General features: G+C 43.9%; 1 protein-coding gene across 1 annotated transcript; it reads right to left on the minus strand.

The window, feature by feature from the left end:
• Positions 1-19259: 19259 nt before the first annotated feature.
• Positions 19260-104185, minus strand: LOC124553233. Its single transcript, XM_047127123.1, has 9 exons — positions 103955-104185; positions 99100-99343; positions 89276-89531; positions 65660-65826; positions 54314-54441; positions 39786-39961; positions 33614-33822; positions 21952-22248; positions 19260-19417 (listed from the first exon to the last, which is right to left on the minus strand). Exons 1-9 carry the CDS (start codon positions 104183-104185, stop codon positions 19260-19262), a joined length of 1866 nt encoding a protein of 621 aa, XP_046983079.1.
• Between the last annotated feature and the right edge of the window lie 39994 nt (positions 104186-144179).

Below are 144179 nucleotides of genomic sequence, written 5' to 3' on the forward strand. Positions count from 1 at the left end.
TGAGCGACTCAACTCATGGTTTCGATCCGCTTGCTGGTTTTATGTCATGCCAAAAATTAGTTCAAATTTTAGTCAGATTGGTTGACAATACTATATTTACGAATTCTTTGAATAATGTAGGAATATTTTTACAGATAATCTGCCTCCAAGAACACCCCCTACAATGTTTACAAACAAAACAGTTCTGTGCCCTTACTATTAGTCACAGCAGCGCCTAATATTTCTTTCACAGAACGTGCTTGCACTTTGCCCCTTCCTGACCACACAGCGCCGACACTGAAGGCACCGCCTCTGATGCCAGTACTTACACTGTGTACGTTACGGTCCGGAATCTTTCCGTAAGCAATGAACGATTACGTACGAAAATGGTGAGGATAGTCTACTTGTATCGGACCCATAATATTCCTTTCTGTTACACAACTTTTGTACATACAGTCATGCTCAAAAGTATCCGAACGAATCGAATTGCATTTCGCCTGATTCGCATACAACCCGCATAACGCAGCTGTTTAGCAGGTCCTCTAATTGCCTCTCAGTACAGTCGTTTGACTGTTGAAAATGGTTCCAACAAGTCACCACTTGGAAACACTGCTCTGTATCGCAGTAACTCAAGATGTAAAGTAATACCACGATAGTACAAATATCAGGGAACCCTTTATCACATATAAACTGTCCTTAACGCTTGTAAGCTCACATTTATTACAATAAATGACGTACCTCAAATGTTACCACTCTCAGTGTTACGTCGGATAGGTAATGCACGTAGTAAGTTCGTCATATTCATGATTTTTTTCTTCAAAGTAACATACCGTACTTATTATTTAACGCAAAATGATACTAAAAATTTAAGTTATTCACGAGCAGCTAGTTGAGAATATCTATGAACTTCAAATGACATGACGAACCGTCCCGTTCTGCATTTGGATTCAAACCCAGGTCATGTAGACTAAGCAAAGATTTCGTGACTGACGGAAACAGTCATTCCTGACTAGGTATACAGAGAGTGATATACCTCGATTTTAGACAGTATCAGCTAGCAAATATCAACTATAAATTACATAACGTAAACATTTTTAACGGACGCTGATTCCTACCCAGCATCCATTGCCCTTGTTAACGAACTACGAGAGATGTTAAATATTGCTTCTTCACATGTAACTTATTTGAAATGCCGTGACGTGAAGCTTTGGGTTGGACTGGGGTTCGAACCCAGAACCTATTCTCAACAACATTTCTCCTCATACTGTTACCCGTCTACTCCTGTTCCGCTCGCGAATGTCGCGTGGTTGGGGCACTAGTCGGCAGGGCCTCTTATAATGGCTGCAATTCCTCAATTTTTCTCGTCGAGGCCATTTCGCTGCAAGCCTGAAAGCCTCGAGGAGACGCGTTGGCACGCCACTTTTTCAATTACATGCCACACGTCCCGTGGACACATTCAGTCGAGACCGTTCATAGCGACATCACTTTTAACGACTTATTGGCTATAACATCGAAACCTAATGGGTCTATCTAAACCGTACGTGAATGCTGTATTTAGGCTATAACACAGGAATCTAATGGTCCCATCTAAACCCTATATGAACGCTGTATTTATAAAGTCCCTTAGGACGTCTCTTTTTGCGACTTACCGAATAAAACTACGTATTTTTGTTCCATTTTCGGACAAATGTATCGGCTGTAAGATCCAATGTTAGTTTTTTTTTGTTGCTTATTTGGGGAGGTAGCTCTTATTTTCAAACATTTGATTTCTGCAGATTGTTGGTTTCAAATCAAGCGTCACAACGAATACATCGTCAAATGCAAAGTGAGTACGTACATCTTAGATGTTAAAAGCAAACTAATGTAACAGATTATGTTAAGTGTGGCAGTATATTGTAGTATGTGTTACTGTACAGCGTATAGTTCAAGATCGCTGGCAAGAGATCCATTTTTTGTATTCACATGATACAATTGTATCGTCAGTTATTTTCCTAACCATTTCAGGAGTAAAAATTTTTTTGATTGATTCAGATACTTCTTCGCTGAGGTTTATGGGCCAAGTTCGCAGAACCATTTTTTCGTATTCTTGGAGCTGCTCCTGGATGCACTCTACCAGAAGTTGTAGCATATTGGGAGTGTTGTGTGCATTGTTTCTTCATTGCCCCCACCCCTTCCCGTATCTTCTTTATTTTTATTCTCTTCAATGTCTATATAATTCGACTCTAAATCCCCTAACTCTGATACTTGTTCGGCTATTAAAGCTTAAGCGAAAATTTCCGCCTCGTTCAGGTCTTTATGAGTCATTGTAGAAAATCTTCCTCAAAAGAAACACGTTTGCTCAACTGTGACAAACTGCTAATTATAATGGTTAGTCTATAAATCAACCATGAAAATGAAACTAAGCAACTTGACATTCAACAATGCGCCATCAATCTTGCATTCTCTGTTGCCAAAAGAAATTTAGACCGAATTAGAATTGCGGTCGCAGGTGGCGTCAACCCAGTGCAAAATATGCCCTTGGGCACAAAAGTTAAAGTTTTTTTTTCGTTATTATTTCCCATGTTCAAAAGGGTTGATGGGCGATCTGTTATGTTAAAATGTGTGGATAAAAGTCGTATTTCAAGTTCGCTAAAACTCCTCTACTGATTACTAGTTTCAGATCATTGACGAGACTTTTTCAGATCTAAAATACAAAAAGGTAGCATAAAAGAGGTCAACTATAGCATAATACGTTTTATGCTTAAAATTCCATTCACACACACAAGTAGTAATATTTATTGGTACGTATCAGCCACCAGGCATTACACAGCGCCATAATCTGTTTAGCTGAATCGCTCTTTTTGCCATGCACACACTGAAAAATTTTATATACCGTGACACAAATAATGACATGAAGTGCATTTGGTAAGTGGTGTACAGATTTAACCTCAGCTAGTGCTTGATTTGTAAAAAACAGGTTCCGATACTGTGGTGACCTTCCAGGGTGGCAGTGGGGGGGGGGGGGTCAGGTGTTTGTTTCTGCAATTGACCTCTTAAGACGGTATTTTAACGCTTTTCTGCGCATTTCAAAAGTGACAGTACAACATCTTTACTACTAAAAAGATAATGTTCTATCATACCACGTCTCAAAATTTGCAGTATCGACCCTTTTTTTCCCCCTCTGAAGACCGGGACACCAGTGGGGAGTACCTATGCGTACCGTCACAAATCAAGCACTGAACTTGCCGACAGTAGGTCGTACTGGATACGCAGTGTGCAACGTCAGCCATACAGGTCCACTGCTCATATTGCTTCTATTGTGTGCGAATGCACAGACTCTGACAGAGGTAACTATCACACAGCCCATGTGCGGATGTAGATATGGCCCGTCACTCGCATCGCTGCAGGAACCAGGGAGTGGCTGTACTACGGCCGTCAGGGAACTGGCCGCGTATGTAATGTATATATGTGTGTATGTTTCTACTACACGAAAGCGCCGACTGCCAGATGGCGCCGCTAACCATGGAGTGTGTAAGCTCGATTCACAAAATTCTGCTAATGCTGTTGACATCAGTTTATGGAGAGGCGGAGTACAGTCGAATTTCACAATTCTATATACTTACTTGTTTTGATGTGTAAAAGAATCCTTTAGTGATTTCAAAATGTAGGAGAACATAGAATGTTACTTTATTAACGTCATTTTCGTCGCATCAGTTCACCTTGCTACCAGATGATGGAATGGAAGCAAAAGCAAAGTAAGTATTTGCTCAGAATAGTCCTCTTACATAAAAACTGACACTTTAGCGTCAGAAAACTAAGTAGGGCAAAAGTTCTACAAATAGTAGACAGCATAGTTTGACTATATAAATTTACCTTTTAGGGCAAGCGTTAGTCAAAGTAAAAACGACACCAGTCATAGTTGTAGAAGTGTGTCTGTTCTCTGGCAACCCATTAAAAGCGTCAGTGAACTACGACCGACGTGGCGCAGTACAGAACCGTTTGACATAGAGATGAGAGTACGGCGTAGATAAACATTCCACGTCTAGATGTGTTTTGACCAGTGTCGTTAGATGTGGCCAGGTTGATCATCTGGTAACAATTTATGGTCAAGGTTCAAGGTTGAAGTGTCATGTAGGACACGAAAGTCTGACCAGTTGACGACTGGGCACGTAGGTCGCCATCGCGAAACAGTGGACTGCCCGCTAGTGATGGGGAGCTCGTGAATGAGTCGTTCAAATGAACGCTACCCTCCAGTGGACTGTGAACTAACCACTCAATTTCAGTGAACTGGTACTTCAAATTCTTCACAGATAGCACACTCCACACTTTTTTCTAGTTCACTCACTCTCTTCCCCTCTCCCTCTCCCTTCTGTCCTCCCTCTACTGCCTGTCGACGAATCGCGAGGTGTTTGTGGGGAACGATAGGTTTAGGAGGGGTTGGGGAAGTGGGGGGCGAGGGGAAGGCCGCGTCAACTGCTTCCTGCAGGGCTGACAACATTACCCGTGACTATTTGTGCAGTTATACTTCGCGTCTACGGGTAGCCTACCGTTGGCAGCGCTTGCAGACAAATGAATATTAAAGATACAAACGGAGAGTCTGGCTGTGTGAGCACACACAGCCAATATGAAAGTAAAACACTTACCTTCTGAGTCTGGAACTGAAGTGTAAGTCGAATCCACGCTTGAAAGATACTCGTTCATGTTGGATTGTTTATCTCGTACACATTATTGAAATAATTACACTAAATGTCAATTTAAGGATTGTCCTAATTATATTTAAAAAATACATATATATTTATGAATAAACATCAATGGATTTGCGAATGTTCTGAGATTTCCCTTTGATAACATGATTTGTTCCACTTTTTTCCAGTCAGGCGATTTCTTCTGTCAGTTATAAGGTGTCCTGCCTTCGAGAACACTCTTTCACACGGCGTGGAGGTTGCAACAATACACAGTCGTATTTTTGCAACTTCAAAGAGCGAGGGGTATACTGACAGCCGTTCAGACCACCACTGAAGTGGACTGCCTTGTCTCTGTAGCAGGGGCTCTTGTAAGTATTTGTCCACTTCCACCATTGCAGCAGCTCTCGGGTGTGAACTACTCTGCAGCCTGGAAAGCACTTCATCAAATTCGAGCCAGAGACTAGAAATAGATTCAGTGGTTGGAACTGAGATTGTTGCAGTAGCAGTGAACGTGTTTGTCACAAATTTCTCACAGTGCCTGATCAGGTTTAATTTCACCTTCTCAGCAGAATTTTTATCAGTAAAACCATTAATTTGAACTGGGGATTTGATGAAGTTGCTTTTGTGAAATTGGAATTTTCCTCTATATTTCGAAACCGTCATTTTAGGTCTTCACCTAACTTTTCCGCCATCTGTCGCACTTATACATGAATTTCAGTGTCATTAACAAAGTTGCAACACCATTTTTTCAGCGAGCGACTAAGGAGTATAACTTTGGAGGTAGTGACATCATTTTCACTTGACATTCCTCGGTGCATTCTTTGAAAACTTTCAACAGGTCACAGGCTTGTGTTACACTTGCAATGTCCTCTGCAGTCAGATTTGGAAGATCCAGATAATTCAGAGTGATAGCTGTCATTAGGGAATTCTTAACCTCGATTATTCTTTGCAGCATATCATGGGTTGAATTCCATCTTGTAACAGTGTCCTGTTTTAGTGTCAGAACTGGCTCTTTTAACTGTTCCTGCATTTTTTTCAGTCTCGTGCAGGCCTGTGAACTTCTTTAAAAAATTGAACAATTTTTTTTTTACTTTATTCAAAATGGGTTGAATGTGTGGAAGCCCATTCTGAGCAATTAAATTGAGTATGTGTGCAAAGCAGGGGATGTGTTACCAGGCTGTGAGTCTTATAGCTGCCACAATATTAGCAGCATTGTAGCTAACAACACACACAACTTTTTCTTGAATGGTCCATTCCCTTGTGACACGACACAGTTCTTCAGTGAGTTTTTCTGACGTGTGCCTTTCGTCGTATTTAAAGCACTCTAGGGGGGAAGACGCCAGCTCCAGGTCTTTAACGTAGTGTGCTGTCAGCAACAAAAAACTCTCATTTGTGGTTGAGGTCCTCCCATCAATTGTCAGCACAACCACTTCCGCAGAATTTATTTTGACTTTTACAATTTCTTTCATCACGGAGTACTGCTGTTGTAGTAGTGTATTGGAAATGGTCTTCCGAGCTGGCATTCTGTAAGCACCGTTTAGTTCGCCTACAAAACTTTGGAAATGTTTGCTTTCCACTATGTTAAAGGGCAAATAATCCTTTACAACAATCTCCAGAAGTGTGAAATCTATCTCCTGATTTCTTTTGTTCGAAAGAGGTTTCGAAAAATACGTAGGTAATGTCCTGTGTTATTGATGCCTGCTGTCTGATAATGAGATGATACTGTTATTTTCTGCCACCGACTGCTGTTCCCTTCTGACAATTGCTGGTGTTGGTTCCGGATTGTCCGGGTTATTTGTCCAAGAAATATCGGAAGATGCAGGAGCTGGGGGCGCTAAGCGCCTGACTGACAATGACACTGTTGGATACAGCACTCGAACATGACGCGCTAGATCAAATGTAATTCCTCCTTTATATGAAACACACTTAGAACAACAGTTGCACTTTGCTTTCCCATAACCTAAATCTGTGAAGAAATCCCAAATTTCACTACTTTTACGCAATCGCGAGTTGCTAGCCATAGAATAAGAGTGAACAGACACAAAAACTGCTTTCCGAATAAAATAAATGGGGATTTTACCTGAAATTGTACCAATGACTACAGGTGACAGTTTACGTTTTGAATCTGGAGTGTTATTATTCTCAACAAAAATAAAATCTACAGGAATAATTACTTTAACGTAGGTATATAGACTTTGTGACAGTGGTAGACATATTCATTCTATTTTGGATTAAATTTTAAAAGGAACATAAAATTGGATGGCATTTCATTGGTAGCCCTAGTTTGCAGTCCATGAACACAACAAATAAGGTTTCACTTGGCACATAACGACTATTTTGGGCGCTTCATGAGAAACTGCCGAGCAAGATTAAATGTAATATCATCTTTATATGTGACAGGCTTCTTTGTTTATCTTTCCTTTGTCGCCTTCGACCATGCTCTATTTAAGTTAACTCAGACGCTGTAAGAGCGTAAAACGTTGCGTGCACGTTACTGCATAGTTCGGCCATCTGTTGGTAAAATTATGAAGTATTACGAAGCTTTGTTGTACGAGCGAGACGAAGCGAGCGTAGCCGCGGCTGAGCAACTTCGCCAGGCTTCCGTACTTCGTGAATCAACTACTTCATTTGAACGCTTCACGGCAAGAGTAAAATGAATGAAGTAGTTCACGCGACTGAACGAGTTCGACCCGTCTCTACTGCCGGCAGGAAGCTCGACAGAGGCCGGGGCTTCCCCGAGCAGCTGACGCAGTGCGGCCACACCTGCAGAAAAGTACTGGCTGTCATGGCGGGGGAGGGGGGATGTTCAGCAGCTAGGCTGACGTCACGGCGGGGCGGACAGTGGCCTTGGTGTCGCAGGCATCCTCCGCCGCACACCGCAAAGCTATCTGACGAGTGGGGATGTAGGTACTTACTTATTTTTGCAAAACGCTCCATCAAATTGTTGATTTGTCAGTTCTTCATGGCAAGGTTCGGTTTCTATACCAGATAGGCGATGAACAAGACCAAATAGAACGAACTAGGATTTTCCGGACGACAGCATACAACTATTGTCATTGCAGTACATATCATACACTTTATGTAGCTTATAACATTGTTCTGTATTTATATGGAAAGCATTGGTACTTAAAAAACTACTGTATACACCATATGAGGTTTGCAGGTATAACAGTGATTTCTGCACCTTTAACAAATGATGCGATATCTCATTTTGGATAGTTTTAGTAAAACTGGTTTGTCGACTGACGAGCTGCATTCTTTTCCTCTTCTACACAACGTTCACTCCCAAGAGGTGAGGCTCAGACTGAAGGCAGACTCAGAATTTCTGTGCTGGGATTCGACAAAGTGACTTCGCTAGAAGATGATGGGAACGAAACTCATTAAAACGTTGAGACAAGACGACGCCACCACTCGGCTGATAACCCGAGGAGAATTCATCGAGTGACCCCTCGGTTTCCGGGCTCGCGCCCTACCGCCAGGCCCACCAGACTCCAGGAAGCTGGAGAGAGCCTTTAATCTCCCCTGCACAGCCAACACAGCTGTAAGACTAGGCGACAGTGGTAAATGGTAGAATGGCGATGTTGAACAGCTGAAAAAAAATGTTGCTGTCATAGTTTCTTTCATGGTTTCAGACCACCCTTTCTCACTTCTCTTTCGCGCTGCATGTGTCATTTCCTCACTGACGCAAAATTTTCGCTCTAGTTTCCTGTTGCACTTTCTTGGGCTCGCTCTTTGGCCAGCTTGTGTTCTAATTCATTCGCAGGACTGCAGACTTTTACTTCTGATCATTCCAAGATGAGGTGCCAATTCCCCTTGCGCAGTTCTCATTTATGCCCTTATTTTTCTAAGATTGCTTTAACTTTTCAGGGAATCCAGCGTAACTGGATTATCTGTGCATATTTCTCGTGAGTCGTCCTGATCTTCTGTGCCTATATCTGGAACAAGCAGCATTTTCTAAAATATATTTTCCAGTTCCTAAAATTATTCTCTGTTCCATGGCTCTAAATGCCTCGATAATGCCCACGCGTAACTCATACATGTCAACAGTCACAGTTACTTTCATCATTTCCACCGGAAGATAGCGATGGATTTGCAGGTATGTGTGCAAACTGAGGAAGTAACTTAATGAACCATCGCTGCACCTCAGAACTCTGACGATGCTGAAATGACGGTCGAGTGGAGGATGATTAAACTGTTCTATCAGGACACAAGTGACTGCCCTTTTCCACAACTATAGACATATTCGTAAGGTACAAAGAACTAAATACAACAGGACTGACAAGTCAAAAAGAGTGAGAGGTAAACTATTTAGTGCTCGTTCCACAGGATCGAACGTGAAAAAGTGCTCATAGCTCATAAGGTATGCATTTTAGAACTTCGTTTACTGGACCGTTTCTCCCTGATCGCCCTTTATAGAAGTGTCCATTCTTATTCTACTGAACTGGTTAATGCGCTATATTGCAGTATCAGTAGCTCCAGAGACATTCAAGCTTGCCTCTCCATTACTTAGTACTTACGTATTCCACTTTTTTGCGTATTGTTTCTTCCTAACTAATGTTTCAAACTTCAGTCTACTCTTCACCACTATTAAATTGTGAGCTGAGTCTGTAACTGCTGCTGGGTATGCGTTACAATCCAATACCTGATTTCGGAACCTCTGCCTGACTATAACGTAAAGTAACTGGAATCCTCCTGTATCTCACGGCCAGCATGTTCTCCAGACATAAGCCCTATCGAACATGGCTGGGATAGACTGAAAAGGGCTGCTTATGGACGACGTGACCTACCAACCACTCTGAGGGATCTACGCCGAATCGCTGTTGAGGAGTGGGACAATCTGGACCAACAGTGCCTTGATGAACTTGTGGATAGTATGCCACGTTGAATACAGGCATGCATCATTGCAAGAGGACGTGCTACTGCGTATACCGTTGTGCACAGCAATCTAGACCACCACCTCTGAAGGTCACGCTGTATGGTGGAACAATATGCAAAGTGTGGTTTTCATGACCAATATAAAGAGCGGAAATGATGTTTATCTTGATTCTATTCCAGTTTTCTGTACAGGTTCTGGATCTCTCGGAACCGAGGTGATGTAATACATTTTGATGCGTGTATCTACAGGCAGATCAGATTTGCAAACCTTTTTAGCATCAAATGCTAAGCATTGTCCTAACAGAAAGCCTGAAGGTAGTATTATTGGACCTCCATTTACAAAGTCAATACCGTCTTCGGTTGCTCATATATCAGTTTTAAGTATGTGGGTTTTTGCAAGTAACTTTAACCCTTTATAAGCTGTTTTAAATGTGTGTTTATATCGTCGAAATGTATTGACAGTGTACCATAGTGGCTCTATTCACTGAATGAGTGAATATATTTACTGTATATATGATTGAGGGTTTGCGGAATATTATGACGTGTTTATCATATCTGTGAACATCTTCCATAATATTTGTTTTGCACTGGTGCTCTTACATTGAAAGACAAGTACACATTGCAAATAACTTTATTTATTTACGTTTTGTACATGCAGCAAATACAATAATAATTGTTGACACATTTCTTATTATTCATTCTATCTTATATCCCTACATTATTCTTTAAATAACTGTTCTTTTTACGCTATAAATTCTGCTTCCATTGTGTTCAAACCAACAGGAGCAAAGACGTATTTCCGTTCTCTGTCTGTAAACCAGGCTCTACAGTTTCAATATTTACAGGGCATCGGTGCTGCAAGCATACATATATTTACATATTGTTCTAAATCATCTTATATGCAACATTCACTTACATAACATACAACATCGTTTAATAACGCTTTCACATATAGTTGCCACCGTATTTGTCTGTTGCACTGCATAGAGCACTGCATAACCAATACAACTTCACGACACTTGAAAGGTTTAAATAAACACGCTGTGAAGAGTCCTCTGCTAACGATGAGAACTTTAATTAGGAGTTTTATACAGGTCGATGATGTTTACCTTATTGCTACAGATGTTCATGTCAACAGGAAGTTGAAATGGATCGTAGTGTGTTGTCATCAACCTCTCAGTGTGCTTCATCGGCCAACATTGCTCGTCCTAATTCATATATGTAAATTGTGTTTTACATTACGACGGACATCTTCAGTTTCTACTATAACTTCACACTCACAATCTCATGGTAATCCTACATTTACATGTTTTGAACCATAAGCTAACATGTATGTACTGGTAAATAGTAGCATTCTGAAATGAACTGATAATATCATAGAGCTGTATGGTTTATATACCTCTCTGCAGTATAGATGACCTCGAAATCCCAAGACTTAATGCAATAACATGCAAAAATTATATAGCACGATGACAGGGCAGTTAATACACTTTCTAAGCAGTGAAGGCATAGTGAAAATGACACTGTGCAACGACTCTCGTCGGTAAGTACTATTTCAGTATCCACAGTCCAGTTCACTTCAGGATACAGAGACCAAGACCATGGGAGAAGCATAACTGATAAATCATATGTAATTATTTGATGAAATTATGACATGAAATTATGACATACACCTCAGGATCCAGAAGACAGCCCCCGGGTAATTACATATCCTGATGATTAAGCATGCACATAATCGAATCAGCACGTTTGGTGATAAAGAGATCTCTGGAATTAGCATTAGATTTGGTCATCATGTGACGTCACAGCAGCGGGCAGGGCATGCAGCTGCCTCAAGCGTGTTGCAACATGTGACCCTGTTTCTGTTGTGACAGTACTGAGGCCACTGGAACTGGAATATTTAGAAAGCGACAGTGAATTGTCTGTAAGTAGAACACTCACCCCATGCTTGAGACAAACACATCAGCGTTCTCCACTGCTAATCCATATCCTCTACTGATGTCTGGGGAGACGTGGGTCCATGACTAGATGCTTATTGACTATTATGAGAGATCCCACTGAATTTTCCGTGATTGGTTGACAATCAAAGAGGACACAACAAGGATTCCTGCTGTGCATGATGAGGGTTTCCTTGATCTCAAGTGTTGATGTTCTGCCTGTGCAGCATCTCGATGACTGGATAGCTGAGGATTCTTCAGAATGTTTTTCCAGACCTTTAGGAGAGCTGGTCTTCTTAGAGGTGGAGGTGGGATGATGCTGAGAACAGGAAGTGTTAGGGTGATTGTACTCTGAATACATGTCGTAAGGCCTGCTTCAGTTGGGCATCTATGTTCTTAGTATGAGCACTATTGCTCCTGATCGAATAGTAATCTTCAGCAACAGAGCACCTATGATAGGGTTAGAGCTATGGATCTCAAAATACGAGCATTAGCTCCGCATAAGATAGCACCAAATTTTAGAAGACTGTGGTTTCTCGTTTTGACTTTAGGTGCTACTTGTAAGTCAAGAGTTTTATCTAGCGCTGTTCCTAGATATTATGGAGTAATGCAGTACAACGGGACATGGTCTCTGAATCTGTCTTCTGGTGTGCACTCTGACGGTCTCTTGCATACACGTAATGTAGATACAATTATTTTCTGTGGATTTTGGTGGAGCCACTATTTCTTGATGTATACATCCAAGACGTCCATGTCAGTGGATAAAGAGGTTTCAGCATCAGAAACGTTGAAGATATGAGCCACGAAGCAAATGTCATCCACACAAATCAATTTTTTTGAAGAGGTTTTGGTAAGCTACCAAAGAGGTAGTGGACTCAGAACACACATTTGAAGTAAACTATCATTTGTTTTAAGTACCCTGCATCTGTCATTGTCAGAATAGATATAAAATGATCTATTGCTTAGCATGTTGTTAAGTAGGTCCTTAAATTTACGACACAATCGTAAATTTCTAAAGAAGTGCTTCTCACCAAGCGGTGTCGTAAAGAGCTGATAGGGCCAAAAAGGCAGCTACACTTATTAAATTCTGTTCATACTCATTTTCGATATAAGTAACTAGAGAGAGTGTCTCTTCCTTAAATTACTTTCGCTTCTTAAGCCTTTGTTTTTAACGAAAGAGTGTGTTTTGATTGTTACTATATGTTGTGAGTTGCACTCTGTAACTTCGTTGGTGTAACCAACAGTCTATAGAAAACATGGCTCATTAGTCAGAATGGTATGTTTTCATTATTTCTATTTGCTTATTTCTTTAATATCTTAAAACAGTTTACTATTCACATTCAGCTGATAGGTACTTTCCAATTACTTACACAGCTCCAGGAAATGCTATTAGATGATGGGACTCAAGCCTACAGAATTCTTAGCCAGGTAGTATTTACCATGATTGGCAAATCATCACCCAATACTAAGTAACTTTATTAAATTTGGTTAAATCTAAGGCAAATCCCTGTTTCTTGTTTCTTTTGCAAGCCTGACAGTAGTTGATTGGCGACCAAAACGTGTAATGAATGGTAAAGCAATGTGTTTTTGCGATCAAGAAAATTAAAAGGGTTCATAATTTAGTTTTAATCTTTTAGTAACACATAAGATCACCTGATAAGTCAGGTCTTAATAACATGTGATTAATGTCAAGATCATTCGTCGACTGCCTCAGAGTGACTTTGTTAAAAATTTCTGTTTCTGATTTTCTGATGCCAATTACAGTCACAGTTGACAGGAGAGGTGAAAATGAAAATGTTTAAGTTTAGTAGAAGCAGTAATGTGACTTACTAAACGTGTTACTCTTTGAACGGAAATGTGCTTAATGATGTGGTGACGGCGTTCATCTTTAATCTGAGGCTCTTATTTGGTTTTGACGCAGCGTATAATCCTGGCGGATTAGAGGACGATGTTATTCTTACAGCTGAGTCCTGGCATTCGCCTTATGAGTGGGTTAAAACCTTCCTTTAAAAAAGCAGCACCTGCGTTTATTTGTCCATCGTCAAGGCATGTTGTGGATTGGCAGGAGCCAACCCACGGAGTTTGGAGGAAGCCGAAAGGCACGCGTTTAAGCTCACGCAGGCTGGCGTGAGGTCTGGAACAGGACAAGGATTTTAGACTTCAGAAAAAAGGTGGTACTTGGTGGAATACTTAACTTTAATCCATTAATGTTGAACGTAGCTCTTGTCTGTACATTATTTACAATATCAATAGTAACTGAATATTGGCGCCTTGCTAGGTCGTAGCAAATGACGTAGCTGAAGGCTATGTTAACTATCGTCTCGGCAAATGAGAGGGTATTTTGTCAGTGAACCATCGCTAGCAAAGTCGGTTGTACAACTGGGGCGAGTGCTAGGAAATCTCTCTAGACCTGCCGTGTGGCGGCGCTCGGTCTGCAATCACTGATAGTGGCGACACGCGGGTCCGACGTATACTAACGGACCGCGGCTGATCTACAGACTACCACCTAGCAAGTGTGGTGTCTGGCGGTGACACCACAAGGCATTTTGTTTCCTGTTACATTGTATTGGTAGTCTTTAAGACAAATGCTTAGGAGCTAATATCTAGTATGATACGAAGCGATTTGTAAGATAACTTTGTAAGTCGGAGGTAAGTGCTGTGTTATGTGGGAGAAACTGCTGTCTGAATGGTGTAGTGATATATGTCTTTGTATAGTCAATAGCATAGCTACATCATATTTATAATTCTGCTGTCATGACATTACATAGGTTTTGTTTTCAGCAATTGTAGTTATGTCAGTTATATCTCACTGAAGGTAATATTACAGATAGGGAAGTGGTCATGGATGTAAATGAGGTGGGAGATGCAACAATGCGAGATCAAATTTGACAGTGTTCTGAAATATCTAAGTCGAAATGAGGCCCAGGGAGTAAACAGTCTTCTGCCAGGATTACAGGCAGCCTCGGGAGAGCCGGCCACGGCGGAGCTCTCCCACCTGTTGTGCCCGGCGTATGAGACAGGCGAAGTACCCACAGACTTTAAGAAGAATGTAATGTTATCACTTCCAAAGAAAGCAGTTGCTGGTAGGTGTTTACTGAACTATCGGTTTAATAACTCGTCGTTGTAAAATACTAACACAAATTCTTTACAGAAGAATGAAAAAACTGGTAGACGCTGACCTCAGGGAAGATAAGTTTGGATTACCGAGAAACGTGGGAACATGCGAGGCGCTACTTGACCAAATGGAGGGGCGGTTGGTAGGACACGTTCCGAGACGTCGACAGGTAACCAATTTAGTTTTGAAGTGAAGTGTGGGTGAAAATCGTAGAGGAAGACCAGGTGGTGAATACAGTAAGGAGATTGGGATGGATGTGGGCTGCAGTATGTACTTGGAGATGAAGAGGCCTGCAAGTTATACAGTAGAATGGAGAGCTATTTTTAAAACCAGTCTTGACACTGACGGGCGCAACAACATCTCTCTGTGTTATAACATCTTATTTTCCAGTTGGCGTATTTCTTCATTGTTTATAACTGACTGTCAGAGTACCTCTGAAGATGACGTGAGGAATACATATTTATTTAAAGTAGGAGTAGTTCAAGATCACAGGTTGGTGCTGAAGGATAGATTTCGTGGATCCACTGTATTTTAATCTACTCGACTTGCTTAGCGATGACTCCTGCTTGTCTGTGAAGGGGCTGACCTGCTCGTTAATTCCGCCGCATGTCGGGCCGTGACAACAGTACGCAGTGTCGTCTGTGTACAGGGCTCTTCTTTCGTTCCTCGACCTTTAGCGATGTCAGCCGTGTTGTTGGTGTGTAGCAGTGGAGACGTGACTGTCCCACGTGACGTCGCTGCGGCTGGCTTAATACTTGTCCAATGGTGATCACCAAGCAGCGCTTGTACTTACCTATTTCCAGCATCGTTTTTAGTAAGCTGCACACTTTGGCATGCGAAGTTCAAAAGTAACGTTTCAAAGAGCAGCCCAGCATGCCACAACCAATGGAAGGCGCGTTCGCCGTCCACGAGAAAGCGTGCTGGCGTTGCGCCTGCCGTGTTGCGTTCAGCCTGCGTCGCTCTGCTGCTCAGTCCTGGGACCGGGTCACCTGTGCTGTGGTTGCCGCTGAATCCGGCTTTTTCTTGTGCGATTATGTTGCTCTATTCCTTGAATATTTGTAGTCTGTCTCGAAAGCTTTCCCTCTCACTGAGAGCACGGTAACCTATGATTTGGTGTTGTTTTTTGGTCTTTCGGGTTGGGAAATCATCTTGATTTTAGCTTGCTTCTATTTTAGAGAGACTATTTTCAGTTTCATGGCCGCGATGAAGAAACGTCTGATGTGTTTGAGGCCGGTGTCTTATGAAAGGAGTGATTTATTTTGTTATCTTCCAGTGCCTCCAGTCTAAAATGGTTCAAATGGCTCTGAGCACTATGGGACTTAACATCTATGGTCATCAGTCCCCTAGAACTTAGAACTACTTAAACCTAACTAACCTAAGGACAGCACACAACACCCAGCCATCACGAGGCAGAGAAAATCCCTGACCCCGCCGGGAATCGAACCCGGGAACCCGGGCGTGGGAAGCGAGAACGCTACCGCACGACCACGAGATGCGGGCGCCTCCAGTCTCTGAGCTGCTCTCTTTCCATTTCATATTCGTCAATCTTATAAAGTAGTGGATATTAAGCGGTTGCATTCGGGACTCTTTCTCTTTGTTATTTTCTTCTTAGGGTAGTTTTAGGTATAGCAGGTTGTCTTGCTTCCACTTGTGTTTGGTGATTACAATATGTTATAAGGAGTGGTTTGAATAGTTGATTCGTTAGATTTTGTGTTAAAACGTATCAATCCGAATTTTTCGACTATCCGATTTGGTGAGTTTATGATCGTTTTAAGTTTTTTCCTAGTTTTTGTGGTTCACAGCATAATAAATGTGAGGCATTCGTTTGCTATGCAGTCGCCAAATTCAGTACAGCTTCAGAATCTGGGTAGCTATGTTGTACGTAGTATATGTTCTAAGATAGAAGTGCCATAGTGACTGATAAAAGGCGGAGAGTCATTTCTGAGTCTTGCGTGATTCAAAATGGCTACAACAAGTTTAATATCTTTCTTGTTCAATTTTTCAGCAAATATCGCAGATCTAGTACTGAGCCTCCTGTTCCTTTAGCTGGGCAAAATGAGAGTATATAATTAACGAGATCAGTTGGCAGTTCCTCGGCGGGATACATCATTGTGGTGTTTTATATGAAAGACTCTGAAGCATCTATCTCAGCTTCTACTACGGTCTGGTTTGCGTGACAGATACAGTTCTCTAGATTGATTTCTCTACCTGCTCATGAGGTATGTGCTGCGACTATAATACCAACTTCTTTTTCTATTACTATGCCTTTAGTGAGTTTGTTTTTAGAGCAGAAACCCAGTGTGTTGACAATGCAGGTAGTGGCAATATCTTTCTTAGTCTTGAATGTGAAGGTTAATTCTTGTTTCCTGGTGTCTCAGGCTAGGTTGGGCATAGGCCTCCTTGTCTGTTAATATGGCGATATAGACGTGGATCCGTGTTCGCCAAAGAACGTAGTAGGAGCTTTTCAGAAACTGCTGTTATTCTTTCCCTTCTTACAAATATCAGGTTGGGAAGGGCTGTAGTGAAGACTCAGAGTATGTTTTCCGTTTGATTGTTTTTGTGTCATTCTTGGACGAAGACCGCGATAGTTTCATCAATGCGCTTAATGTTTTCAGTTTTGTTTGCTGAGATAGGCTGTTTTGGTCTTTCTTTGCAACTCTCATCACTATTAACGTTATCAGTGTTGCAGCTCCTGCATTTTGGTGCTTCTTGTTTCGGGTCTATTTTGCAATTAAAAATTCGATGTGCTCGACCCCGTTCTTCACATTTCAATTTATATCGCAGCTTTCCGTGACTTATTGGAAAGTGTTGCAATATGGACGTTGCTGTTATTGAGGAGGTAGTGTTTAAATAGTCCAACCTTGTGAGGTACACAGTTCGTTCTGAAATGGTGAACAAGTAGCTTGTTAGTTGGTTCTTTGCAACTATAGATGACTGGAAGGAATAGCGGAGAATTTTGATTTAGTTTCCCGGTATCTTTAGGTCCCCTTCAGTTTTTTCTTTTGTTATATCACGTTCAAAATTGGTTATCACAAAGGCGAGCGTGAGTCTGTGTGGTTTCTCTTTTGCTTAGTGTTTGGCGTGCGGTGTGATTTCTGTTACTGTTGCTTCAGATCGGTAAGTAACTCGAACTGTTCTCTAGGGTTTCCATATCTGATGGGTGTGTTGTGATGTTGGCAAATTTTTTCGGATTTTTTGTGAACGACTTGGTGGCCCAGGCAACTGTTTTAGTGCAGGTTACAACGATTTGGCGGTTTCTGTGCCACCTTCTTATTTTACAGTTTATTGCAGGGTTTGCTAAAGTGCCATAAGTTGTGTTAGATGTGCTTTAATTCCATCTGCATCCAACCAGTTGTAAACCTTGTTCTTCGTGAGATGTATTTGGATGAGTGTAAACTTTTTGTAATAGGAGTATCGTGTTTGTGGCGGCTTTGCCTGTTTACTTCGGGTTTCTTGTCTAGGTTTTCAGGTAGTTCGCGTAGCGTTGCGTTTCTTGAGATCTGGTGGAGACAGAGTTCCCTGCTTCAGTCTGGTGCGCTGAAAACTGTTGTTGCATATCGGAAACAGGACGATCCATAGTCCCCACGCCCTGCTTGAGAACGCTCGCAGTCAGCGTTGAGTTCTGTGCCTTTAGCCTCGGCAGATGCGAGTTGGTCATCCCTGTCTCAGAGTGTGGCGGTTGTGCAGACTGCTGATCCCAAGTCTGAGTCGCTCTGACAATGCTGCATTTGACGACAGTGGCGCGAGTTACGCATGATGCACTTTGCAGGAGACATCGTCTGAGTAACACGTGTGCTGTCGAACATCTACGTACATGTAACAACAGTTCAAGCAGTTTCGGCTGCGAGAATGCTTCTCTCCAGATATATCAGAGGAAACCACTTAGTAGGTATATCGGTTGCAGAAGTTAATGCTTGATACCCCATGAGTGAAAGGGTTGTAACAGGTGATTCCCTGACCACCCGTATCTGCTCGCTGGTTCGCCTTTTTGAAGACCAGAACGTGACAGCAGCGGCTGTAAGCAGCAGCAGGGAGTGGCCAGTGGTGGGGCTTCCAGTCCTCTGCTGCTCCTGATTGGCTGAAAGGCCCACGTGTAGAAGGATTTCGTGGAGAGGCTCGGAGCTCGGGGAACCGAAAGCTGGCTGTCGGCGACCGTGTGGCCGACGTGGCGGGTCGCGGGCGCTCTGGAGTGGAGTTCTGTGTCGCGACGCACAGTGTTCTCGAGTTTCCAAACGCGTTCTCGTTTGCGCGCATCCATTACCGCTTAAGAACTTTCCTGTCGTTATCTGCGAACGTTGCATAGTAATTAGTGTGGGCGTTTACGGCGAATTGTAGCTCAGGGAAAACTCGGTGATGTTGGATAAGTGGCAGTGGTGCTCCGACTCAAATGACTGACTTGGATTGGGTAATTGGATAGCGATAATCTCAGTTTGTTATCCAAATCTGGGAGTAATGGTTTTTGAGTGACCGTCTTCCTGTTGAGTTTGAACTGTGTATTTCGTACAGCCAGTCGAAAGTAATTTCCGGGACTTGGCTGTGAATGTTCCCAGTACTGCGGTCGGAACTCGGGATCCTGCCTGGGGGTAAGTAGGTAGCACGAGGGCCGTTAACTACTGGCTTTCGAGCGATGAGGTTCGATACTTTCCAGCGGGTCGAGGCTCGGCTGGCGACCACTGTGTCGGACTGACTTTACGCGTGCCCCGGTGGTGCAGGACGCTTGTCTGGGTGGGCCGCTAAGCGCCCCCAGTGCGCCCCGTGTCGGCTCTGGCCGCCACCACCTAAAGAGAAGGCCGCGGCGCGCTCTTGTGACGTCAGGCAAAGCGGGCCAGGGTTGGCTTGGCGCTGCGCTGACAGAATCGAGGCGCACGGCCTGCAAATTTTCGTCAAACGGTTTTACAGAATCTGTTGATCTGCCGGCGCCCCCCTGCGGCCAGGCGGGCTGCACCCGGCACCTGCCTCCCTCGTGGCGCTGCGGCCTCTCGTTCCACTGCGTCCAGTTCGATAATCGTTGTTAACACTGCGGACACCTGCTAAGTGTGCGATGATGCCTTAGTTTCACAATTCACGAAAATCACTCCACGTAGTACTATTTATCACAGGATTTTCCGTTGGGCTGGATACTAAATTCACACAGACACTCCTTTACTTTGCTCACTCAGGTTTTATTTGAACAAATGGGAGATCGTCTATTGATTACGAATCACAACAATTTCGGCGTACTGTGTGCTTCTAGTGAAGCTACTATGGCACATGTTTTCCAGGACTCACAGTACTGGCACAAGTTTATCCTGCCACAGTACTGTTTCTGTAAATACGCCTTTAAGTAATGTTCTTCCTTGCTCAAGAGTGGCACATGGAACATTAACTTTTAACATCTGCCATAGTACCCTTACAAACCTCTAGCTTAACAAATCACCATCTTGTCTCACAAACCCAATAATGCTAATCTCATATAACTCTGCCATTCGACACTTTGCGTTCACTTCATGCCACATTTCACACAACAAGTCATGTGTTACTTTATTACAATACTTGTTTCAGCCACTCTATGTAATCGAACCACTAATAAGCTCAACAAACCCATTTACACTTTCATGCACACACCACTTCAGTCATTGGCCCCTCTCTTTTGATTTTATAAGTATCTGAATGTCTCTTGTCATGGTACTTGAATTACAAATCATGTAAAAGTACATCTTTCACACACATATGGAAAATTTCTTTGTTTCAGACATAATGTTATATACTAATATCACACATTATACATTAATAAAACCGACAAACTGCAAAGACAGATCCTCGAAGGAAAACGGAGAAAAAACGTCCTACGAACATGTGTCCAGTAATGCACCATCGCCACGGTAGATTACACTGACGAACGGGAATTCCTCTGACAACGTGCTGCGTTTTCCTTGTATATAACAGACCGTGTGATTGACGCAGCCTATTGTATACACGAAGCATTTCCCAACAATTTTAGTAAGTAGTCTCAGTGCATTAGAATAGGTAGACAGAGGCTACCACTCACAAACAAGCACACAGTTATAAATGAAGGGGACGTTAGGAAAGAGAAGTACTGGCTGTACGATATCAGATTTAATGACATTTAATATTGTCATACCAGGTAGAGTCCATTTTTATTGCTGGGCTTAATGCAGTGTAGTGTGGAGACAGTTATTTGCGAAAAATACTGAAGGAGGCTACAGCGAGGATTCTGAAAAGGGAGACTGTTCATTGTTTCTCCTGGCCAGATTCCTCTCGGCTGCCGAACACAGCTCTAGATCTGCAGGGATGTTGGTTGGGTTCCACCAAAGAAGTATCCTGTTCTTCAGTATGGGGAGCGTCGTTCCATTGCAAACGAAACAGACGAAGAGCACTGGTCCTTGCACCATCGTAACTAGATGCATATAGTACACTAACTGCGCTATTCCCTGAGCCTGGTGGAACCCAATTCTAATAATAATTCCTATTCCACTTAATATGATGGCCTTAACTGACATAAAAAGACATTGCTTCTTTGAGGCAAATTTCTTGTTATGAACAATTTTGAGTTGCCGCATGGAGCACCGAGTACGTAGGTACATGTATCCAAGCAGTCCGAGACAAATGAAATTGAATGCCACAGACACTGATATCCCTGCAAGGACTACTATGCGACTGTGGATCAGGTAATATTTACTCGTCTTTTCCAAAGCAACAGCTGCCACACATACCATACTCCACGGTATAAGCACATACAGCACCTCACGACAGAATAACTGGCTTACTTCAGCAGGTAGTAGCTGGTTAGGAAGCCTGAGATGGCGAACACAAGAATACATCTGGTAGCAGAATGAGTTCAGCCAGATACAGCTGAGAAGTGTGAGGGCGCTGTCTATCAGCACTGCTGTAGGTAAGTCAGGGACGCCTGCCATACGATACACGACCTCAGAACACAGGATCTGGGTTATGCACGTGATCTGAAAGGACAACAAAATCTTTCCAGGCAAGTTACGTAACTGGGGAAGGTACATGTATACTCCGGCAGTCGAAAAACGGAAAATGATATTTATCAGTATAAATGAGATTTCTAAAGGCTTCAAGTTGTCGATTTTGAAATCCTTGTATTTCAAGGTGGCGTTGTTTAAACTGTTTTTGTAGTTCAGTGTTTCTTGTGTTAGCTTTTGATACAGTACACTGCTACTATTACGGAATATTTTATTTGCGAAATTAATGAGCGTACAATTCAGGGAAGTCCTAATGGAGGAAAAGTCGCGACACTTTAGCAACAGAATAGCTCTGGAAACAGAGCAGATGGCGTCTGTAGCGTTCGATTGCAGACATGATTGATCGTTGGGACTATCGAAATAGCAGCGAGCATCGTGCACGGACTGTATCATACTAAACGGGACGTCCTGACAAATGCCGTACGAGTTGACAGCCATCCAGGCCAGCAGACAGAGGTTGACGTTTATCCTCTGCGTGTAGGCCAGGTAGCTGGTGACGGGTATGTGGGGCGACCTCTGCACCACGTCGTCCCACAGCTGCTCGCGGCACTGCTCGCGCTGCTTAACGGCTTCCAGTGGCAGGTCTTCCAGCGGACACGTGGGGTGGTCCAGGGCGTTCACCAACAGCTGCACGCAGTCAGTGTTCACGGAGAGCGTAGCGTGGCTTCTGTCCTCCAGCTGCCACTCCTCCTCTGCAAGAAAACGACAGCAAGTAGGTGGTGGCCGTACACTGCAGGCAGCTGAATCCAAAGTCTTCTCTGGATGACGAGCCTGGGCGTTGTTTACCAACATTACCCAGGTTCAGTTACCCAGAGCTATGTAAGGCGGCATGTCAACACAAAGTAAGAGTACTAACAAAGACAGATATCATGTTACTATGCACGTCTATTTCATCTACAGGGTGTCCAACAAGTCCCTGTATCGCTCTCGACATAGTAAAACTGAGGAAGTAAATAGGTTTTATTGATAGTCCTGCACTGAAGATGGCATAAAAACAATGTTATCAGAATTATATTTTTGTTTCAGCACTGCAGTCTTTGAGTTCCGAATCCATCCTGTAAAGGAGAGTTTAGTGGCCGATTTGTGGGTGCATGAACATCCGCAGATAGGAAAAACTATGTAACGCATGATGAGACAATTTGCCTCAGTCCACCTCGTAAAGTAGCCATGCCTGATTGAGATAAATGTCCTGTATTTTCAGGCTGTCTCAAAGACAGGCCACGTATTGGAAGAAATAAAAAGTGAGAGGAAACGTGTGTCACCCACTCTTAACCAGGTGAGCAGTCTCCAATGAAAACCATTTGCAAAAGAGCAGTTCGACTTAAAGCAACGTCTTCAACAATGTACGACACCACTGAAAAAATATGAATACGAAAGGATTTAGGCCCATGTTTGTTACTGAATTATCTGACAATGGTGTGGAGCAACGATTTGTAACCTACCGTACTTCGTTGTGGCGACTTGTGCCATGTCTCGCTCAAGAGTGTTGTTTACCTATAAATGTCCCATATACCACTATTTGATCAGGAAAAATATTGTTTTCTTGTCTAAGGAAAGTACCCATTATCAGCAAGAGTTGGAAAGGAACCTACCTCAGATTATGTGGGCCATTGTGTGATCAGAATACCTGTTAGGACCACATTCTTTTGAAGCTTACATGAATGGGAACTTCCATTTCTCTGTACAGCAGAAGTTTTCAGTATCTCAGCTCCATGACAATACAATCACGGATCTTGTGTGGTTGTAGAAGGAAGGAGCTTAAGCCTCGTTTTGTCGTTCAGATGTGTGGGTTTCTTAATGAACAACTTATTCTCGGATTCTATTTGGTTCTGCAGCATTTAAAGCCACATTAAAATGGTTACCACGAAATCGCAACATTACCACCTCAACAACCTTTTGAAATCGTCATGACAAAAGTTTGATCTTACCACGCAAATAACTGAATATGAAGAATAATAAAGCCTCATGTGGCTCAACGTTGAAAGATTAATGGAAAATTGACACAAGTGTTGAGGAAGTCTTTCTAAGCAGAATTGCTAGAACGATCCGCAATAAAGCAAGGGGGACAGCGAGACACATAGATATCTGAGGAAGGTGTGATCGTCCATACACTGATCCGTTGGATACGTATTTTTTTTTATATCTAACTACGTCCATATAGAATATACCCTTTTGACATAACTCCATGGGCGTCCTGTACAAAGTAACAGGATGCAGGCTGAATTCTTGTCTTTGTGGTATGTCACTTTCCTCCGTGAAGTTAGTGACCCCATCACGCAGCGTAAAAAAGGGTGATGGAGCATATTTGTTTCGTTAGCACGAGATTGTCGAGAAAAAGCACAACAAAATACAGTGACTGACGATTTTGGAGGTACCTTTACCACAATGAACGATTTACTGTTAATACTCTGTTTGCATACATTCAAAAACACGCAGAAAAATGTAATTACTTCGTCTCACTTGTACCTAGTGTAATGATAATAATGCAGCAATAAATGCAATTGGAACATATATGCCACAGCTGCTGAGTGCATGAATGTGGGATTACAACTCCAGAGGTTTGGGATTCAGGCATTGCTCCCGAGATTCCTTCTGTCACTTATCTCTTCTTTCACCTCTGACATTGATTTATGGAAATCGAAAATGTTCGAACTGTAGAATTGTTCGAAGACCCAATAATTAACTTTGTTCCCCAATTATTAACTGGGTAAGTTAGTTCAAAAGTAGGAAGACGGCGAGTGACCACAACCTGCAGTAGGACAATGGCTCACGAAGCACTGTGGTGACCAAACCAGGCTTCAGCTTGATGACGGCTTTACCTACTGCATTCTGAGAAGTCCTGATGGTCGTTTTTCTCGAGCACTATTCCTGTTCGGAGTACAAATCAAAGGAGAATGATACTGATATGCTACACATCATCCTGTATATAGTTCATTGGCGTGTTGATCGCAAATGAATACCCAGTAAGACGAATAAGTTCTGAAAGATTCTTATGCACAGGCACATTCTGTGAAAGGCCGAATGCACGACTTTGTCGTAAACACTCCATTTTCTTTGTTATTCATTCCACTCCCACCACATTATCGTGTAGTGCGCAAGCTTCGGACACTTTGCTGCTCTTCAGCCTATCGAAGTTAGGCCAGTATAGTTTTTATGGGAGAATGAATAAAATGATAGGTTTCAAAAAAATAAAAGCCATAGCGTCTCTACATAAACACATGTACATTGAAGCTGATGATGGTGCTATGGTGAAGATAAGGCTCGTGCTTCTGGCAAGTCACTGGTAGTCAGTTCCCAATAACTACTACGAGGGTAATACAGTATGATGCAGGTGCCGGCCAGAAAGGGTGTATGTATTCAAGGTGTTGGAGTGGGCTGGGAAGTATGATTGACAAGCTAGGATTATAGCTGGTTGGAGGAGTAAGTGTCTACATACTATTCTGGAACAGGAAGAACCAGCCAGCAGAAGTTCCGCTCGAATAGGATACAGAAGGGTGGCAAGTGGAGGGTGGATATGACATGTTGGTATAGGCGCACCAGAAGCCTAGGTATCCTGAGGATAGGCGAGAAAAATTGCTTTTGTTCCCCACGTTTATGGAACGTTTACAATTTGTGACAAAGTCTGAGGAACTTCAGAAGAGAGGGCAATGTAATCAGCTGATAGAGGTTGCGTCTGAGACGGCAAATATGATACTGAGTGCAAGGTGTTCTAAGACTGTAAGGAATAGTAAATTTTTGAGAGTGCTGAGATCCAAGCTACATTGGCGAAAGTAACACTGGGGCCACTAAGGCTTTTGGAAAGACGAAGGAAGAAATAAGATCAGGGGTTAACGTTTTGTTGGTGAAACAGCTATTAGAGCATAACCCAGAATTGGGAAGAATGGGGAAGCAGGACAGCTGCGTCCACCCATAGGGACCGTCGTGTCATTCCCCTTAAGCTGTGTAGGGACATCGCAGAGAAACTAAATATGGTCGAAAATCAAGTTTGGAGCCAACAGCTTACCACAGCATCGCCTCGTTCAGTGGGTTTTACCCAAGTACAGAGGATGGCTGAATGATGGAATCCCCACATTGTCGAGTTTCCTGTCTTCTTAATTTGAGTTTGTTGTAAGCTGGGGATGCGTGATTATTCCAAGATATGAGAAAGTGAGAGTCCTCTGCCATGTCAGCAGAGAGGAATGGAGCAGCAGGTCCACCGCCTTACTGCAAGCACTTATCTTCCTCCACGTAATTGGACACTGTCCTTGCATTGTGAGAGAACTCTGACTCGGAGTTATCTGTTGAGTGTACGTGACTGTAATGGATGCGTTAAGATCATAGTATGAAGGCTTTCACGACCGGATGACATATCTTCTGGTAAACCTTGCGGGATGTAAGGTCGTGGTCCATGAAACTCTTCAGCTCCTAACGTTTCGTCCAGTGCTTCGCTGGACATCTTCAGAGGGGTGTTTCTCCTCCGGTGAGTCGGCAAGACTCACCGGAGGAGAAACACCCCTCTGAAGATGTCCAGCGAAGCACTGGACGAAACGTTAGGAGCTGAAGAGTTTCATGGACCACGACCTTACATCCCGCAAGGTTTACCAGAAGAGATGCGTTAAGAGCTTAACATCTACATCTGACACACATGTTGTTGTGTCATGCTTTTAATAAATTTACAAGTAGATAAATGAAACAGTCAATGATCAGAACGCCTTATTGTTTGGAAAGCAATACACTTATCTTTAGCTCCTCGCGACTGTGACTGCGGGAGCACGTGTGGTATTAATTGGGGTCCAAATACACAGGAGCTGCTGAAAACACTGAGCGGCATTACAGTGCAAGTCTGCACATGATGAGCACTGAACGTTTACTACAACTGTGCCAAATATGTGTCTGTTGTTGGCCCTCGACTCTCTGTACGTGCATGCTTGGCCTAGGCTTGACTGAGTGACGTTACGCCGACACTGCACCCTGAAGGCAGAAATTCGTCGCTTCTCTGCAGTCGTCATGGAACTGTTGATACCCTCGTAGACAGAACAGAACTCAGGCTGGACCTTGGCAGAACTCGTACCAGGCACTTGCAGATCTGGAAATACTTGTCGTGTGTGGCGCCTCGAAGCTACAGGAGGCGTGGCTTACTACTTCTTTCTCATAGCCGGTGGCGATGCTGCTTAGGTGTACAGCATCTCTGCGGTGGTCGATTGACGATTTGCTGCAGGCGATTATCGTCGACACCACATGTGTCACCCTCAACAGTGTCACAGGCATCAGTGTATCATGATACACTGAGGAGAGGTAATTTAATGTGCGAGGGGCGTTCAGAAAGTAAGCTCCGATCGGTCGCGAAATGGAAACGACTATGAAAATCCGATAAAGCTTTGCACAAATGTGTTGGGTAGTGTCTCTAGTAAAACCCCAGTTAGCATCACGTCGCTCTTCTCATTTCTGAGCTCGCAGTGAGTGCGTAAAGATGTCTAGAAAATAGTGTCTGCCGCCAAGTACGAGGGCCTGGTGAGAAATTTCGCCTGAAGCTATGCAGCTAACATTACATAACTGTCGTGCTGTTTCTTCTTCAAGACAATTCTCAGCCGCATTCTGCAGGGGCAATGAAGATGCTCCTGCATCGTTTTCAAATGGAAATGTTAGATTACCCACAATACAGTCCGCAATTGTCTCCCCCTGAGTTTCATCTCTGGTCACATGAACCGCTGTCTTTGAAGACAACATTTTGACACAGACAACGAGGTGTAGGCCAGCGTGGAGAATTGGCGAAAAGCACTGGCGGCTGCCTTCTATGATGAGGCTATTGAAAAGTTGGTACAACGCTATGACAAAAGTCTAAGTCAGAACGGCGACTACGTAGAGAAGTAGCTGAAAGGTGTAGCTAATTGTTACAAGTAAAACATTTCTGATGTTCACTGTGGTTTCAATTTAGCAATCAATCGGAGCTTACTTTCTGAACAGGCCTCGTAGAACACTGACACGAGGTCTGATGATGAGAAACTTTATGCGTCAATTCCCCCTCCCATTACTGGGGAAATACCAGCAATGCAAATTTCTTCCATCACCTGGATTCGAACCAGCCTACCTTTGAAGAGGGTACCACCACATAGTCATGTTTATGTGTGCCATGGTGGAAGTTAGGGAGAGAGAAATGATTGGTGGTATTTATTGTAATAATTCCTTGGGTTTTTAACATAAGTGATTTTGATGTAGCAGAGGCTACACCAAGAGGAGAAGTTATCGAGGCAGATGGAGATATGCTGTTGAGTAAGATTTACAGTAACAAAAGAAGCGTGGTGTGCCAGACAAGGAGCTATACAGTAAACATAATTCATTGGGACACCTGGCACTTGCCAGTTTCCTCCCAGAGATCCGAATGCGCGACTAGTGCGGAATATTTCGCCAATGGAGGAGTCATCATACCACTTTTCAATTATAGGCCACATGTCCTGTGGACAGACACCAGTGGTTCCCATTACCTTCTGCATTCCTTTGAGCACTGCTGACTCTTCAGGGTTTTAGGAGCAGGGGAAAAAAGTGCCTTGAAGCTCTATCCGCCCATCCATCATTACTGATGATTTTTATTCTAAATTTAAGCAGTAGCGAGGTTCAAACTTAGGTTCCATGACGTTTTGATTAGTATACAAAGACACTACCCTTAAATCATAGGTGAGCCGTGGGATATAAACTTGCATACAGTATGATATCACACAAAATGACTATAGGTAGTAGGAAATAAGAGCTTCTTTTTTTTTTAAGAAGGTCGAAAGCAATGGAGTCATGAGGCAGCCTCTCATAAGAATTTCCTGAAATTGTAAGACGTCGTGGTCTCCTTCATTGCTTACATATTCCGCTCTCACAATCATATTCTGCACATCAAGACGCTTCATTCGAGCCCAAACTCGATAAGATAAAGTCAGTATTGTATGAATTCATGTAAACGATATGCAAATAACTAATAAATCACAAGTGCGCACCGTGGTTGAAATACTCGAGGCTGGCGTACACACATACATTTCAGACACGACGGTCACAGGAGCTTTTAGCTCGAGAGAGGCAACTGCACCCCAGGAGGCCGGTCCCAAGCTATCTACGTCGGCCAGTGACCGCCTGTAGAGCAGACAGCATTAGCCCGAGTGAAAGGACGACCCCGTGTTCGGCTTAAAAGCAAATTCCGCTACATTGTGTGGGAGCGGTTAGCCTATGCATTCTTTACACATAGCACGCAGTTTCAGAGATTTTCACAGGGAGACAGCAAGCGCCAAACACCGATACTACAGATTTCCGGATTGGTCACCTTAAACAAAACGTCATTGTCCCGTATTAGAAGAGCAATGCTGATTGGCAGACGATATTTCTGACGCCTTGAGCTGAAGGAGTAATGGAAGAGATCGAAAGATATATCCTTTCACGTCTGGCGTGCAGAGGGGCCGTTCCATTGTCGCTCTTGGAGCGAGAACACGTAACGAGAGCATGCGCGCTCGTACATGTACTCAAAGAGCGAGGAACAAGTCTCTCCTCAGTACTTCACTGGGAGAGCATCTCTGTCGAGAGCGAATCGAAGTGCTACTGTATATTGAGTCCTTGCGATTAAGCGTTGTTCACTGTGTTGGCCGCCACACTTATTGTGCGGTGTGAATGGACTGAGTAATAGTTAAACGCCTGCGAGCAAATTTTTGAGTGGCATCGCGGTGGACTGGTCATCTGACCGGTGTACCACGCCAGTAGACTAGGGGCGAATAGGAGTCCTTGACTTCATCAAGGCGTAGGAAGAGTTTGATTGGCAAAGGTCAAGGTATAGAACGAGAGTTATCTTATTTGTCGGCAGCGAGCAGCGCAGACAGCAGTCACCACAGCTACAGCTCTTGCGACCCCCACATTTCCTTCACAACAGTACCCTTCACTGCATATCACACGTGACAGCATCGACTGTACCTAGCAACATTCTAACCGATAATTATTCAAGTTGAGTAGGTGCAGCTCTCAGCCATTCTGCCAAGTCAATAACAATCTTAAACTTTGTGTAGAAATTTCATCAGCGAATCCTATCCTTAAGAGGTAACTTCACATTCTGAAAAGAACCCGCAAATAACGTGTTCAATTCGTAACTAAAAGTGCTATTGTGATTTCTCAGAATTTTAGCAAAATAAATAATAATTTTCGTTACTTTCATGTTTTTCTTACACTAACTAGCACTACTCCAGTATCCCATTAGTTACGTAAGACATTTTGTGAATGTTTGTGTCATTTCGTTACAGTGGACGACTCCAGAAGGTATTTATTGCTGAAAGTTTTTCAGGCATTTCTCTTTAGAACGTTAGGAGTGTCCATCTGACTTCTGTAGTACCATGGGGGTGGAAATTGCATCTTGCAGGGGGTAAAGGGTACATATCAGATTAATCTGTTGTGCAGAATGACAGAATAGCACCAACCCACACGCTCACAAAATGTGTGGCTTTATAGTCTTGTGTTGTAAATGCTATATTTAATTCGTTTTGTGGCGTTATAGACAGGTATTTTAAAATGGGAACAAGAGATGTGGTGGTCGTATTTGTGTGACATTGTATGTACCGAATTGTCGAGCAGCCATTAGATACAGTGAGTATATCTTGAAGATATGAAGCACTGAGTCTGGCTTGTTGAGGTTGTTTGGTAACGTGTGGTTGTTGTGGATGAGAGGAGAATGAATCCTTTTTCAATAGATTGTTCAGTTTATGGAAAATGTGGCAGTGTTTTTGTTCATGTGTATCACCAATCCCAGGGTTTCTGATCTGCAGAATGAGGTGCTGGTATCAGGATATCTCACAAGCACCCATTGGCAGTACCATCTGATTCTATGTTGTAGCAATTATCTGTGCTTTGTAGAGTGTAGAGTGACTGGGACTGTGTTATGTGACTGTAACAATTTTCATTAAAGTATAGTTGTAGCATTGAGATAACATGTAACTGATGCAGATCTCGTTGGAGTTGATGGAACTGACGTATGGATGGAATGCTGTGCTGCTGCTTTGTCTTGATGTTTTATGTGGCGAAACAAGGTTAGGTATAGGTTTTAAGCTGATGTTTTGGTGTGGCTGAAGATAAAGTTGGATTGCTTTTTGGAATAGGTGACTTGGATGTTAAAATGGAAGGTGACTGTGGCTGTTATCGTCATCTGTTGGACGATATGTGGACGTTGAAAGAGATTCAATTTTGTGGAAAACAGTGGTTCTAAACTGTATGTCTTTCATGTTAGGGATGCGACACAAGAAACTGTTGGGATGAAGACGATGAGCTCGACTGACGGTGTAGAAAACTGTGGATCTGAACTCAATATCTTTGATGGTGAGGATGCAATGCATGTAGTTGTTGGGATGCGGAATGTAAGTTTAGTGTCGTGAATAATGCGTTTACTTTATATTTATTAGATCATTCGAGTTGAGGCTGTGTAGATGATGCAATTGCGCTAGGATTGTACATTTGGCGTAGTTAACTTGGGTGGTTTTACGAACTTCCAGTATGCTGCAACAGCTTGGGTCAGCAACTTCTGGTAATCAGTGAACGAAAAACCGTGCCAAGTTTTTGTTCATTCGATGAGTTATCTGTATGCGCTGTAAATATTCATTGCACGTTATTGACATCTTCGGAAATGCCATTTTCGACTATGTTATAGTGATTTGAAAATGGGTCTCGGTCCGAAACAAATCATCGAATGAATAAAAATTAAAAATTTGCAACTTGGACGGGTTTTTCGTCCTACTGATGGGTGGTCTTGTTTGTAACTGGGATAGGTCAGGTGGTTCTGCGATACTGGGTCAAATAGTCGTCACACAGAAAGTACTTGTGAGATCTGTAGGCTTGGATTTGCGATTTAGGTGACTTTACACAATGGCAGCGACAGCAAATGAGGACTCAGTTCTTGATACGTTGGTCTGTTGTGGGCAAGCATGTAGTTCTGCTGGACAATGATGCGTAAAGAAGCCGGCAGAGAAGCGCCACGGTTTTAATAGTGGCAATGGCAACTCTTTCAGACAGGGGCGTTGTAGCAGCCTGCTGGATGGTGCAAACCATTTAGAACATCGCCACGTGCTCAGAAGAGATTCGCACGAGTTTCTTCATTTTCTCCCCCCCCCCCACCCTATCTCGACCGAACTGCCACGACCTCTCCGATCTCTCTGGATTATCACGACCACTTTCCCCTGAAGATAAAATGGCTCTGAGCACGATGGGCCTTAACATCTGAGGTCATCAGTCCCTTAGAACTACTTAAACCTAACTAACACACACATCCATGCCCGAGGCAGGATTCGAACCTGCGACCGTAGCGGTCACGCGGTTCCAGACTGAGGCACCTAGAACCGTACGGCCACACCGGTCGGCTCCTGAAGATATCTTCAATTTCGGGCTTAATTAGCTTCCAGACAAACGGCTAGTGGTCCACAACTCTGTAAGGTCTTGTCGCTGCTCATTCTTTAATATCTTGTCGCCCCTCGTGAGGAATTGAAACATCAACTACAGCTCACACGTTTGTTCTCGGTGTCCATAACAGTTTCAGTCATAATTATAGACATGCTGCAGAGTGCAGCTCAGTCTAGCAACAGATGGGGTAGGAGTCTGCTTGTTTAGTAACTTGCTAACAATGCGTATTTCCTTTTATCTGCCAGTATTATTCTTATGAGCGTCTGCAGTAAATTATAGGTGACAGCCGAAATTTTGGAAAGGCCTTTCTTCTCAGTATTGCAGTTCCTGGTTCTACTATACGGATATTTTTGTGATAACGTACTTCCTTATCTGTTGTAACCCTTTTCGACCACCTTAGTTTCTTAATTAGTCGGCTTACTACCAATGAAAACCCTGCAAGTTCAATTGCCTGAAGCGGTCAAGAGTGACAACGGCAGGCATAAATAATTTTTCCGCTGAGAGAGCACAAGCCCACTGTCCTCCCTTCCTCTCATTTAAATGGAGTTACTCGCTGCCGAACAAGAAGCTATCAGACAGTTACAAAGAGAGAAATGAACGATTACAACTCGTTTCATGTCTGGTGCACGATAGATAGATGATCGAGTAAGAGATAAAGTCCCGCAACGAGAATAAAATAATAAATTAAAAAAATATAGTGATTCGAACAAATAGAGTTGTTTAGCAGACAGGTGCGATAGCTGTGTTTCCTCAGTCCTACTACAGTATTAACACTTCTAAGGATAATATTAACAGTGTATCTGAAACAATTAACTGTTCAGTTACAAATATAAATATTATTCGTCGAAGAAAATTAGTAAATACGAACAGTATAGTGCTAGGATCACACTTGAGAAATGTAAATCACTACACCAGTTACAGTATTGACAGAACATTAGCTTGTCTGTAGCCGTTATGTTGCAGAGACCATTCGCCATTTTTAAAAAGCCTTAGACCAGGTCTGAAAAAAACTACATGTACAGAATTTTAGAGTGTTTATAGAAGATAAAAAGGAACACTTTTTTATATGAGGCACGTGTCGCGCATGTATGAGGGTCTTATCTGCACTGGCGTTCAGAGACGGTGTTCAAAGTGCTGTGGGATGGGCACTGTTTTAGAGGTGTTGCGTGCCTCCTACGGGAGGGAGACGAGTTATTCTGTGTACCAGACACTGGTAGACACCCCAGGTGAGGTGGTTGCCTGTTAGGCTGAGGCTGCAAACATTATTTGAGACACACCCACTTGTTTCGAGTGTGTTAGCGCCCAGCTGGCAATTCAGTAACGTCTCTAAAACATCACACCTGTGACATTTGTGTCACATAAAATTTGTTCTTTTTAATCTTCTGTAAACAATTCAAAAATTTGTGTACGTAGTCTTTTTTTAGTCCCTGTATAATGGAGAAGTCAATAATACATCGAAATGAAGTAGTTAGCTTGTCATAGATCCAGACGGAAAGTTGCCGAGGAATCTAAAAACTGACTTTGGAAAGAGCACCAGAGATTATCTTGCGTGGCGTGCAAAATCACGCAAGAGCTGAAACTACATATTCTGAAGGATATTTGAATCTCATTCCTCGAACAACTGAACAGTTGTCAGCGCATAACCGTGAAGTGGCCGGGTCCGAGTATTAAACTTACCTACAATCTTGACGTCATCTTCGTAGAATGCATCGATGTACTCAGGTGCAGTGTACCAGTAGACACGATGGAAGGTGTACAGATCGTCAGCGAGGCTGAACATTTGCGACGCCTCTGGCTGCCGCTCCTCGCACAGCGCACTGAAGTCGTCGTCAAAGGAGGGGCTCCACGGCTGATAGCGCAGCAGGCGTTCACTCAACAGCGGCCGCCTGTAGCACACAAGGTGCCAGGTTAAAAGTTAAAAACCAAGCATGTATAGTCTATGCAAGAACGTAAAAGTATGCAAAAATGTGTGTGAAATTTTATGGGACTTAACTGCTAAGGCCATCAGTCCCTAAGCTTACACACTACTTAACCTACATTATCCTAAGGACACACACACGCACACACTCATGCCCGAGGGAGGGCTCGAACCTCCGCCGGGACCAGCCGCACACCCCATGACTGCAGCGCCCCCTTGACCGCTCTGCTAATCCCGTGCGGCTAAAAGTATCCAGAGCGGATTTCCACTCAGCAGTGGATTAGAAACTTCCTGGCAGATGAGTGCTGTGTACCAGACTGGGACACAAACCTGGAACTTTTTCATTCTTTAAAGGATGCATAGTAACACAGCAAACAATCGCAAATCCATTGGTCTTTTTAGCATTTTAGCGCATCGAGATTTCATCTTTAGATTTCAGAGCACTTGAGTGAGGTACCGATTGTAACTATTTCTTGCAGATCATCCACTCCGTTCAGTGCTGCTATACCGTTTTAACTGGTTTCAGACACATCAAACAGCAGAGCTGCAGCGCTTGCCGCAGAATACCTCTTTTCTTTCAAGAAGAATTTCGTATGCATTGCAAGAGAGTGAACATGTGATATTTTTGTTAAGGATGTGAATGAATTGTTCGAATTTGTTATAGATGATTTTAGACGCTGACATGTACACAAGTCTGTCATGAGCTGAAGCACACATTACCACTTGAAAATGGCTCAAAAGGCCGAAACTGCAATAGTAAAACAAATAATTTTTAAAGTCAATGGCGAATATGACGCCCTTAAAAAGATAGACATCGAGCTAGGCAGGCACGAACCGAGAGCCGCCGTCGCAGCCTTACTTCCGCCAGTACCTCAGCCGCTGCCTTTCAGGCCGTCACAGAAGCTCCCCTGCACGGCCGGCGGGACCAGCGCTCCCGGAAGGATGGGCACTGCAGTGACCAGAGGCCTCGGGAGTTGCTTCCTCGACGAATCCTCACTCTGCAGTGGAGGGTGCAGTCACTTGAAACGTCGGGGATCCGACACACGGCTCTGACCTGCCAGGGAGTTTCCTATCTGCATTAGGTGATGTGACATCTGCGATAATATTCCGTAAAGACTGTATGACAGCTGAAAGCAGAACTCCCACAGGAAGAAAAGCTCTATGGACAAATCTGAATGTACCGTCAAGCAGGTCCACTTATTCAGTCCCTTTCAGCTAATGCGACGGCTAAGGACAGCGCGATACGATGACCTAAACTATTTCAAATCCGTCTTTACAAATACCAAACATGTGTTTTTATTTCACAAGAGGTCTTTCGTTTTACTCATTATACCCTTATCAGTTGTGGCATTTTTACAATGTTTCTGCTTACATCCGGCAGTGTGCATCCCACCATCTCACACTGCTATGCTTGACGTGCAGAAGTACATGTCTGCTGACGTAAAACTTGAGAAAATGACGCTTCACTATTGCATAAAAATGTTTCTTTACTTGGCTCTGAAGCATTCGCTCCGTCTCGTTTCGTGAGTGGTTGGTGCGGGTCTCTCGTTTGGCAGTGGAAATTATCATACAGAAATTGTTGGCCGTAAAACTTTGTCCTAAGGTCAGTGTTCGGTACATCGATTCTATGCATATGTGTCAGGTACATGTTGTGATGAGAATGGAGAATCGGGTGTGAGACAATTTTTTCCTGATTAATCTACGACTGCATTCCCCATAGCCCATCAACGATGGAAAGTTTCCATACTGCCAGATACAATGCAGAACAATCATTACTCCCTGTACTCCTTGTAGTATGGTCCTTGGTTATCACTGTTACTTGACAACGTCGTTGCCAGTTAAAGCATGAAGCTGCATCATAATGAGTTCCGTGTGATGTCTGGGTCCCCAGTTTGACCGGAAAGCTGTCCCTCCCATAAGACATGTGGTGCCATGGTGCTAAGGCTCGCAAATCATTTCCACGCTACGTGCACCAGCACGCTGTTCTGCTTGGAGGTACCGTACCACACCTACTGCACTGACAAGCTGGGACTCAGAATCCGTGCCGTGATAAAATTTATCGTTTGCATGCCACAGATCCAGGAAGTAGATGCATACTGACAATGATCTGAATTATCATTATACTGAGATTTTTTTTTGGCAAAGAATTTCGGGAAAGGGCTGTTTTTAACGCAATGGAACCGTTTATTTCATAAGGCAACCAAAGAAAGTATTGAAGTGGAGGAAGGAGGTGAACATACGGCCGCTGTGAACGAGCGGTTCTAGGCGCTTCAGTCTGGAACCGCGCAGCTGCTACGGTCGCAGGTTCGAATCCTGCCTCTGGTATGGGTTTTGTGTGATGTCCTTAGGTTAGCTTAAGTAGTTCTAAGTTCTAGGGGATAGACGACCTCAGATGTTAAGTCCCATAGTGCTCAGAGCCATTTGTACCATTTGAGGTGAATATACACTCTCCACTAAAATGATAAAGAAAGCCCGGAGACTTCTGGACAATTTGCCTATGTACTACACAGCAGTAATATTACAATACTGACTGCCATATTCATTTTGGGGGAACGTGCGTTGGCACACAGAGTGGCGAATCCACAGAAGACGCAATCAATATTCGCCACAGGGACGTGGAGTGTCGATAAGCGAGGCAGACCGCTACCACGGAAGGCAATCGTCGTCAATTAGGGTACAGAGGCAGGGTCAGTGTGCTATAGGCGGCTTTGGCCTGTAGTGCTGGAGCCGTTACTAAAGGTATCATGCGAGTCCAGTAATGAAGTGGATTGGCTGAATTTAGAAATGACCGACTGTAAATGACGATACGTGAACTAGAGAAGAGACACGAAATGGTGCGCTGCCTGAACTAGGAGGGCGGTACCCAAGCTGCACCACTGCCGCTGGAGCTCTGTGACCCCCTCCCCTCTTGCATCTCCGGTTTTCGACTTTGTACTGACATCCAACAGAAGGTAAACACGGTGGGTCGTATGAATAAACAAGACGACGTTCTCTGGAGAAGATTCTCGGAGCAAAAGGACATCCTCTGAGAAAGCTCTTACGAGCAAAACATTCGAAGTCATGATCTGTGACGAGAGTGTTCCTTTTTCTCACTACCTCTGCTCCCTGCTGAGTTCTCGGTGTGTGTGGTCTGCCGTGTCCGGCACAGAAAGCACGCGCAGTGTCACGTTTCATTCAGCTCGCTCAAACGGGCGACGTGTCTGGAACCGGTATCAGTGTGTTCAGGCAGAGTTGCACTACGTTTCATTTTGTTTATTTTATGTGCAGCAACAAATTATTAAGACAACTACGTACAGTTTACGAAAATGTATTTACTTGCGATGTTACCGAATTTACAACATGTGGAAAAATTTTCTGTTATAGATGTTAGGTGAACACATTATGCGAACGAAATCTGAAGATTAAATGACACCAAATCCGAACTCTGTCACAGTTCTCCAACACGAGATAATTTTGGTTATATACGGCGCACAACTGTCTGCTCGCGTGGCAAGCACGTAAGCGCCCCACCATGCGTTCCTTACGAGTAACAGGTCGCTAGGTTTGCAATAAACCAGTTATTAATTTTTCTGGTAACATCACACTATATAAGACTTGTGATTGTATTTTATTGTCTAAGTGAGACGCTGACAACTGCATATCAACTCTCCTAGCGTTCTCGACTGATTTACTGACTTTCGTAACCATAGTCGCTATGATAACATCATGATCACTAATCCCCATCTCTATGCTCACGCCATCGATAAGGTCCTGCCTGTTTGTGCTGGCTGACGAACTAGCTGCTCAACACAGTTTTCGGAAAACGTGTTCAAAAGCCCCTCACAAGACTGTCTGTCTGCACGACCTGCAGTGAATCCATAGACGTCCCAGTCTATACTCGGTAGGTTAAGGTCACCGCCAGCTAGTGTCGCGTGATCTGGATATTTATGCAATGCTGACTATTTACCTTCTTTGAATGGCTCCACATCTGTCCCAGCGGAGTCGGGTGGGTGGTAAAAACATCCAACAACTGATATGGTTTCACCTAGTCCTGTTATGTGCGACCACGTAACTTCACTATTGCACTCAAATTAACCTCAGTAAAGAGAATATTTTTTGTCAGCTGCAATGAACACTTCCCCTCCTACGGCGTCAAATATGTCTTTCCGATAAACATTCCAAGACTCGCTAAATATCTCAGAGTTTTTTTTACTTTGGGTCTTAGCCAGCTCTCAATTCAAGAATAATTTGAGGCTGAGAACGTTCATGGAGGAGAGTAAATTTGGGAACTATGTTACAAATACTTCGACAGTTGACTGATAAAAGTTTTAGAGTCGAACTGACTATTCTGAAAGCTATCTGATTTCCCTAAATGAGAACCAACTGGCGAGTGTTCATGAGAGTACCTCAAACTACTGGCTAGCCTGAAACCCCCCATGTACTCTCCACAAGTACTCTGCTATCCGATTAGCTGCTTCCTTTGTGTACTGCACCCCTGTCTTGAAATCACTGTTGCCTTCATTCCCACTGCCGGACACAATTACCGATAGTTTTATCCCATCACACTATCTGCATGTGTCTATACACAGTGAACCAGTAACCCACTCATAGTTCTGATGACAGATGTGGAGTAGCAAATCAAAAATCACCACACAATAAACATTGTAGAGTAACAATACCGTTCCTCAAAAACAGCTCCAGTTGGCTACAAATCATGTTCAATCATCCTGCATAATACTTTATACTGAGTGTGTATTTTACCACCCTGACCGTGATCTGTCCTACTGCCTGTCTCTGTCATCATCCTATAGCACATAATTTCGTTTCTCACACTGACCACTGCCTCTCCACAGCTGTTTACCCACATCAATTCTCATGATGAACTTAACTGTGGATGTCGGTTGATCACCTTCGTTTCAGAAGACCTAGTCCATTTCCCAGACACACTCATTCCAAAGTGACTCCCCTACCGACCTCTTCAGATATAACTGCAGAAGTCTTTCATCCTATTGATAGTAATCACGACTGAGTCTAACTGTCAATCCTAATCCACGTCTTCGACCTCCATAGCTATCCCACAATAAGCCACCTAAAATAATCCAAGAACACCGCCACAAGACCTGGGGTGCCTGCTGGGAGCTTGCCCATTCCCACATAGGAAGCCACCTGGTCACCCTCCATAGTGCCAACATATCTCCTACAATACTCCATTCCACGGCCCCATATGTCAACCACTCGAGAGACTATTCCGCTTTCCTCCCGCTCGCAACCTCCAGTATTTACTCTCTATGCTACGGACTGATTTAAACACACCAACCACAGGACACAATATAAGAACGATGGCTATCCGCTTCCTGCCCTCTGCTGACGTCTTCCCATCTTCCCTCATCCCTGCTTAGATGTTTCCTCCATCTATTGAGATGAACATGACTTGTGGCCTCTTTTCCTCACCGGCTGGATGCCAGTATCTGGACTAGAGTCGCTACTACATGGTATTACCGTAATTTCTCCCGAAGTGTTTTTTTTTTTTTGTCCCGAATAAGACGAGGACACGCTCGCTTTTCGTGTCAGGTTCCACATCATTGTTTCCACAAATTATGAAAACTTCGGAAGTATCTGTAACCATCAATACTTTCTCTAGTAAAAGCAGCAACATCAGTTATTGTGTCAGTTTTCTCCGCTTGTCTGTTACGTAATACGTGGCACATTTTAAGACACAATACGAATCAAAATATCGAAGGCTAAACGGAGTCAAAAACCTTTGTAAATCACGAGTTTCTGTAACCATGTCCTTCACTACTGACTATTAATGCTAGTTCTTTACTCCATTCTGAATTAAATGATCCCTGTGTTTTCTATAACTCTAATGAATACTTCCATGGATAAAAGTGAGATAAACTCCAATAAACCATAGTGAGTACGACAGACATTTGAGTGTACCCTGGCTTATACCTGAGTATCAAGTGCCCTGGCCTGTCCTTGTCTTCTTCCACCTCGTAGTGCTCCACCTGTTTGCTGGCTAATTGCATGTCATGTACCCATCCGGTTAATTTCGTGCGCAGCATGTTTTTCACACGTTCCATGTCCTTAATCCAACCGTGGAGTTGCTGATCACTTGCGTGGTTACCCTGAGACACACAGAAAATAGTTCAAATTACTTTCATAACATCCACAAGCCTGTGGTAGCAGATGTTTTATTAAATAAATGTATCCAACTGAAATGTTCTGGAGCTGCCAGCAGTGTCGAGTTCCTACGTGTAAAGCCACATGGCGTGGCTGGAACTCTGAGGAGATTCTATTCAAACTTTTGAACGATTTTCGAAAATAGAATGGCCAGACTGTTGACAAATCCGTCAAAATCCTACTCGTTACCAACGCTGTGAGAAACTTGAACACATGTTATGACCTTCTACAAACGCAATGATAGACATCAGCCGCTCCATATCTGAAACATTATCTGAGTTAATTGTGCACACATGAAATGTCAGTTTGACTCAAAATTTTGTAGCGTTTGTCTGTTGCCTGGCTGATCGCTTTTGCCGAAAATTAGCGTTTGTTGCTCGTCATCTAACACGATGTCATCTGTATCTGAACACGTCTCGAATATTGCAGATTGAAAGGAATGTATTGACTGTCCGAGTGTTAAGATCATTTTTTCTTGACCATTTTCGGGTACGAATTTCACATTTATGTCACATATTAAGGTCTATGCTCCTTTGGCGTTGTACAAATTGTAGGCTTCTAAGCCAATGCAGTAAAGATATGGCCATTTAATTACACATTTTCATACTTGAAAAATCGCTCACAAAAATCTATAAGGTGCTCCCTGTTGATTTAGAATCATGACATTTTGGAAGAAGCCAGATTTCACAGTGCAAATAAAGGAAAAAATCTTAAAATCCATAATTGGTAACTATATAACTCTAGAAAATACTTTTCGTATTATTTTTTATCAGTCTGTCTATTTGTCTGTCCATCTGTTGGGAATCTTTTTCTCTGGATCAGTTCTGGGTATCATGTTCAAATTATGTCACATACAACGGTATGTGGACCCTTGGCGGCGTAAAAATTGTAAGCTTATAACTGACTCCAGTCAACAGATATGGCTGTTTATGTCTCGTGTTTTGATAATCGAAAACTCACTCATCGAAACCTAAAGGGTGCCCTCCATTGACTTGGAATCATGAGATTTGGCAACAACAAAGTTTTCCCGTACAAGTAAAGCAAAAAATCTGAAACTTGTTAACTTGTAATTATATCACATAAAAATGTCGTTTTCGATTTGGACATACATTGTATTCATCACCTGTTCAAAGTATAACATACGAACATTACTGCATCCAAAAATAAATTGTATGTTGTATTCATGATTTAGTACGTAAACAGAAATATGTTATTAAATCTTCTCTCCCTACATACATAAACTAAAGTCCTCTGCTTGCTTGTTCTTGTTTGTTTGGGCTGGGCTGAGGAAATAACGTAGAATTTTTTAACCGATCTTGGTATTCCTGGGACCAGTATCCTGCCAGTAAAGTTACAAAGTGTCGATAACAGGCAAAAATTATTGGGAATCTCCATTCCCAGGATGGGGAGTTTGTACAGAACACTGAAACAGGTGACAGTGGTTCCACAATAGATTATATTGAGATAGGGAACCAATACTCGAAAGTGCATATTTATTGTGTTAAGGGCATACACAGCATACACCACCTAACAACAATGTAGCTCATAGTAATTCTTCAAAGCAACGACTGTCAGTCTGAATGCATGTATTGCAATGATGCCTGCAGTTCTTCACACTCTGGCAAAGATCTCGGGTGTCCGTTGTGCACTCGAACAGTAGCATCTGATAAACTGTGTACACACCTGTCCACCAGACAAACATACTGTACACAATTGGTCTCACAGCACTCTAGCATCGCACAGGCGCGTTAACCCGTGCCGCAAGCACACCACTGACCCTGCTGTCAGCTGTCCATTGCATCAGATAGCTTGTGTCGTGTTCATGGTGAGGTGTGTTGCTGTGTACAGTGCACAATGAGTAATCAAAGATGAAATGTGCAAGCACGGGGACGAACGGACTTTGAGCCCTATGTCTGCTTGTGTCAATCCAGTATAGTTCACAGCGCTGTACTGTGCAACTTCATACAGTTTGTATTGTTTGTGGATGAGGGCTCATTCATCCGTGATGTTGTTTTCAAAAGCCAAACAGGCAGATCTAGAATGAGGACAACACCCACGCCACCCATATCGGAGGCCAACAGCAAAGATTCTCAGTCAAGGTATTTTAGGGCATTGTCCAAGATCATTCCACTTTGATGTTAATGTTTGCAAGCACCAAGCACCTGAAGAATACTCACACTCATTGTAGGACTGGAAAGGGGGGTCTTCTCTGATGGCCATTGCGATCGCTGGATCTTACAACCCTCGACTTCATTCTCTGAGGTTATGCCAAGATGTAGGTGTACGAAACACCTGTAGATACAGCTGAAGACCTGCTTGCCAGGGTCCAAGCTGCCTGCCTCCTGGTACAACATTGTTGCTCACGGGCGAGGCCTCCACGACGAGTGCGGCCGCTTCATGTTTAAAGATGATTAAAGATGTAGCTGTTGTCACACACATCGACTCAGTCTGTGTTTCGTCAAGTTTCTACACAGTTGTCACTTCTGCCCAGCTGCTCAGAACAATAAAGTGTGACATGTCTTGGAAGACAGTAGCGTGATTCACTCGATTCCACTATCGCAGTAGCCGCCACGATACAGGAATGACCTATCAGGATATGCTGACATCACTCCGAAACTGTGATCACAGAGAGAGCGTCATGCAGTCAAAGGTCGTGAGGTGGTGGTATGAATGTGGGATATTTTCAAGAACACTGCCATCCTGAATTTGGAATCATTCAACTGTATGTCAGGAAGACACCTTAAGCAAGTGCATGGTGCTGGAGAGAAAAATGGATTTACTTGTGTTGCAGATATGTGCAAATATTATTTTATTAATAAAAGTTTTGTACTTGTTTAGATACTCCCGAGCTCATTTTTTATAGTTCTTTTGTCACCTGTGTTTATTATCAGGTGACATCTACACTCTTTTTGGAGAACTGTCGAGATGATTTCCCAAGTTTCTGCAATGTGTCACTCAAAACGTAGCCGATCAGCAGCTACTTGCAGCCAGCATATTCCATTTCGCGCATTTCTGTCACAGCACAATACCACTCGTTTAATATGTGGAAGTTCTTTTTTTACGAGAAATAAACCCGTTTGTGCTGCCTTGCGTCCACGCTTGGTAAGTAATGAGAGTGGTAGCAAGTTGAGAGAGGCATGTTCAAATGTGTACCAACACGCTGGGCACTGTCGCAATGCGCTATGTGTGAGTAATGTTAGTGGGGAGAGCAGAAGCGTGATGAATTGCAAATGATTAGCTTTTCAGAGCATTCACACAGTGTTGGCGCCGGTGACGACATCTACAACGTGCTGACATGAGGAAAGTTTCCGACCGATTTCTCATACACAAACAGCAGTTGACCGGCGTTGCCTGGTGAAACGTTGTTATGAAGCCTCGTGTAAGGAGGATAAATGCGTACCATAACGTCTCCGACTTTGATAAAGGTCGGATTGTAGCCTATCGCGATTGCGGTTTATCGTATCACGACATTGCTGCTAGATTTGGTCGAGATCCAATGACTGTTAGCAGACTATTGAAACGGTGGGTTCAGGAAGGTACTACGGAACGCCGTGCTGGATCCCAAGTGCCCCGTATCGCTAGCAGTCGAGATGACAGGCATCTTAGCCGCGTAGCTGTAATGGATCGTGCAGCCACATCTCGATCCCTGAGTCAACAGATGGGGACATTTGCAAGACAACAATCATCTGCACGAACAGTTCGACGACGCTTGCAGCAGCATGGACTATCAGCTTGGAGACTGTGGCTGCGGTTACCCTTGACGCTGCATCACAGACAGGAGTGCCTGCTATGGTGTACTTAACGACGAACCTGGGTGCACGAATGGCAAAACGTCATTTTTTCGGATGAATCCAGGTTCTGTTTACAGCATCATGATGCTCGCATCCGTGTTTGCCGACATCGCGGTGGACGCACATTGGAAGCGTGTATTCGTCATCGCCATACTGGCGTATCGCCCGGCGTGATGGTATGGGGTGCCATTGCTTATACGTCTCGGTCACCTCTTGTTCGCAATGACGGCACTTTGAACAGTGAACGTTACATTGCAGATGTCTTACGATCAGTGGTTCTACCTTCATTCGATCCCTGCGAAATCCTACATTTCAGCAGGACAATTCCTGACCGCATGTTGCAGATCCTGTACGGGCCTTTCTGGATATAGAAAATGTTCGACTGCTGCCCTGGCTAGCACATTCTCCAGATCTCTCACGAATTAAAAACGTCTGGTCAATGGCGGCCGAGCAACTGGCTCGTCACAATACGCCAGTCACTACACTTGATGAACTGTGGTATCGTGTTGAGGCTGCATGGGCATCTGTACCTGTACACGCCATCAAAGCTCTGTTTGACTCAATGCCCAAACGTATCAAGGCCGTTATTACGGCCAGAGGTGGTTGTTTTGGGTACTGATTTCTCAGGATCTATGCACCGAAGTTCCATGAAAATGTAATCACTGTCAGTTCTAGAATAATATATTTGTCTAATGAATACCCGTTTATCATCTGCATTTCTTCTTGGTGTGGCAATTTTAATGGCTCTGTAGTGTAAGTGATTCTTATGAGTTCTACTTCTTCTTTTCTAGGTGTGAGCAGGCGTTACTCGCTGTGGGATCTGAACCCAGCAGCTGATAATGATGATGACGATGATGATGATCTCTGGGGAACGACTTCGATTGTTCAGAGGCAGATATCGCTTATTCTACAGTACTAAATTTTTTGTTTGTTAGTTTTGAGATGCTCTAGTTTGTAGATGTTCTCAATGCGAATATCTGTGTTTTGACACGACCACCTGCTACTAGTTCTTTTGCACCTGTGTTTACGTTTGGGTTTGTCCATATTCTTTCAGACACCTTCCCCTGCCGACGTCATACACCTCCTCTAGTACCCATGCTGGATATGCCCTTAATGACAAACATGCCACGAACCTACTATGCTGTCATAGTAGGAGGAGAGGTGATACTCCTACGTGGCGCGTCCCAGGTGGCGGATAGGGAAGTCCTCACCGGTTTACTGGCGGACCTGACTGAAATAAAATAGCTCTCGCGGACCAAACACACCCTCTGCGGTTAACAACCGGAGTTGTAAATCGGAGCTTGCTCCAACTAAGGTTGACAACCTTCGACAGTCAAAAATGGAAAGGTCTTTTAGGAAAAAATTTCCACCGTCCTGCTCAAAAGGACAGGAAAAGGCTACATCGGATTCGGTGGGTAGTCAACTAGAAGACAGCAACGAATCGGAGCGTTTGCAACCATCCAAATGCACACTAAAACACAAAAAGAAGATTAAACATGAGCAAATAAATTATATAGCAACACACAACATAAACTCACTACTTCAGACCGGAAAACTCAAGCACCTCACAGATGAACTAAATAAACAAAAAATTTTAATAACAGGGATCCAAGAAATGAGAAACACCACAGAGGACCCATTCGAATCACAAGGATACAGAATTTATAATGGGAAACCAGGACCGAGGGCAATGAAACAATGTCCCCAGTTTGGAACAGGGTTTTTAGTAAACGTAAAAATAATAGATTCAGTAACGGATTTCCTAGCAGTATCACCAAGAATTGCGACTCTAAGCTTTAAAACAATGAATAAAACCTATACAATAATATGCTCATGCCCCAACAAATGAAAGAAATTGTCTAACAAAAACTAAGGAAGAGGTAGATAAATTTTGAGACCTTCTAGAACAAACTGTGAACAGAGTAAATAAAAAGAATGTAAAAATCTTATTGGGAGATTTCAATGCTCAGTTGGGAAAAGAAAGGAAATATAAAGATATAATTAGAAAATGGAGTCCACATAAATTTACAAACAAAAACGGTCAAAGACTTGTAGAACTCTGCAGAGAACACAACCTTATATCTAAATCAACATACTTTAAGAGGAAGCCAAGTAAACTTAAAACATGGATCCAGACTGGAGGAAGGGCGAGTGGCAGCTAGACCATGTCTGTATGGACAAAAATTTTCATAAGGAGATCCACAATGTTAAAGTACTGAGAGGAGTGGACACAGGCTCAGACCACTATATGGTTAAAATTAAAATCAAATTCACACCATTAAAGAAGAGGACCGGAAAAACTAATAAAATAAAAAGGAGGTTTGACCCACCTCAGCTAATTAAAAATAATGAGTACCAACAAATAACACAAACCATCAAATTAACAGATGATCTAGAACAACTAGTGCCTAAACTTAAAAAAGAAGCAGAAAATCTAGCTCCCTTGAATCCACGAAGGATACATGCATGGTGGACATCAGAATGTGACAAATTCCATGAAGATAGACACCAAGCATGGTTAAAGTTTCAAACACATAAAACTGAAGAAAATGCCATCAACCCAAAAAATGAAAGAAAAAAATTCACTCAAAATATTAGAAGAATCAAGAGAGGATTTCATAAAGATATTATAAAGTCTATAGAAGGTAATTATCATAAAACCAACTCCAGGAACTACTACAAAATCTTTGGGAAACAACTACAACAATATGAGACCCCTACACTAATACTAAATGGCTCTGAGCACTATGGGACTTAACATCTATGGTCATCAGTCCCCTAGAACTTAGAACTACTTAAACCTAACTAACCTAAGGACAGCACACAACACCCAGCCATCACGAGGCAGAGAAAATCCCTGACCCCGCCGGGAATCGAACCCGGGAACCCGGGCGTGGGAAGCGAGAACGCTACCGCACGACCACGAGATACGGGCACTAATACTGAAAGATGAAGATGGAAGAATGACACACAGTAACAAGGAAAATGCAGAAATCACGGCAAAAGCATTTTACAAACTTCTGAATTGCGAGGAACCCAAAGAACCCTTACAAATCAACATAAATACCCCAATAAAAACCAAACCTAACAAACTAGACCCTCCAACTCTCCAAGAAGTAGAAGAAATTCTTAAAGAACAAAAAATTATAAGGCATGTGGAGAAGATCAGGTTTTTGTTGAAATGTGGAAATATGCAAGTGACACAGTCAAGACCTCCTTACACATGGCTCTAACAAAAATTTGGGTAACAGAACAATTTCCCGAACATTGTACCACAGCTATCATCCACCCACTACACAAAGAGGGAGATAAGAGCAACCCAGACAACTACAGAGGAATCTCTCTCCTAGATTGCACATATAAAATTCTATCCAAGATCCTATATGAAAGAATCAAGGAGCAATTAGAACAGGAGTTAGGGGAATATCAGGGAGGTTTCAGACCATGGAGAAGCTGTGCAGAGCAGATAATTAGTTTAAAATTGATTATGGCATACTACAAGAAACGGAACAAACCTCTGGCAATAACATTTGTAGATTTTAAGAAGGCATATGACTGTCTCCACAGACCTTCAGTATTAAAAATTTTAAGAAATCTGGGACTCCATCCAAAACTAATTAAAATAATACAACTCACTCTAACCAACACCACATCAAAAGTGAAGTTTAGAGGAGAAATTTCGGAACCATTCCTTATAAAAACAGGCTTAAGACAAGGTGACTGCCTATCACCATTACTTTTCAACTGTGCACTGGAATACATAATGAGAGAATGGTACAAGGACAATCCAAAGAGGATAAGAATTGGAAGTGCAAAAGATGATATTAGCTTAAACTGCTTGGGATTCGCTGATGATCTTGCTCTCCTAGCCAACGCCGTTCAAGAAGCCAGGCAACAAGTGAAATCACTACAAGAAATAGCAGAGAAAGTAGGCCTTAGAATATCATTTGAAAAAACAGAGATTATGCTAACTGATCCACCACTTGGAAACAAAATTACAATAGGAGAACAGGAAATCAAAATTGTTGATAAATTTAAATATTTAGGCGAAATAATAACATACAATCTAAATGAGAAGCCATCATGGCAAAATGAATAAAAAAACTGAACTATGCAAATTACATTACCAAAACTACATACAACAAAAAAAACCTATCTATAGATGCAAAATTAAAACACTATAAAACAGTTACACAACCAGAAATAACATATGCAGCTGAAACTATCTTCAAAACAACTAATACAGCAGAAATTGACAGAATACTAAAAATAGAAAGAAGAATAATTAGGACATGTATAAATAAACAGTATAAAATAAATGGACACTGGAGAATAGCATCAAATGAAACAGTATATAAGAAAATAGAACCAGTCATGAGCACAATCAGGAAGAAACGCATCTCATTCTTTGGACATCTGATGAGAACTCCAGAAAACAGAATTAGTAAAAAAATAATACAAAAATTGTGGAATAGCAAGAGCGACATTAAATGGATCACAGAAATTAAGGAAGATATAAAAGAACTTCAAATTACAGTAGATGACCTAAAAAACAAGACAGAGAAAACCAAAATACTGCAAGACCCGCAAACCAGACTACAAATGAAAATCAATAAAAGGAGTACAGGAAGAGTTGTCTCAGATGAAGAAAGAAAGAAAATATCTGAAAGAATGAAGAAATATTGGGCAGACAGAAGAGCAAAACACCTTTCATATAAGAATAGCGTCTAATAATTATATTACCTAAATATATTAAGTTATTGTCGAACCAGATTGTATCCATGTGTAACAACTTGTTTAGAACTTTGTATTTTTGACTACAGTGGTCCAATGAAGGCCATAAAATAAATAATAATAAAATGACAAACATGCCCACTGATGATGAGTTGCTGGAAGTGTATTCCAGTAATGAACATAACAGCAGTTTTACTTGTAAGTACTCAGAATTTATTATTATTATTATACGAATACGGATTTTTATTTCTCCTTCCTTAGATACTTATCAACTGCGTCTGTTTCTCCTTCTTGTGTGCAGAGTTATTAGGAGTTCGACATGTTGTTGAGGGGAAGAGCATTGCCCAAGTTAGGGGGAGAGCTGTCGTGACATCATGGGCTGAGTCGATACCAGAGTGGTCATACTGAGTCACTTTTCTGAGGTGCAGGAAAGGGGGTCCTGTAAGACACTCAGCTGTATGCTCTGCCTTGATTTAAGTTCATAAGATTTTGATCAACTTATTGTGGGGTCCAGTTACATCTCTCTTCAAAAGTATATACTGCTAACAAAAAGCATCCTAATGCCCAGAATCATGAAGAGAGGAATTTAAATTGATTTCCATGGTTGCTTCTCACTAATGATAGAAGTTAACCAAAAAATACAGGGCATACAGATACACAACGAACAACCGATGTCCAGTGACGTTCTAATTTCTCGTTTATGGCCGAATGTAGGAAAGCCATAAGAAGAAGACAAACATTAATACACTGTGTGGCACATCGACAAAGAAGTCGAGCGTAAATTAGGTGGTCCCCTCTTCTTGTCCATATTAGCCGAGAAACATCCAAAAAGTGTAGACCTGCTGCTAATCTCTGAAGACGATAAGCAACACAACGTTTCGATAAAATGCATGTCCCACCTACGTTCCTCTGAAATGAAAACAAAAAAGGAGCAAGATATTTTTGCTGTAGATGTCTCAAGTCGTTTACCAAGAGCATGTATCTTGAAAGACACCTGATTGACTGCTAGAGCCAGGAAACAATACGTGTGGAAATGCTTATCTAGGATAAACGGTTCTCGAAGTTTAAGAATGCCTCTCACCAACACTTCTGTCCCTTTGTCGTTTACGTCGATTTAGAGCGCCTCCTAGCTCCTGTGGTACAGTGTGAACGTGGTGCCTCTGCCTCCCGTATCACTGTCACAAAATGATGCATACGATATGTGGCTACCCATCAAGTTCTGTGCACTAAAATTAAAATCTTATGTCAAGGGAATAGTGCGAGATGGCTGCTCACTGAGCTTGAAAGTCTTGTACGGGATGTTTATAACATTTATAGTGAAAACGTCCTCATGACCAACGTGAAGGAGAATGATGCACTGTACAAGCAGGCAGCTCATCGTTATATCTGGGGACTGTGACTGGACAGAGGTGAGGAAGCTCCCTGTAGAGACTGTTGCCACGTAACGGGGAAGTCCCAAAGTGCAGCTGACAACCCATGTAACTTTAAGTACCATCTGCCACAGCACACAGCCATCTTTTCCACAATTTCAGTGAGCATGATGCCCACTTTCTAGTTCAGCACTTTGACGAGTCTGGGTAGCAGGATGATAAGATCAGTGTCATTGCTGACACCGTTGACAAATACATGCCGCTTGAAAGAGGATCACACCACTTCCTGGATTCACAACGCTTCATGCCCACGTCTCTTTAGAAATTTGCTGAACCAACGCGTCCTGGAGATATTCTTAGCAAAGGGAGCCACTTATCTCGATGATGTAGAGTTTCAAGAGTTTCAACTTGTGATGGAGAAGGGGTCTTTCCATACGAATATCTGGATTCTCTAGTAAACTAAGAGGCATTTCCATAATGAATGGAAAGAACGGGCACTTGGTGAATGAACAGCAGGACTTCGGCATCTCTGATTTATCAGAACATGTAAAATGATGAACACGAATGTACATCTGACCGGCAACATCTTCGAGAAGTTCTGTAGCATATGACTGAGATTTCGTGGGATGCCATGTTAAGAAAGACACAAGCCAGCATCGGATTCTTGACCAACGTTGAAATGCATGTCTTCCTGGAACATGCGGTCCACGAGTGACTTTGCCAATGTGTGCGCAGGTATGCCAAGGCAAATAACTTGCAAATAATCGAGGGGGAGTACAGGTTGTCTGACGATTTCAGTTTCTCCTGTACCTGGATGTAAACTGTCTCTAAAGGCAAACCGTGCAACAAAGACTCCCTTTTCAAGGGCTCTCATTGATGTCCAAAGGGGAAATGACCAGACTGGGGAAAGGGATCAAATATGTGGCTGCTGATGCTGTTGAGGGATATGTCCTAGAGGTAGAGCTGGACTATCCCACAAGTCTGCATGACAGAGACGGCGATTTGCTCAGTCTGAAAGACTTTCACGTTCAGGGACTTCAACAGGTGCCTCCTCTAGGTCATTGGCGCTGCACCACAAATGCTTATCAGGAGACCTTCCGACTGAGGTTATATACAGAGGTATATACTGCAATTCCAGCTGGAAGCAGGGGTGTCCTATCACGATCACAAGTGGTTCATCGGCGGGCATAGGTGTGGAAATCTGCTGCACCCAGACTATTTACTGATGTGTCTGGGTGGGTTTATTTGTTAGTAAAAAGGTGTTCCACTTAACTGGGTGTGTGTGGAATAGTTTGATGAGCTGTTTGTCACAGTTCTGACTGCATGTTTGAGATTACGAATGTTTCATTGCACACTGAGTGCGTCCATGTGTGCGTGTGTGTGTGTGTGAGAGAGAGAGAGAGAGAGAGAGAGAGAGAGTATATATTTCGTGTGGAACATGTACAATATGCATCCGTGTAAAGAAAGTATTTTATATGTTCATGGTGCGTGTGTGTGTGTGTGTGTGTGTGTGTGTGTATTGTTTTTGAGCTGCCATTGCTGTTGCTGTTCTAAGTATGTACACACTGAAAACTTCTCTCTCTCTCTCTCTGAGTTACTAATAAGTGTTTAATAGACATTGGAAATTGAAAAATTACCTTATTCACAAAAGAATGTGTATATTGTAATGAATCAATTACGAAATAACAAAACTGTTACGTATATCACAAATACGAGAAAAAATGGAAATTAAAAAGCTTTCAGTTGTTTTCACAATACAGTTGCTCTTCTTTTTCATATTTTTTGAATGAAATACCTCCTTTATCAGTTTTATATTGATGGCAGGAGCCCGAGATAAAAGGAATCCTTTTCGAATACAATATATTTTAAATTTACATACATACATACATACATGGCCGACCAATTCTAGACGGGATCGCGATTTATCGCCTCCAATTCGTATTTGCGTAAGTAGAGCTTTGCGGATGTGCGCCAGGAATACTGCACGCATTTACTTGTGTGTGAGTGTGGGACGTGCGTCACGTCCTCGCTGTGACAGCATGCGGTTAGCGGTCAGCGGGCAGCTAACATCCCGTTTGCGGTCTGAGCCGCTTCGCGCTTCCGACAGCCCGGCTGTGGGCGTCACAGCAACACAGGGCGAGGGAGGCCAGCGAGCGACACGGGCCGAGTCCACACAGTAGGGGGTGCAGCGCAGAGACAAACCCAAACTCACTGCAGTGGTGACACGTGGCTGCAGTCGACTCTTACCCGTACGTCGATAAGCAGTATAGAAAACGAAAAATAAAATTCAGAATTTCCCACGTTCTGCAGGAGCAGTGAATTGGAAGGTGGTGCATACTTTTGAATCTGCACCTTCCAATACGTTGAATCCGTCGTCCTTGCCATGGCGCCACTGCGCTTTCTGCCATCTAGACCTAATCTACGCCGGCCGGTGTGGCCGAGCGGTTCTAAACGCTTCAGTCTGGAACCGCGCGACTGCTACGGTCGCAGGTTCGAATCCTGCCTCTGGCATGGATTTGTGTGATGTCCTTAGGTTAGTTAGGTTTAAGCAGTTCTAAGTTCTAGGGGACTGATTACCTCAGAAGTCAAGTCGCATAGTGCTCAGAGCCATTTGAACTATTCTGAACATACATACATACATACATATTTGTACACAGTATTATGTGAGAGCCCAGTTACCAGGGGCACAGGGTCAAAATCGTAAGCGGCGTCGTTACCTGGGCCACAGCACGCTTTGCCGTACTACTCTGCGGGGCTGTAGTGAAGAACCACGAGAGGAATTATCTCGAATACGAATACCTCAAGACTGCTGCAGCTGTCTGAAGACTTAAGTTTCATTCAGAAAGCAAAGTGTGTCTTTAAATCGAAACTATCTGTACAACATTGGTTTCACGGAATAACTTTTCGCAATTACACTTTTCCTAAGCAGGTGCAGTGTATGATCAACGAAGCGTCGCTGCACCGCAAATGTAATAAAGAAGTCGTCCTTTAAACATTCTCGGAAGCTGTGAGGTACTAACTACAAAATATTGGATACGTATCAGGTAAATTGCCTTTGCTGCAGTGAAATGCATGGATGATGGTAACGAAAACTAGATGCAATGACAGGACATGATACGATGTCGGCAGAAACCATTCTTAAATACGGAACCCGCAACTATCAATGTTTGAAATTACCATCTAGCAAACATCCGTAATATTTATAGGAAAAAGATTTAATCTACCCAGGACCTTTTCAGTTCACTAAAACAGGTATCGCGTAATTCTCTTCTCAAAGGATCCAAAATGAGGCTCACACGATACTTTAGGGACTGGCACGTTGCTACATACGCCAGAATGGCCGGACACGGGATTGAACCGTCGTCCTCCCGAATGCGAGTCCAGTGTATGTGTTAAGACCACATAGCTGTTATTCTCGGTAGTGGGAAAATCACTGGTGTAGTGTTCATAAATCATAGACAGAGAATTCAGACTCGACAATGGTTCGAGTTAGGCCACGAGACACGTGCAGAAAGGCTAACGACTAAGATGAATGCTCTCAGAAAGCAGCATCCGGTCTTAGGTCAGTCTGACAGAGGTTTTCTTTGGCCTTGACATATTCATAAAATGTTCTGATTGTGACTGTAGTAGCACAGTGCCTTTAACAAAACCACTCGCTGACGGAACACGCGCTAACTGGTGGACCTTCGTTATCGTCGCGCGTCCTCTGTGGCTGCGGCGGCTGGGGCATTGCCGTGTCACACGGACAGTGCTGGCTCGCAGTGGTGAGCACAGGGGGCCACCAATGGCGTCGAGCCACAAGTGTCAGCTGCGCTATCGTCTTGTCGCGTGAATGTTAAGGTGGGAAGAGTTTGAGCAGTTGTAACTAACTGTATAAATTATGTGGCATGTATACAGGTTCATTACGAGATTTGAAGTTGACGAACCTCCATGTTGAGAGAAGTAATTTTACAGGCCTTCCATATGGAGTAGAGATACTTAGGAAGAGAAGATGCTGATGGAGACTTGAAATGCCACACTGAGACTCTAGACCACTCTCCACTAAATATGAAGCTAACATGTTTCAGCTTGTAAAGCAGGATTGGATGCAAAGTTATCTGATTCTGTTAAAGAAGTAGCTAGCAAATACGAGAAAAGAAAGATACAGATGATTTTCTTCGATCTCTAACCATTCCGAGCTTAGCCTCCCTGTATCATAGCCCCAAAAGGCTCACAGAAGTAGAGGTTGGTTCAGAATTCTTCCAGATGTTTAGTATTAGAACTGGAGAGCCAAAGATAGCTACAGTGTGAAGAAGGTAAACTGGGAAACACTCTCCAAGAACTGACCAGGTGGTGTGTGTCATTTTCTCACCCCCTGTACGTACAATACAGTTTATAAGAGGAGGAAGAAAACTCCACTTACCATTCGTTCGAATGCGAGGGGAACCAACAGCTGCGAGGCGAGGGTCGCATCGAGTGAGAGCAGCTGCGCCAAGTCCCGCCAGTAGCTGGAGAGTCGTTCCCGGAAAACAGCCGCCTGGGCCTGCAGTTCTGCACAAGATGGGAGACGACGGACTGGTGAACAAGCTAGTGGATCAGACTTCTGTAGGAAGCACAGCTTTCACTTTCTGCACCCACAAAGTGTATGCAGGTAGGATTTACCTTTTGAAACTAGATCAATACACAATGTCAGTAATCGTATGAGTTACAGCACGGACACCTAGACCGGACTTTACAAAGCTCATATTCCAGCGACAAATTTAAAGAGCACATCAAGCAAAGAGAGAGGAGTACCACCACCTAACGTAGATCCAGTAATAAAAATTAACCTAAGGGTAGAAGTATCAAAATACCTGAAGAAGTGGAAATATACAACTATTTCAAAAATCACCCACACGGCTTGCCCAACAATAAGACAGATTTAAGAAATAAGAGATCTTGAGATAAATTCCAGTCAGTTTTATGTGCTAATAATAGGAAGTAACATTAATGAGGATGTATAGTTCGGCTATTTGACTTTGACTTACTGAGAAGCATAGGACGTAACGATTTGCACAGAATCGTGTCTATGCTGGTTTTATAATATGAGTAGTCTTTACGACGTTTCCCGTGAGTTGTATGATATGTATAGAAATGAGGAGAATTACGTCCACTCATACACGTATTTATAATTAGGGTGTATTTATTTTAACATAAGTAATACATTTTAATAATTCAGTAAAAAAATGAATAAGGTGTTTTGCAAGTGTAGCTGAAAAAGCCATTCTCGGCCTAAACGTTCTAAGGACCATGGAAATGTATGACTATATTTGTACTGGTACAATACCTTACATATTAACAGTACATACCGCAATTACATGGTGATACACATAATGTTCTGTAATTTGTGACAAGTATCCAATCACATGTTTTTATCTCATTTTTGTACTCCTTTTTCTTTTTATTTGTCCAGTGGATCAATTCATGTACGAAAGTTGTGAAGGCGATTTATGCCTTTGTGATGTAATATGGTACAAAGACTACATATGTAAAATGATATATATATATATGATTATTACTGCCATGGTTTCATGAGCAGCCAAGCTACTGCAAGCCTTTGACGATGGATACCATATGTACTATTACGCCCCATCATAATAAAGTAATGTCTTATCTTATTTCTTTACACCAAATGATTGTATCGTAATCACGATGTTGATACTCTGATACAAAACGTTTACTGTGGGATGTATAATCACTGCTAAGAACAAAGAAGAAACGACTTGTGAATATGTTCCCCACCAACCGCCTCAGTTGTCATGTAAACAACATGAACAGTGATTTGGGGGGATTCATGTTAGTGAAGTTAACATCAGTAACAATAAATTTACCTTATGCCATAACTATGATCCTTACGCTCATCTAAAGTTGATGTACACTCGGAGTTAGGAGACTCAACATACAGAGACAACAGTGAGATATACACACATCAGAAGATTCGTAAAGTTTGACACCTCCAGTGGCCCAATGCAAGTGATGTACAGTTTATAGCACTTGTTGTAATATAACTGCCTCATGTATGGGATGATAGTGGCGTCCTATACATGCCATCTGCCCTTCACTTTTCGGTTATATATATATACCTGTATAAAGGGCATAGGATCGAAACTGTAGTCGTGGAAACAAATAATGTTACAGTTAATGGCAGATACGACGTCTTTAAGAAAAATACTGCATTATTTTTATGCCTGTGCGAAATTTTTCGCATTTCGTCCTTATGCGAGCTTATTTTCAGTACAGAAAAGAGATTGCTACAGATGGAGAATGATGCGTGTACACGATGTTTATTGTGTTCCTAATGCTATTGGGATTACTCAGCGGCAAATCGCAAAAGAGAAGGTCGAAGGAACGTGCATCTTTATGTCTCCGTAAAAAAACGAATCATCGGCATGAGGGACTTGAGAGCATCGTACCGACACATTACACTGGCATCTGGCTGTAGGGCAACGACTGCAGAATGTATAGCCACAGGTTGGGGTGGAGACAACAGAGAGCTGAGAAGTTTACCAGCCATCACAGACAGACCGGTGTAACCTGGGTTGAGATCTGTGGCTACCACTGACACCACACCACAAGCAGCATAGTGTAGGGCGTTCTGTGGTGTTCAGCGGCGGGAGTCGCTTTTGACTGTGGCGGTCAGGTCGACGCTGCTCTGTCCTCAGGTGGCCTCGTGAGACTTCACGGGAAGCAGCGGTCGTCGAGATGCCTAGCTCTGCAGCCCACAGAAACAAACAGGGGTTAGGAAGACTCGCGATCAAATCATGTGGAAGGCATGTGGAACAGTTCTTAGGAATTTCGAAAATTCTTGAGAAATTTGGAAGCCAAATTATTATTCAAATTGGTTCTCGAGATAAACAATCAGTATCTCTGTAAAATATCATTCATATAGTTCTGTATGTTACAAGGGCACATAAGTGCGAGAACATCTGCAGAAATACCTAAAGAGCTCTCACACTCAAGTTGCTGACAAGAATATGTGTATAAGAGGAGAAAGAAGATTGAGGAAGTGTTAGATTACGATCAATTTGGTTTTAGGAAAGGTAAAGGCATCAGAGAAGGACTTCTGGGTTGGCGATTGATGATTAAAGCGAGACTTAGGGACAAATCTAGAAACGTCCGTAGGATTTGTAGTTAGATAAAAATGCCACGATACTTTAAAATGATGCAGGATTTCCGAAACTCTCAGGAAAATGGGTGTAACCTCTAGCAAAAGAAGGGTTACGTGCAATATGTACATCAAACAAGAGGATAAAACAGGAAGACCAATAACAGCTCAAATTAGGAAAGGTGAAAGACATAAATGTAATCGCCCCTACCATTCAATCTGTACATCGAAGTAGGAATGAGAGGTTCAGAAATGGAATTAAAATTCGTGTTGAAAGGCTATCAATGACAGGGTACACTCTATGAATTAAGACTAAACCGAAGAAAGACTAAATTAATGAACTCTAGCAGAAATGGGATCAGTGTTCAACTTAAGGTCAGAACTGTAGACGAGGATCTAGACCAACTGAAAGAATTCTGCTACCTCGAGAAAAAAGTAACTCATAATGGACAAGTTAAAGAGAACATAAAAAGTAGAGAAGAACGTTCAAAGCGAATGTTCCTGGCCAAACGAAGTCAACTAACATCAAATGTCAGTTTTGTAACAACGAAAACAAACAATTATTCATAAAATTATTTAATAGGATAGATAAAAGAATCAACTCACGAAGCAGCGGCAGAACACACATGAAAGACTGTTGTGATTGGCAAGCTTTTGGAACCAGTGGCACCTTCTTCAGGCAGAAGGGTTGAGGGGGGAAGAAGAAGGGTGAAGAAAAGGATTGAAGAGGTCTAGGAAAAGGGGGAGATTTTGGGAAAGTCACCCAGAACAGCGGGTCAGGGAGTCTTACCGTACAAGATGAGAAGGAAAGACTGATTGTTGGGGACTGCATCGGACAAGATTTGGAAACCTGAGAGCTTGCAAGACAGAGATTACTGCTAAAACAGTGATCACAAGTTAATAATAGTGTGTCCTCCTATCACCACCTATAAAAGCCCTGTAACTGGCAAAACATATTCTATCAAAGGGAGAGCCAGCTGCGAAACGACACAAGTCATATACCAGCTATTATAACACTGTTCAGCCCTCTACATAGGCATGACTACCATCAGATTATCAGTTAGGATGAATGGGTATAGGGTGAGGGTATACACTGCCAACTCACAATATCCTGTGGCAGAGCGTGCTCTACAGCATGACATTCGTGACCTCGGCGCCTGTTTCACCATCTGGATTCTTCCCCCAGACACCAGTTTCCCAGAACTCTGTAGGTGGGAACTAGCTCTACAACATGTCCTTGGTTCTCGCCGCTCAGCTTTTTATCAGTGTAACTGCTCTTTGCTTCACTCCATTTCAGTTTCCTGCATCTTTCATTGTCTTTCCCATCTATTTTTCACCGCCCATCCCACCTCTGTTATGTACAATGCACTTAGCTTCTTACTCTTCATAACTTATGGTAAATGTCTTAGCAGTAATCTGTGTCGTACATATCACCTCGTCTTCTACCTTTAAGCTTCAGGTTTTCAAATCTCGTCCGATGCAGTCCCCAACAATTAGTCTTCCCTTCTCATCTCGTACGGTAAGTCTCCCCTGACCTGCGGTTCTGGGTGACTTTCCCAAAATCTACCCCTTTTCCTAGACCTCTTCAGTCCTTTTCCTTCACCCTTCTTCCTTCCTTTTCAACCCTCCTACCGAAAGAAGGAGCCACTGGCCAGAAAGCTTGTCTATCACAACAGTCTTTTATGTGTGTGCTCTGCTGCTGCTTGGTGAGTAGTTTTTTTTTATCTATCCAATTAAATGTTGGTTTTAGTTGGAGGACGAGTAACTCATATTGTAAGTTTGGAGCACAATACTCTATGAAAGTGAATCATGGACAGTGGGAAAACCGGGACAGAAGAGAACTGAAGCGTTTGATATGTGGTGCTAGAGAAGAATGTCGAAAATTAGATTGACTGATAAGAAAAGAAATGATGAGGTTCTCAGCAGAATCGGTGAAGAATGGAACATACCAAATACTTTGGTAGGACGATGGGACAGCATTATGTTCTTGGTCATGCAACCTTATTGTTCCCTCTTGGTTCTTGTACGTATTACCTGTCTTTCTTTGCAACTTACTCTTATTTTTCTCAATATTCCGAACATTTTGCAGAATTTTACATTTCCGGATGTTTTTCCTTTCAGGGCCTATGAATGTGTCCATTTTATTTTCCAAGTTTTGCTTCCCTCATCAGTTACAATGTCAGACGTGCCGCTCTCGCGTGCTATCAGCCTTCTGTCAGTCAAAATGATCGTCATCTATCATATCCTCTATTATCTTTTCCATTCCTCTGTATATATTAGTCCTGTCGACAAATTCCATACATGAGGTGTTATCCTAGTTGTGCGATAGCCCTGCAAGTTTCTGCTCTTATCTTCATGGTTGTGTCTAATGGTATACCACCATTCTCGTATATTCTAGACGCCAACTTCAATAATTCTTGGTTGACACTTTTGCCAATGATTTCGGAAACTCTGAAGGTATGTTACCTATCGCTTATGCCTTCCAAAGCTGTGTTAAGCTCTGACTCTTATGTGGGATCTCCAGTGCCTTGCGTTGTGATTCTCATTTCTTCTTCTGTCAAGTCATCAGACTGGTCTTTCCTCTCGTAGATGCCTTCAGTTTACTCTCTCCATCTATCTACACTCTCCTCTGCATTTGACAGTGGAATTCCTGATGGAAAAAAATGGCTCTGAGCACTATGGGACTTGACTGCTGAGGTCATCAGTCCCCTAGAACTTAGAACTACTTAAACCTAACTAAGCTAAGGACATCACACACATCTATGCCCGAGACAGGATTCGAACCTGCGACCGTAGCGGTCGCGCGGTTCCAGACTGTAGCGCCTAGAACCGCTCGGCCACCATGGCCGGCTCCTGATGCACTCTTAAAGATTACGTCAAATGTTCTTTTGAGTAATCTGTACAATGAATAAATCTTTCAGACGCCCATGTGTTATTCTTTCTCTTCACATTTTTCCAACAGCCATTTCGCTTTGGTTTCACATCTACCCCTAGTTACTTCGTCCCCAAGTGACTTATACTGCTGTATTCCTGTGTTCCTCTGAACGTTTCTGCACCTTCTACATTTACCGATCAGTTGCAGTGTTTTTTTCTGTTTGACAAGGTTTCTTTTCTGTTAGCTCCTTATATCTATCTTTGTTTGATATATAGGACATAAAATCCCGTCTGAGGCCTGCGATAATTTTTATGTTAATAATTGGCCACCAATGCTGTACAATCGCAATAAAGTCATGAGATGTTCAATTGAATCTTTTATTTCGGAATTACACCCATCTTCAGACATATGTTACAAACAAGTACGAAACATAAGTGAACAGCACACTCAACACATCTCAACGTTACATAAAATGAGAACTGGTCATATGAGTTACATACCTCAACCTTGAACTCGTTCCTACCCTACCAGGCGTACAGTCTGGACAATGCAAAGAAAGTGTCGGGGCGCTGCATTCACAAGTTATTCAATAATAATATACTCAGAATATAAATCTAACAGGGTGTAATTACGACGGGCTAACGGGTACTGGGAAAAATTTATACGAGCGTTTGGAGCTAAAATTCTTAACAAGACGCGGCAGTCAGGCCGCCAAAAACTAAATAGTAAGTTTCTGTCAATGGAATATGTTGTACCATGTTGCCAAAAAATAACTAGAACATTCAGGGAGGCTGTCGTTCGCGTAGGCTACCATACAAAAAAGAAGTTGGGGGAATATTACTACATAAGGACGAAGGGAAAACAGATAAGTTTAAGCAATCCGGTATATACGAATGTAAGTGTGGGGGATGTGCTGGGACATACATTAGCCAGACGGGTAGGGATTTTGCCACTATAGTAATAATAGTGGGCTGGGGTGCCATATGAGGGAGACTGGCCAAAAGCGGGCCCTGATAGAAGATAGCCTAAGAATTCAGCATTTATAACCTAAAGGGAAGATTTTAGATAACTTTGAAGATCTGGAGATCTACGCGCGTATACAGCACGCTGCACACCCAGTATTTAATAAACAGGCTTCCGGTGGGAACAACTGGTTTTCTGGCTTGTTTGAATGGATACTATTTTGAACTTGGTATCTATTATCTCCTCATTAGAAGTATGACTGTGTATCTTATAGGAGCTCGTGGTGTTCTGTCCACGTACCGTTATGATAAGCTATGTTTTTTGCCTAGTGGTTGGCTAGTTTAACGTCATACAGGGAAAGTTAGATGGGCATATAGGTTGGCATTTACAGATTTGTTCACCGCCGTGCCCTTTGGGTGTTCTTTGGTGACACCATGGTTTATTTTATTGATTTTAGACTAAAGTTTTAAAAGTTTTAATGTTTTGTATTTGTTTTTTAAAAATCTATAGCTCTCCGGTATGCGGATAGCATAGGTGGGACTCGGGCAATTGTCGTGCCACTAGTTTCTATAAGGAATGTATGAGGTATAGCCCACGTATCTTTTGGGATTTTATGAAAATGCTCTTCCCCTCACCATTAAACTTTTTCCGTGTGGTAGAGGGGTGTAAGTTGCTGTTGAAGGCTTCTGTTTGGGCAATCATGGCCCGTGAGTATCACTTGGCTGTAACTCGATAGGCGGATGGCTTCCGCCGATGTGGTTGCCGTTGGCTATAACAGATGCCGCCTAAGACGTTTGTATACGCGAGCTGGTCACAGGGTTTTAGTTTATGATGGATAATGTTGGTTATATTTAATTTGGTGGTATTCTTTTAGAGATTTGAGAGGTTGAAAGGTTTATTCACCAAGGAACTCCCCCCCCCCCCTCCCTATTATTTATTTTATATTGACATATGGTTTGAGTTGTGTTTAGGGCCACTACTGGCTATAGGCATAGTATGGCAATGTAAAAAAAAATTGGAGTTTAAAAAAAAATTAAAAAACTTTTAGTGTTAACGTGTACAGAAGTACTATTCTGACTGCTAGTCGTAATTACACCCTGTTAGATTTATATGATGAGCATATTGTTCTTAAATTACATGTAAACCATACAGCATCCCCTACCGAGGGCACTTCGCTGCTGGTTGACTTGTTTAGCGTCAGTATACGCTCTGCTTCAAGACTGCTCGAGCCGCAGTCATATATTATTCGACACTTTCTTTGAATTGTCAAGGCTGTACGCCTGGTTGGGTAGGAAGGAGTTGAAGTTTGCGGTATGTAACTCATATGATCACATCTCATTTTCTGTAACGTTGAAACGTGTTGAGTATGCTGTTCGCTTATGTTTTGTACTTTTTTGTATCATATGTCTGAAAATGGGTGTAATCCCGAAACGCGTAACATGCTCTAATAAAAGATTCAATTGAACATCTCATGACTTTATTGCGATTGTACAGCATTGGTTGCCAGTTATTTGTTTGTCCAACTTCTGTGATGCCCTTTTCATAGACGTCCATTCCTGTTCAAATGAACTGCCTGTGTGGTATTCATCAACGTAATATCTACAGCCCAAGAGAAATTCAGAGGCATTTCCTGAATGCTCTCCACTTCAGTGTCCCACTCCTTCCCGCATTTATTCTGCCAGACAATTCTCTTAAACTCCTATCCACTCTTCATCGCAGTTCAATTGAGATCTGAACTTATATCTGGCCCTACGCGTGCCACACAATCTACGAACAGGATTTACAAAACGATAGATTTCGACTTCTAGACGTAGATAATCGGAAAATTCTTCCCATAAATACAAATGTACGAGTATTAACAAGAGTCTCGCCAGGACGTAACCTCAGATGGAACTTTCCTGTGCCCCGATCCTTTTCGAAGCATACATCCCGTGGGGCAGCGAGAGTTTTCTATAGCTACCGACGGTTGCGAGTTAAAACAAAGAGTGACAGAGCGAGAGAGAAAGGGACTCCCCTCTCTACCACTCCACTCCAAGGTCAAACGTCGTGTGCAGTCATGACTGTTTGTACTGAAGCAATAATGTCATGTAATCGCAGTACGTTAAGTTTTGATATTTCTATCATTATGTAATTTGTTAAAAGAAAGGCGAACAAACATGTAAAAGTAATGCATCCACAGTTTGAAACAGTTACACTGTTTTACATCTAAGTCAACTTAAAGAGGCAGAGCTACGATTTTTGTAGTATGTGTATTCTGATATAAAGCATAACATGTGGAATGTATGAAACCTCATACATTAATTTCTGTCATCAGTGATAATACCTGCTACAGTTGCAAAATTGTACATCAGCAGTTGATTTTATCACTGGGATGTGTATCAACAGTTGTGCATGCCCCATCAAGAGAAACGTGTGTTCTTATGTGTCTCCATTGTTGTTGTTGTTGTTGTTGTTATTAGCGGAAGTAGTATAGTTATCACTACCGTGTGTTACTCGTGTACTTCGCATGTCGTAATGTTGACTCATTGAGATGTCAGGCTATGTATAAGAGAGTGCACGAATGCCATAATTTTATCAGGTGGAATAAACGCATAAAGAAGTAAATAAATGTACACAATGTGCGAAATTCCGCTACTTTTTATAACGCACATTACATTATTTCTAAGGAAACGGGCTCTGTCGTTTCTTGCGACTCTTAGTGTCTGTTCTGCTGGGGTTGGCATCGTGTAGTGGATCCCCGTACGCTCAGTAGCGTATGGCATTAAAGGTCTAAAAATTTCGTAAAAGTTACAGCACCTTCCTGCATTGTCACCTTTATCGCAACGACAATGAACGGGAGTGTTAAAACGTCACGTGTCAGAGATCTGTGCTGAAGTTTAGTGAGCGAGCAGTCTAGATCGCATCACATCGCATAGTGATTTTTAATCCGGACCTGTGCGCTACCTTCATGCTGAGTATCCTGGGGACGCTCCCAAGACAGCAGCCGTGTTCACAGACCGCGTGGACACGCTCCTGGCTGGACGACCGAACACTCAGCCGTCCTGCCGCATCCCGACATGTCCGCTAAGTCATCCGGTCTCAGCCTCACAGCAAATGTCTGGCACCAGCATGTGGACAGGGGTGGGCTCAACGTCGCTGCGATCTGGCGGCTCTACGGGACCTGTTGAGTGACGTCAGCTGAACACGACACAACTGGAGAGACTCGTGGACTCTCCTTGTCGGCGAACTCAGGCCCTTGTCAGGGCTAGAGGCGGTGTGCTCTACTCCTGTGTCAGCATGATCTCTCATTATCTGACATCGAATGAAATCTGTCCTCAACCTTCACGTTTACTACTTATAACCTTCCACGTGAACATAACTAACTCGACCTTCTTTTGTAAGGAGAAAAACGTACACTTGCGAGATCTCAACCCTAGATACCAAACACCCGCCCTCTCTTAAAATAAATGGCCATACGTAAGATAATACTCATTTCAGACGTCTTGAATGCAGAGTTTTTAAAGTTCTGTAGGTGCAGGTTGCCTGCCACTGGCTCCGCCCCACTGCAGCTGCCTGATGCTCGGGTGCAGAGTACTGTGCAGCGGGGTCACGTCCAGAGCCCTCATACCCGCTTCATGTCGCAAGTGTGGGAAGACGTGTGTGGGGCCGGTCACTTCTGCCCCATGTGTTTCGAAAGTTTGTTCTTCAAGTAGAACACATGTTATTTAACATGAAAAACGGGTAAGCAATATGAGCAGATAGTATGTCAATGCCATGCGCATATATGGTCAACACTATTGAGCAATATCTTAGGACAAATTCTGCAGCAGTTTTATATAACACACACACACACACACACACACACACACACACACACACACACACACACAGATCTCTGTTACGGACAGAGGCAAGGTGAAATCTGACAATATTACCTCTTCAAAGCAAGCTTCCTAAACAGTCAGTTCGTGATTTTACGTCTCCGTCGCATTGTGCCAATGAAGTTGTTTGACGAAAATGGTCGTGGTGAAAGGGTATCGTCATCATTGTCACCACCATCCACTCATAAAGAATAGTCTAACGTCAATCAACTATTCTTCTCTCCATTTAACGGGTCTTCTCTATGACTGCCGCAACTAAATCGCAAGGTACAAATAGTAGCACAAAGAAACGCTCATTGAGTTTCTTTTGCCTCGTGTAAGAGTTAGTCGAATAGGCACATATAACGACGCTTACCGGTCACAACTGTCGCGAGCTTTGACGTTTAAACGTGGCAATTTGACCGTCACTGTATACTGCTCCTGGAGGTGCCACACTATAGCTTGTCGGTTGACCGGCACTATAAACGCGAACCTCTTACTCACCGTACCGTACAGTAGTTCGAGCTCCGACAGTGGGCGAACGCAGCGGAGCGTGCCAGAAACAAGTGGTACACGAGCGTTGAAAAGCTATGTCTTCAGAAGGTTTTAACTGCGTACAGTCATAATCGTGGCGCAAATCTCCGCGCGACATAGACAGCTGGGGCTCACACCTTGCAGGTGTGCGTTTTGTATATCAGACCAGGTTGATGATCTTCTCTTGTTAGATGCAATCGGTTGTGATTAGATAACTGTTTCTTTTCTTCAGTGTGATTATTATTTAGTTCTTATGTTTTTATTTCTGTGCACTTTAATTAGGACAGAATTTTCAAATGTGGTGCAACTCCATCACCATGTGTTGATTAACTTCGACGAGAGTTTTTATAGAAAACCTAAATGAGCACATTACGCTTTATTTAACAATAACGAACTTCCAAATAATATACTCACCAGGTTTATCCCTCCACTCAAACTGAACATGACGCCACCACTCACAATTCACTCTGCTGGCCATGGCTTTTGTGATGCGTCGAACAGCATACGCTGACTGGGACAGGATATGATGCCTCAGATCATTTGTTTGCAGCGTTGTCACGTTCCATTCCATGTTGTTCAACCTTTCAAAATAAAATGGAGTCAGCTTATGTGACAGATGATATTATGAAACTTGACTGTATTTTGTAGAATAGAATAGTGAAAACTAAACTCAACTTGCACTTCTGCCGCTTTCAGGTTTCCCATTGATAGAGGTCGCCAGCCCATTAGAGACGAATCAAGGTGTCAGGAATTATGGCGTACATTACGGCTGGTATGCGAGTCTGCTAACATATTCTGGCGAACTGATCATTTCTGATGAAATGCAAGAATTCGCATACAAACATGCAGCCAGAACTCTGATTGGACAAGCACGGCAGACCGCCTTCAAAGGCGTGGAGTGGGCGCTCCCCCACAACATGGCTCACCGTCTGCTCCTTGGCGCCATAATCACGAGCAGCACTTCCACTGTAATACCACGTTTTCAAGACGTTGCCATGTCTCTCTTGTGCCGTTTGGATGAGGTTGAATTTTGATCTTTCGTGACAAGAAAGGCCATACTGCGCTACCTTACTCAGTTGGACTAAATACTTATTGCACTCTGTCTTAGGAACTAGTACCTTGGCATCCTTGGGGACAAAATTTGACAGAACATACAACCCCTACGTGGGAGCTGTTGTAGCAATGTCATAAATAGTCAACATGGCTCCTTACGTCTTAACTGTATGAGTGCCATTCTCCCATGCTTTAGCACAATATGCGACAGCTCAATAACCAAGAGAAATTGCAGCGTTGTTTTGTTTGTCTACATTTGCTCCCCAGTTTTTTGCAGGAATGTAGTGCAGTTGATTTAGAATAGAACCAAACGACTTTCACAGGTCCGCGCAGTGCTGCATAAATGACAGTGACAGGAAGAGGGAGACACCAAGGTAATTAAGGAAGTAGCTGCAGGAAATTTTGGTCCTATCCAGGGGCACATATGACTTCCTGTGTGCCTCTGTATCATGGAGGCAGAACTCTGTGGGCTCAGTTCCGCTTGTGTTTTGGTGGAGTCTCTATCTGTAAAAGTACTCCCTCTGTTTGGTGTCAACTCGGAGGCTCGTCGACACAGTCAGTAAGTAGCCAGTTCCACTCGATGAATTTGGTCACTAGGCGACCACTACGAACAACAATAACAAACTACCTGGGACCTTGGAGTGCGAAGAAATTGCCTAAGGGGACACGTGAAACGGAACCTGGATCAGTGGAGTGGGCTTGTGTTCACCTGCGAGTACAGGTTTCGAATGTCGACTGGGGATCGTCGTACAAGGCTGTGTAGGCGACCAGGCACCGGTGCAGGTCTCTATCCATGGGTTCGGCTGTGGGGCGGGACTGTCGTATTTTGGGCTGCTATTATGGTAATATCAACAGTAGCAGAAAACAGTATAGCGGGAGTAGGAGCAGAGAGTGTGTTACACTGAAGTTCAGTGATACAGTTACGCTTATCACAATCGACAAAAAACCGACAACGGTAGTTCAGATAGTACATGCCGACGTCGGAAGCTTAAGATGAAGAGACAGAAAAAGTATATGAAGGTATTGAAAGGGTAATACAGGACGTAACGGGAGATGAAACTCCATTACTCGTGGGAGACTGGAATGCAGTTGTAGGGGAAAACGTGGAAGAAATGGTTACTGGAGAATATGGGGTTGGGATAGGGAATGAGAGAGAAGAAAGACTAACTCAGGCCTGATATAAATTTCGGCTAGTAATAGCGAATACTCTTAATCGCAAGAGGAGGATGTATAATTGGAAAAGGCTGGGTGATATGGGGAACTACAGTTAGATTACATCATGGTCCGACAGAGCTTCCGAAAGGATATAGTGGATTTAAGGCATACGCAGGAGCAGGTATAGACTCATATCACAATGTAGTAATGATAAACAGTACGCTGCAGTTTAAGAGATAACTCAGAAAGAATCTATACGCAAATGTGTCAGTTACAGAAGTACTAAGGAATGACGAAATAATCTTGAAGATCTGCAAGGCTATGGATACAGCAACAAGGAATATCCCAGTAGGCAGTCCACTTGAAGAGGAATGGATCTCTCTGAAAATGACAATAACAAAAGTTGGAAAGTAAACCATAGGTACAAAGAAAGCAACTGCGAAGAAACCATTTCAATTAAAATATTATTACCCATGATGAAAGAGGGAAGTTCAAAAATGTTCAGGGAAATTCAGGAATACAACAACTTTAACAGAAAGAAGGATGAGAGAAATTAGACTAGTTGCTGACCTCAGTGCTGAATACAGAAACCAGCGCCAAGTGTTCCCCAGCAGAAGCTCTTAAGCAGCCGTCTGATGACATCACAGCCCGACTGTGGCAGGGATCCGAACAAACAGTTCAGCTTGTAGAGTTTATAGAAGTTTCAAACTGCTGCCTGAGCCTTTATAGCCTCTGAAGATGTCTCCAGCATTTGGAGACGAAACGTTAGAGACCTTTCCATTTTTTTTTTTTGAGTCATCTGTCTTCTGATTCTTTTGATGTGGTCCACCACGAATTCCTCTCCTATGCCAACCTCTTCATCTCAGTGCAGCACTAGCGACCTACGTCCTCAATTATTTGCTGGATGTATTCTCCAATTTCGTTAAGCAGGCTGTTCGATAATTGTCGCACTTGTCAGCTCTTGCAGTCTTAGAAATTGTGTGGATGATATATTTCCGAAAACTAGATGATATGTCGGCGGACTCATACATTTTACACACCAAAGTGAATAGTCGCTTTGTCGCCAGTTCCCCCCAATGATTTTAGACATCCTGATGGAAAATTATCTATCCCTTCTGCCTTATTTGGTATTAAGTCCTCCAAAGCTCTTTTAAATTCTGATTCTATTACTGGACTCCTGTCTCTTCTAAATCGACTCTTCTTTCTTCTTCTATCACATCAGACAAATCTTCCCTCCTCATGGAGGCCTTCAATGTATGCTTTCCATATATCCACTTCCTCCTCCTTTTTTGACGGTGAAATTCCCACCGCACTCTTCATGTTACCACCCTTTGCTAACAATTTCACTCAAGGTTGCTTTAACATGCGCTCACTCAGTCCTTCCAACTATCATATCTTTTTCGATTTCTTCACATTTTTCAGGCAGCCATTTCGTCTTAGCTTTCCTACCCATCCTGTCTATTTCATCCCTCAGGACTTGCATTTCTGCCTGGATAGTCATGGTATACCAACCTTACTGTCGTCCGCCATATGGTCTGACAACCTCGAGTGATGGTGTGGGGTGTCATTTTTTTTTCACAGCACGACTTCTTTGGTTTTAATCTGTGATACCCTTACAGCACAGCAGTTCGTCTATGCTGTTCTACACCCCGTTTTGCTGCCTTCAAGGTAAGCCATTCTTGGCTAACTTTTTTGCAAAATAATGCCCTCTCGCATATGGGGAGAGTTTTTACTATTTGTTTTTAGACTTGCCAAACCCTACCTCGGCCAGCAAGGTTGCCAGACTTCTTCGCAATTGAGAATAATTGGAGCGATATAGACAGGGACGTCCTACAAGGTCGGGATTTTGACGATCTACCGCAGCATTTGGACAAAATATGGCATGATGTTCCTCAGGGAGGCATCCAACAACTCTGTCAATCAATGTCAAGATGAAAAATTGCTTACATAAGGACGCATTATTGACTTACTTAACTTGTTAAGCTTCCCTCTTGAATAAGTCATCCACTTGTTTGTCTGCTCATGTACAGCACAACTACTACTTGCTGTATCTTTCGAATATTTCCTTCACGGAGTGTTCCTTTTTTTGTCTAAGAGTGTAAATTCCATATGTGACATCGTTTTATTAAGAGCAACTATAGTAAGCAATAATAGAATATGTAAATGGGCTAATATCTGATGGACATGAGGGTTCTATTTTTTTATAATGAACTGAACGTTTTATACGTCTTTTTTTGCTACAGAGGTCTGTGGAAGACTGTCCTGGTATTTGGCAGTCACGCTTGTCGAACAGTCCATAGCGCTAACAACTGGTCTTAATGGAATGACGGGTTTGTGAATTTTTGGTATACCACACAATCTTGATGGGACCAGTTCTGATTTAGTAAGACACTTCTAGTTGGTGAGAAAAATCAAAGAGGCTTTTACTAGCTGATCCGTTACCCTAAGTACTGATCTTGGGAGATTGCTTTTAATCTCACTGTACCTTCTTGGTTGCAATACAACACAAGTTTTTCTGCAGTAGGTTCATTATTTCATGAGCATTGTAGCGTTGTCCTTATCTGCTGGAAGCTCTAGAATACATCAAAATTGAAATCTCGGATAGGTGTCTTTCCACAAGTTAGTGTTGTGTCATTGTTTATTGCCTCTGGTGGTGTCTCTGGTGGTGCCTCCACATTTAGGAGACGAAGTCTTAGGCACACAAATATGCCATGGACAGTGGCCTAATACCCATTAAGCAAAATTCACCAGTAGGTTGTATTTAAATTAGTTATCAGTAGGAATACAGGTGTTAGTGTTTGCAGGAATTACGAAAGAAACGAGGAGTGTAGAAATGGGGTGGCCAAGACATTGGCTCACGGGCCATGCCCAGGCACAAGTGCATTTGGCCCATTATATACATCTCCCCAATTAACATTTATTAAATGTTCTCTGAAGTGCTCAATAAACACTGGGTTGAGCAACCTTACAGTTTTATTTCATGGTTTCTGAACTGTACACTTTGCTGTGTTTTCTAATTTAATCAATTGTACATCATGGGCTGATAATCCATTTATCAATGGAAAAGCATGTGTTAGTTTTACACCCTCTTGCTTTACAAATACATTATCTATTAGAGCGCTACTGCCTTGAGCTATACGTGTAGGGAAATTGATAGCTGATTCTATGTTATATGCAATTAATAACACTTACACTTTTCCCGTCTGACCTGGTTAGAAAGTTTACAAGAAATCATCACAGATTAACAACTTCCTGTTATTGTCTGACAGACAGCGTAATAGGTCATCTACACATACTAACAGATCATCTACTTTATTTTTTATTCCCCTGATATTCTGATGAAGTATGTTGATACTACCCTTAGCTCATCCCTATTTACTGTACATGGAGCTTCTTTTAATTCTATTTTTTTTTTAGTGTTGCCTGTTTGGACTTTGACCTTGACATAAAAAACCTGTCTACCTGGTGCCATTAACCACAGGGGTCACCCTCGTGTGACTGAGGCTCCCCCTTACAGTGTCTGCTAATAGAGAAGCTGACTTATCTTCCCCCTTCCTATTTAGGTGCAGGCCATGCGTAGTGTGTCCTCACCTACCAGTAGTGTCAACAGGAACATCGCGTGTGTAAGGTTTTGGCGGTATATGGAACATCACGTTCCTCCACTACTTCAGATAGCAGTAATTACAGAATAAATAAGAGTGCATGTGGTTGAGATCATATATTATTTGTGACAGTATATTTTTCTATATCATGCACTACCGCTTTTGCGTCAGTCACCTAGCTCGTGACATTTATTTTTTCCTGCGCGGAAGTAAATATTCAGTCATAAGGCTGTAAAACTAACGTGCTGGTAATATCTAAATCAACTTCCACTTCCATACTCCACAAACCCCTGCGAAGTGCGAGGTAGAGGGTTTTTCCTGCAGTAGGACATACTGGACCGTCTCCCTGGCCACTTCGCTCCTGTGCGCCCTGTAATTAGTGTGACCTCGTCTTTGCCGGCCCTACGAGAGTGACAGCCAGGCGTCCGTCTTGTATTCTCAGATTCTTCGCTTCATACAGCTTCTTGGAATGTTATGAGTAGATATTCATCTTGAGGTGATTTCTCTACATGAAATCTCATTTTTTTAAATCTCGTCTTTGATTTAAGAACAAAAATTTGAAAAGATTCAACCTTGAAAAAACACGGTTTCTTCTCTTTTTACCGATACGTATTTAAGCCATATTTCATTATCACCAGTGGGTTTCCTTTATTCTTCTGCAGAGTAAAGAGTAAAATATCGCATTGGGATAGACATATTTTTGGGAATGTGTTATTTTTGCTCAGAACGTTATAACAGACATGTAAACCATAGTAGCACATGCAGTTGTTCATGTCGCTGCACGTCATCTGCAATACCGAGATACCAGCCAAACTGGAAATAGCAGACACGGACATCAGCAACAGCATGTGCCATTAACGCATAATAACTTCTTAGAACGTTTCAAATGCAAATGTACAATTCTAAAATTATACGTATCCCCGTGTAACAATATATTCTTTCCAGACTCAAATTTTCTCTCTACAGCGGAGTGTGCGCTGATGTGAAACTTCCTGGCACATTAAAACTCGAACTCGCGACCTTTGCCTTTCGCCGGCAAGTGCTCTACCAACTGAGCTACCAAAGGACGACTCGCGCCCCGTCCTCACAGCTTTAATTCCACCAGTACCTCGTCTCCTACCTTCCGAACTTCACAGAAGCTCTCCTGCGAACCTTGCAGAACTAGCACTCCTGGAAGAAAGAATATTGCTGAGACATGGCTTACCCACAGCCTGGGGGATGTTTCTAGAATGAAATTTTCACTCTACAGCCGAGTGTGCGCTGATATGAAACTTCCTGGCGGAGTAAAACTGTGTGCCGGACCGAGACTCGAACTCAGGACTTTTGCCTTTCGCGGGCAAGTGCTCTATCAACTTTTTTTCCTTTTTTTTATGAAGAGGAAAAGAAAATTTTTCGCATCCACCCACGCGCGAACCCATAACCTTCCGTATCCTATTCCCGCGCGCTAACTACTTTTTTTTATTTCTTTTAGGAAGGTCACAGGGCGTGGTACACTCCGCACTAGCAGTGGGGTCTCTTCACGGCAATGCCGGTGCGTCGAGGCCGAAACCCCTCCCACCCCTTTTTTCATGTCCCCAGTAGGGTCATAGCACTAAGTGTGCAGAAATCTTAACACAAAATTCCCATTCTCCGATGTAAGAAAGACAAAGAAACCTCTTCTCTGAGTAGAAACTGATCACTGACAAAAACTTAACAATTCTTCTTGAATCACACAAATACTTTGGAAGTCGAACACGAGTAATTCTGAAAATTTTGAAAAAACTCTTCGTGTAAAATAGAAGTAAATAACAATAAGAACACAAGTGACATTTAATTTTCTTCTGTTCGTTCTCGTTCAAGGTGTTGTAGTGGTGCCACATATTTGACCGACACCCATTCCTTCAAAAATGATCTTCAGCATTTTGCCGTAGTGCTTCTTGTGGTTGCGATACGTGCTGATTTTTGCGTATTCACACTTCATGTAAACGCGGAATTCTATCTCGTTGTCCGACCCAAGTTTGTTGATGACATAACTAACACATTTTCCCAGTAACCAGCTAATGGCGTTCGTTTTTAATTTCGGAATGTATGTCATGTCTGGTCTCAGGAGGAGCGATGGCGTTATATATTCGGTCGAGGATCGGTGAGAAAGGCGCTTTGTTGCCTGATCCAATTCCAGTTATTCACACTGCCGCCACAGGTGAATCTGTGGATGAGTGTATCCACCAGATTGCGTTTTCCACAAAGGTGTGTCTGGTTTAAACAGATCCCATACAGTCTCTCGTTGGTGCTGATGACATTGTTAACTGTTTTGTACCATGCGGAAATAGCGTCTGCAGATAGCCCGGCATAGTTGATGTTCCGCCATACAGCTTTCCAGTCACAATTAGGGGATTTCTTTTCAGTTTTGTTTCTGCCCTCATTTAACTTCCTTTCAAGTATGATGTCGCGCGCTGTGATTCATGTGTTGCTTCTGATTTCGTCACTAAGGTAACTTGCTTCGAGGAAAAAGTTCCTCACATACTGCAGACGGGCATTAATCCTTCGCACATCAATCGGTGCTTGCAGACTATGGGGTTTCACAACCTCAAAGAGCTTTGCGGTTATACATTGTGGAAGTTCTCTGAGTATAAGGAAAGCCCGTTTGAGGAACAGAGCAGATACTCTATTTCGAATGTCCACCAAACCGAGGCCCCCGTTTCTGACATCCAGTATAACGGTAGTCGCACCAACCCTGAATATGTCTCCTCGCCATAAATAATTGGTAACAGTGGACATGATCCCTTTCGCTACTAGTTTGGGGATTGGAAATACCTGTGCAATGAAATACGCTTTAGACAAAACGCAGGAGTTAATGAATCTGACATTTTGCACCTGGTCCACAGTTCGATGGATGTTCTCCATTGCAGCACTGCCTCATGCACTTCATCTTTAGTAATAGGTGACAGGATGTCAGCGTTTTCTGTTCCCGACAACTGTGGACCTAAAATAGTGAGAAAGTCCTCGAGAGCTGCATCGTCCACTGTGGTAGGGGCATATAAGTTGTCATAGTACCTGTGGACTTGGTCCAGTATTTCTTTCTGGCATGTGAGCCTTGTACCAGTGTGCGTCTGGACTTCAGCAATAAAAGCTTGACGTCTGTTTTTAGCATGCCGCACCAAGTGATACAGAGAAGCAGTTTCATCAGCTACTACTGATGTGGCTTTCGATTTAATTTTTAGTCCCTCCATCTGCTGCTGTTTAATGCTTAATAACTTGGCTTTTATTTTTTGATATCATTCACAAGAATTACGTCATCATGTGCCTCTTGATATAAGTCTCTTAAAACTTTATAATAAAACTCCATTGTATTCCTCAACTCCCTGCGCCTCGCTACACTATACTGCATGACAACTTTCAGCAGCCTTGGTTTAGCCCTCCTAGTCCACCAGTCAGTGACTGTTGGGTGCTGGTCTGCTGTGGTGCGGAGGCCCATAGTCCACGCTACTCTTATTTCCTGTTCCAGTTCTTCGTCAGTTAAAACAGATATATTCAAATTCCTACTCTTATTTCCTGTTCCAGTTCTTCGTCAGTTAAGACAGATATATTCATTGCCCTCTGAATCGACGGGTTGACTGTACACTTAAATTAAAGCAAGTTAAAAGTGTACTGTGATCGCTAAAATACACGGGAACTGTTTCAACGTTTAATAAAAAAATTTCCATATTTGGTGGCACGTAAATTCTATCTAGTCTGCTGCGGCAGTGGCTGGTTATATATGTGAACTCGACTGATGTCGGGTGCTGAAGTTCCTATACATCTTTGAGTTGTAGATCACTTACTAACTTTTTTAACCGTGGCGAGTAGTTGAAATTGGGTTGTTGATCTTTCTGGTTTAAAACACAGTTAATATGTCGACCTAATATAAGAGAACCCTGATTTTTCCTCAATAAATAAATTAGTTCATCTTGAAAAAACATCGCACCATCCAATTTATGGGAATTTCCTGATGGGGCGTAAAGGTTAAGCAAGGTCATATCGAAAATTTTTACGCCTACGGTTCTTCCTGATACTAGTCGTTCGATTTCAGCCACTGGAGTGCCTTACCTTATAAGAATGGCTGTACCGATATGGCTTCCGTAGAAACATTAACAATTTCAAAAAAGCCTGGGATCCGAAATGCCGTCATCGCAACTTCTTCTAGCAACGCGATATCTGTCCCAGACTGGTAGAAGAATTCTTCTGATTCTGCCAATTTCACGGGTGACTGTATTTTATTAATGTTAATAGTAGTAGTGCTATAAACTTGCATCACAGACATACCAGAAGAAGCTATTTGGTAGGTATGATTATAGCAGCAACGAGCTTCTCTACAAGTCACGATCTTTACAAGCTGTATGCCCATTACATGCACTAACTTCATAGAAAAATTTTTACTGCTTTTAAACAAAGTGCTCGAAAAGAAAATTATCCTGAAATCCTGACAATGCATTGCTATAAGTCACTGTGGTCCTTCTCTTTCTCCTCATCAGTGTTGGCCCTGATGACTTCATATTTAATATTCTTTTTCTTGACGTCTTTCTTCTCTGGTGTGGCTTTCGCTTGATGACGCGTGACAGCAAGACCTGGTTTCGGTCGCAGCCTCCGACGGTGGCCGTCTTGCGCAACGGCGGTGGATTGTGAGTCGTCAATATTTGGCTCCGGGGGCCGGCCGAAGTGGCCGTGCGGTTAAAGGCGCTGCAGTCTGGAACCGCAAGACCGCTACGGTCGCAGGTTCGAATCCTGCCTCGGGCATGGATGTTTGTGATGTCCTTAAGTTAGTTAGGTTTAAGTAGTTCTAATTTCTAGGGGACTAATGACCTCAGCAGTTGAGTCCCATAGTGCTCAGAGCCATTTTTTTTTTTTTTTGGCTCCGGGGTGTTGTCGGTTGCCTTGTCTTGCTGGCGAGGCGGTGATGCTTGTTTATTTCCTCCTTCGGCGCGGTGTTGCGCTTCGGAGCCAGCAGGTTGTTTACTTGGTACTTCCTCGTACTGTTCGCACTGTATGGGCTGTGCACTCGATGCGGTTATTGCAGCTGTGACCTCAGGCTCAGGGTCACATTTCTGTGAAAGGTCACTACGAGCTGCGTCACTATCTGTTCGTGGCGGTATAATTCCCTGTGCGGAAGTGGGAGCCACATCGACCTGCATTTCATCTCCTTTTACCACTTCCAACAGGACTTGGCTTCGACTTCCTGGCAACGGGTGTTTCACAGGAAGAGTCCTCATCAACATTTTTTTCAGTGTCCTCTAGAGGACGCTTTTTAGTGGGAGTCTCGCTGTCACGGGACGGAATTTCAGCAGTTAATGCAGGTTTTAAAGACGGAAAGTCATTACCATTAAGTGCAACATTTTCAGAGGTAGTAACCGGATCCACGACAGCCGCCGCCTCTGTTGTATTACTGGCCGGCAACAAATCGTTGAGTGTTAATTTCCGGCGTTGCGTAAGGTTATTTGTTAGCACAAAAACACGGCGAGGGCAGTCCTGACGGAGGTGACCAGATTCGTTACATACATGACATGTAGGGGTTTGCCCTGAGTAAATAACATGCGCCTTGTGCCCGTCAACAACGATGTGGGAGGGAATGTTGGCCTTCACTTCCATCTCCAAGGAGCGAATGCCATTAAAGCACTGCAGCTTGAAATGCGAAGCCCACCTATCGTTGACTATTTGCCTGACAACCCCACACTTTGAAAGGATATCTTTAATTTTCGAGTTGTCTACTTCTATGGGAATATTCAAAACCCTAACATTTCTAATTACAGACTCGGAATTCCTGAGTTTTACAGTACTTTTAGTACCATCACGCTGTATAAATTCCGTTTCATAACCAAATTTTTCCAGAATGCGGTCAACACTCACGGAATCGTTAAACTTTACAAAAATGCAGTATTCATCAGAGTCTAGCTGCATGGTATGAACAGATTCAGGATGAAGCCCAAATACTTCGGTAATCCAGTCGTGTATTTCAAGTGGAGAGGGCTGTACTGGACGGGTGTACTTGTCGAAGGTGAAAATCACGGTGTTTTTTCTCACGGAGTTTGCCATGGTGTTCTGTTCGGAAAACGCCGAAATCCCAATAGGACTACGTAGAAAGACGACATAAACGAAGACCAATAGCTCAATTTATAACATTTAATTCACGTGCAAAAAGCCAATAAACAGTCACGAAACACGAAAACACTGGCGTAAACACTGAACGTTCACGGAGCAAACTTGAGGAGCGTGCGACCGCGGCGACAGCTAAAGCCAGACTGCTGGCCACGCGAACTCAGCTACCCAAGCGCGACTCACGCCCCGTCCTCACAGCTTTAATTCCACCAATACCTCGTCTCCTACCTTCCAGACTTCACAGAAGCTCTCCTGCGAACCTTGCAGAAAGTAGCACTCCTGGAAGAAAGGATATTGCGGAGACATGGCTTAGCCACAGCCAGGGGGATGTTTCTAGAGCGAAATTTTCACTTTACTCCGGAGCGTGCGCTGATATGAAACTTCCTGGCAGATTAAAACTGTGTGCCGGACCGAGAGTCGAACTCGGGACCTTCGCCTTTCGCGGGCAAGCGCTCTACAAACTGAGCTACCCAAACACGACTCAACGAGGTACTGTCGGATTGAAAGCAGTGAGGACGGGGCGTGAGTCGTGCTTGGGTGGCTGAGATGGTAGAGCGCTTGCCCGCAAAAGGCGGAAGTCCCGAGTTCGAGTCTCGGTCCGGCACACAATTTTAATCTGCCAGGAAGTCTCCGCAATATCCTTTCTTCTAGGAGTGCTAGTTCTGCAAGGTTCGCAGGAGAGCTTCTGTGAAGTTTGGAAGGTGGGAGACGAGGTACTTGCGGAATTAAAGCTGTGAGGACGGGGCGTGAGTCGTGCTTGGGTAGCTGAGTTTATAGAGCGCTTGCCCGCGAAAGACGATGAGCCCGAGTTCGAGTCTCGGTCCGTCACACATTTTTAATCTGCCAAGAAGTTTGAATATATTCTTTGTTCGACAGAAAAATGAAGGGAACCTCTCATGACGGTAAAGCTTCGCCGAAACATGTATGGGTGAAAAAGAAGAAACTGTGTTTTGTTGAATGCAGGACGTTTTCAAATAACTTTTATTTACAGGTAGGCTTTAAGGGAATAATTGCGAATGCCAGTACAGGTTTCTGTGTTTCGTACGTGTTTTTGTAAACCGACTGATTCCAAATATTACTCACTGGTATGGCAGGTGAAGGATAACTATTATCTGCTTATTTTTTAATTGCGCAGTTTTACGTTTACAAACAAGTAAAGGAAGTTTTCTGTCTTCACTGCAGTTTAACTCTCGATTGAGCGCGACTATGCATAAAACGCGCCAACCGCAAATGGCATGGTCTTGTCGAATTCTCTGCATAATAAATAAAAAAATTGCATTGATGTTATAAAATCGCCAGCCGTACCTATACCTTCATTATAGCTTCAGCTAGCTCAGTGGTAAGTTGTGTTGTCACACTTCCAAGTCAGCAGTAGAAACGTAAAATAAGCAACGCGTGTGCCGTCTTAGAATACAAGGTACACAACGCGCCCAGTCGTGTAAGTGGCGTTCCTTTCTCTCTCATCTCGTTACCTTTTGTCCACAAGCGGGCCCAGCCACCCTGTACAGGCCACAACAAAGCTGGCCGACAACGAGGAGGCTGCGTGGCCACTCGACGAGGATCCAAGGTTCGACACCGAATCAGGCAAGGAAATTGGCGATGACGCTGAGGAAGAAGAGGAACAGTTTGCCACACGACGTGACCGAGGTTCGGATCCCGAACGGGAACACAATTCAGACGATGGCCGCGAACAGTCGCTCTCCGCTGTTTATATTTTTATTAGGAAAGAGAAAAATGAAAATGGAATCAATTATGCGCTAATGTAGTCATAAAAACAAGAAGAAAGAATATTGTAAATATATTTCCTGGGTCATAAAGCCTATCCAGAAAGGTCATAAGTGAAATGGACAGTACTTAGCCTAGAAACGATTGACAAAATATTAAGTACACACTCTTCTGTACTCAGTCTAAGAAAGAAAGTGTACAGTATTCAAGAGAAAGGGATGCTAAAAACACTACAGAAGAAGAAATAATGGCATTACTGGGATTGCTTTACCTCTTTGGGATTACGCAAGCCAGCCACACTAATGTTGTCGAACTGTGGAAAGCAGATGGCAGAAATATGGAGATTACGGGAGATGTGATGAGATATAGAAGACTGCTGTTCCTTTTACGTTGCATCCGTTTTGACGACAAAAGCTCAAGACAAGAAGGGAGAGCAACTGATAAACTTGTTGCAATAAGGCAGTTATTACAATGTGACAAATGGAGGGGTCTACATAGTCGATCAAATGGGAAGAGCGTATTCCATAGCATGGGTCACAAGAAGATGGCCACTGGTCTTATCCTATTCTGTAATGGATATAGCTAGAATAAGAGCTCAAATCATTTTCGACGCAAATGAGGTAAATCCACAAAAGGAGCATTTTCCTTGAAAGACTTAGCATTTTCCCTTGCGAGGCTTCAGCTAGTCAAAACAGATAAGGTTGCTTCACTTCCTGTCGACGTAGCAACTTTCCTAGAGAAATTCAAAGATCCGTGGGTTGAAACAATTGGGTAGCCTGCCACCAAGAAAAGAGGACGGTGTGCGACATGTGGACGAGAGAAAAAGGAAAAGCTCCTCTACTACCTTAAGTTGCAGCTCAGACCGCAGCTTTCTTTAGTAAAAGGCATGGGAGAACAGCGTTTACATGTGAAAAGTTTCAAGTAGCCCTCGAAAATGCGTAAGGCAGTTAACAATGCATATAGAAAGAATTTGTGATAAATGACACTGTCCAGCTCGAAGGTTAAGATCTTATCCAGATGTGATTAGGTACATGCGGTGCTTTTGCTTTGAGATAGTACGTTTGGACGTGCTGATAGCCCGTAAAGGAATATTTTAGTGAAATGGTTTAAAGAATTTACTTCAAAGGCCCGATGAAATCTTTACAAGTTTTCTCCCAGAGCAACTTACGCTGTGCCTACGTGACAGAAGTTGCCTGCCTTCCATGACTGTGGCAGTTCTGTCCAGTTGAAGCCGCTGACAAGAGACGCCTTGAGCCCTGTGCTGAGACTGCTAGTGGATTCACGCCATCGGTTTTACCCAGTAGCGTGTGTGGGATACAGGTCACGTGTGTGGACACTGGAGCACTCTGCAATGCAGAACACGGTTGCTTCTCTCTCTCGTGATCCAGACCTCGAGCAGAACAGACGTCTTTCTTGGGAGACGTTCCACGAACGGCCACCAACATCAGTTAATGAGAATCGCCTCCCCTTCCGTTGCCATCTTCAATTAGTAGTTTGGCCTCCTAGAATGGCCTAAACCTGGTAACTTCCGTCTCTGGGCGCGCTCCTTGCACAGTGTGCACTGAAATATATTCTCTTTATTTTAGCTATTTTCCTGTACTGTCATTCGACGGCAGCCTCGGATGCCCGCTTATAAATCCTGACTGCGCGACCTCCTGTACGTTGTCGTCGCGAGCAGAATCCAACATTTCCCCTCTTTCCCTGACCATGTTCACTTTGGTACAGACAACTACACCGTCTGTGCAGTGACTGTTAACTATGTCTGCCAGATCATTAATGTCCGACATGTGCAGCAGGAGTCCCACAGCTCCCCTGGGACGCGCCTGCCCGTGACCCTCGTCGTGCTGCCCACACATGGCCGAGCCGTCGCTCCTCGGGCCTGTACCGCCACAGTCCTGGAAGGCGGCCCTCGCGAGCTCACGTGACGAGTGTGGAGAGGGTACTGACACCATCAGGCGGTCTGAACACCCTCGTCCCGGTTCGTGTAGCAGGTGTAGTGCAATTTTATTCCTTCGAGGATCCATCTTTGACGAAAATTGGGCATCGGTTGCTTCACAGGTTGACAACTGAAAACATGTATATAGAGGCATGTGGACACGCGTAAGTCTAGTTTAACGGAGATGAGCAGACAATTGGCCGTGAGGTCATGGAAGGAATCACCTGGGCATTTGCCTGAAGTAATTTAGGAAGATCACGAAGTAACATAATCAGAACATCTGGTGGGAATTACACAGCCAGCATCATCCTGTATACAAGGTCAGAGTGTTAGAAGCAGCGATTTGAAAAACTCGTAAACTGTTTGCCAAACAAGGACACCTGATCCGTCTATTGTGACTTACGCCTGCTACTGTTTGCCCAAATCATTCTAAAGAAATGACAGGAACATCATTGCCATCCTCATAATCGTCATATCAGCCTTTTCCGGCATCATGTGGGGTCGGCGTTGTTTTGCCGGATCCTTCTCTTCCATAAATTCCTATCCAGTGCTTCTTCTCTGAGCCATCTTTTCTCCCATAGGTCTCCTGCTACCTTGTCTTTCCAGCTCAGTTTCGGTCTTCCTCTTCTCCTTGATATTTCGATTTCTAGGTCTTCAACACTTCTCCCCGCATAGTACTCCCCTCTTCTCTGCACGTGTAAATACCATCTCAGCCTACTTTCTTGGATCTTCTTCCCTATGGGCTCCACTCTCATTGTTCCCATGGCGTACACTTTCCTTAGTCTATCCTTTCGTGTCACCCCAATCATCCACCTTATCATTCTCATTTCAGCCACTTCCATCTTTTTCTCTTGGACTTTTGTAATTGGGCAAGTTTTTGCACTATACAGCATCGCAGGCCTCACCACAGACTTGTAAAACTTTCCTTTCATTCTGCACCTAACCTTCTTATCACACAGTACTCAGCTCAGTTTCCTCCTGTTCATCCATAACTATTTATCCTTTGCTGTAGTTCGACCTCCAGTCCTCCATTACTTTTCATGTAAGAGCCTTGGTATTTAAATTTCTTGATCATTAGTTGTTCTCCTTCCAGGTTAACATATAGATTTTTCGCATCCTTTCTTGGTTCTTCCTCTTCCCGGCATAAATCCAAACTGTTCTTTACATACGTCAGTTTCTAGACGCACCCTGTTCTCAAATATCCTTTCCAAGATCTTCATTGTGTGGGACATCACTTTTATCCCTCTATAATTGCCCTTATATAGAAGCATACTGCTTCTCCACACATGCGGCGTTCTTTCTCCTTTCCAGATCTTCTGCATTAGATCCCAGAGAATATCAGTACCCTGTTCTTCCAGACTTCTCCATGCTTCTATTGGTATTTGGTCAGCCCCTAGGGCCTCCCATTTTTCATTTTCTTCATCGCATGCTGGACTTCTTTCCTACTTATACTTTGGGTCATTTTTTCATTTGTATCTCCATACTCATACTTCTCTTACACATTTTCCTCATACAATATGTTGAAATGGCTCTGAGCACTATGGGACTTAACTTCTGAGGTCATCAGTCCCATAGAACTTAGAACTACTTAAACCTAACTAACCTAAGGACATCACGCACATCCATGCCCGAGACAGGATTCGAACCTGCGACCGTAGCGGTCGCGCGGGTCCAGACTGTAGTGCCTAGAACCGCTCGGCCACTCCAACCGGCCCTCATTCAATAGCCTTAGAAAGTACTCCCACCACCTATTCAGGATTTTCTCAAGGTCGTATAATACTACACCTGATTTATCCTTTATCGGCCTCACTGATGTTATGTCCTTGGTCGCCTTATCTCTTGCTTTAGCTATCCGTAGGAGTTGCCTGTCGTCCTGTCTTCTTTCCAGCTCTTCATACGCCTCTTCCAAGACAGGAACATGCATACCAAAATGCCGTGGCTGACATCTTATCATTCCGAGAACGAGGTGCCGGAGAAAAGAAAATGTCAAAACTGAAGCTGTGAGTACAAGTCGTGAGTCATGTCTCCATAGAGTAATTTTATTTGGAACTCTTCCAGATGGTGTTTGCATACAAAGAAAGGGAACTGTGAGTCCTTCTCGATGCAAAACGACTTTGTTGTTTAGTTATTTATTCCCCAATATACTTTCAGTGACAAATGTCGCTATCATTAATGGGTCATGGGGTCTTTATATGTAAAACATGCAGAGAATAGCATAGTTATAAAACACTGTAAAACATTATTATATGTGTACTGTTTGTTTTATAAATCCCGTTTCCCGTGAGTACTTTCATAATACCTTATTTATTATACAGTACGGCATGGTTTTAAGATTGTTGTTGGTGTTTGGGGCATATTTTCTGTGTGCCTCTGTTTCCGTTTTTCGCTGTATAGGTTATGTCATCTGCAACTGTATGAGCGGCTATTACTAAACAAATACATAAACATTAACTTATGTATGTCAGCGTTATACAGTTGGGATTGCCGTAGTGTTGTGGATAGAGCTTTGATGTGTACTCGGTTGTTACATAGTTTCTCGTGTACTTACGTTCGCGGCACGGCTTTCAGCTAATTTTACACACAGAAAAACGTAAGTTTCGCACTTCGTTCATAATCCAAAACATTACGCCATCTTGCCATTAGCATGTGTCGCGAGAAAAGTATCGCATGTTACAAGGACGCTATGAAAATTGTAGCGGAAGTTCTGACGACTTCGCCGGCCGGTGTGGCCGTGCGGTTCTAGGCGCTACAGTCTGGAGCCGTGTGACCGCTACGGTCGCAGGTTCGAATCCTGCCTCGGGCATGGATGTGTGTGATGTCCTTAGGTTAGTTAGGTTTAAGTAGTTCTAAGTTCTAGGGGACTGATGACCACAGCAGTTAAGTCCCATAGTGCTCAGAGCCATTTGAACCATTTCTGACGACCTCTGTTCACTTTCGATATCAGTAGAGGTACAGTTTTTGTTCATTGGGTGTCTTGCGAAAGTGGAATGTGTGCTGTCACTTTTTAGGACTCTGTGTACTTCGTTCGGATATTTTTGATTGTTTCTCCCATGGGTTAGGCCTGATAGCAGTTACATTAGAGCTGGTTTATTCCAGCATGCTGAATTTTTCTGAGATTCTTTTGTCTGGTCTTAGCCTTTTATGAACTATGTTGTTTGTATAGAATATTATTGGTATCCCTTGCTTTTTCTAGATGTTTCCAGTTCTATGTGATATTTTATTACTGTATGTCAGTGTGTACCATATGTTTCCGTTTCCTGAAGTGATGTGGCCTGCTGTGTTGTCTGTGTGTTTGGCCTGTGGGTTTTCAGATTCTTTGCTGGTGCTTTTGAGTGGGTGGCCACTATTTTTATGTTTCATATTTACCTTGCTGTTGAGCTTGTTTATGATATCTGTTTTGTAGTCATTTTCAACAGCAATTTGATTATAAATGGTTCAAATGGCTCTGAGCACTATGGGAATTAACTGCTGTGGTCATCAGTCCCCTAGAACTTAGAACTACGTAGACCTAACTAACCTAAGGACATCACACACTTCCATGCCCGATGCAGGATTCCAACCTGCGACCGTAGCGGTCGCGTGGTTCCAGACTGTAGCGCCTAGAACCGCTCGGCCACCCCGGCCGGCTGTGTTTGATTATATTTAGTTCCTGTGTGTACTCTTCTGTTTAAGACGTGTTCTGTTTATCCTGTGGAGCATGGGTGCAAAGCTGGCATATTTACTGAATGTATGGTGGTTGGATGAGATATGGGTAGCAGCGGTTGTGGATGTGGGTTTTCTGAAGATGGAAAAATAATGTTGGTGCTTGTTTCTTGTAACTGTAAGATTCAAGAAATTTAGATTATTAATTTTTTTTTTGTCTTTCATTTGTGAAGTGGGACTGAGGTAGTACTGTGTTGATGTTACTGTGTAGCTCTTCAACTGTTTTGTGTTTCATCTATAAGACAATTATGTCATCCTCGTATCGGTACCAGTCAATTATTTTGTACTCATCTTGTTTTAGAAAGTTGTTGAATATTGTGTCCTCTATACGATCCAAGAATATGCCTACTAATTTCCCACTGAGGGGATATCTCATGGTTAGCCCCTCTTTTTGCAAACACAAGTTGTTGCTGAAAGTGGAGTGGATGAGATTTCATTTATTTGTCTTTCTGGGAATTTCTTGTAGTTTAGCTGTTGTTCTATAGTGTTTATAGTTTCTTCTGTGAGTATGTGTGTGTACATGGATGTAATGTCAGAAGATACAAGTTTTGCTGCTGGGGGGATGTTCTGAATTTTCTCTATTATGTCTTCTGCCGTTTTGAAGCTTCTGTTGTTTGTGTATGTGTATGTTTTCTCTAGGAATGTGTACATGTGTCTCTCTGAAGTCCACCGCTGGCCTGACTAGAATGAGAAGTTTGTGGACCTTTGGGAGGCCTGTTAAGAGTAGAGCTTTAGGATTCCTTTGTATCATTCTTTTTGTCTGGTTCTGTGTGAGGATGCGTGTGATGCTTTTTATTAATGCCTTTGGGTTCCTTTGATATCTTTGTGTTGGATAATCACTTAGGTTGGTCATTTTATTCTATCCCAGAAGTTTTTCTGTTTATACCAACAACAACAGAAGAAAATTATTACATACAAAAAGCAATAGTGGAAGGGAAAAACGTAATAAACGAAGAAACAACACTTTTCAACAACACAATCTTCACTGCTCTGAGAGAACTGACGCACGACACACAACAGAAAGCACACACTTGCAAAAGAACCACTCGCCCATCAGACAGAGACACATAAATGAGGAACGGAAGTCGTCAGAACTCGCGCTTAAATTTTCATAACCTTCTTGCAACGTGTGATACATTTCTCACGAGACACGCCAGCGGCAAGTTGGCGTAACGTTATGCATTATGAAAGAAGTGCGACGGTTATGTATTTCTGTGTATAGAACTAGCTGCAAGCCGTCCAGTGAACATGAGTACACGAGAAACTATGTAACAACCTAGTGCACACCAAACCTGTATCCACAATACTACCGTAATCCCGACTGCATAACGCTGACATACGTAAGTTCACGTTTTCGTATTTGTTTACTAATAGTCGCTCACACAGTTGCAAATGACATGATTTATGTTGAGAAAAACGGCAACAGAAAAACACAGAAAATATGCCTCAAACACCAACAAGAATCCTAAAACCACGCTGTAATGTATAATAAATAAGCTATTATGAAAGTACCCACAGAACACAATATTTAAGAAACAAACAGTAAACATGTAATAACGTTTTACACCGTTTTATAACTGTGCTATTTTCTGCATGTTTTACATTGATGGCGATATTTGTCTCTGAAACTAACATGGGCAATGAATAAATAAATAAATGAACAATCCACTGAAGTAGTAGCCATTGGGCGGCCTGAGCGAGGCATGTGATTTGCAGTTCCTGTCTCTCTGTATCTCCTCCGTGTCCGAACAACATCGCTTTGGTTCACTCCAAGAAGCCTGGACACTTCTCCTGTTCAGTGCCCTTCCTGGCACAAAGTAACAATGCGGCCGCTACCGAACCGCGGTATTGACCGTCTAGGCACGGTTGAACTACGGACAACACCAGCCGTGTACCTCCTTCCTGGTGGAACGACTGGAACTGTCGGATCCCTTCCGTCTAATAAGCGCTGCTCATGCACGGTTGTTTACGTCTTTGGGCGGATTTAGTGACATCTCTGAACAGTGGAAGGGACTGTAACTGTGATACAATATCCACAATCAACGTCTATCTTCAGGAGTTCTGGGAACTGGGGTGATGCAAAACTTTTTTCATGTGTGTATGACGGAGACATAACCATATTTGACAGAAAATGAAACTAAGTAAATGAATTATCGCTCGATGATCGACAGAGCATGAAAATAATATCACAACGTATTTTCCCAATGTTGTGCTGATGTTACGAATTTAATCACAACCCATCATATCTCAGCATAAGAACATGAATCCAAGTCCGTGGTTATGTAAATAGTAGTTGCAGAACATCAGGAACGTTTTCCTTTATGTTATTAAAATGGCATTATATGCAAATGAGGAACTAAGATTTGAAATTGGAGTATGTTCAGTGAACAGCACACATATGCCTCTAACAGCAATAACAACACTTGGGTGGCGATCGTAAAACGATATTTCTTTTGTAGTAAGAAAGTAATCCACCGATTATGGTACGCCATTTATGAGTGAAATTAAAAACGAACAAAGTGTGCTTGAAGTCACCAACTACAAAGTTATTTCCCACCTGATGCTTATCATAGGCGAATTAAGTGTTGGCTAAAAGTGTACAAAACGCAGAACTTCTGGAAAGCGTGAACTAATTTCATCAGCCGAAATGCTATGCCTCCACTTAATTGAGCACAGAGGTCGCTTTGGAGGGCTGGATGCCGTGCTGCAGGGGAGGAACCAGGCGGTCACGTGACGCTCCACCGTTGACGTCAGTGGTGACGGTGAGGTGACAATCGCGGTGTGTACGTGCCAGTCGCTCGCGTGGGATCAGGTCGGTCACCTGCGTCGAGAAGTGGCAGAAAGGAATTTTTGCGTTTCGACATGTCCACGACCACACCACTAGTAAAGTTACACGATCTGTTGGTCTATGAATGTGGACTGTCCAAGTATTTGCAACGAATGGTGAACCTCTCATAGTGATGTGAGGCAGTGGCGTAAAAAGATCCTAGCCGACAGGGCTGTTGACGAGTGTCACTCCAAGTGACTGGCGATCGGTTTCAAACCAGACGCAAATTGCCAATGCTTGGCAAAGCAGCTCCATCTGACCAGCTGCCTAGCAATCGTTCGGAAGGCGGCTGCACAGACTTGACATTTGGAGTCAGCGGCCGTCGTTCACACAGACACACACAGCTGCGCGTCTTGAGTTGCCCAAACCACACAGAGACGGACAGTGGCTGGGCGGAGGTGCGTCACACGAGTCGCGCGATTTCGCCTCTTCTGAAATTATGTAGGTGGCAATTGGACTGACGGCCTATAGAGGATGCAGTTCAAGCCACTGGTGGTTCCATGGTGTCATAGGGGTGTTTCTGTCGCCGAGACTTGGATTCAGTCACCAAGGTTAATGTGAACCTGAACCAGCACGTTTATTTCAACATTGTCGGTGACGAAGTGTTGCCCTATTCTCTGGACCCTTTCGTTGTAGAAGATGAGACACACAGTCGTGTTCCCAGGGCTGCGTGCATACACTCCCGGTTTCACGAACACTCAGGCGCCCTACAGCGCCTCGAGGCGACCGCTAGACAACCCGGTCTCAGAGCCGCAGACGTTGTACGGTACTGTCTGGAACAGCAGCTGAGACGTGGAAGCCGACATCCCCACACACTGGTAGCTCTGCGGGATCTGATGCAGCGGTGGGAGGCCTCGGTCAGATGCTGAAGAAACTTTCGGAACTCTCTTCCCCGCCGAGTTGACGAAGTCTTCGAGGCTAGAGGCGGTAATACCGTGATGCCATTTCATGATCCTTGAAGTAAAAGTTGGCCTGAATGTGACTGTCTTACAATAACTTAATGACGTACGGAAAGAATGGGAATCATGCACCAGCTAGTTGTACTTGACAAGTTTATTCGAATCCTTACCTAGGTTTAAACAGATATAAACCTTTCTTCCTTGGAAGAAGTAGTAACGTGTGTAAAGTTATTGTGTGAAAAGAGAAAACAGGTCATAAAGCTCAGTCAACACTAAAATGAGCCATATAAATGCTAAGGTATAGCCACATGGCTTAATGAACAGTAAAGTAAGGTAAAAGTGTGAATAAACATCTGACGTGCCACTGGTTGGCTGTTCGATTCCTATGGCTTCCATAATTTTACTGTTGCTGACTGCTGCCATGTTAGAGATTTTAATTACGTATATACAGCAAATGTTGTGGAGTATTACTGTAACCTGGTGGTGCAGGGTGTTGACTCTACAATTGCTTCTTTCGAAAAGTAATTAATTTAGCCACTTGCAGTGTTTATTGTTCACTTTTGAACTAATATACAACTAACAACGATATCGAGCTACAGCTGTTGTCATCTCAAACGACGCTGTACTTTTATTGATTTTTGATAATACGGTTGGGAAATAGGAATATAAATTCAATTTTAGTAAGGCAAGCAATGAAAAGCTTTTATTGTTAGTTACCGCTTTCAGTCTTCGACTGTCATCATCAGATTATTTGCTGTCTGCTGTAGCGATATGTGGAGACAGCGAGCGGAGAGAGACGTATGCCACGAGGCACATTCCATTGACTGCTCGGTGGAAAGTGTCAACAAAAGAGGCGGCGGCAGAAGGTATTAGCGCGCTTCCTCTTTGGGTCTCACAAATGTGCCCTTATTGACAGATAGTTAGTATCGCAAAACTGGAAAAGTAGGTAACAGCATTGACAATAAATTTAAGGAAAGAGTTAGTTGTACGGTTAGCAGTAATGGCGTCGAGTGGTCTACATACCTCGGTACACAGCGGGAGTCGATACAGTCGTCAGCGATCTGGCAGTCGAGCTCCACGAGGACTTCCATGGATTCGCCCAACGTGAGGGGGCGGAGCTGCGCCAGGGCGCCGGCGCACCCACCTCCCTCCTCCGCTCCACCTGCTGGCGGCGGCGGCAGTGCGGAGTCCCAGAGCCGGGCTGCCAAGCGCTGCGCAGCTGACCACGGAGGGGGCGGCTGCTCCAGGCTGTCGCACGTTGGGAACCCCAGTAGCCAATCTGCAAAACGTTCTTCAGTCACTTAGAGGTCTGCACTCGTGACTCACGAGCTTCCATGGGCTACTCATATGCACATCAGTACCAGCAGTTACTGAAAGTGAAACACTAAGAGAGCTGCAGCCAACGATAATCGACACGGCGTGAGGTGTGCTGCATACTTTTACAAGCAAAAGGTGAACAAGTCAGCTGACTGTCGGCACGGCGGCCACTGCGGCGGCTCCCCTTGACGAGGAAGCGGGAAGAGCTGCGCCGACAGCACAACACTGGACACTGTGCCGTCATTCCGTATGAGCCGAGGTTCTGACTGCAGCATCGGTGTGGACGATCCGTGCATCGAGGCCCTGAGCAGAGCGGAGAGTGCCACGTTGCACTCTCGCCCATCTCACAGGGAGCCACTCGGTATACAATACGTAATTGGTTACACTGATCGCAGCTGTTACATTTCTGAGTCCTTGAGACAGCTCGCTTGCGATATTTTCGACATCCTTTCAACAAAATAATTTAATGTCGCATGTCAGCCATGCTGTTCTGCCCCAGCTTGACAGAGTTAGCACCGCTACCACAGGAACGTGCGAAGTACCTGGCTAGGCGCAGACAGTAATATTTAAGTGAAGATCGCACTTATCGTTAACTGGTTTGGTTGGCGAGATTGGGGCTAAGACATTTGGACCCGCGCTCAGAGATCTTTGCAGAACGCCAGAGCAGATACAGTCTCACGTTGGTGTCAGAGCTGGCAGTGCGGGGCTGGAGAGGAGACTCCAGGCTGGCCGAGAGGCAGCTGGGCTGCAGGCGGCAGGGCGCTCCGGACTCGAGCGGCAGCCGGTGGGAGCCTTTCCTGGTGACTTCAGATCTCCAGTCCAGGCTGGGCCGTGAATGACGACCCCAGGCATTCTGTACTCTCATCTCCTGGAGCGCCGCAAACTTAGCCTGTCTCATCACAGTCTACCTGCCAAGTACTGCGTCACAGTCAAATAACTGCAGCCTGAAAAGCTGGAATTCCCAATGATGCAATCGGCATACCACTCTCCTCTCGCTTTAATCTCTGGGATCCGCCTCTGAGCTGTATTTTCCTCTTAGCTGTAGCCGTGATTACCCAGGGTATCTCGTTAGGTAAGTAGCAGAGGCGCTGCCATTCGTTGTTCTGTACACTTCCGAGGCAGTACCTGCACTTCTGTCCCTTTGTACTTGTGTGGGAACCTTCAGCGCTTACGGAGCAGAGAGAAAACAAATGTAATAGCTAAGTACTCATCAAATGTTGAGATCATTTTAGAATTAATCGAAATTGTCGACTGATATGCAAGTGCGGTTGACATACGGTTCCTCGCCGCAGATAAAGCAGCAATGAAGCCACTGAGTGGCAGAGAGTGGCTTTGGACTAAAAAGCGCTGATCTGTTCTCATCCGCCAGAAAGTTTACGGCAGAATCTCTGGACACACAAAAGATATTCTGCCTGCTCATTCGCTCACGAGGGACTCACGTCTTTTTGAGCAAATGCGTGACAAAACCCTCAGTGAGTTAGACTGCAAAATGAAGCAAAAGGAAAGAAGAAAGCGTAATGTCTCTGTGAAGGAACAGACGGTTAGGGCCGCACAGCTGCACTCGTCAGATCCGCTTCGCTTAGGGAGTCCAGCTGAGGCTACCTCGGCGGTGAGCTGACCTCGCCGGTAAACATTCTGAAAGTATCGTACTGCCCAGTGAGACGGCTAATTCTGATGACGTCTCTCGCCGTCGGTGTGGCTACCGGGCTGTAAACATACAAACAGTCGCTTCTGATGGGACTGTGGGCAGCTGCTAATGTTAAGCGAAAAATCGGGATGCCATTGCTGTATGCCTATTGTAATTAACCACTGCGAACGTTCGAGTAATGCACACCTGATATCAATGAACGTAATTGACTCGTACAGAGGGAAGTCCACGCTCCTGGCACAACACGGAGACCTCCGCCTCGTCGTGTCTGAGGGCCGACTGACTCACTTGGCGCTCTCCGTAACCTGCGATGTATTCTCGCGAGAGCCTGTCCCCGTCAACTGTGCAGCGATACTTGAAGCTTCCCGTACTGGAATAATGCCACAGTTACGGCCAATGACTGAGGGACTTTCCCTGACAATCACTGTAACGAAAGGAAACTACTCCTATTTTGATTAAGTGAAAGTGTGTTTACGGCCGACTGGCGCGCCTCCTCCACGTACTCCCCGACCTGTGTGTCTGGCTGCAGGCAGGCCGGCCTCCCGCGCAGCGGGCCACGGCCCCCACCCCCGCACGGGACGACTCGCGCCGCGGGCCGCTCGCGTTCTCCGGCCGTGGGAACACACTCCAGCCACAGCCTGGAACCTCTATTAGTCTGGAAACTCTACAAGCCCCAGAAAAGAGCTGGTTGTGCAGATTATAAATATATGTCATGAAACAATCGTACTTCGATTCTGCCTCGTATGAGATCATTTTTTCTTCATCTTTAGTTTTTATCGTGTGATATTTTATCTTGTTCAAATAGCAAGTGTATGACTGAAAGCATTACGCGGGATTGCCAAGGTTCACTTTCACTTCTGAACCTCCGTGAGGAAGTTTATGGGCATTCCTACAGCAGACAGGAGTGACGGGAAAGATCGCCATTAATATACTGGCGGAAAAAAATAGCAGCGCCAAAAATATAATTAGTGTGAAGTAATGAAATTGCGGGAGTACATCTCTCTAGATGAAACACCTTAAAGCTTCGAAGGGAATTATGAAATTCAGAGGCCGCCGCCTCAGCTCGAGTTAAGGCAAGCGTAAACAAGCTGAGGTAAGGCATTCTGCAGCTCTTTTAACGTAAATGTTTGTAAAAGCAACATTTGCATTTCCTGCTTCACTCCTACCAATAACCCATTTTGTTTTCCGTGTTTGCTGTTAGCTAAGGGTAAAGGCACAAGCTGTACATGCCTTGACATGTCAGATCTAACGTCATTTGACGCCCCACATTTTGCCTACCGTGCTAACACAACACTGGCTGCAGATGCCAACAGGGGGAGGGACTGGAGCTATCAAATGCTGTCGACAGCACGAGGCTACGGAGCGTAGCTGAACTGCTTAGTCGACGAGTAACTCACGATAGTGCTACAGTGCTAATGGTGTTGATACAAAGCAGAGCAATGGCAACGATAAACAAAGCAAACATAGCGTTATATCTTCAGTAACAGTAGCCCAAGTTGAGATTCCGTCAGAAAGAATCCCAAGAAATTTCGCTGAGTGAGAAAGAAGTGGCAGATGAAGGATTAGCCTTTCTGCAAATGAGGCAGTGGAATGGGTGGTGTCGTGCGGACAATGTACAAAAGGCGTATAGTGGTGGTGACACGTGCACGGCAATAGAAAGAAAGTGTTACTGAGACAGGTGTGGGGCACTTCATCGACGCTGTCGGACAGGGAGCCCCAGTTGCTGTTTCCAGTGAAACGTACTGAAGGACAGTCGTTGTCCTAGCTGTTGGTACTAAACGTAATTTTGTATTTGGAAAATCATCCGTGGCATAGGAAAACAACAATTACGAATATACACTACTGGCCATTAAAATTGCTGCACCACGAAGAAATGCAGATGATAAACGGATATTCATTGGACAAATAGATTATTCTAGAACTGACAGTGATTACATTTTCACGGAATTTCTGTGCATAGATCCTGAGAAATCAGTACCCAGACAAACCACCTCTGGCCGTAATAACGGCCTTGATACGCCTGGGCATCGAGTCAAATAGAGCGTGGAAGGCGTGTACAGGTACAGCTGCCCATGCAGCTTCAACACGATACCACAGTTCATCAAGAGCAGTGACTGGCGTATTGTGACGAGCCAGTTGCTCGGCCACCATTGACCAGAGGTTTTCAGTTGGTGAGAGATCTGGAGAATGTGCTGGCCAGGGCAGCAGTCGAACATATTCTGTATCCAGAAAGGCCCATATGGGACCTGCAACATACGGTCGTGCATTATCCTGCTGAAATGTAGAGTTTCGCAGGCATCGAATGAAGGGCAGAGCCACTGGTACTAACACATCTGAAATGTAACGTCCACTCTTCAAAGTGCCGTCAATGCGAACAAGAGGTGACCGAGGCGTGTAACCGATGGCACCCCATTCCATCACGCCAGGTGATACGCCAGTGTGGCGATGACGAATACACACTTCCAATGTGCGTTCAGTGCGATGTCGCCAAACACGTATGCGACCATCGTGATGCTGTAAGCAGAACCTGGATTCATCCGAAAAAATGAAGTTTTGCCATGCTGCTGCAAACGTCGTCGATCTGTTCGTGCAGATGGTTGCTGTATTGCAAACGTCCCCACCTGTTGACTCAGGGATCGAGACGTGGCTGCACGATCCGTTACAGCCATGCCTGTCATCTCGACTGCTAGTGATACGAGGCCGTTGGGATCCAGCATGGCGTTCCGTATAACCCTCCGGAACCCACCGATTCCATATTCTGTTAACAGTCATTGGATCTCTACCAACGCGAGCAACAATGTCGCTATATGATAAACCGCAATTGCGATAGGCTACAATTCGACCTTTATCAAAGTTGGAAACGTGATGGTACGCATTTCTCCTCCTTACACGAGGCATCACAACAACGTTTCACCAGGCAACGCCGGTCAACTGCTGTTTGTGTATGAGAAATCGGTTGGAATGTATCCTCATGTCAGCACGTTGTAGGTGTCGCCACCGGCGCCAACCTTGTGTGAATGCTCTGAAAAGCTAATCATTTGCATATCACAGCATCTTCTTCCTGTCGGTTAAATTTCACGTCTGTAGCACGTCATCTTCGCGGTGTACCAATTTTAATGGCCAGTAGTGTATTTTGAAGAAGTTCGCAGAAATATGACCATTAGTGCATAAGAAAAACTACGGTTATGGAACAGACAAGACGCACTTGTCACAAAAACTGATGTTTTCGCGTTTCGAGGATGCTCGATACAATTTACAGGATGTAGATGCTGGTGACCTACTACGTTATCCACATCAAACTGCGCGCGACGTACATATAGTGATTTGAAGAGAAATAGTGGATGCTTGCTTAACGTCAAACTGTGCTACAGAATTGTAGGACAATGAAATTTCAAACGAAGCTTGACGATGCGCAGCATACTACGGAATCGGCCCAGAAATTTGTAGGGGAGATATTCAAACTTATCTTATCGTTGAGTAAGGAATTTGTTTTCAACTGCAACCAATCTGCGTTTGAAGAGGAAACACATATGAAAGGGACCCTGGAAATTAAAGGTATCAAGAGAATTCTATCAAGATCATGGAATATCAATTCGTATACAATTAACTGACTCTTTAACCGGATGGTAAATATGCTGGAACACTATTCATTGCTCTGCAAGAACTAAGAGTTGCTTTGCGCCCCTTGATCCTTTCTCATGTGAGTGACTTTGGCAAGGGCAGTAGGGGATATTTACATCATAGCAAGCAAGAGTGGGAGAACGGGCGTTAGATAACTGCAACTATGGTATGAACACTGCATTTGGCTAATAGCTCGTCAAAATAAGTTGCTTTTGTTTGATTCGTAGTCTGCGTATAAAAGTAAACTCCTAAAGAACAAACTATCGCTCCTGGAAAGTGTGTGACATTGCAGTTCATATCACCTGGAACCACCAGATGAATTCAACCTCCACATGTTTGTCTTTTCTGTGCGTGTAAAACATATTATTGCACTATCTGCATCAACGCCTTAAAGGACAGCCAGTTTCACGATACGCTCCACGACAGGCTGTTTCGCATTCGGTTGCACGCCATCACTTTCCATCAGTTCTCGTCACCATGTTACTCCAATGTGATTTCTGTATGCATTCTTCAAGACTGGATGCCTTGCACGCTTCGTAGCTACCAAGGAGCTCGTCTTTGATCTCGATGGTGCGAACCTTTGTGATCATTGAGACGCGCCATTTTTATTCGGTTTCCGTGGTCCAAGTTAATGGTTTGTTTCTTACATTTCTTGGATGTCGATGATGTCCATTTTGTGAGGTGTAATACATGCACCCCATAGAAGGTTGATCTCTGCGCATCCCAGACTCTCGTTTTCTGTGAACATGGTGCGTCATCACCAGTTAATATTTTTCTGGTCATAATTTTCACTTTCGAATAAGCCTTACTAAAGACTGTTCCTGCGACGTCGCACTTAACAGTTTCCTTGTAAGTCATCTAACAGAGAAGGTTAAGAAGTGTGGGGAATCTATTGGACATAAGAATGCTTTTTTAGCTTTATCAGTCCTTGGAAAAACAGAAATTATGCAACATCTTAGCTTTCAGGCAAAATACTGGAAGACAGAACGGCGATATAAGACAAACTCGCTATGTTCTTTCCAAGATAAAGTTCTGCAGTGAGTCTGAACTTGCGCTATGTGTACATGATGAAACAGTAGAATCTAACAGTCCTAGAATACTTAGGGAACGGGTAAACTTCACTTCCGCGTCAGCTGCGGATGTGAAAGAGCAGGTGAGCAATGCTGCTGTCTTTTAGGTGCACCCAGTGGTATACAGAAGAATTTATTGGACTGTACGTTACATGTGTGTCAGGACGAAGATAATGCAGAACTATCGGAGACAGTTTTTGTGTCTCTGTTAGCGGATGAAACATCTGATGTAGCTTCTAAATTTCAGTTACTGGTAGTATTTCGTTTTCTGTTATCTGCTGAAGAGCCGGTTGAAAGATTTTGCATGTTTTCAAATCAATCGCTTATCAGTGCTACCTCCTTGGCTGAATCAATTAAAGATGTACTCGCCGATGTTGTCCAAGAAACGAAAGAAAACGTAATATCTCAAATTTATGATGGCGCCAGCGTCATGCGTGACCATCATACAGAAATCCAATCAACTGTAATATAAGGGCATAATTTCGTGTATTACGTACATTGTTATGAAAATTCACTGAACTTAATTTTTGCCCAAGCGACAAGTCGAAACAAACAAATGAAACCGTTTTTCGGAACTACTGCAGAGGTAGCAATACTTTTCTGTCATTCGCCTCGAAAAGTGGCTGTTCCAGATGCAGTTGTGAAACAAAGAATCCCACACGGATCGGCCATTACATGGAACTTTAAATCGTGAAAAGTGCTCACAGTTAATGAGAACAGAGAGGCCACTCCAGAATGTCTTAAACACATTGAAGATACCAGCAGCCAGACAACAAATGTAAATCAGACATGTGGTCTAGGGATAAAACTCTGTCACACAAAATTTTCCTTTCGGTTAGGGATATCTTATAAAAATAACTAGCTGACAAACCCAGCAATGTAGAGGTGTTCATTTGGCAATTTCCTATGAGATATGAAAACAAAAATTGAACTGTGTTTTTCTGTAATACCGAAATAATTTCATTTATATGTATTCGTGAAAACACTTTTAAAATCACGAAACAGTCGCACAAAGAAATACGCATAATTTACAGAAGTGTAAGCACAGCTTATTCTCATGTCTAGACCGTGATTCTGTAAACGCCTGCATAGACTCTTCACAGCCCTACAGGTGGCTAATGTTTTCGCCTACAGTCGTTTGCGCTTCGCAGCTGAAAGATGTTGAAAGCTCTACCAGGTATCGGGGATTTCTCTTAAGTGGACTCGACTCTGTGTGTGTCTCAGCTCTAACGAATAAATGTATTAAAAATTCATACATGACGCGGCATTTCTTCACACAGCTCATCACTCATGACGCCACATTTCCTGGGCCTTGCGTCATACAATGACACGACTTTGCAGGTACATTCCCTGGTGTACATCGGTACTGTGTGCAGAATGTGCTGTGATCAGAGGTGGTGGGGAAGAAGCAGTAAATTTAGACGTCATGCATTATGAGGCAATTTGTCGTGCATGTAACTGTTTATGACGTTATGTGTCCTGAACTATGATAGATGAGTAGTTATTACCCCCACAGCAATTCATTGCTGACAGTAAGAGATGTGTGTAGCAAGTTTGGTTGAAATCGGTCCAGGAGGGGATGTGGTACATCTGCAAACCACACACACACACACACACACACACACACACACACACACACACACACACACACACACACATACATATATCCATTTTTATAATATGTATGCATGCCCTACGTGAACATCTAGTACAGCCAATTTCAAAAATATACCACTGGTGGCCTCTCAATAAAGTAAGCAGCAGCATCATTCCGAAACGAAATTTTTAAAATTAGAGACAATGGTAATGGTATCACAGAAGAAAGAGAGGTTTGAATTCTGCAGCCACTTGTTGCCCTCTAATTTACTCAAACACCGCTTCTTTCTTTCATTGAAAAATTAGTGTCCTGAAAATGTTCTGTCTGCTGTTACGCAGTCCTATCAATTTTTTAAGTAAAGCTGAGTTAAAAACAGAGCTGCAGACCATTTATTCTCGAAATAGGTTTCAAGAAAAAAAAAACGCGGGAGCCCTTATAAAGTTTGTCATTGAAAATAATCTGCAAGAACCTTTTGGCGACGTCAGGAACCTGCTGAAATCAGCGGCTGCTGTCCCATGAGAAGCTGTGAAGCAGAGACGTGTTTCCGCACGTTGTCGCGGATCAAACAGTTTCTTAGAAGTACCAGAGATGAAGATAGGCTGTCTCATCTTGCCGTGGTATCTGTTGCAAAGAAAACGATTCACAGGTTTCCAAATTTCAACGACAGAGTCATAGATCCATCACGAAAAAGGAAAGGAGGATGGTCTTTTTCTATACGTCTACAGGCGATTCAACCCTACGAACGTTTTCAGGCTCATTGTAAGGTAATTTTAGAACTACAAAAATATTATACTTAATTTAGGAAATTAAACTGTTCGGAAAGGTAAGTTGCACAGTGCAGTCAAGGTAGTGAACTCCGTCCCAGCCACTTGAGGCATCAGCCACCGATGTCTGTGCTGTACCGCTAGGGATACGTCCTCTGCACCGCGATGACACAACGGCGAATGTTAATTTCTGAAGCGCAGAATGCAGCCCACCATTTTCTCTTGTCACTCGGAACTTTCCACTCTTCATTGTGCTTGGCAACGATCGAAATTTTGTTCTTAGTTTGTATTTCATTTTCTTTCTTATAAATATATCGCTGTACGTTAAGTAGTTAAGAGCCGTTTGACATCACTATATTCATTGTGAATTGTTTTTTATTGTAATATCAATGTCCACGATTATGTAGAATACAGAACTACGGAAAATACGTAAAGGGTGCTGTTATGACGAGGTACGGCAGAAATTCTGCACGAAGGTGCTTCGGTTTTAAAGAATCTACACGTTGTATTTCGCAACATCTTACTTCCATCTATCCTCCCACATATGAGAAACGTTTTGGGCTCAGTTCGGAAATATACATGCTTAATTTACCGTCTTTCCAAATCGTACTTTATGATATTTTTTCACTTGCGAATGGGTGTTACAAAGTACATTGACCGAAAAGGGTGAGAATGAAGTGCAGTTTGTCCCCAATGCGGTCCTTCACTGTCAGGGAAAAAAAGGTATAATCTTTGATAAGAGTATGTGTAAGCCAAGGCGCCTGTGCGTGACTGAAAACTGCACTGTGCATAAGGTCTTGTCAGTCGGTACTGCACGAAAAAGCACTTACCTTCATCAACACAGTAGTCCCATAGCGTGATAGCTGTACGGAAACTTTCAGAGATTCTGCCAGAGTCGAGGTGGCTGCAGACGCAGTCCAGCACCGAGGAGGTCCCGTTTGCTGCAAGCAGAGCTGCCACTGTGGCAATTACGCCCGCCGGCTGCATTGTCCGCTGTCGACACTGGGGAGCAAACAGAAGCAGTGCGCGCCGCAGGGAGCGCGCGCTCAATATGACGGCGGGCGCAGCGGAAGTCTGCCGCAGGACGGCCAAACCACGGGAAGCGTGGCGTGACGCCTCTCATCCGGATGACCGCCGTATTCCTGTTTGCCTGGTGAGAGTTCACGAAAGTCGTCGAGTAAAACAAACGTGGTATCTGCCCTTCCCCAAGGAAATTTTGTAGTCATTGTGCTGTTCCTAATCTATAAAAACGATTTAGGAGGCAATCTGAGCAGCCATTGTTTGCAGATGATGCTGTCTTCTAGCATCTAGTAAAGTCATCGGAGGATCAGACACAATGGCAAAATGATATAGAGAGGTTATCGGCGCGGTGCGGTAAGTGGCAGTTGATGCTAAATAATGAAAAGTGTTACGTCATCCACAGGAGAACTAGAAGGAATCCGTTATATTTCTTTTACTCGATGAGTCACATAAATCGAAAGGGTGCCGTTTCAGCTAAATCCCAAGGTATTACAATTAGGACCAACTTAAATAGGAACGATCAAATCTTCTAGGGAAGACGAGCCAAAGACTGTGTTTTGCTTGCATAACACCTAGACGATGCGGCAAGCCCAGTAAAGAGACTGTCACTTGGCGATGCTTGAAGAATCTTCCGCCACACACCGCCAGGTGGCATGCTGAGTACTGGTACATATGCATCTACATACATATTCTATAAGTCACAATATGGTGCATGGCGGAAGTTGCCTTGCACCACCGCCAGTCATATCCTTTCGTATAACGCTGGTATATACAGCGACTATATATATGCCTCCACAGACACCCTAATTCGTATATCTTAGTGCTCCTTATAGCAAATGGACTTTGACGCCATTGAAATCGTGCTGCAGTCAGCTTCGAATGTCGGTTCTCTAGATTTGCTCAATAGTGTTCCTCCAAAATAACATCGTCTTCCCTGCAGGGGCTCCTGTTTGGGCTCCCAAACCACCTTCATAACACTAGCGTGGAGTTCGAACCTAGAGGTAACAAATCTGGCTGCACAGTTCTCGATTGCTTCGATGTCTTGCTTCAATATGGCCTTTTGTAGATCCAAAACACCCAAACAGTACTCAGGAATGGGTTGTACTAGTGTCCTATGTCTTCTACACATTCACCGTACTTTCCTATAATTCCCCCAATCGAAGTCGAGCATTCACTTTCTGTGCTGTACCCTTACATGCTCATTCCATTCCATATCGCTTTGCAACGTCACAGCTAGACATCTAATCGACGTGACTGTCAAGTAGCGCACGGCTACTGCTGTATTCGAATGTTTCTACATTTAGACCTAACTACCATTCATCTTACCAACAAATTTTGCTTAAGACAACTTGCACTCTCCTACAGTAATTCAACAATTACGTCTCCCTGTACACCACAGCACCATCAGCTTATCCTGTCTGTCAGATTATGTTCTGGGGCACTCCTGGCGATACGTTTGTCTCTCATGAGCACTGACTGTCGAGTACAATGTAAGGGGTTTTGTTATTAAGAAATTTTCCAACCACTCACCTATTCTGTATGCTTGTTCGTTCGTTAACAGACTGCAGTGAGGGACCATACAACGGGATCACTGTGGCCTGCGAGCAAATCGTTGCCTCACGATCTGTCAACATTTTTTTTTTTTTTTTTTTTTACAGCAGACACAGCTGCCATCCACTCACCCCTCCCTCCCCACTCCAAACCCCTCCATTCCCCTCCCAACACTGCTTTCGCCCAATAAGTATCATTTCAGGTCAGTACTGAGTAGTGAAAAGAACATCGCAAAGTGCTGTCACCAGGGATGGGCCAAAAAAACAGATATATTGGATTATACCTATGTATTTTTACACCAGGCCAATGAACTCCAGGTGAACTGCAGCAGCAAGCCGCGGCCTACCATCCAGATTTATCAGACCTGCAGTCTTTCTACTTTTAGACATCAGAGCTTCCCCAAGGCGGCAAGTCTCAGTTAAGTGTACTGCTTATCACCAAGACATATAATTTTACTGTTAGTCTATTCAAATGCGTGAATGTAGGTCTAGAACGCGACAGTGAGTTTGGGATGGCTACAGACAGACAGACGTGCTGCGTAGCATGAGGGAGTATACAAAGAAGTAGATGACAACATATTAAGTTGCATTTCAATCACCAACCGACATTAAAATGTATGGGAGGAGGGATTCAACAGTGCATATGTACAGGGAAGCTATGACTGAATCAACTTCAGGGGATATGCGCATTTAAATAAAACATACTAGTGTGGAGAATTTGGATGATTTATACTGCATCTTAGCGACTGCTACAGACAGACAGACGTGCTGGTATCTGAGTTAACAGGAGCAATGTATGAATGCATGTATTGTCGCTGTGCCAGGAGAGTCTATTAGTTTGAGGTCCATTCGAGCAGAATTTAGGTATGGTATGTCTACTCATGTATGTGTTGAGGCACTTGTTGGACAGAATACTATACAAGCTGAATTTAAGGCTCATATGAAGCAACTCCTCGAAAAACATTGCCCTACACAACGAGTATGGTTCAAACAGCTCTGAGCACTATGGGACTTGACTTCTAAGGTCATCAGTCCCCTTGAACTTAGAACTACTTAAACCTAATTAACCTAAGGACATCACACACATCCATGCCCGAGGCGGGATTCGAACCTGCGACCGTAGCGGTCGCGCGGTTCCAGACTGTAGCGCCTAGAACCGCTTGGCCACCCCGGCCGGCCACAATGAGTATAAAACGTACATATGTAAATAAAGAAAATACAGAATAAATTGTTCTTCCTGCCTCAGTGCGCACCAATCTTCATCATTCAAGTGCATATAAACGTGCCATGAGCCAGTGCTCACTCGGGAGTCTCCAGCACTGTGCGCGAGACGGCTCTGTGGCGCACGTGTCGACCGGGCAGTGCTGTGGCGAGCTGCCGCCGCGGGCCTCATGGGGCCACTGGCTGGGTGGGGAGCCGCCAGCCCTCCTGCAGAGTAGACCTGCAGAGGCGGGGCCGCAGCCAGCAGCCAGCAGCCAGCTCCCCACCCAGCCAGCCAGCCACGGCCGCCACAGCAGTGCTGACGCCGCAGCTGGAGGGCAGCCAGAGGGGTGGCACGTCACAGAGAGTGGCCGGCAGCAGTCAGTACTTTAATGTTAATAATGAATTATATATAGTTACTCTAACTCAGGGGTAATGTTTTGCGAAGCTGCTGTGACTGTATATAATTTTTTTTGTTCCTATTGTTTTACCTTGAAGTTTACTTTTTGCTGATATGTAAGGTGTCTATTATTGAAGAAAAGACAAGTGTAATGCAACACACTGTAAATAACTAGCCACATCTTACAATATCGATTTAAGGAAATCCTTCTTTTTCATCATTTACATCTGGCTAGTCATTTGTAGTGATTAGGTTCTTTTCATTAAAATAACAATGATATAACTAAACAATAACTAATAGTTTTTTAGTTAAGAATCTTTTTTTCTGAAAAAAAAAATGATCCATGTGTATTTCTTATAATGCACATTACTTACATCATTTAATCACATACAATACTTCACATTTAATTCCATATACACTTTTAAACTAATAACCAATTTTTTGTTCCATTTAAATGTGTACCATATATGCATTTAATTCCATGTACAAATTAAAAACTAATAATAAGGACTTTGTTTTCCCAGTCAACCATTTTTTTCTTTTCTGCTTCGTTTCTCTGTGTAAAAATGATTTTGTGCACTAGCACCAGTAGGTGAAAAAACAGTCATAGGCACATGCACACGTATATAGACTGAAGAGCCAAACAAACTGGTACATCTGCCTCATACCGTGTGCAGCCCCCACAAACACGCAGAAGTGCCGCAACGTGATGTGGCACACACTCGACTAATGTCTGAAGTACTGCTGGAGGGAATTGACGCCGTGACTCCTGCAAGGGTGTCCACAAAAAGGGTAAGAGTAGGAGGGGGTGGAGATCTCTTCTGAACACCAAGTTGCAAGGCGTCCCAGACATGCTCAATAATGTTCACAATTGGGGAGTTCGGTGTCCAGCGGATGTTTTTAAATTCAGAATAATGTTCCAGGAGCCACTCTGTAACAATCCCGGACGTGTGGAGCGTGGTATTATCCTCCTGGAATTGGCCAATTACGTCGGACTGCACAATGGACACGCATGGATGCAGGTGGTTAGACAGGATGCTTACGTAAGTGTCACCCATCACAGTTGTATTTAGACGTATCAGAGGTCCTATATCACTCAAACTGTACACGCCCCACACCACTGCAGAGCCTCCAGCACTTTAACCGCCCCCTGCTGATTTGCTGAGTCCATGGATTCGTAATGCTGTCTCCATATCCTTAAATAGTCTTGTTTGAGGCAAAGCCCAAGGTAATCATGGCCTACCAGAAGAAGTTATATAACTTTTGGCCCCAAAGGTAGCTCCATGTTTATGTCTCGTTTATAATCGATGTCTAGAAATTGGTCATGGAAAATCGCGGAGGTAGTTATAATGAAGGAAGTCCGATAGATGTAGTTGGTTGCTGACTGTTCTGTAAAAAGAATCTGAAAAGCTGGGTGGCGCCAGAAGTCGTCTCACCGGCTTCTGAGCGGTACAAACTACTGGCAGCTCTCTTTCCGTGCAGGGAAGGCCACTAAGAATGCCGCAAGTGCAGTACAACAACTTGTCTGTGCAGCCGCGCGAAAACACGTAGTGGGCAGCCAAGTGGGTGCTTCGGAGGCTGACGACAGCTGACGGTGGCGGCCAGCGCTGTCCTCTCAGGCAGTGGGGGCTGAGCGCTCACTGCCGAGGTAGCCGCCACGGCTGCGGCATCGTGGTAAGCGTCCTGGAAGACCGGCGCGAGTGACTGCAGCAAAGGCTGCATTTTCTTTCTTTTCCGAGCCTGCATTTGCACAGCCAGGGTCCGCCATCTGATAATTTTCTGCGGACCTCAGTGCTCCACTCAGCGCACTCGGCCCCCGCCTCACCGCGGCGTCTGGCTGCGCAGCTGACGTCACGGGCAGCGCTGCCCGTGCACTGCCGCGTGGAGGTCTTTTGTCGTTTTTTGTGTAAGATACAGCTGTAATCACTTCTCGAAATTATAATACATGAAATTTCCAAATCGAAAATTATATAATTTTTAACTTTTGAGAAGAGAAAAAAAGCAAAGTAGGAATGATTGGTAGTTGTGGCCTCAACAACACTGCTGAGCAACGTGGTCTCAGATCGTGTCCTCGAGCCCGACTTCCCTGGGCGGCGCCTCCCATTATTAGTTTATCACATGAGATATTTCGCAAAATGTCACGAGACCAGCCATCTCTGGCGTAGCTGTTCTAATGTCTAAATGTAGTCCTGGGAAGATAGAAAAGACGATAGAAAGAAGCACAGAATGTAGCGAGTTATCCAGAATTACTTACCCTCCAAGGTCGTCTTGATGGTATTACTTGCAGTAATAAACATCCACCAGTTTACCCATTGCTCACAAGCCACTTTGGAGAACGTAGTTCATGTTTTCCATTTGAATTGATCACACAGCACTAAACAAACCTTCCACAGCCAACAACTCCTACTTCTTCCACAGGGTGTAAACAAACCAAAGACTGTGGCTAAGGCTAATGACCTAAGAGTAGATTGACGTGTTATTTTGTAGCAAAGAACCTCAAGTTTCACAAAAAAATGTGACATTTCATTTCGATGTGAATACCATTTATGAAGTGAGACACATCCCACTGGTAGTCAATTTCCTCTTCCCACATTCACTGAGGCAAATCGGGCGAAACTTGTGCAACAGCAGCGTAGATTCGATTTTCGGGTCGGCCAAATTGTTTGCTATGGGAGGAACAAAATGGCACTGAGCACTATGCGACTCAACTTCTGAGGTCAGTAGTATGTGGGAGGAACATACACGCCATCTTTAATGAAACCGCCGAACAGTTATTGCAGAGTTTGTTTCATGGAACCAGAATACACAGCGAGCACGCTCCACGCCAGTAGAAGCAGCCATCTTAACTGTGCACAACGCTGGTGTTCCTGCTGATGGAATGGGCTACTGATGGGCTGATGTACAAGGAGGTTGTTTGCTGCAGAATCGTACATGTACCGGCTCTATAAGTTATCTCAATACATTTCTATATCATTCTAAAGTTGCAAATTACTTTTTGACTCGCCATGTACATCTCTATTTGGATTACATTCATTATAACAAAAGTGGCATCTACTGTATTACCTGGGACAGAGAGAGTCTTTTATAAGACTAACTTTAAATGGCGAAGTCTTCTGATACGAAAACTTTATTTGCTGAAATTGCAATTGTACAGTGATGACTAGTTTCGGCAAATTTGAACTGCCATTTTCTAAATATTCTTCCTTAATACAAATTGACTAAAACTAGATGTCTGAGCTTGTAACCCCACACCCTGTATGAGTTGCAAACCATTGTCGGCACATCAGTAGTAGAGCTAGAACAAGCCTACAAGGGATCCACGGACATTTCTGTGTAAAGTTATCTATTTTAATTACAAGTTACTTGTCATTTAATGTGTATGGCGAGCGTGGACTAGAGGTAGAAGATGGACGCTGATGATCTCACAGTATAGGATTATTGTCTGCAAATGTTGCCGCTCATGGCTGCTAATACACTGGCAGAAAAAAATTAGGTGCTTTTGGAGGTTAATAGGTGACTCAAGATTTATTGTTGCAACACTGCATATGGAGTACATGAAGTGGTAACACATACAGACGAATAGCACACACGGTTGGACGAACCAGGCATCGACCCAACCTGAGACATCCATACTAGCACGTGGCGTAGCCACCACGGGCGGCAACACAGGCGCTGACTCTGTGATCCAGTGGGTCGTACAGGTGGCGAATACGGCCCTGGGATACGTGATGTCACGTCGTTGTGTAAGAGTCCTCGCTTGACATGTCGCACCTGTCACTTGTCGTCCCATCATACCCCGCACGTGCTGGACTGGAGAGGAGTCCAAAGATCGTGCCAGCCAGGGAAGTTGCCACACGTCTGACAGGGCACATTGAGTCGATGAGCAGTATGTGGACGAGCATTATCCTCTTGGAACAACACACCCTGTTACAAGAAAAGCAAAAGAGCGGCTTTAACAACATTCTGCATGTCCTCTCCAGGTACGGCAGAGATGAACAGTAAGGCCAGTGTGTTTCGGAAGAGTACACTCTTTGAGGTAGCACTCACCAGCTCTTCTTCATATGCACAAACGACCGTCACTGGGATGCAGGCAGTATCTGCTGGCGTCGCTGAAGACCAGGGCGCGCCATTCCTTCTTCCAGGTGAAGGAAGCCCTGGCGGAACCAGTCGAGCTCTCCACGTCGATGCTGTGGTGTGTGTGTGTGTGTGTGTGTGTGTGTGTGTGTGTGGGAGGGGGGGCTGAGGGGAGAGGAGCTAGAAGCGTGGGTGCCCACAGTCTCACTGCTAATGGGTGTTTCGCAGCAGTTTGTGAGTCTGGTCTCACGAGCTGTGTTACCTGTGCTGCGGTAGCTGTGCGCCCTGTCGCCGCTGCCCCTGGAATAAGACGATTCTGGCGGGGGTCATGGCTGCGTGGACGTGCAGGAGCTCGTCTGCGAGTGCGAGAGTGATCACGTGACCACTGACAGCATCACAGAGTGGCGCAGCACGTGCAGCTTATGCAGCAGTTCTGTAAAAGGACGACAATTTGACCCCTTCCAGATGTACGAATATATGATATAGTTATGAATATGATCAGGGATAAATTGAGTTTTGTCAGGCAGAAATTATCTAGCTGACTAGTTAGATTCATGGCTGACTGTAGAGGAAATATTTGGACTCCATAACGAAAATATCTGACCTTGATTTGTCGTATGAACATTGTAATCAAAATATTGGTTTTGATTACTTGAAGAGCATTAGTTTGACTTTTCCGTCTTTCATAGGTACTGAATTCGGTGTTCAGTAACTTTCATCAAGTGAACAGCGTCGATACAATATTGCAAAGTTCAAAAGACGCGGTGGAACGGCATTTAAATATGACTGATACTGTCTTCCAGAAGGAAAGAAATGATAGCTGTTCAGGTATTTACTCTCAATAGGGGGTTTATTGGTGAATGCAGTATTACTTTCACCTCATACCCTACTGTATTAGTGAAGGAGCTGAGCTGTCCCACTGCCACCTGCTGCGGTCTCCCAGTGGCAGAGCGGTCGGCGCCGGGGCGTCGCTCCGCCCCCGCACGGCGGCAGCAGAGGCCGGCGCTGCAGCTGGTGAGGCGCTGCGGCCGCCCCCGCCTGCCTCAGTCAGCACAGCACTGCAGCCGGAGCAGTCCCACGTCGAACGGCGGCCTATAGAGCTCTGTACACTGTCGTCAGTGTTGGGTTATTCGCGTGTGCAAACCGGAGTGACGCGAATACCACAGGCGGTGTACGCCGAAATGCTACATCCGCGTTGACGATTTGTTCACCTGATTGTTCCGTAAACTTGTGTCTCTGATCCTACTGGTGAACGTAATACAGTACTACGCTCGCTAGAAGTGTTCTTTGATGGAAACTAATACCTACCATAGCGCGTTACACAGAATATGCTGGAGTATAGTGAACACGGCTGCTTGTTAAATCACTGACCCTGTATCAGTTGAAACAAAGAATAGCAGGTGCGCACTGTGATTTCTTGACAAGCCCAGTGGTTGTAGGCTGTTCAGTTACAGACACGTTTGCTGGATGTACGAGTACGGTGTGGATGACAGATTTGATCATTTCTGACACAATACAACTTTCACTGCTCCAAGTTATTCGTTCTTTTGAGAATAAAAGTTGTTCTACAATGTGTTGAGCATTTTTTGCTTATAACATAGCTTCAATATATTTACTGTTAAATGGTAGACGTTTATTAGTACGTTTTTGACCTGGTTGAAAGCCTCGTCAATGCGATCGCGCGACATGTGTGGGCGACATGTATACACTGGCGGGTTTTATGCCAGATGTGAAGACACACTTCCGTTGTGGAAACTATTAAAAGCATACCGCATTGAAGTCCGGCAAAATTTTGACTTTCACCAAAACATCGCCATTCTTGGTGATACTGTCCTTTTTTTTAAAGTCATTTCTCTCGTTCCTTCTTCAACAGTGGCAGTTTTGTGTGCCAAGGGAGAATAGAGCCGTGTCTCACTAACATGTTTGGTATAAATCTGTCGATTACTGGGAAGCTACTATTGCAGGATCGCGATTTCTCGCCTCCAAGTCGTATTTGCGTAAGTGGAGCTTTGCGGATGTGCGCCAGGAATACTCCACGCGTTTATCTGTGTGTGGCTGTGGGAAGCGCGTCATGTCCTCCCTGTGACAGCATGCGGTTAGCGATCAGCGGGCAGCTAACATCTTGTTTGTGGTCTGAGCCGCTTCCCACTTCCGACAGCCCGGCTGTGGGCGTCACAGCAACACAGGGCGAGGGAGGCCAGCGAGCGACACGGGCCGAGTCCACACAGTAGGGGGTGCAGCGCACAGACAAACCCAAACTCACTGCAGTGCTGACACGTTACTGCAGGCGACTCTTGTCGGTACGTCGATAAGCAGTACAGAAAACGAAAAATAAAATTCAGAATTTCCATCGTGGGGCAGGAGCAGTGAATTGGAAGGTGCTGCACACTTTTGAATCGGCACCTTGCAAGACGTTGAATCCATCGTCCTTGCCATGGCTTCACTGCGTTCTCTGCCATCTAGACCTAAATCTATGGCCGGGAGGTGTGACCGAGCGGTTCTAGGCGCTTCAGTCCGGAACCGCGCGACTGCTACGGTCGCAGATTCGAATCCTGCGTCGGACATGGATGTGTGTGATGTCCTTAGGTTAGTTAGGTTTAAGTAGTTCTATGTTCTTGGGGACTGATGACCACAGATGTTAAGACCCATAGTGCTCAGAGCCATTTTGAGCCTAAATGTATGCCCTGACATACTTTGTCGCTTACATGATGCCACTCTCACCATGAACTTCATGTCAAATATCTACAAGGAATCCAAAAGAAATTTCTTCTGTTTCGAATAGCTACACCCATTGGAAACCGCTTCATTAAGTTTTAACTGTGTATCTACAGATATAAATAACTGATTTATAAATTTTATATAAGAATATAAGGAGAAGATTAAATCGATTAAGTAGACATATAGATATCAGAGTAGCAAATTTTACCTGTTGATTATCAGTACAACGGAGAATACAGAGAATCTGTGGTACCCTCATGTCGTTAATGTACGAAGTAAAATATTCGACAATGTACACTAAATTATTCCAATCCCTCCTCCGCCTACACTGTTTGGTGGAAAGACCCTCGCCGCCGTGGGGTGGCGTGCGTGCCTCAGTGATGCAGACAGCCGTACTGCAGATCCAACAACGCGGAAGGGGCGTCTATGCAGGAGCCAGACCAACATATGGTTCCCGTAGAGGGCCAGCAGCCTACACAGAATAGTGCTGAAAATAAGATGGGTAAATCCAGTTCCTAACGAAAAGTAACATAATCGAATGGATGAAACATATAGAAGGAATCGAGTGACAGCAAACGTCTTCAAGTATCGGGGAATCGTTAATGAGATAATGGAACAAAGTGTGTGGTAGTACAGATATAGCAAAGAAGCTAGACAGTGAATAGTTGGAGGTATCAGGAATTCTTTACGTCATTAGCTACAATTGAAAACATTACTTACAGATATTAGCATCCATAGGTTTAATACTGATTCGCAGGGCAATTTGAGACACATTGCTCATGATATCCAACCTGTAGAATACGAACGACTGTGCAAAGAGTGTTACTAAAATAACGGTCAAAGTTTAGCTTCGAGATAGAGATTTTCTTACGTCAGTCCCATACTCTTCTACCTCTGTTCTTCAGAAGTACAGTGCAATGTTCTTTCGGACATGCATACATATATGCACGCTTGCATGTCCGAAGAAACATTGCATCGTATTTCTGAACAACACAGGCACTTCAGCATCGCATTTATCCGCCGATTCCGGGCAAGCGACTGTCAGTTAAAATGTCTCCAAATCAAATGGCTCTGAGCACTATGGGACTTAACTTCTAAGGTCATTAGTCCCCTAGAACGTAGAACTACTTAAACCTAACTAACCTAAGGACATCACACACATCCATGCCCGAGGCAGGATTCGAACCTGCGATTGTGGCGCTCGCGCGGTTCCAGACTTTAGCGCCTAGAACCACTCGGCCACCCCGGCCGGCAACATGTCTCCCCTGTACGGGAATATACATAACGTATGTACGAGTGCAGGGGTAGCAGACACGTGGTTGACGACATATGGAAATCAGGGTCTGGTCTTGAAGAAATGCAAGTGAATTTACGCTAACGCGTATAAATTTATGCACCATCTTGCCACATAAGTATTCTAATGTCAATTAAGTAGGTGGTAGAACACTGGCATTTTTTCCTGGGTTTGTTGGTGAGTTAATGTTTTCATTTTTTTCCAATTCTTTCCCTGAGCGACCAGCTCGTACTTCCTGTTCCAATTTCTGCTGAACGTGAATGTGGCGTTCCACATTCGTTCGAAAAACTAAAGGGAGGTACACACTCTCAGATGAGAACCGCAGACAGTAGAGCGTTGTATCATCTGCAGTTCGATAGAAACAAAACACAGCGACAAAGAAAGAAATAAAGAATTATTTACTCATTGCGTGATAATGTAATGACTGCTGGAGCGATGAAAATTTATACATTGCCCTGGGTGAGAGCAGTAACAGGCGGTAGTGTTCTGTCTATACCAGTGGTACAGACACTAGTCCCTGCCCCTGTACATACACACACTCACACACACACATAGTCAGAAGGTTAAGAGCTGCAAAGATGACAAATTTGTTCTTATTGAGGTAGTGGATAAGTTGCAGAACAAGAAGATGTACTGGTTATGGAAACATTAAATGCAGCCGGGTTCAGACGTCCATTCCCTCCAAAGTGTTGACCACCCCACCTCAATCATGTGCAAACAGACACACCTTGACTCTAGCCATTCCTAGACCCACGCAATTGTATAAAAGAAACAACCACTTTTCAAACTCGTAACTACAGCCTTAAGAAACCATCTTATCCAATTTACTAACTTATGGGGTGTAAAGCTAGTTCGCGTCCGTAGTGTAACACTACACATGCACTCTGGGTAACGCTAAATGAACTAGCACATACTGGCAGTCAGATAATCTGAGGATCTCCTGACTATAAGAAACTTTCAGTAAGAGTTATGTCACCAGACAGACCAAACGGCCCTTGTCAGGTCCCTCTGACCAGGAAACTCGGCCCCGTGGTTCGAATTTGTCACATAAACATAGAAGGCATAAGCTATGCTAAGTGCCAATTTCTATCAAAACTATTAAAAAATGACAACATTGACTTGGTTGCTATACAGGAAACTCATTGTGATACAGTGCAACAACTAATTAAAAGGGGCAAAATACCAGGCTATGAACTGTTGGAAGCGACCTATCATAGGTCTTATGGAGTAGCCACATATGTCAAACAAGATACTGAAAACGCTTTCCTAATTTCTACATCCACCAACGAAGACATTCATAACGTTATCACAAAAATCGGAAGCATTACCGTCTCCAATATTTATAAGCCACCTGCTACACCTTGGCCAGCCCACGTTCTTCAAACTCATCCACATCCTGCTGCATACGTTGGGGGTTTCAGTAGTCATCATGAACAGTGGAAGTATAAAGACAATGATGCAAATGGAGAAGTACTAGCAAAATGGGCAGAAGACGAATACTTATACCATGTATTCGATGCTAAGGATCGATTTACGTTTAAATCAGCTGCCTGGAGACAGGAATACAACCCTGACCTGTGTTTCGTCTCGTCCAACAACAGAGACCAACCTCTCACGGCCTCGCGTAGAGTTCTGTCCGACTTTCCGCACAGTCAGCACCGTCCAATCATAATAGAGGTAGGAACTCAAATTCCCCTAATTACCTCTATACCTCGCCCACGATGGAATTTTAAAAAAGCCAATTGGACTGGGTTCTCCACAGATCTGGACAAATGTTTGGGATGGATACTACCTACTAGCAAAAATTACCAAAGATTTGTTGGTGCCATGATAAGCACGGCCAAGAAGCACATACCAAGAGGGCACCGCAAAGAATACATCCTTGGATGGTCCCAAACGAGCGAAGAACTATACCAGAGCTTCCTTGAATACGGAGGTCAGGAAATAGCGGATGAACTGCTTCACAGCTTGGATGCTGCCAGAAGACAAAAGGGGACGGAAACTGTAGAAAGCCTCAATTTCCAAACATCTAGCAAGCAAGCGTGGTCTACGCTAAGAAAACTAGGTAACAGCCCACTAGCACAACGACAAAAAGCAGCTGTAAGACCAAATGCCATAGCTGCACATCTAGTTAACACGTCTAGGACACCAAAGGATAAAACTCATACAATCCAAGTGAAGCGAGAACTCAAAATCTTAAAGCATGAAGCCACAGAAACTGCTGCCATACGATAAATAAATACTAACTTATTAAAATACACAAGATTAACCCTAGACTGTACACTAACGTGAAAGCTGCACATACAGACCATACAAGGAAAGTGTACAACAGAAGAATACTTCTGTATCTACTTACTGATCAAACATGAGAATTGCATCCTTCTACTGTACTCCACAACTCCAAACCTGGGAATTGACTTGTCTCATTTTCCAGAGCCTGGAGTGTCGCTGGTATGTTCTATGGCGCCCCCTGTGGACATCAAATAAATGACTACTGTCGATTGCCTAGCGCCGTAAGACGAGGCTCCAACCCACTGCAACAACATTTTCGTGATATTGACAGAGAACAAGCGAGTAGCGAATTACTATAGAATGCATCAGACGTAAATTAACGGTTAAGACGGAGGTGAACGTTGTTGGACACGAATACATTTTAACGTTAGCATCAGCCAACGTGTGTCTGCATATGCCCATACATAACATAGGGTTTTGTGAATTTAGTCTCTGCATGTGCCCTAACTGATATACGGATCACTGTCTGTTGCTTTTTCAGCAAAACCGTACTGAACATGCAAGTTTTCGAAGGAGGCGGCGAATTCTGCTCTCGAAAAATAGGAAGAATGTTTAAAGTTTCAAGTCCTCTTAACGTCGAGACCATTCGAGTAGCGACATGGCCTCTCACTACAGAAGAATTAGGGCAGAAATCAACAGTACCCGTATTTAAGAGAAGGCCGCACTGTTTTCTGCAGTGGTTTGGCAAAACCACAAAAAACCTAAATCTGGGAAGATGGACCGTGATTTGATCGTTACCTCTCGTAAATACGGCGCCGACTGTACCACGGCTTTTTCTGTACATTTTTGGTTTCTGTTGGCGTTCCCTGTACGGCCACAGCGTGGGGATGTCAGGCACTCAAGCTGTACACATCACAAGGAACACGTACACAAATGCGCACAAACTAAGTATCTGTCGAATAATGTTCACAGAAATTTGTTGCCAAAGCATTTGGCTGCCGCATTCTATAGACAAGAATTTCTCAGGAAATCGTGAACAGTTCCAATGCAACACAGTGACGACGTCATGAGTTACAGATTCTTCTATGATATTTCGGCAGCCGTGGTCCAGGGGTAGTTCCGCATCGAGCGCCGGGTGGGAGGGTCGCCAGTTTACTGCCTGACCACAGTACACCCATACCTGGACAGCTTTTCTTCGGTGTTTTCGTGGCCTCCTGTGTAACACATCGTCTTGGCCAGAAGCTAACAAGAGTTTACTTTGGTCTCTTAGAGTGATGTGACGGGTATACGATGTGAACGCTAGTCCACTCAATACCCTTCACAGAGTTATAGTAGGATCCGTTCAGTGAAGATGGTAGTAAAATACAACATTCCTTCCCATCTACAGTTTTGTGTGTACCGCATTCATACATCATATTATGAGGAAGTAGCGACGTGCTTTCTCATCAGCTAAAGTGGCCACCTCTGATCTAATTGCTAGCGAAGGATATTTGGGTTGAAGTCCTCCTTGGAACAGCGTCGAAATTGGCGTTAGCTGATCTCGTTTCTACTGCCCACGAGATTGTTGCCACGTCTTGGCCAGGTGCAATGGAGCAACAGATTAATGCACATCTATCTCTTCCTGACTTTTCAGTTTGATCTTAGTTGCAGGGTCGTGAAACTGTTGTTAGCAGACTGGCTGTGTCCGCAGTGCAACACAAGAGATCTCGTATACAGGACAGAGAGCAGTTGGGTACATCTACTCCTCACACAGCGCTCCCTGAAGTGAGTCTGTTGGTTGTTATATACTGTAGTGCTGACTCCTGCTCTACTGGTAGGATCGATGGTGCGAGAAAGGAAGTTGAGATAGCTGGTGTGTGTCCTAGCATCTTCCATAAACATACAGGCGTGGGGCAGGCGTTGGGATTTCTGGTGTTGCAATGATTAAACAACAGAAAAACTGAGACGCCTCTAAATTTGTCTGTTCCGTTTACGTCACCCTTTCCTATGACCTCTTACCGACTTTCTCCTGTAACTCCCATTAAGCCGATTGGTGACCAGGATGTCCTCCCTCTTTATCCAGATGTGATGCCTGACTCCTCTCATGTGTGCCGATCAGAACTGCAAGACAGAGCCTCTGGTTCAAATTGTTTTTCAGATAATCTGGCTAATGTTCAAGAACAACCTACGTACCTGACAGCAGTCGCTCTATTGCCTCGTAATCGCTATAAGCAACGCGTCTTCCTTGAGCAGGTGGCAACTTGTAAAAGGAAGAAAATGGGTCCTGGCCAGAAACTAGCTATCAATTGAATAAAAAAGTGAAATATCCCACAGTGGCTGATTTTTCGTTGTACAGATATTTTGTTTCAGCCAGTATGTTGCTAAAAACTTCCGTGATTTCGAGACAACGTTGATTTAACAGTACTCGCTCCTAAAGACTTATCTAGTGCCATAAACTTAATATTATCAACCAAAGAATATGAAAAGTAAGAGTTGTATCGAGTGGATGGACGGACACAACCTCATGAATCCATGGACTCTGCATATGAGCAGGGGACTGTTCAAGATGATGGATGCTCTGTAATGGTGTGCAGCATGTGCAGTTGGAGTGACATGGGACCTCTGATACGTCGAGATACGACTCTGAGAGGTGACATGTATGTAAGCATTGTGTCTGGTCACCTGCATCCACTCATGTCCATTGTGCATTCTGACGAACTTGGGAAATTCCAGCAGGACAATGCGACACCCCACACGTCCACAATTTCTACAGAGTGGCTCTAGGAACACTCTTCTGAGTTTAAACACTTCCACTCGCCCCAAATTCCCAGACATGAACATTATTGAGCATATCTGGTATGCCTCTCAACGTGTTGTTCAGAACAGATTGCCAGCCCCTCGTACTATTACGTATTTATGGACAGCCCTGGACGATTCATGGTGTTACTTCCCCCAGAACTCATTCAGACATTAGTCGTTTTGCGGCGCTTCTGCGAGCTCACGGGGACACTACACGATATTAGGCCTGTGTACCTGTTTCTTTGGTTCTTCAGTGTATAACGTAACGATTGAGAAATTTAATGCAGATGATACAGAAATACACGACGTTTCAATGTATAGCTATGCTGATTTTGAACGACAGGTAGAACCTGAACCTGAATCTGGATGTTCAAGGAGTGTACGCAGACCTACATATGAAGAAACGATCACCATAATAAAATAAGGGAAGTCAGAGGTCGCACTGAAATATATAAGCGCTGTTTTTTCCACGCGCTATTCTTGATTGAAGTAACAGAGAATTGTGAAGGTGGTTCCATGAACCCTCTGACAGGCACTTACATGGGATTTGCAGAGTATCCATGTAGATGTAGATGTAGACTTCTGCTGCAGCACCTGGAGACCTGGTCAAGTCGGCATGACAGCGGGTATGGAGCAAGATCAGAAGGAGTGCTAGGACTGAGCATACGCAGAAGTAACAGAGGTGGTTGTGGAATTCAAACCGGAGTGTTTGGCAGAAGGACGAAGTTGTTTTCGTGAAATTCTCAAAAAAATGCTTCAAGTGGCTCTCAGCACTATGGGACAACATCTGAGGTCATCAGTCCCCTAGACTGAGAACTACTTAAACCTAACTAACGTAAGGACATCACACACATCCAAGCCCGAGACAGGATTCGAACCTGCGACTGCAGCACCACCGCGGTTCCGGGATGAAGCGGCTAGAGCAGCTCGGCCACAGCGGCCGAAGTGAAATTCTATTAGGTAAATTTACAGAAAAGGAATGCGAGGCAAAATGTGCTACATTTATGTTGAAACTATTGCACGTCTCAAGTAGGAACCTCGTAAACGAAATAAAAGAAATTAATGTGCGTACAAGTGTATCTATTCAGTTACACACACTAGATAAATATGGCAAAGAAACAGTGGATACATTCGTTAAGGTTGTTACCAAGTACCATTGACCATGCTGTATTATTCATTGATCAATCATCAGTGATTGTTTGCTTAATGGTTCCTCTAAAACATGATACTCAAAAGTGAGGTTGCATGTCATTGCCAGTGGAGCTGATGGACATCAGAACTACTTGTGCCACTTATCGCAGATAGCGACAGAAAGGGCGGTGTTCTTGTGGAACATCGTCTCCTACTCACCCAGCAGAGGTAGGACAACACTCTGGACGCCTGCAGAGTTCAGTAATTCCTCAGACACAGGAGGATCGTTTCATGTTAAAGTTCCCCAAGACACGAAACTGAGAGTGTATCTGATTTGTTACTTCCGAGGGAACTGTGGTATGTGATGGAGAGCAGTGAAAGTGTAAAAATGTCTTGTCCTGTTGAAAGATCACCCCCAAAAGTAGCACAGTAGTACAGCTTGGAGGAATCCAGCACAGTTTAGTGCTCCCTCACAGAACAACGTGGGTTATTATAAGTTACAGTTGGCCACAAAGGATATTTAAAAACTGATCCTTTAACCAGTTATACAGGATGTGAGGAACATCTGCGCTAGAGCAGCTGTGTGATTCAGGAAGTTAGTCAGTAAGAGCTGTCCTGCTGAAACAACACATCCCAGTAAAGTTGTCCAAAAGGCAGCAGACCAGGCTTGTTGTATCTAGCAAATTCTGTGTTTTCCGACCAAACACCACTGGTTATTTTGGCTTATGATTGTGTCCAGCATGAAACGCCAATAAATCAGCATGTCTGGGACAGGTGAGCTGAGCCACACCCTGCAGAGGAGATCCCTGTAACACAATAACTGAGTAGATGGGTGTCGTTCTGAGCAAAGGTTAAATCAGCTGGTTTTGTAGGAACGGTGTAGGAACAGGTCTGGTGTATACTGCTCTCATCAGGGTGCCGTGAACAGGCTTCAGGGGCTACAACTGAACACGACATGCAGCCTGGGTTAGCTCTTAGATGTCACAACCAGGTTTGCTGAGATACTTCAGCACGACTGGAGCTATGAGTGAGGCGCATTGTCGTGCTGGTAGATACCAGTGTTGCAGGGTCAGTGCAGGCTAACGCTTCTTATGTTCTCCACAGTTCAGCGTCTCCTTAACAAACACGAGGCTTCGTTTCAACCCTACGTTTCCGCACAGCATGATATATTAATCTGGTCTTGCATGTCTTCATGGTGGGACATAATGAGTATCACATCAACTGTATCGCTGTAACACAGCATGGAAGATGAGGTAATGCTGATAATGTACCAACGGCAGCAGAGCAGGCTGGATGCTCCTGCTAACTTCCGTTTTACCTCCACAATCACCACATGTGATCTGCTGTAAACTCGTAATATTCACTTTCACCTTTAAAGTTATCTTTCACATCAGACTCTATAACGTTTCCACGTAAAACATACCTTATAACTATGCAACTACAATTTTATTTATGTATATACAGGCACTGATTACGTGTGTGAGCTCTGAATCGTAATAGAATAGAGACAATTATGATATATTTTGTATTTGTTAAGGATTAAGTAGTGGTTTTGTGAAACAATATCTGTGTCGGCGACTTCTGAAACCGCCACAGAAAAGAATTAATAAAGAAAAACTCAAAGATTTCATGACAATCAGCCATTTTATAAGTAGTAGTGTAAGAATAATATTGTCGTTGTCGTCTTCTTGGAGTCACATAGAGAGGAGGAATCTGTGACGCTATGTTTAACACGTAGGTAGCTTGCTGTGTGAACTTGTTATTCGAGTTTTAAATATAGTTGTGTAATGAGAAGTCGTATGGTACTATTAGAAAGCTTTCCTGGTATTTTACACATCTATTTGCGACACATTCAGCTTTTTAAGTCGTGTCCGCGGTGCAGAGCTGCGACACGGCGGAGCGAGCCGCCGCCGCGGCAGATTCAAATCTGATAATAAGGGCAATCATACGGCAATAAGCGGTCAGGCGAAAAGTGCATTTAAAATTATTTCTCACAGCAGTTCGAGATCGGAGTACAAAGCAGCAGATTTTACGTTGTGCTTCACAGGCGGACGCGGGCTGCTGATATTGTAAACTTTAACAGTATCAAAGTTAAAATACTTTCATGTTTCAAAAGGAAACCTTGCTAAGCAAAAATTATGGGCTCGTAAAAGTTATAGAGAAATCATTTTCTGGTTAACAATGATAGTCTTACGCTCTAGTGTTAGCAATGGCACTGATTAATAATTAATGTTGACAAAAAATCCACTGCAAGGTTTGAGGTTCTTTAAGCATTCCGTACGGTATCTTCATTATTTTTGACAACAGAAATAATTTCAGAACATTTTTACGATAACTGTAGGACAGGTGGATATGTTGTGCCGTCTACTGAGTTACAGTAACAAAACTGTTCATTTAATAAGAAGCCAGTTCCAGTATAATAATAATTAATCTCATTTGTTCGTAACATACATTGAACCAATGTAAACCAGTGTCCAGAAAAAATAATTGGAGCGCGAAAACTCATGCAATGACTTTTGGCAATAATATCCCACATACTAGCAAAAGTACGGCAACTAACAAATCTGAGCCTGGGGTAGGGGGAGACACAGTAATACGGTGTGACCTCCAGAACTCGAACCTGGGGGAGGAAATCGACGTAAAACTGCAGTCTCCGTATGTCCATCTCTCAGTCACTCGATATGAATTTCCAGCTGTTCCATCTCACTTCGTCCTCGAGCCGCGAGTTAACGTCATTCCATTCCAGTCTGGGCATCATACGTGAATTGCAAGCAACAGGCAGGGGCAAATAAAAATGGCGCGGACGAATGGATACGATTGGAGGTGAACGTGTGCACATAACAACACCCTGTGACGTATGTGCCGGCCACGTGATCCAGACCAGTGCAGAGCGCAGTGCGAGCTGTGTCAGTGTGAGTGGAGCAGTGCAAAGGAGACGACGGCGCTCACAGAGGAGCAGCGGGTGTCCGTTGTGGAAAGTAACATGACAAAAAGGCATTGGAATGGTGTGGTTACTTGTTCGTCGAGAAGTTTAATGGTCTCAAAGTGCCAGCAAGAAACGCCACGCAACGTTCAGTCCAAAAATGGCCTCAGACAGTATCTGTTTTGAACAAGTCAAAAAACATTCCGAAACATGCCCGGACACCAGAAAATGTGAATGGAGCTCACCAGAAAATGCTTTAAAGTCCTATCAAATCAATCCGACGCCTGTTGCAAAAAACTGGAATGACACGTCGATCATGCTGCCGAATACTCTAGCTGGGCCTGCACATGCATCCCTACTGAGTGTCTGTAGTTCGCGCATTAAAACCAGCAGAGTTCCCTTAGTGGCTCCAGTTTTGTGATTGGCTTCTTTATGTCTGACGAAGTGTGGTTTCACCTGAGTGGTTATGTCAACTCACAGAATCATAGGTTCTGCGCAGCGGAGAATCCATATAATTTCCACAAAACGCAGCTGCATTATCGCAAAGATGGGGTTTGGTGTGCAGTGTCTGCACACCTCGTTATTGGCCCCATCTGCTTTCATCAGAGTCTGACTTCGGGGCGTTACATTGCCAACATTTTGAAATCATTTCTGGCAGCACTAACGGAGGAGGTAAACACCTACAGTTAGTTTCAACAGGATGAAGCAGCTGCCCATACAGCCAGCCAAATCTAGGAGTCATGTGTGACGAAGTTTTTAGCGGAGGTCAGTCTGGTCACGACCGTAGCTCGCCAGCCATTTCGCCTGATATGTCACTGTGCAATCATTTTGTGTGGGGAGCCCTCAAGTCTAGGGTGTGTCGCACCAACCCTCATAGTCTTCGAGGACTGCAGCAGAGCATTTGGGACGAGACTGCATCAATCCCAGCGGTCCAGCTTCGATCCACGTTCAGCAGCTGGCTGACCAGGACCCACAAGTGCCAAGACGTGGACGGTGGTCACTCGCGACATCTGCTACAGACAGGTCAGTACTGTATTTCCTTCACCCTGCTGTGCTCCTTCGTACCCTGGAACTCTGTCCTCTGGGCCACTTTTATTTGCCCCACCATATAAACTGGCGAGCTATATTGAAGGCTAAATTCACCATCAAGTCTCATCACAACCACATTTATCCTCAGATCATTAGTTTGTAACACGACAGCATGACATAGCTAGCAATTAAAGAGATGCGACATTGATGATGTGCCACGAAAATTGCTCTGGGCCACAAACTCCGTTACAGCATGGAACTAAGTTTCTGATGATGACGCTCTTATATCGTATGTTCTCGAAATTCCTTCCGTGTTAAATATGAACAAAAAGTTCAAGTTCAGAAGAAATATCTCCATCGTCGTTATCAAAAACAACAGATTACCACTGGGCTACCAGACAAGGGGTCGGTGGCGGCCCAACCGTATACATTGCCGAATGCTGTTTTCTCAAGTTTTGATGTAAATAATTTGGAGAATTACTTTATAGTCTTCTAGGGATAAGATAATGACCGTCATTCCGGTGAAAGCCAAAGCCCTACATTCTGATGTCTACAGCCTCTTACACAGCAGAAAATGTAAGACATGAATGGGGTGTCGCATTTTTTATTGAACAAAACATCCACGTCCGTCTTCCGAGAATTACCTGCTCCTTTCTCTTCATTCGTATTAAATATGTTTTAGTTTTATAACATTCTGTACTTTTCTCGAGTGTTTTTCTGTGGTTTGGTAAACAGTTCCATCATACAGAGTGCCGAAAACTCGTCACGGCGTAATCAGCGTCTGACAGGCATAAGCACCTGCCGTAGAAAACTGCCGTGTCGCTGCACGCCTCACGCGGTTATACACGTCTGTGACGTCACAACATCAGCACTTGTGACACGCTTATTAGGAGTTAGTCTGACCCAGCACATCCAGTCTGGAGAGGTCGGCCGTACATTCCTTTCACTACATTAATGCTTTGTAAGTGTCCAGAATTATGAAGGGCAAATTCTACATTTGTTTTTTGCCTCCTCAGCGGTATTGTGTTGCGTGGTTCTCGTATTTGTATGTCTTCTCTGTAGAACCAGTGGAGATAACTCAGTGCAGTCGCAGAGTGGCGCTGAGGCGGCCTGCGGCGGGGCACACACTGTCCACGCGTCGCCGCTGATTCTGCATAAAGCCTCGATGCAGCTGACATCAGTACTCCATTCCCACCCGCTTCCTCTCTTCCCCCTCCTCAATTTACATATAAAAATACATATTCCTCACACACTGTCAGTCGAACAACGACGAATACAATACTGAAATTTTTTTGTTTTAGGCTTCAGCAGCAGTTTATTTATTTTGCTACTGGTTACGTTTAGTTCCCAAGTAGATGTAACGTGTCAAATACAAAAATCTGACACAGTTACTTCGGAAGTGAGGGTCACAAATGCGTGCCAGAGGATGGCCTGAGGATGGTAGTGTGTACCGTATCTGGTAGCTGGGAGGGAAAATAAACACACTGTGGGTATAGACTAAAACCAACATTTTCAAAACAAAAATAAGCGCTCATTCTCACCTTCTTGTATCAGTCCACCTCAACATTATTTCACCTCGGTGTGAGGGCGGTTTGGTCGACCTGTTATAAGTAGTCACGTAAGCTGTTTGATAGTTTATGCTTAACAGACCTGAAAGCATCGACATACAGTGAGTTTTCCTTAGTCACCAATGTATTTGTTTACTGTAACAGAGTTGTCCGAGTCGGCTACACCAGCCTCTCGCGCACTTTGGTCCACCCTCCGACGTACTGCGCACTTGGCTGAGGTTTGGGCACCCTTTTTTTTTTTTTTTTTGCTTTCATTTCCCTGCCCCATATGGGCAGGGGAGGGCTGTCAGCGGCACAATCCGCCGTTCTTCAGCCGAGCGACATGACAACTAAATTAAGAAGAAAATGTTACATACATAAGGCAATAAGAAATGGGAACATAAAACAGTGCAAAGGGAGAAAATGGAGATAAAATTAGACTGACATGGAGACGTTCACAGGCGACAGTTAAAAAAGCCACCAGGAAGTTAAAAAACACAGTTGGCGATGCTTAAAACACAGAGAAGACACTGAATGGACTTGCACAGGTTAAAAGTCGGCCACAGTATTAAAAAAACTCCAGAACAACACACTTAAAACCCACGTGTAGCACACACGACGAAGAATAAAACTGCCAGGTGGGATCTGCCGGGGGAAAGGTCAGAGCTGATGGAAAAGGAGGGAGAGCAAGGGGCAGCAGGGGAAGCGGCAGGATGAAGAGAATAGGGGTGTCAGCAGGTACATGAAGAGGCCAGGAGATATGTGTGGTGGGAGAGAAGAGGGAAGACAGGGCAGGAGGGAGTGCAGAGACACTGAAAGAGGGCACAAGAGAGGGAGGGAAGTAGGAGGGGGAAGCCGCTCAGGAGGAGGAAGGGGGAGGAGAGGGAGCCCTGAGGAGGAGGCAGGAAGATGGGGTTAGATTTCGTAGGAAGAGTAGATGTCAGGGCGAAGCTCATCATCTGGGAGGGGCAGACGGTGGAAGTTGAGATGGAGGGTGTGGAGATGGAGAGAGGGTGTGACACAATGGTAAAGGTGTGGCAACTGGTTGGGGGTGGAGAGGAAGGGAGACACCTGGGGGTGAGGGGGATCAAGGCGGCGGACAATACATAGTGTGCAGATGTGTTCAAGGAAAAGGAGAAGGTGGGGGAGGGGGATGACGTCATAGAGGATGCTCGTGGGGGATGGAAGGCGGATGTGGAAGGTGAGGCGGAGCGCAGGGCATTCGCGGATTTGGAGGGCTTTATAGAACCGGGGAGGGGCGGAAATCCAAGCTACACTGGCATAACAGGGAATGGGGCGGATCAAGGCTTTGTAGGTGTGAAGGATGGTGGAAGGATGCAGACCCCACATCCGGCCGGAGAGGAGTTTCAGAAGGCGGAGGCGGTTGTGAGGTTTGTTTTGGATGGTAAGGAGATGGGGAGTCCAGGTGAGGTTGCGATCGATTGTGAGGCCAAGGTATTTCAGGGTAGGAGTGAGGTGGATAGGACGGCCATAAATGGTGAGATTGAAATCATGGAGGCGGAAGGAGGAGGTGGTGCAGCCTATGATCATCACCTGGGTCATGAAAGGATTGATACGGAGGAACCACTGGTTGCACCAAGTGGTGAATTGGTCAAGGTGGGTTTGGAGGGTATGTTGGGACTATTGAAGGGTAGGATAAAGGGCTAGGAAGGCGGTGTCATCAGCAAACTGGAGAAGATGAACAGGTGGGGAAGGTTTGGGCACATCAGCAGTGTACAGGAGATAGAGAGGGGAAAGGACAGAACCTTGGGGCACACCGGCAGAGGGATAGAAAGTACTGTGGATAGTCACATAGGAGGGACGATGGGAGAGGAAGGAAGCAACGAGATGGAAGAAGTTGATGGGGAGAGCATACATCTGAAGAGGAGCCCGGGATGCCAGACACGGTCATAGGTGTTCTGGAGATCAAGGGAAACAAAGATAGCAGAGCAACCGGAGTTAATTTGGAGGGAAAGAAGAATGGTAAGTTTAAGGGCCTGGTCGTTGGCAGAGAAGGAAGGCCGGAAGCCACATTGGGTAAGGGGAAGGAGGTGGTATTGGTCAAGGTGGCGGTGAATACGGTGAGAGAGGATGGCCTCAAAGACCTTACTGAACATGGAGGTGAGGCAGATGCGACGATAGGAAGAAGTATCAGAGGGGGGTTTGTTAGGATTAGGGAACAGCAGGACATTGGAAGTCTTCCACAGGTCGGGGTAAAATCCAGTGGGGAGGAGGACATTGTAGAAGGTAGCAAGGACAGACAGGAAGGATGTGGGGGAATCCATGAGGTGGCGGTAGATGACGCCATCATGACCAGGGGCGGTGTTGCGTTTGGAGCAGTCCCGGCGTTTTTTTGTTGTAAGGAGTTTCCAGATGTGTCGCTGTAATTGCCGGTGGCGGGTGAGAGTATCCCGGTCACGGGTGCGGAGGAAGGAGCGGTAGAGCTGTGCGGGTGGCCAAATCATCCGCTCTAACTGTCCAGATTGTTCTTCAAATCCGTAGCGAACAATTGTGTCCTGGTGATATGACGCATTGTTGTTTGGGAAGATAAAGTCAATGAATGGCTGCAAATGTTCACCAAATACGCGAGCATAACCATGTCTAGCCAACAATTGATTCAGCTGGGCCAGAGGACCCAGTCTGTTCCATGGAAGACAGCCCACACCAAGATGGAGCCACCATTTCTATTGGTGGACGGCCAAAATGCCACTCAGCTGCTCTGTTTCCATGTTCTTCTGCATACGGTATTACTTTCAGTTTATAGCCCACATCATATGAATACTTTTTATTTTTTCCATTAAGAAACTATGTGAACACCTGGCTGAAAATGATTCACAAGTTCGTGGCACCCTAAATCGGTAATGCTGGAATTCAATGTGGTATTAGCCCTTCCTTAGCCTTGATGACACCTCTCGCAGGCATACGTGCAATCGGGTTCTGGAAAGTTTCTTGGGGAATGGCAGCCCATTCTTCACGGAGTGCTGCACTGAGGAAAGGTATCGATGTCGGTCGGTGAGGCCTGGCACGAAGTCGGGCTCCAAAACATCCTAAAGGTGTTCTATATGAGTTAGGTCAGGAATCTGTGCAGGCCTGTCCGTTACAGAGACGATTTTTTAGTCCAACCATTCCGCCAAAGGCCTTGCATTATGAACAGGTGTTTGATCGTGTTGAAAGATGCGATCACCATCCCCGAATTGCTCTTCAACATTGGGAAGCAAGAAGGTGCTTAAATGATTAATGTAGGCCTGTGCTATGATAGTACCAGGCAAAAGAAGAAGACGTGCAAGCCCCATTCATGGAAAACACGACCGCACCATAACACTACTGCCTCCGAATTTTACTGTTGACACTACACACGCCGGCCTATGACGTTCACCGTGCATACGCCATACCCACACCCTGCCATCGGATCGCCACATTCTGTACCGTGATTCGTCACTCCATACAGCGTGTTTCCACTGTTCAATCATCCAATGTTTACTTGACAGGATTCGTGGCAGAACAGTCTTCTTTTGATTGTAGTAAATCAGCTGGAGGACGTAGTCGAGAGGTGTTTCCCTGATTCTAAAATTTTAGATGCTACTCAACTGCGTTGAACTGAATGTTTCCAGATTGTAAACAATGTGATAGGAGAGAGCCATAACAACGCAGAACGAAGTACCAAGAAAACTGAGACACACTAAATTCAGTCTTCTCACTGATGAGTCAACAGACGTAGAATATGTTAAAACCTCGTGTTTCTCGTTTGATATGTTGATAAGGACACAAATAAAACTGAAAGTAATTTTGGAACCTTTGTGAAATTTTAAAACATGGCAAATATGATAAGGTGCAACAAGTAAAAATCTTTATAATAATATAATGCTTCCATTTTCCGAGTACGATGTTTCTCAAAACAATCTTATAAAATTTACCTTTGCTGATTGCAATTATATGATACGGTCAAGAAACACTGGTGCTACTCGCTTAACTGAACAATGTCCTGGACTAATTATACTCAAATGCATATTTCATATTTTCACATATGGGTCAGTAAAGCTGGTAAATCTTTCCAAACCTAGCTAGGAATATTCATAACCATTTTAAAGCTGGAGTTAAGTATCAGGATGTGCTACACACAGGCCTCCATACAGTATAAACGCACTTGCCTTTTAAGGACATGTTTATCCTTTAGTGGGAAGCCACTGACGCAGGAACGCATATTTGCGTAACGAGATCACTGCGGATGTGCGCCAGGAATACTCCAGCTTCTTACGTGCGTGTGTGTGGGAAGAGCAGGTAAGAGTGCTGGCGTCATATCCCAGCTGTGACCGCAGGCAGCTAGAGGTTTGCGGTCAGCTGAAATCCTGTCTGTGCTCCAAACTGAGTCCCGGTTGCGACAGCGCGGCTGTGGGCGTTATAATGCAGGGCGTGGGAGGCCAGCGACATGGACCGAGACCGTACAGTTTGGGGCCCACCGTACGGGCCAACCCAAAATCACTACAGCGGTGACACATGACTGCAGCTAACACTTACCAGTACATTGATAAGCATTACAGAGAATGTAAAATTAACTTCAGAATTTCCATCGTTATGCAAGAGCTGCGAATCGGAAGCCGCTGCGCACTTGAGAATCAGCACCTCCCAAAACGTTCGCCGGCCGAAGTGGCCGTGCGGTTAAAGGCGCTGCAGTCTGGAACCGCAAGACCGCTACGGTCGCAGGTTCGAATCCTGCCTCGGGCATGGATGTTTGTGATGTCCTTAGGTTAGTTAGGTTTAACTAGTTCTAAGTTCTAGGAGACTAATGACCTCAGCAGTTGAGTCCCATAGTGCTCAGAGCCATTTGAACCATTTGAACCAAAACGTTGAATCCGTCGTCCTTGCCACGACGGCACTGCGTTCCCTGTCCACTAGAGTTCTGGCTCTGACACCAACTCATTTCTTTTCTCCAGGGGTTATGTGAAATACCGATGTCTAAAACCATTACACAACCCAAATCGCTCATTTCTGATGCGACAATTCATCCACAGACGCATCTAAATGTATGATACGAAATGTTCTCGCTTACATACCGTCTGTGTCGACAAGGGCTTCATACAAAATATCTATAAAGAATCTAAAATAAATTTGCTCCGTACGGAGTATCTACAGCCACTGGTAATCGCTTCATTCTGTTTTATCTGTATACCTAGAGATAGAAATACGTAATTTATAAATTTTACATAAGAATATGAAGAAAGACTCAGAAGACTAAAAGGATTCATTAGACGTCTAGACAATCTTACCCGGCGATTATCAGTGCAAGGGACAATATAGAGAGCCTGTGATACCCTCATGTCATTTATGAACCAAGGAAAATATTGGACAGCGTAGGCTACAATAGTCTAGTCCCACCTCCACCTCCACTGTTTAGCAGCAAGGCTATGCAAGACTCGGGTGGCCTGCGTGCCTCAGTGATGCAGGCAGCCATACTGCAGGTGCAACAACGTGGAAGGGGCGTCTGTACAGCAGCCAGACCAACATGTGGGTCCCGAAGAGGAGGGCAGCCTGTTCTTTAGTTAGAGGGGACCAGTCCAGATGAGTGTCAGAAGGTCTGGCCCTGCAACATTGTCCCACCGGCCCTCCATACGTTGGTGTTATGGGCGGATGATGGCAAGCAGAAAATACAAGTGTCATGCTCCCATCGTAGCAGAATCTGAAATGCGATACAGAATAATTCTGAAGATGGTGAAATAGAATATATAATGAAGAGGTACAGGATCGAACTGATAGGAAACAATAGAGCCACTGTCTGACTAATAGAAGGAATCGATTGACAGGATACATCCTCAGATATCAAGGAATCGTTAAGTAGGTAACCGAAGGATGTGTGAGGTAGTGCAAAAAAATCGGAAAAGCAAGAAATGAATGGTTGGAGGTATCAGAAATTCCTTACGTCACTAGGTACACCTGAAAGCATTACATACAGATATTAGCATCCATACGTTACACGCTGGTGCGCAAGTCAATTTGCGACACATTGTTCATAATTTCCAGTTCTGCTAATGACAAAGAACTATACAGACTTTCCCTCAGACCACAACTCAAACATGTCCTACGGACGTAAACAAACTAAAGAGTGTGACTAAAATATTGGTCAATATTTTTGTTTCGCACGAGAGCTTTTAGTGCGCCAGTACTATACTGCTCTACCTGTGTTCTTCAGAAGTGCACTGTAATGTTATTTCGGACATGCATGCAAATACGGACGCATGCATGTCCGAGGAAACATTCCATCGTATTTATGAACAACACAGGAACTGCAGTATTGCATTTATCCGCCAATACCGGACAATCGATTGTCAATTAACATGTCTCACCTGTTGGGGAATATATTTAGTCTAAGTGCGAGTGCAAGGGGTTGTAAACATATGGTTGACGACATATGGAACTCATGGTCTGGTCTTGAAGAAAAGCAAGTGAATTTACGCTAATGAAGATTTTATGCGCCATATCGTTACATAAGTATTTGAATGTCAATTAAATAGTTGGTAGGACGCTGGCATTTATTCCTGTGTTTGTTTGTGACTGAAGCTTCATATTTTTTTCATTTCTTTCTCTGTGCGACTAGCTCGTACTTCCTGTTCCACTTTCTCCTGAACGTGAATGTGGCGTTCCACGTTCGCTCCAAAAACTACACGCAAGTACACACTCTCAGATGAGAACAGCAGACAGTAAAGCGGTGTACCATCTGCAGTTCGATAGAAACACAACACAGTGACAAAGAAACGACTAAAGAACTATTTACCCATTGTGTGATAATGCAATGACTACTGTAGCGATGAAAATTAATACATTGCACTGGGTGAGAGCAGTATCACGCGGTAGTGTTCTGTCTATACTAGTGGTACAGGCATCAGTCCCTGCTCCTGTGCATACACACACTCACACACACACATAGTCAGAAGGTTAAGAACTGCAAATATGACAAATTTGTTCTTATTGAGGTAGTGGATAAGTTGCAGAACATAGTCAATGAAGGAGAAGTTCCAAGTGAACCCTACTCTTATTGACAAGAAGATGTACTGTTTATGGAAACATTAGGAGCGGCCGGGTTCAGACATCCTGTCCATTTCCTCCAATGTGTTGACCATCACACCTCAACCATGCTAACCAGACACACCTTGAATCTAGCCATTCCAAAAGGCAGGCAAATGTATAAGACAAATAACCACTTTTCATCCTCATAACTACTGCCTCATGGAAATATGCTATCCAAATTACTAACTCACTAAAATACACAGAACTACGCCTCGACTGTAAAGAAACGTGAAAACTGCAAGTACAAATCGTACAAGAAAAGTGTACAACAGAAGGATACTTCTGTAGCTACTTACTGACCAAACATGCGAACTGCATCCCTCTACTGTACTCCGCACCTCCAAGCCTGGGAATTGACTTGCCTCATTTTCCAGAGCTGGTATTTTCTATGAACGCCCCCTGTGAACATCAAATGAATGACTACTGTCGAATAATGTTCAGAGAAATTTGTTGCCAAAGCATTAGTCTGCCTCATTTTATAGACAAGTTGCGTAATTAGTCACTCAGAAATTCGTGAACAGTTCCTATGCAACACATTAACCAGAGAAATCTGATTTGCAAATACGACGTCATAAGGTATAGATTCTTCTATGATATTTCTGCATCCGTGGTCCAGGGGTGGTTCCGCATCGAGCACCAGGTGGGAGGGTCGCCGGTTTACTGCCTCACCACAGAATGTGCATACCTGGACAGCTTTCACTCAGCGTTTTCGTGTCCTCGTGTGTAACAACAGTTTACTTTGGTCTCTTAGAGTGATGTGAGGCGTATACGATGTGAACGCTAGTTCACTCAATATCCTTCACAGAGTTACAGAAGGATCCGTTCAGTGGAGGTGGTAGTAAAGAACAACACTCCTTCCCATCTACAGTTTTGTGAGTACCGCATTCATACAACATATAATGAGGAAGTAGCGATGTTCTTTCTCATCACCTAAAGTGACCGCCTCTGATCTAATATGCTGGTGGAGGATATTTGTGTTGAAGTCCTCCTTGGAACAGTGTCGAAATTGGCGTTAGCTGATCTCGTTTCTACTGCCCACGAGATTGTTGCCATGTCTTGGCCAGGTGCAATGGAGCAACAGATAAATGCACATCTACCTGCTCCTGACTTTTCAGTTCGAACTTCGTTACAGGGTCGTGAAACTGTTGTTAGCAGACTGGCCGTGTCTGCAGTGCAACACAAGAGATGTCGTATACAGGACAGAGAGCAGTTGGGTACAGCTACTCCTCACACAGCGCTCCCTGAAGTGAGTCTGTTGGTTGTTATATACTGTAGTGCTGGCTCCTGCTCTACTGGTGGGATCGATGGTGCGAAAAAGGAAGTTGAGATAGCTGGTGTGTGTCCTAGCATCTTCCAGAAACATACAGGCGTGGGGAAGTCGTTGGAATTTCTGGTGTAATGATTAACAAAAGAAAAACTGAGATGCCTCTAAATTTGTCTGTTCCATTTAAGTCACCCTTTCCGATGACCTCTTAACGACCTTCTCCTGTTACTGCCATTAAGCCAATTGGTGGCCAGGATGTCCTACCTCTTTATCCAGATGTGTTGCCTGCTCCCTCTCATGCGTGCCGATCAGAATCGCCTCTGGTTCTGTTTTTCATATAATCTGGCTAACGTTCAAGAACAACCAACAGCAGTCGCTCTACTGCCTCATAGTCGCTATAAGCAACGCATCTATCCTGAGCGGGTGGCAACTCGTAAAAGGAAGATAATGGGTCCTGGCTCTTAACTAGCTATCAAGTGAATAAAAAAGTGAAATATCCCACATTGTCTGATTTTTCGTTGTACTGATATTTTGTTTCAATCAGTATGTTGCTAAAAACGTCCTTAATTTAAGTCTTTTTGTCAGGGTCCTCCAGGAATCCGAAGAATACCTCGCATCTAATGACTTAACTAGTGTCATTAGTGTCATAAACTTAGTATTATCAACCAAAGAAAATGAAAGGTAAGAGTTGTATCGAGTGGATGGACGTGTATGGGTATAGAGGAAACCTCATGAATCCGAGGACTCTGCATGTCAGCAGGGGACTGTTCATGCTGGTGGAGGCTCTGTAATGGTGTTGGGTGTGTGCCGTTTTTGGCTGATATGGGACCTCTGATACGTCTAGATTCGACTCTGACAGGTGACACGTATGTAAGAATCCTGTCTGATCACCTGCATCCATTCATGTCCATTGTGCATTCCGAGGGATTTGGGCAACTCCAGCAGGACAATGCGACACCCTATACGTCCACAGTTGCTACAGAGTGGCTCCAGGAACACTCATCTGAGTTTAAACGCCTCCGCTGGCCCCAAACTCTCAGACATGAACATTATTGAGCATTTGTGGTGTGCCTTGCAACGTGCTGTTCAGAAGAGATCTCCAGCCCCTCGTACTCTTACGGATTTATGGACACCCCTGCAGGATTCATGGTGTCATTTCCCCCCAGAACTAATTCAGACATTAGTCGCGTTGCGGCACTTCTGCGAGCTCGCCAGAGACCTACATGATATTAGGCCGGTGTAGCAGTTTCTTTGGCTCTTCAGTTTATAATGTAACAATTCAGAAATGTAATAGGGATGATAAAGAAATACATGAGGTTTCAATGTATCGATATGCTGATTCTGAACGACACGAAGGACCTGAACTTGAAGGGGGATGTTCAAGCAGTATATGCCGACATAATATGAAGAAACGATCACCATAATAAAATAAGGGAAACCAGAGCTCGCACGGAAATATGTAGGTGTTTGTTTCTTCCATGCCCTATACAAGATTGGAATAACAGACAATTGTGAATGGGGTTCGTTGAGCCCTCTGACAGGCATTTAAATGTTATTTGCAGTCTATCCATGCAGATGCAGATCTAGACTTCTGCTGCAGAAGCTGGAGACCTGGTCAAGACGACTTGACTGCGGGCATGGAGCGAAATCAGAAGGACTGCTAGGACTGAGCACACGCAGAAGTAACAGCGGGGCTTGTGGAATTCAAACGGGAGTGTTTAGAGGGACGAAGTTGTTTCCGTGAAATTCCATTCGGTAAATTTACAGAAACGGAATTCGAGGCACAGTGTGCTACATTTAACTATTGCACGTCTCAAGCAGGACCATCGACGACGAAGTAAGAGAGATTAATGTGCGTACAATGGTATCTAATCAGTCACATACAGCCGGTAAATATGGCAAAGAAATATCGTTGTTGCCAAGTGTCATTGACCATGCTTTATTATTCATTGATTGTTTCCTTAATGGTTCCCCTAAAACATGAGAGTGAAAAGTGAGGTTGTATGTCACTTCCAGGGGAACTGACGAACCTCAGAACAACTTGTGCCACTTATCACAGAATGGGACTGAAAGGGCGGTGTTCTTGTGGAACACCGTCTCCTACTCACCCAGCAGAAGCAGGACAACACTCTGGACACCTGCAGAGTTCAGTAATTCCTCAGACACAGGAGGATCGTTTCATGTTGAAGTTCCCCAAGCCATGCGACTGAGAGTGTATCTGATTCGTCACTTCCGAGGGAACTGTGGTACGTACTGGAGAGTAGTGAAAGTGAATAAATGTCTTGTGCTGTTGAAAGGTCACGTGCAAAGCAGCACAGTACTATAGCCTGGAGGAATCCAGCACAGTTTAGTTTCCCCTCACACAACAGCATGGGTTATTTTAAGTTGTAGTTGGCCACAAAGGATATTTGGAAACTGACCCTTTAACCAGTAACACAGGATATGAGGAACGTGTGTCTTCAGGAAGTTAGTCAGTAATCGCTGTCTTGCTGGAAAAACATATCTCAGTAAAGTTGTGCAAAAGGCAGCAGACCAGGCTTGTTGTAACTTGCGAATTCTGTGATTCCCGACCAAACACCACTGGTTATTTTGGCTTATGATTCTGTCAGCATGAAACGCCAATATATCAGTATGTCTGGGTCATGTGAACTCCTTGCTGAACGTATTTGTGTAACACAATAATTGAGTAGATGGGTGTCATCCCATTCAAAGATTAAATCTGCTGGTTTTGTAGTAATGGAGTCGGAACAGGTCTGGTGTATCCTGCTCTCTTCAGTGTGTCCTGAACGAGCTTCATGGGTTACCTGTGGCAGCAACTGAACAAGACGTGCTACCTGGATTAGCTCTTAGATATCACAACCAGGTTGGTTGAGCTACTTCAGCACGACTGGAGCTATGAGTGAGGCGCATTGTCGTGCTGGTAGATACCAATGTCAGTGCAGGCTAACGCTCCTTATGTTCTCCACAGTTCGGCGTCTCCTTAACAAACACCAAGCTTCGTGGGACCTTACGTTTCCGCACAGCATGATATATTAAAGTGGTCCTGCATGTCTTCAGGGTGGGGCATAATGAGCATTACGTCGGCTGTATCGCTGCAACAGAGTATGGGAGATGAGGTAAAGCTGATAATGTACCAACGGCAGCAGAGCTGGCTGGATGCTCCTACTAACTTCCGTTTTACCTCAACAACCACGATATGTGACTGTCGGTTACAGATACACTCAGTAAGGTTCCTGCCGTCTCATCCACAATAAGTACGTATACATTTTATGTTAAGAGGTGCTGACTATTTGATTCCAAAGACTTATCTCTGTGCCATAAAATCGTAGGAATTTGTTGGAGGGAGAATCAGTTTCACACAGTATGTTACTAAAAGCGCGTTGTCTTGCTGAAAGTAAACGTGTTGCAGAATCTTCAGCGGAAGCGACAGGATGTATACAGCACACTTCTGTATTATTTCTACATTACCCTGGTGCAATTTTAGGTCGTGATTTCGCACAGCACGGTACTCAGTCTTGGTCGGGTGTGCCACCGCCAGCCGAAGTAATGAACACTTGTGAGAGCAGAGCGTGGAAAGCAGTGAGTACAGTCGCTGTGTCTTGCTGGAAGCACACGTTCCAGCGACGTAGTGGAGGAGCAAACAGAATGGGCTTTGTTTCACCCTGCACCATAAGGATCCCTCAACAGACGATAAGGCTTGTTTTGGGTTACGTTTGCTTGTGGTGTCCCCTCTATGTTTTGTACATTGTCCAGGAAACTGAATAACCAGCGGAAGGTTGGAGCTGTGTGACATGTTCAGTGAATGATCGAGCGTTGTGCTGCTGGAAGAACACGTGCCACTTGTGACGCAGCACCACAGTATGTAACACAATAATACAGCATTACAAGTGAAATACTTAATTTTGTTCTTTCTTGCCAATGTGATTTTTTATTTTTGTTATATATAATCAGTACCATATGAAGTTACATACACGTGCGTGTTCTATAAATGTTTGCATTTTTCGCCATTTGGGTACTGAACGGATATAGTGGGTCGACTATTTTTCCATATAATAGAATGAATTTGTAATGCATATCGCTTAATTTTTATGGTTTCAGAGTATAGATTACAATAACAAACATCGTAACAGCTTTTCTTGACGTTTTGGTTTGACTATTTGTGCCGAAATTGCCGAAGATGAATAATTTCGCGAGTTTTATTACAACCTGTAAACTTCACACTTGGCTCCAGCACCACAGTTCCGCAGTGGGTGTCAGTAGAAATTAATATCCCAGGGGATTATAATTGACGTGCATCTGCTCATGGAGGCGAGTACTGGCTGTAATTATTCCATGGCAGCGAAATTTGGTAGATATGCTAATGCATTAATGCGGAAACCACTCTTTTCATGCAAGATGGAACAACAACTCAAGTCGTTGAACCCATGAAAGATCTGCTCAACGCTGCCTCCGGAATTCCGATTTTGCCCACCCGGTGCAAATCAGCTTTACATTGTTTGTATGAGGCTAATATATCAGCGTAAGAGTGGAAATGTCAAAGCACTGTCATCTCTATTAACATTTTATTTTTAACATGTTGACATCATTTATTACCTTATTAAAACAGTTGCAGTTGAAACAGTTCACTAACGACGCAATATGGACGTCACGTCAGTCTAGACGTACTTGAAAATGCGACAGAACCGAAACAGTCTATCGTAAATAAAGATTACTGATTTTTAGCAGGTATTCGGTGCATCTGCTCTAATAATCATGTCGTTATCAGACATTCATTATGCTGCTGGCCCCAAAGAAAATAAAAGATAAAGTTCTATCCTTCTTTCTAGCATTCACAGCACCAGAGCTGCACCTGGTGGCCAAAACTGGAACTACGTTTTTTTTGTCAGCGTCAGTCATTTCTGTGTTAAGGCATTAGAATGTCTACCAACTTTCGTGACAATACGGTAATTACAGCCCACACTGGACCACTCCTAGTAATTGCACTGTAATTATAACCACGCTTTACGTTCGTACAGACTTTCAGACCAACTGTGTGTATGGACTGAAGAGCTCCTAGCAAACAGAACACAACATGACACTCTAAACGCAGAGAAATCGTCAGAAGTTAAAGTAATTTCGAGTATGGTCCAAAAGAGTGGTAAATAACTTATTTTTTATCACATAAATGGCCTAGCAGATAACGTCAGAATTTCCATGAGATTTCCAAGGATGATGCTGTTGTATACAGAGAAGTCGCGAATTCAAACAATTACTGCGAAATGCTGGAAGACCTGGAGAGGATCGACGCCTGGTGCAGGGAGTGGCAGCTGACGCTCATCATAAACGAATGTAGTGTACTGGCAATACGTAAACAGGAAGACTCTTTATCGTATAACGACATGAGCGCGAAACAATCACCGGAAGCAGTTATTTCCGTAATATATCTAGGAGTTATGTTTATGGAGTGATTTGAAGTGGAACAACACACAAAATTGTCGCTGGTGAGAGAGACGCCAGAGTGAGACTCGCTGGAAGCCAACGTACTGTTTCCTCCTACATACATATCGCGAAAAGACCACGAAGATAAAAGTAGAGAGATCTTAGCACAGAAGGAGGGTAACTAGTGATCGCTCTTCCTGCGAACCATACACGGCTGGAACAGAAAGGGGGGAGGTGACAGCTTTGCGTAAAGTACCCTCCGCCACACAGCGCAAGCCGGCTTCTGCAGTATAGATGTAGAAGTAGTTGTAGATGTCACCACATGTCGCTAACCTTACTAATTTTTCCTGAATATGCAAATCAATTATATCTAAGACTTAAGGTCTAATTAGTACTTTAAAATACACCATGCCCAGTTTCTTGATAGTTAAATAAATAAGGCGATAACTAGCGCTATTACCTTAACTATTCCTTGTTTCTCCCACAGCAAATTTATATCTATTACATCCCCCAGGTTGCAGTTCTAAAGGTCGTACCTTACTACTGTCTCTAGCCCCCTCGCCACAGCCTTGGACATATTACGTGCCATTAGCATCACGCCCTATCTGAACTCACTTTTAATGTGCCACAGAAGCCTACACTTTTAATAATGACAATTATAATAAAATACACTACCTGTCAAAATAAACATTAAATATCGAGAAGGGGAGGAGAAAACGAAATGAAACTTCAGCTCTATAGGGAGATAATCGGTGTAACTTCCGTAATTGCAAAATCGAGTCAAATTCACAGAGATGTGGGCATATGAGCCCAGTTATCAGTGTGACGTCCCACCGCCTCAGCTGGGATGAGTGTCATGGAGCCGTTCTGTACCCACCTGGGGCCAGCAGGCACACAGCTGCTGATACACTGGGACGAAGCCGGCGTCCGAGGCTGTCCCACACACATTCCGTCAGGGTCAGGGAATACTTCAACACGTCACTGCCCGTTCACAGAGACACGTGCAATATGTGGGCGAGCATTGCCCTGCTGGAACACAGCACCACGATACTGTCACACTAGAGGTAGCGCATGAGGATGCAAGTTATTTCTATTCATGAAGTAAACAGAGGTAAAATTTCATTTACCTTATCCAATATCAGTACTGTCCTTGATCTGATGGTAAATTAAAAAAAAAGAAAACTAATAATATTCGCTCTCACCTTTAAAGTTATCTTTCTCATCAGACTCTTGCAACGAATTTTGTCAATAATGTCTCACATAATAGGAAAAGTACGGCAAGTAACAAATCTGTGGCATGGGGTGGGGGCGGACACAGTAATACGGGGCGAAATCCTGAACTGGAACCTGAGGGAAGAAATCGACATAAAACTGCAGTCTCAGTATGTCCATCTCTCAGTCACTTCCAGTTGTTCCATCTCACTTCATCCTCAAGCCGCGAGTTAACGTCATTCCATTCCAGTCTGGGCATCATACATGAAATGTGAGCAAACCCAGTAATATACAGGCAGGGACAAATAAAAATGGCGCGGACGAATGGATACGATTGGACGTGAATGTGTGCACATAACAACACCCTGTGACGTATACACCGGCCACGTGATCCAGACCAGTTAAGAGAGCAGTGCGAGCTGTGCCAGTGCGAGTGGAGCAGTGCAAAGGAGGCGTCGGTACTCACAGAGGAGCTGCTGGTGTCCGTTGTGGAAAGTTACGTGACAAAAAAGGCGGTGGAATGGTGTAGTCAGTTGTTTGTCGAGAACTTTAGTGGTGTCAAAGTGCCAGCCAGAAACGCCACGCAACGCGTAGTCCAAAACTGTCGTCAGACACTATCAAAAACATTCTGAAACATGCATAGACACCAGGAAATGTGATTGTAATTCACCAGAAAATACTTTAATATCCTACCAAATTAATCCGACGTGTGTTGCAAGAGACTGGAATGACACATCGATCATGCTGACGAATACTCTATCTGGGCCTACACATATATCCCTACTGAGTGTTTGTTGTTCGCGCATTGAAACCGCAGACGTCCCTCAGTGCCTCTAGTTTTGTGACTAGCTGAGATAACAATGAATAGCTTGGACATGGATCGATTCTTTATGTCTGACGAAGTCTAGTTTCACCCGAGTGGTTATGTCAACTCACAGAATCACAGATTCTGGGCAGCAGAGGAACAGCATAATTTCCACAAAACACAGCTGAATTATCACAACGATCGGGTTTGGTGTGCAGTGTCTGCACGCCTCGTTACTGGCCCCATCTGCTTTCATCATAGTCTCACTTTGGGGCGTTACATTGCCAATATTTTGAAATCATTTCTGACAGCACTAACGGAGGAGGTAAACACCTACAGTTAGTTTCAACACGGTGGAGCAGCTGCCCATACAGCCATCCAATTCTATGAGTCTTGTGTGAAAGAGTTGTTAGCGAAGGCCAGCCATTTCACCTGATCTGTCACTGCGCAGTCATTTTGTGTGGGGAGCCCTCAAGTCTAGGGTGAGTTGCAACAACCCTCATAGTCTTCAAGAACTGCAGCAGAGCATTTGGGATGATACTGCAGCAATCCCAGCGGTGCAGCTTCGGTCCACCTTCAGCAACTGAATGACCAGGACCCATAAGTGCCAAGAGCTGGACGGTGGTCACTCGTGGTATCTGCCACAGTCTGGTTAGTGCTGTATTTCCTTTCCCCTGCTGTGTTTCTTTCTACCTGGAACTCCATTCTGTGGACCACTTTTATTTGCCCCACCATATAAACTGCTGAACTATCTTGGAGGCTAAATTCTTGGTCAAGTCTCATCGTAACCACAATTATCCTCAGATCACTAGTTTGTAGCTCGACAGCATTACATACCTAACAGTTAAAGTGATGGAAAATTGATGATGTGCCACGAAAACTGCTATAGGCCTCAAACTCCGTTACAACGAGCAACTAAGTTCCTGATGATGGCGTTCTTGTGTCATACGTTCTCGACATTCCGTCCGTATTAAATCTGAAAAAAAGTTCCAGTTCACAAGAAATACCCCATCGTCGTTTTCAGAAACAACTGACTACCACTTGGCTACCAGGCAAGGGGTCGGTGGCTGCCCCACCCAGTACATTGCCAACCTCTTTCGAATGATGTTTCCACAAGTTGTGATGTTAATAATTTGGCTCAAAAATGGTTTAAATAGCTCTCAGCATTATGGGACTTAACATCTGAGGTCATCAGTCCCCTAAAACTTAGAACTACTTAAACCTAACTAAAGACATCACACACATCCTTGCCCGAGGCAGGATTCGAACCAGCGACCGTAGCGGTCGCGCGGTCCAGACTTATGCGCCTAGAACCGGTCGGCCAAAACGGCCGGCAATAATTTGGCGAATTCCTTTATCGGCTCCTAGGGATAAGATAATAACTGTCATTCCGGTGAAAGTTATTGCTCTACATTCTGATGTCTACAGCCTCTTACACAGCAGAGAATGTAAGACATGAATGGTGTGTCGCATTTATTATTATGAAGAGCATCTACGTCCGTCTTCTGAGAATTACCTGTTTCTTTCTCTTCATCTGTATTAAATATATTTTAGTTTTGTAACGTTCTTTACTTTTTCCTAGTGCATTTCTGTAGTTTGTGCAAACCGCTGCACTATACACATATTTTTATATTCAGAGGAGAAAGTTGGTGACTGAAATTTTGTGAGAAGTTCTCGCCATAAGAAGAATCATTTTTGTTCAAATTACTGGCATCCCAACTCGTAGATCATATCCACGACACTCTTCACTATTTTGCGACGGTACAACAGTAACTGTCCTTCATTGAACTTTTGCGATGTCTTCCACCAACTCAGTCAGCAGATGGTCCCATACTGCAGAGCAAAATTTCAGAAGATGTCAAGGAAGGACGCATTACTCTCGTCATGGTGGGACGTTAAGCACCACCAACACGAGGCGAAAGCAAAGGGTGTGTGGCGCGGGGAAAGCTGCGTTACTAGAGGCACACCTACTGTTCCTCCTGAGTTGAGCGCAGCAGTTGGGCGAGGGTATGAGGGTAATTCTAACGACGATTCTGGAACCCTGCGGCCTGGCTGCTGCAGTTCATGTCCTGGATGACGTTAAGAGTCTCCCAACCCAAGGCGAAAGCAAATGGTGCATGGCGCAGAGGGAGCTGCGAAAAGGGACACAACATCTGTCATTTCTTGGTTCTGGGCTGAGTGGCAGTGTAGGGCCGGTGCGGCACGTTGCTGGCCTTGGCTGCGGCGTGCTGCACCCGCCCGGCGCTGCTGCTCCCCAGAACACAGGGACGTACCACCGTCTGTGTCTCTGCTGCTGGTGGCCTGGTTTGCTGTCGTGAAATCTTACCCCAGGTCGGCAAGTGTGCCTCGCCACTCCTCTGTCTTCCGAGGCGTGTTCTGCCAAGCCCACGGGGTGGTAACACAGCCAGGGTTAGGCTAAATGGGTCCACACCCCCGAACAACTGCGTGACCAGCCCACCACCTGAGTAGGAGTGGGTCGTTGGCCGCAAGGTGGAAGCTCTGACCAGTACGGGTCGAAGGGCGGGAAGTGCGTCCACCTCTACGGACTGCGGGCTGTACTTGCCGATGCAGGACGAGTGAAATCGGCGGTGACCAAGTACTGAAGGGACAAGTGTGCTGGTAAGAAGGCACTGAACGCGGCAGCTGAGGGATCCTCGGTCTATGGGCGAGGCCGGCGGTGGAGCTGCAGTTTAGTCCCCCCCCACCCATGCCAGAGGAGTCGGTCCAGGTTAAGAGACGTTGTTCCCAATCATTTTCGCTTGCCAAGAAATGGTGGATACTGAAGAGACAAGCGATTCTGGTGCGCCCATAAGGGTTTCAATGCTAGCCCCTCCCTCGCCACAAGATGGCCTGGGTCAGGCGATGGAGGATAGTATCATGGATAGGCATACAAGGATAACTCAGTTCCTAGATCAAAATATTAAAAACGTAAAATTAGTCAGGATGCAGTCTGGGCCATCAAAAATGAGCTGGTGGCATGGGCAATTGTCAATGCCAAGTTAGAAGGCAGATTTGAGGAGCTAGAAGAGGAAAATGAAAGACTAAAAAATCAAACAGTCAAAACATGGGCTGGTGTGGTTACACAAGCAGGACCAAAGGCCTAGTTAATGGAGGACACCATGGTCAAGGTCTGCAAATGGCCAGACACGGCAGTCTTTTTAAGACCAATGCCTGGCCAAGATGTCAAGAAAGTTCAGGAGATATTCGCCACTACAGTAAATCAGGTCAGAGAAATAATTAAAATTAATAGAGTTAAGGCAACTAAAAATGTAATCATAGTTGATGTTGATACAGAGGATGATAAAAACAAGTTATTAGCTGACATGGGCATAAATACCTTTATGAAAGATTTCGAGCTAAGATTGAGGACAGGACCTAGGGACCGAGATGTAGTCCATCGTGTCACGGAGGTCTCAGGGGCCCTGTGGAAGAAACTAACAGCTCTGGAAAAGGATTAGGTAGGGTTCCATGCCATACACATCAAAAATTACCTCTTGGTATACCTCGTGGTACCTCATTGCCACAATTGCGGAGACATAGATCACATATCTACATCTACATCTACATCTATACTCCGCGAGCCACATTACGGTGTGTGGCGGAGGGTACTTATTGTACCACTATCTGATCCCCCCTTCCCTGTTCCATTCACGAATTGTGCGTGGGAAGAACGACTGCTTGTAAGTCTCCGTATTTGCTCTAATTTCTCGGATCTTTTCGTTGTGATCATTACGCGAGATATATGTGGGCGGTAGTAATATGTTGCCCATCTCTTCCCGGAATGTGCTCTCTCGTAATTTCGATAATAAACCTCTCCGTATTGCGTAACGCCTTTCTTGAAGTGTCCGCCACTGGAGCTTGTTCAGCATCTCCGTAACGCTCTCGCGCTGACTAAATGTCCCCATGACGAATCGCGCTGCTTTTCGCTGGATCATGTCTATCTCCTCTATCAATCCAACCTGGTAAGGGTCCCATACTGATGAGCAATACTCAAGAATCGGACGAACAAGCGTTTTGTAAGCTACTTCTTTCGTCGATGAGTCACATTTTCTTAGAATTCTTCCTATGAATCTCAACCTGGCGCCTGCTTTTCCCACTATTTGTTTTATGTGATCATTCCACTTCAGATCGCTCCGGATAGTAACTCCTAAGTATTTTACGGTCGTTACCGCTTCCAATGATTTACCCCCTATGGCATAATCGTACTGGAATGGATTTCTGCCCCTATGTATGCGCATCATATTACATTTATTTACGTTTAGGGAAAGCTGCCAGCTGTCGCACCATGCATTAATCCTTTGCAGGTCCTCCTGGAGTACGTACGAGTCTTCTGATGTTGCTACTTTCTTGTAGACAACCGTGTCATCTGCAAATAGCCTCACGGAGCTACCGATGTTGTCAACTAAGTCATTTATGTATATTGTAAACAATAAAGGTCCTATCACGCTTCCCTGCGGTACTCCCGAAATTACCTCTACATCTGCAGATTTTGAACCGTTAAGAATGACATGTTGTGTTCTTTCTTCTAGGAAATCCTGAATCCAATCACAAACCTGGTCCGATATTCCGTAAGCTCGTATTTTTTTCACTAAACGTAAGTGCGGAACCGTATCAAATGCCTTCCTGAAGTCCAGGAATACGGCATCAATCTGCTCGCCAGTGCCTACGGCACTGTGAATTTCTTGGGCAAATAGGGCGAGCTGAGTTTCACATGATCTCTGTTTGCGGAATCCATGTTGGTTATGATGAAGGAGATTTGTATTATCTAAGAACGTCATAATACGAGAACACAAAACATGTTCCATTATTCTACAACAGATTGACGTAAGCGAAATAGGCCTATAATTATTCGCATCTGATTTATGACCCTTCTTGAAAATGGGAACGACCTGCGCTTTCTTCCAGTCGCTAGGTACTTTACGTTCTTCCAGCGATCTACGATAAATTGCTGATAGAAAGGGGGCAAGTTCTTTAGCATAATCACTGTAGAATCTTAAGGGTATCTCGTCTGGTCCGGATGCTTTTCCGCTACTAAGTGATAGCAGTTGTTTTTCAATTCCGATATCGTTTATTTCAATATTTTCCATTTTGGCGTCCGTGCGACGGCTGAAGTCAGGGACCGTGTTACGATTTTCCGCAGTGAAACAGTTTCGGAACACTGAATTCAGTATTTCTGCCTTTCTTCGGTCGTCCTCTGTTTCGGTGCCATCGTGGTCAACGAGTGACTGAATAGGGGATTTAGATCCGCTTACCGATTTTACATATGACCAAAACATTTTAGGGTTCTTATTTAGATTGTTTGCCAATGTTCGAATTCGTTGAATGCTTCTCTCATTGCTCTCTTTACGCTCTTTTTCGCTTCGTTCAGCTTTTCCTTATCAGCTATGATTCGACAACTCTTAAACCTATGATGAAGCTTTCTTTGTTTCCGTAGTACCTTTCGTACATGATTGTTATACCACGGTGGATCTTTCCCCTCGCTTTGGACCTTAGTCGGTACGAACTTATCTAAGGCGTACTGGACGATGTTTCTGAATTTTTTCCATTTTTGTTCCACATCCTCTTCCTCAGAAATGAACGTTTGATGGTGGTCACTCAGATATTCTGCGATTTGTGCCCTATCACTCTTGTTAAGCAAATATATTTTCCTTCCTTTCTTGGCATTTCTTATTACACTTGTAGTCATTGATGCAACCACTGACTTATGATCACTGATACCCTCTTCTACATTCACGGAGTCGAAAAGTTCCGGTCTATTTGTTGCTATGAGGTCTAAAACGTTAGCTTCACGAGTTGGTTCTCTAACTATCTGCTCGAAGTAATTCTCGGACAAGGCAGTCAGGATAATGTCACAAGAGTCTCTGTCCCTGGCTCCAGTTCTGATTGTGTGACTATCCCATTCTATACCTGGTAGATTGAAGTCTCCCCCTATTACAATAGTATGATCACGAAACTTCTTCACGACGTTCTGCAGGTTCTCTCTGAGGCGCTCAACTACTACGGTTGCAGATGCAGGTGGTCTATAGAAGCATCCTACTATCATATCTGACCCACCTTTGATACTTAACCCAGATTATTTCACATTCGCATTCGCTAATAACTTCACTGGATATTATTGAATTCCTTACTGCTGTAAATACTCCTCCACCATTGGCGTTTATCCTATCCTTGCGGTATATATTCCATTCTGTGTCTAGGATTTCGTTACTGTTCATTTCCGGTTTTAACCAGCTTTCCGTTCCTAATACTATATGCG

The sequence above is a fragment of the Schistocerca americana genome, chromosome 11 (genome assembly GCF_021461395.2).
Source record: "Schistocerca americana isolate TAMUIC-IGC-003095 chromosome 11, iqSchAmer2.1, whole genome shotgun sequence".
Taxonomy (NCBI): domain Eukaryota; kingdom Metazoa; phylum Arthropoda; class Insecta; order Orthoptera; family Acrididae; genus Schistocerca; species Schistocerca americana.

Bases quoted from the DNA above. Each gene is read 5' to 3' on its own strand.
- LOC124553233 (XM_047127123.1), bottom strand. From the start codon at position 104,185: ATGCAGGCTCGGAAAAGAAAGAAAATGCAGCCTTTGCTGCAGTCACTC. The intron at 99,344-103,954 runs GTACTGCACTTG...GTCCTGCGGCAG, and splicing joins GGCTGCACAGACAAGTTGTT to ACTTCCGCTGCGCCCGCCGT. The intron at 19,418-21,951 runs GTATGATACAGT...CGATTCTGTCAG, and splicing joins TTGTCAGGACGTCCCGTTTA to CGCAGCGCCAAGCCAACCCT.